A 141,405-nucleotide genomic window follows, 5' to 3' on the forward strand; every position below is an offset into this window, starting at 1 on the left:
TTTCCTCCGGCCCCCCGAGGCCTTCCACATGCTGTGCACACCGACCGCTTTCACAGCTGACAGCGGAACAAAGACGAAACCCCAAACCTTCACTTTCCTATTTTAACGCTGTTAGCAATTTACACTTGCACTCAAATTTTAGAATCCCTGTCAAGTCGCATGACAAATCCTGTTTCTCATTACGTGTGTGGGATTTCTCTTAGACTTGCTTTGATGTTAGAAGTTAATGGGCTGAATGAACACGCTTACAATGGGAAGTGCCCATCATTTCACGGGGCATCATTCGCAAGCTGTCCAGGTCCTCGTCTGTCAGCACAGGTTTATCACGGTCCCCATAAAGTCTGTCCTGTTTCCACGTACACAGTGTTGTGGGGATTTTGAACGTGGTCTGTTTTTCTGCTATAATGGTTCAGTGGTTTCTGCCAGAGTGCAGGCAGCTTTGGCTCCTGCGTGGTCCTCTCATGGCAGCCATGCTGGTGAACTCTTATGGATTCCATGTTTGTCAAACCACTAGCTCAAACAGTACTGAAAAATAAAGTCTCTTTCAGAATCCCAGTAACAAAAGCTTTCAGTGGGTCCTTTGTGCCATCTGATGTATTCACCGTTTGGCCGAGGAGCAGGCCGTTGCTGGCTGGTCGGGCTCCCCCAGCTCCGTGAGGGTCAGCGTGCCACAGCGACAGCCCACCCTGGCCAGGTCCAGACGTGGGCGCAGGCTAGGATCATCCCCAGTACTGGGACCTCCGGGCACCACCCTCCCTCACAGGCGGCTCAATCACAGGCATAACCTGCCAACCAAGAACATTCTGGTCAGAAGGTCTTTGTTTCTTCTTTCTTGTTTGTTCTCAAAACCAGTGTGGTTTCTTCTCTGATTTTAGCTGGGCGCTCCTGGGTCTCTCATGCCAGGCCTGGATGCACGGCTGTCGGTCTAGTGTGATGTCTCCCTTGCAGACGAGAAGTCTCTTTGCACATCTCCCTCCTGATTTAGATAATTTACCAACACCCACAACTACTGTCCCCTGTCCCCTGGGTGGCAAAGGGGGCCTTCGAGGTCTCTACCACCTGTGCCAACACAGCCCGTTGGATCGGATGGAAGGGAGCTGGGTGTCAGGCTCAGTTGGCTGTTCCTCTTGCCTCATAAAAGGGAACCGGCAGAGATCCAAGATGCCTGCTTGTCTCCCACTGTCCTGGGAATGCATTTACAGTCAACCAGCCGCTGACCCAGAGTAAGGTCACTGTCACAGGAGGCCATTTCTCCACATCTCCAGCATGTGGAAGCGTCTAGTGACAGAGTGCCAGGTGTAGGTGTGCCGGAGTCGTGCAGGGGACCTCGGTGTGGGCGTGGCCTCGGCTGGCCCACCTTCACACACACTAGGGTCAGGACTTCAACATCTTTTGGGGACACAGTTCAGCCCACGGAGGTCTGCAAAGTGGGGGTGATCACACGGGCCTCCAGGACTGTTGTGAGGGTCTTGGGGACATGCAGTCCTCGTGCCGGGGACAGGAGGTGTGGGGCAAGACTCCCGGGACTGAGTCTTCCCATGACTGGCCCCGGAGCTCAGGGCCCCCACCTGCCAGGAGGTGATGTGACCTGGATGCTGGCTGGGATTCCAGACTGACTGCTCTGTGGTTTCAGGAACCCCGGAGACCCCAGCCTGGTCCTAGCCCTGGTCGGCTGCATCTCCTGCTTCTGTGAAGCCGGAGTGTGGACCTGAGGCTCCCGGTCACTTCTTGTTTCCATGTTCACGACCCTGTGGTTTAAGAGGAAAAGGGTTTAAGAGGAAAAGGCCAAGTCCAGCTTCCTTAGTTCCGCCTCCAGGTGCCATCGTTGTGTGACGTGAGCTGCCCACTCTACTGACAGCACTTTAAATCTGTCTGCTCCAGAGCTCAGACCCACGGCCTCCAAAGACCTGGCTCACTGGAAGGGGCCACTCAGGGCCAGCACAGGGAGTCCAGCCAGGGTCCCCACGGCCTTGGCGGATGAGCTCCAGGCCTGGGAGGGTGTGCAGGAGGGTGAGGTGGAGACAAGCGTGCCAATCTGCACTGGGGGATGGGCAGGGTCGGCTGGACGGAGTCGCCAGGGTCAGCTTGTTCCAGCCATGTTCCAGAAGAGGACAAGAGGCCACAAAGAGGAACCAATGCCTGGGTCATGAGGCCACATTGTGCTGAGGCCCAACCAGAAGCAGTTTTTCCACACAGAGGGCGGAGCCCTGGGCTTACTCAGGAGTGGTTCCCAGGCATCACCTCCAAGGGACATCACCGCCAGGGGACATCACCGCCAGTGGCCTCCCTGGGGTGGCACCAATGACAGACCATGTTATGCATTTTGCAGCATTTAGGCAAAATGGTTCTTTTCCTTGAATCATTAGTAAGTTTCTTTTGCACCCACATTTTTCTTCAAGTGTACCTTGACTTACGATAAAATTGTACTGCTCTTCTCGCCCCTCCTCACCAGCCTCTAAAATCTTTTGCTCTCCATGGGCAACAGTATGTGTTCAGAGCGGGGTGTGCAGAAGGAGCTGCATGGCCCCCCACCTCCCGGCCCCCCTTGGCTGCCTCCGCCCCCTCTGCAGAGGCCCTGCCTCCTGCCGCCTCCTCCCACAGCACCTCGGTCGCTCTTCTTGCAGTCTGCGTCTCCTTTCCCATTTGTTTCCTTTGCCTCGCATGTCCCTCCCTCTTGATCCAGCTGATAAGACAACGATCAAAGCCCCCCTTCGGTGTCAGCACCACAATTGGTGAGGGCGCGTGGGCCTCTCTCCTCCTGCTTGTGCAGCCATCTGGGCACAGCTGGAGAAAATAAATGATGGATGCCCTGGTCAGGCTCAATGGAGAGACAAGGAGGGGAGAGATGGACACAGTCCCTCTGTGTCCTCATCAAACCTGGGCTCACCTACACCTGCGTGTGGTCGTACACCTTGACGGACCCGAGAGGAAAGTCAGGATGAGTCTGTGGGAGGACGGTGGCTGCAGTAGCCCTGCACCCACATCCACACAACCCCCACGTGAACCTGCCTGAAGTGGCGGAAGCCACGATCAGAGCAAGTGTGACCTTCTGTGCAAACACCATGTGCTGAAGCATCGCAGTGTGGAAGGGGTTAGCTCTGGATTTTCGAGAAGAGATAACCGACATGGAAATTACTCCAAAGGAGAAGAGATAACTGACATGGAAATTACTTCAAAGGAGAATTTCTCCAAAGGAAAAGTCAATCTTCAGTGCGGGTGACACTTTGCCTCCAGCAGTTGTCCCCGATACCGTCTATTCTTCCCCATTAAGAGATCCCCCACTGGGCCAGGATGCAGGTGGAGAGCCCATATTCTTAGGGGTATACACTCTTTCCCTGCTTCTCAGCTGATCTTGACTATCCCAATCTCCTTTCCCAGATTCTCCTAGCCCCCCTGGGCATATGACACACCTGTGCCAAATAAGACACAAGCAGAAGACTGCAGGGAGACCTCTGAGAAGACTGTTCCCTCCTAATAAGAAGTGTAGATGCAAGAGGAGAGTTCCCTGGCATAGCTCTTCTCCCTTTGCTTTGCTTTGGGATGTAGATGTGATTCCTGGACAAGTGGTAGCCACGCTGCAACTGCACAGTGCAGACACGAGGTTGAGAAGCTCCACAGCAGGAAGACAGAGTCTGCCCCCCTGACGGCGTTACTGAGGGGCCAGACCAACCTCTGACGAACCCTCAAATTCTTATCAACATCTTAATAAATATCCTGGTGATTCAAATCAACTGTTGGATTTTCTCTTACTTGCAGCTGTACAAGTTCAGACAATTAAGTTCACGAACTCATTCTAGAAAAAGTGCTACATACCTCATTGCTGAATATCACTACGGTCACCTTCAAAGTACTCCCCTTGGGAAGCTATGCACCCACACCAGCACCTAGTCCACCCTTCAAAGCAGTTTTGGAACTCTTTTTCTGGAATGGCCATCACAGCTGTTGTCGTATTATCCTTGATGTCCTGAGTGTCATCAAAATGTCTTCCTTTCAGTATTTCCTTTATCTTCAGGTAAAGAAAGAAGTCATTGGGGGCCAGATCAGGTGAGTAGGGAGGGTGTTCCAATACAGTTATTTGTTTACTGGCTAAAAACTCCCTCACAGACAGTGCCGTGTGAGCTGGTGCATTGTCGTGATGCAAGAGCCACGAATTGTTGGCGAAAAGTTCAGGTCGTCTAACTTTTTCACGCAGCCTTTCAGCACTTCCAAATAGTAAACTTGGTTAACTGTTTGTCCAGTTGGTACAAATTCATAATGAATAATCCCTCTGATTTAAAAAATGATTAGCAACAACGTTGTGACAAGTTCGCGAACTTAATTGTCAGACCTCGTAAATAACCTAACCAATGTCTCTTTTATAAGATACATTTCTACACATCAACTATTACCACCAATTCATAGAGTTATCAGTAAAGACCTACTGGGAACTCCTATCCCCACCCTGCAGTAACAAGGAGCCCGCCATCCCCCGCCCCCGCCCCACCAGGTGTCAACAGAGGCCAAGTAGGAAACCTGGACTCTTACCCCACCTGGCAGTAATGAGGCAGTGCCCTCACTTCCCCTGCAAGAGCTGTGTCACAGAGAGTCAGCTAAAACAGAAGACTTAAATAAGGTCTACCTTTTCATAACATAATACACAAAATCTCTGGATATCAATTGAAAATCACTTGTCATGCCAAGACCCAGAAACACATACCATATATAAACCATGCAAAGATACGTCATAATCAAACTTATGAAAACGAAAGACAAAGAAAAACTTTAAGCTGCCAGACAAAAATGAGGCATTAATTACAAATAAAATGACAATTAATTTCTCATCAGAAACCACGGAGGCCAGAAAAAAAAGTGGGAAAACAATTTTTCATGTGCAGATATTAAAGGACTATCAACCCAGAATCCTATATCCAGCAATAATAAACTTCAGGGATGAAGGGGAAATCAAGACATTCTGAGATGAAGAAAATCTAAAAATTTATCACCAGTAGACATACCCTAAAATAAAGACTAAACAAAATCCTCTAAACAGAAAAGATAAAAGCAGGAAATCTAGGCAATCAGGAAGAAAGAAAGAAAAGGAAAGCAAAAAAAAAAAAAAAAAAAAGGGTGAATACAACAGATTTTTCCTTTTTTCTAGAGTTTTCTAAATTATGTTTGGCAATTCAAGCAAAAATTATAAGTCTCTGATGTGGTTATAAGTGTACAGAGAGAAAATATTTAAGACAAATATATTATAAATGGGAAGGATAAAGAGATATAAAGGGAGGTGAGTTTTCTACATTTCACTCAAACTGGCAAACTAATGACATCAGCAGGGTATAATAAGTTATGTATGAGCAATATAACACCCAAGGCCACCACTAAAAAAGCTACACAAAGATATACTCAAAAATACCACAGATAAATAAAAATGGAATGCTAAAAATGTCAAGTAACCCACAGAAATATAGGAAAAAGAAACAAAGAAATATAAAACAGAACAGACAGAAAACAAAAATGAAAATGGAAACCATAGCCTTCACATATCAATGATTCCATTAAGTGTAACTGGTCTCAATACATCAATTAAGAGGCAGAGATTGGAAAAGTGAATAAAAAACCATGACCCAACTATAAGCTAACTACCGTGTTTCCCCCAAAATAAGACCTAGCCAGACAATCAGCTCTAATGCATCTTTTGGAGCAAAAATTAATACGAGACCCGGTCTTATTATACTTATTATTATAAGACCAGGTCTCATATTAATTTTTGCTCCAAAAGAAGCATTAGAGCTGATTGTCTGGCTAGGTCTTATTTTCGGGGAAACATGATACAAGAAATTCACTTCAATATAATGATATAAAAAGGTTGAAAGTAAAATAATGAAAAAAGATGTATCATCCAAACATTGATCAAAGGTCAGCAACCTTTGATTAGATAAATATTAGATAAAGTGGACTGTAGAGCAAAGAAAAATACCAGAGACAGAAAGGAACATCATATAATAATAAACGGCCAATCCATCAAAAAGACATAGCAATCCTAAATGTGTATGCACCAAAAAACAGGGGTATAAAATATAAGAAACAAAAACTGATAGAAATGAAAGAAGTAGACAAATAATTAGAGTTGGAGACTTCAAAACCTCTCTCTCCACTAGTGCTAGAACTAGAAAAAATTCAGCAAAGATATGGAAGAACTTACAACACCATCAGTCAACAGATATATTAGGTTGCTGCAAAAGTAATTGCAGTTTTTGCAATTATTTTTAACCTTTTAAACCACAATTACTTTTGTACCAACCTAATAATAGATATTATAGAACACTCCGCTCAACATCGGCAGAATACATTTTCTTTTCAAGTGCCCCTGGAATATATGAAGTCTGGCAATTAAGTTCCTGAACTTGTTGCAATGATGTTGCTAACCTTTTTTTGATATCAGAGGGATTATTCATCATGAATTTGTACCAACTGGACAAACAGTTAACCAAGTTTACTATTTGGAAGTGCTGAAAAGGCTGCGTGAAAAAGTCAGACGACCTAAACTGTTCACCAACAATTCATGGCTCTTGCATCACAACAATGCACCAGCTCACATGACAAAGTTTGTGAGGGAGTTTTTAGCCAGTAAACAAATAACTGTATTGGAACACCCTCCCTATTCACCTAATCTAGCCCCCAATGACTTCTTTCTTTACCCAAAGATAAAGGAAATATTGAAAAGAAGATATTTTGATGACAATCAGGACATCAAGGGTAATATGACGACAGCTCTGATGGCCAGTCCAGAAAGAGAGTTCTAAAATTGCTTTGAGGGGTGGACTAGGCGCTAGTGTCGGTGCATAGCTTCCCAAGGGGAGTGACATTCAGCAAGCGGTATATTGCACTTTTCCTAGGATGAGTTTGCGAACTTAATTGTCAAACCTAGTATATACCAAGATAGACCATATCCTATGCCATAAAAAAAACCTCATGAAATTTAAAAGAATTGATCAAACAGAGGATGTACTCTTTTCACAATGGAGTCAAACCAAAGATCAAAAATAAAAAGGTAACAGGAAATTCTCCAAATAATTGGAAACAAAACAACACACTCCAAAATCACCCATGGGTCTACAAGGAACTCTCAAGGAAAAATTTTAAAAATACATTGAACTGGGGGCAGCCAGATGGCTCAGTTGGTTAGAGCACAAGCTCTCAAAAACAAGGTTGCTGGTTCAATTCCCACATGGGATGGGCTGCACCCCCTGCAACTAAAGATTGAAAACGGCAACTGGACTTGGAGCTGAGCTGCACCCTCCACAACTAGATTGAAGGACAACGACTTGGAGCTGATGGGTCCTGGAGAAACACACTGTTCCCCAATATTCCCCAATTAAAAAAAAATACATTGAAATGAATGAAAATGAAAATACAACATATCATAATTTGTGGGCCAGACCTAAGGCACCACTGAGAGGAAAGTTTATAGCACTAAATGCACACATACGAAAAGCAGAAGTCTCAAGTTAATAACCTAACCTCCCACCTCAAGAACCTAGAAAAACTGAGAACAAAATAAACCCAAAGTAAGCAGAAGGAAATAATGAAGAGCAGAAATCAATAAAATCACAAACAGAAAAACAATAGAGAAAAACAAAGGTTTTCTTTTTTTTGAAAGATAAAAAAATGTGACAAATCTCTAAGAAAACTGTGATATACAAAACAATGGTCCCCCCAAAGATGTCTATGTCCTAATCCTCAGAACCTGTGAATATGCTATTGTACATGGCAAAGAGGAATTAAGTTTACCGATGGAATTAAGGTTGCTAACAGATGACCTTAAAAGGGATAGGAAAGATACATCAAGTAAATAATATTCCAAAGAAAACTAGAGTGACTATATATTAATACAACATAAAAAGTATTTTTAGAGCACAGAAAATTCAGTGAAAAAGAGAAATATTTCATAATCATAATTTCATAACAGTTAAATCACCAAAAGGAGAGAAAAATCTTACATATGGATATGCCTAACAAGGGAGCTTCAAAATGCATAAAATAAAACTGTTCAAACTAAAAGGCAAAATAGACAAATCCACCTTTTCAGTCAGAGACTTCACCACTCCTCCCAGTAATTAACAGAACAAGCACATCAAAATTAGTAACGACAAAAAGACCTGAATAAACAGAGAGGGTGCCAAAAAAATGTATACACATTTTAAGAAAGGAAAACTGTATTAAAATTGTTAATACTCAATATATACCTATAACAAAGGATGAATACAAGTCACGTTTGACTTCTGCAATTACAAGAAGTGCTCACAGTGGTTCCCATCAATGTAATTTTAATACAGTTGTTTTCTTTCTTAAAACGTGCATACTTTTTTTGGCACCTTCTGTATCTATGGAATGAAGGTGGGGACATCACTATAGATCCTACAGATACGAAAATGAGTATTATGGGAGTACCGTGAGCAACTTTATACCAATACATTTGATAACTGAGAGAAAATGGGAAAATTCCTTGAAAGACACGAACTACAAAAGCTTACGCAAGAAGAATTATACAACATGAATAGCCCTATACCTCAATTTGGTGAGAACATCCTTCCTTCCATGTCTTAATCCCACAGGCTCTGGGATGCCATCTCTGATGCCCTCCTTTCTGAAGCGGCTGCTATCCTGTTTCTCGGTGGCACTCCCCTTGGCTCAGGCCAACTGCCCAGGAGCATCCGACTTTAGCATCCAGACCCCTCTCCTGCCCCCACCCACCTCCACTTGCCCTGCTATTGCAGATACAAGTTTAGGGGCCCTTCATGTCTTGAGAGAATTCCTCACAGCTTCAGGGGAATAGAAGAACAAGTCTGGGCAAGCCTCATAGGTTCTAGAAACACACAGATCTCAGGGCCATGCTGGCTTCCCTCTGAAACAGTAGAGGAAAGCACTGAGTCTTCACTCTTAATCTGTAACCCAAGGGAGTCACAGGGGACGGAAGAAGAAAGGACCTACATGGGACTCACCATGCCCTAACTCAGAGTGGACTTAACCTGTCTCCTTGTTAATGTATGTGTTTTGTGAATGTTGCCATAATAATCTGTATATACCAGGCAAAGAGAAAAGGCTCAATAAATATCTCTTGGGTGTGAAGCAAAGCGGGGGGTGGGGGGGATTAAAGGAGAAGAATGCACTTTTGGAAATGGATCTCATTTGCAAAAAAGTTACCAAAGATGGTGAGAAAAGAGGGGGAAAAAAATCCTGTGAGCTTTTAAGAGTGAAAAAATGTCCACTGAGTAGCAAACGAAGAGATCTAGTCTGACAAGACACATCTGCATCCACCCCAAAGCAGACAGCTGCCACCACGGGTCCTTAATGAGCCATCAGGAGCCGGGGGACAGCATCCAGCAGCTCTGAGAGGCTTGGGGAGAAAAATCGCTATCTTTCTGGAAGCCTAGGGCTGCTTTCATGGGTCGCTGAAGGACGCGGGGTGCATGAATGACCTTTTCTGCAGCATAGAGGACATTAGGAACCTCGGAGAAGAGCAGCAGCTCCTGGGGAAACACCTGGGAGGATGAGAGACAGGAGACCACCGGGCAGAGGACTCAGGTGGCTCTGAAGTCACCAGTGAAGTGGCTGAGTAAATACCTATTTAAAAACTCCTGACAAAGAAAAGGTCCCAACATGCACTAGACTAACCGAGGCAGGTGGACAGCTGCTGTCCTTAAAGACCACGGAGATGTCCCTACCTGGCAAAGCCTCCACTGGCAGAAAACCGGTCAGAGGGGGGAGGCCAGGCTGTTCTGACCCAGCCCACCCCCTGAGACAGTGCCGGCCCGGCTCCGTCCCCTGGTCTCCAGCAGAGGTTCCAGGGGACAGAAGGATGATACTACCTAGGAGTCCTCCCCACCCAAGGCTTCCACTGAGCAGAGAGACATGTCTGCACCACGCGCTGTCCACACACAGCCTGAAAGCAGAAGTGTCGCCACCGAGCTGCTCTGCCTTCCAGGGAGGCTGCTTCTGAAGCTCTTCTCACCCATAAAGTAATTTTGATTTTTCATTTTACTTTTATTGCCATGAAGGGATTGATCAGTAATAGCTCACGTGGAAGCGGGTGGGGTTACGATCCTCAGGTATTTAAATAACTCGTGTCAGTTGCTTTCATTTGATCCTATTTGTAAGTAGTGTAATTACAGTGTCTTTGTAACTGCTAATAAATTCACTGAAATAACCCAGAAACACAGCCCGGATTTTGTCTTCTAAAATAAATGTGCCTTTTTTTTTCCTTTGGATTTTATTGCTATAATGTAAGCGATTACACGCTATGTGAAATGCAGACTGATGACATGGTTGTTAGGGTAGTGTATTATAAATATGTATTATATAAGCGTGAGTATTATTAAATTGCCACTTACTTGATTTCCAGACGGTGCAAGTAGGACATTTTTGTCGTTGTGCCTCCTACTGATCTGGAAATGCCGACTTTAACGGAGTCGCCTTGACCTGTCGCTCGTGTGGGCTCCTGCTGCAGCAGGTGAGGACACGATCCCCACGCCGCACGCAGCGGCTCAGTCCGGATTCCAGGGCCACGCGCGGCCTAGCACGGGGGCCATGAGCAGGGGACTCCGGGTGCACTGGCCGCCGTGCTGCGCACACGCACTGGGTTCCGACATTCGCCCTTCGTGCCTGTGGCCGCGACTGCGTGTCTGGGATGCGCGCTTTCGTCCTGCAGTCTGTCGCTGTCCCCAGATCCAGCGCTGCAAAATCCAGGAACGTGAAGTTCTGTTTGTTTTGGTCGACTGAACATTGTCCTTCCTTGTTCAACATTTTCCATCTTTCTGGGGCCTGTTTGCCACCTCCTGAGGTCCTCGCGGGCCGCGCCAGCAGAAACCACGGCGCCTGCTTGAGGCCGGGCGCGGGGGGCGCGGGGGACAAGGGCGTGGGGGGCGCGGGGCGCGAGGGGCGCGGGGCGCAGGCTGGCCATGCAAGTGGAGGAGCAGATGGGTGCAGATGGGGACACAGGCAGATGGGGACAGTTGGAGACAGATGGGGCAGAAGGGGACACAGGAAGATAGGGGCAGACGGGTAAGTGGGAGCAGACGGCAGGTGGGGGCAGGTGGGGACAGATAGAGGCAGGTAGGTAGGGACAGGTGGGCACAGATGGGGGCAGATAGGGACACAGGGGCAAACAGGCAGGTGGCAGATGGGGACAGATGGGGACACGGGCCAATGGGGGCAAGTGGGGGCAGACAGGTGCACGAGGTGGAGATGCCATCCTATGGTGGCAGTCACCTCCTTGGCCCCGCCAGGCTAAGTCCAACCCTCCGCTGGGTCTGTTGTACCTGTGTCTTCCCTAGTAACGCACTTTGATGCACGGCCCCGCGTGCATGTGGCACCACCCACAGGACAGCCACCAAGATCCGTGCTGAGGCAGAATGTCGACCCACGTTGCTGCTGAGTGCCCACAAAAGGGACTGTCACATTTGCAGCACAAACAGCGATGAGGTACCCTTACCTGCCCAGGACAGGCACTCACAGCTTCCACACACGTCCAGAGGCGTCAGTCTGGCGGGTCGCTGCGTGGCCGTGAACCTGGCTCTCTGCTACTTCTGTTCACACGTCCATCGCTCTCTGCCTAAGCACCAGGTGGTGATGCCCGGACCTGGACTGTGCCCAGGAAGCACGTACCACGAGCACCTGGCCGCCGCTTGGCTGCGCCTGGCCCTGCTGTCCTGGCCCCGGGCAGGGCTGTGAGGATGAGCTCATGGCCGCTCCCCCCTCGCGGGCCTGGACCCTGCGCCTCCTGTCGGGGGCAGGCTCAGAGGTGTCGTCACGTGGCGTTTTCCCCACACACTGAGGCAGTGCCACTGCCATCCACGAGAGATGTCCCCGGTGACCCCCACGCCACTGCCCTGCAGGAGGCACATTCTCCATGGGTCCACGAGTCAGTGTGACAGCTGTCCACGACTACGTGACCCCAGTGAAAGCTCTCTCTGAACCCCTATTTTTTCATCTCATTACAGGTGGTCCTGCTGACGGGGCGGTTGGGGGCTGGGGGGACATAAACATACAGGAGCGAAAGGGGCTCAGAGCCTTCAAGACGCCCCACAGATCAGAGAACGCTGAGCAGGCAGCCAGTTTATGTGGCTTTCACGAGGCCACTCCGTTTCTCTGGGTTGCACAGGGTGAGAAGCTGCACCCTCCTGAATTAGGGGCCAGGAGACCCAGGACCCGCCCTCCTTGAGGGGTAGCCTGTCAGACGCCTGGGGCCACAGGCTCACTGCCCACCTGAAGGCTGCCCGCTGACTTCCTGTTTCCTGTGGCCATCTCGTGTCCCCGAGACATAAGCATGGACACCAAGCTCCTTGCAAGGCCGCTGCACTCCGGCCCCTCCCCTCCTCATCCCGCCCTGCCCCTCCCCCAACCCGCCCATGTCACCCCACAGCCCGATGGCTCCAGTTTTGCCTGCTCCGTTCAGCAGTGTGATTTCAAGTTCTCTGCTATATCCAAAGATTTTTTTAGAATATTCTAGAATAGTCCTGAAGAAAAAAAGACTCCTTAGATGGGCAGAGTATCAGGCTTCTTTTCTGTAGCACAGCCTAGTGTGTTACTGAATTCACTGTGCAGATACAACGGCGTGAGTGTGCAAACACACCTACCTTGTGCCGAGACGAACGACACCATCCCCACCCCAAAGAGCTCGGACAAGGCCAGCAGCACGATCCAGTGACTGAGAGAGTGGGAGGAACGAATGTCACCAGGGAGAGTCAGGTCACTGCGCCCCTCTAAACCCTCCAAAGCTCCCCTGGCGCTCAGAGTCCAAACACGTGGTCCTGGAGGCCAGGCTGCCCCTGCCCACCGCCCCGCACGTGTCCAGTGTGACCGCCTGTGGTTTCTGAGCAGCACACGTGGCCCACCCCAGGGCTCCGTGCCTGCACTCTCATCTAGAACCTTCTCCTCCCAGATGTTCCAGCCCCTGCTCCAGAGACGCCTTCCCCACCCCGCCCGGGGCTGCCGCCTGGTTTCCTACAGCCGGGCCTGGCGTGATGTCTCTTCCAGGGCTCGGCACTGACCCACCCTACAGCACACGTCTGGCTACGGACGACTTTCCCACTGCATGAGTTTCCCAGGGCTGCCCTAGTGAAGTAACTGCTTCAGACAACAGGGATCTGTTTTCTTCCAGGCCTGGAGGACGGAAGGCCGAAACCACAGAGCCGGTGGGGCCGGTTCCCGCTGAGGCCGTGAGGGACAACCTGGCCCGGCCTCTCCAGCTCCCGGGGGCGCACAGTCCTTGGAGCTCCCTGGTTGTAGCACATCACCCCGTTTCTGCCTCTGTGCTCTCCTTTCTCTCAAATGACACTAATCACTGGACCCAGGGCCCACCCTCATCCAGGATGACGCATCTCAAGATCCTTAAATGACGACATCTGCAAAGACCCTTTCCCGAAACAAGGCCACAGCCACAGGTTCTGAGTGGACGTATGTTTGGGGGACCACCACTCAGTCGCCACAATGATCTCCCCTCCTCCAGCCGGATCTCTGCAGACTGTTCCCTCCTGGACGTCCAAAGGCCCAAACCGTGTCAGGCACACACCGGGTGCCCACGCTGAGTGAACACAAAGTGAGGGAGCTGAGGGTGGTCCTAGGGTGGCACGCAGCCCTCAGCTGTGCTTCAGGCTCTCAGGACAGAGACCATCCTGATCGGGTGGCACCGATGTCATCACAGGGTGCTTACGAGAGCGAGGTGGGAGGGTCAGAGTCGGAGGAGCTGTGAGGACAGACGCTGCGGTGGCAGGGATGCAAGGAAGGGGCCTGAGCCGAGGAACGTGGGCGTCATCCAGGAGCGGGAAAGGCCTGGCAACAGCGTCCTCCCTGGAGCCTCCGGACGGCACGAGCCTGACACCTGGAGCTTACGCCTCCAGCGCCCGAGCCGTGGGGACAGCGCCCGAGCCGTGGGGACAGCGCCCAGGACACTCCAGCGTCAGGGAGGTACGCATGGATCTCCCCTGGGGTCTGCTTCCTGGTGACAGTGCACGAGGCGGTCACACACGGGAGGGCCTGGCAGGACCCCCGTCAGAGCCCCACGCTCCCGGGCCTCACCCACATTCAGCTTAGAGGGTCAGCAGGCCATGCCAACAGCCTCTGGACAGGAGGCACCCTGACATGGCCAAGGCTTCCGGGCTGTGTCCGTGGGGACACAGCTCGGCAGGGCGTTTCTGGAGGAACTGCAGATGTGAAACACTCTGCTTTCAGAACAGTCTCTGAGGTCCTTCTGAGCTACTGTGGGAAAAGTCGGGGTCCCGTCGCCCCACCTGTACGTCTCAGCCCCCATGAGGCCCAGTGACAACAGCGTTCAAAGCAGAGGGCATTTGGGGACAAAAACCCTTTGAATGAGGGCAAGGTAACTCCATACCTCGCTGAGCCTTTAACTTCCCTGTAAACAGCAGTGACGCACGTGTACCGTCAGATGGGCAATGACAACACCTTGGGGGACAGAAAAAAGGCTGTTTTATGTTCATTAAGTGGTCCGAGGTCTTTCAAGTCATTTCTGAGCAGGTAAAAATTATTAGATTTTGTGTGTGTGTGCTCACAAATGTAGAATTGTTACCAGCTGGAAAAAGCCAGCTCTGGTCTGACACGAGTGTGGGTAGGTAATAATTAACTGACAGTGTTGATTGCGCACTCTGGAAATGTACGTCCTAAGCAGTGTGCCGGCTGCTGGCGTCACCCACCTGTCCCACCCCACCTGTCCCCCCCGCCGTTGCCATGGGCATCTCAGCCAGCTGGAGTTTCTGCATCTAAGTGACGTTCTCTCAGCAAGAGTTCCCCTTCTCAGAGTGGATTTGTTTAATTTCAGCTTTGGCTGGTGCGTGGCGAGTTCTTTTTGCTTTTTGTTTCAACAGAAATGAGTTGATTGCATTGGTCTGCTGAGGAAGAACGCTTCACATTAAGTACACAAGCACCGCGGTGTACACGCGGAACGCTGCCGGGAGCACAGCAGCTGAGCAGCCTCCAAATGTCCGGGGGCCGGGGTGGGGCAGCACAGGAAGGGGCCAGAGAAGGGTGCAGCTGCCTCCCTAAGACAAATCCTGGGAGGAAGGGCTGGGGTCTGGAGTAGTGAGATGGAAGGACGCTCCAAGGTGTCAGGCCCCGCACCCCACACTGTGATGCCCACAGAAAGAGTGGTTCTGCCTTCGGTCCGAGCATTTTCCTGTCTCAGGGATGCTGTCCAGCCCGAGAACCCGCCCCGCAGGGGAGCTGCGCCCAGCCCTCCCCACATGTGCTTCCTGAGTGGAGCAGGCTCAACGAGGAATGGTGCCAGCGCCTACGCAACTTGCCTTTGGCGGGGATGAGTCTCCGACGGTGCCCTACAGCAGAACACCCACAATGCCATGGTACCCACCCCGGCTCTCTGCTCCTGTTCTCTGTTCCTCCCTGAACACCACCACCTTGGAGCTCCCCTCCAGGCACTCACTCTCCCTCCGCGGCCACGTGCCCTGGTCTTCCCCCACCTTTCCCAGCCTCAGACGCCACTGGTGGGGGCCCTGGGGGTCAGGCCTGCACTTCCTCAGCTGGGACACGTGCCCAGCGGGCGGTGCATCAAGCCTCACACACACGCCCCATGTGGAAGACTCCATCACCATGTGAAACACACCCGAGGAAAACGCCTTTTCAAAAATTAACAATTTTTTATACCGTCACTAAGCACAGCCTCATCAGGAAATGCGGGCACCATGAGACAGCAGGTACAAGCCGACGGCTCCCAGAGGCACCGCCACCAGGTCTGTCCAGGGAGCTCCCAAATGTGAAAAATGCACTGCTGTTCTTATTAAAGCAACTCTGAACTCAGACTTTCGAAACTAGTAAGTCAACAGTATGGACAAACTTATTTACACACTTACAGATGAAACCTATAGTTTCATCTGGCTTCCTCGAGAAGAATCTCTAAATAAGTCTCTTTCTGCGATGTCAGCCATGCTGCCAGCCGGGGGACCACGCTTTGCCTCAGGAAGCGTTAGGCTGTTTGGGGAGGAGTTTATAGTTCGGTGGAATCAGGTGGGGTCCCCAACACGGTGGGCACATCGGAGCCTCCAAACCCAGGCACCAGGGAGGACCGAGAGCCGCCCAGCCTTTCCGAGGACAACTCTTGGGTCCAGTCATGGACGTGTCACTTGAAATGCACAAAGTATTAGCTGACCCTTTATGACGATGGGGTGACTACTGAGAACCTGGCTCGTGACTTTCCTAAAGGCCTCAGGCCCCCTGCTTTCTCTCCTGATGTCACATCCAGGATCACCGGGCACAAGCTTCCGGTCCCCAGTTCTGACCAGCCAATGCCTCTGCCCACACCAAGCCCAAGGGCATGACAGCAGCTGCAGCCTGCTGTCCGCCCCCCGCTGCCAAACCCCAGACCTCGCAGAATGGCCCAGTGGGAGCATGAGCTGTGCTTTCTCACTAGACGGCTGCTGCCTGGCCTTTCCAGAAATGGGCAACTGGGAAACAGGCACAGAAAGGGCCCAAGCCGACTGAGGGGGCTTTTGACAAACAAAACAGGCTTTGACAAGAAAGACAAGAGCTTCCTTTGTTTCTGCTGTTACAGAGCCCAACACTGAAATTAACTGAAGACACTGCGTAAGCAGAGCTTTCTGGAACACCTGCTCTCGCCCTGCTGTGCTGTCAGGGGCTGCTCAGTGAACACCACCACCAACAGGGACAGGTGAGGCTGGAGGCCCGCTGGCGGCCCACCACGGCCAGCCCTGCTTCGCAGATGTGGACATAATTGTCTGTAATTCCCTGCAGGAAGCTAAATGTTCTCAGCCTTCTGGTTACCAATTTGAGAGAACGGAAAGGCACATTAGAGAAAGAGGCGCGCTTCCTCCTCGACACAAGACCGGCACGGCCGCACTCACGTGCCTGCGAGACTCCACACCAGTCCTGCAGCAGGTTCAGTTCTGGATCCCCGGAGCCTCGAATGTTCCGACATGGGATCTTCAGAAACGCACTTGATTTCCCCCCTGGCTTTCTCTCAGGGGTGTAAGCATTCTCGTGACTGAATCACGTGCTGCTCTGAGACTACTACACGTGGGGCACCTGCTAAATTTGCTTTTCTCTGCCCGCCACTCATGAAACACCACAAAATGAAACATTAACCCCATGAGCACACACGCCATCAGGGAATGTACACTAGGTGACTTCAAAGGCGGGCCCAGGGTACCGGGGTCCACACCGCGTCACAGGAGCTGTCTCACAAATGCAGGCCGGACACCAGCAGACCTCCTGCTGCTGAGGACACCCTGCCATGTGGACGCTGAAGAAACGGGCCTGCTGCTTGCAGCCAAGACCGTGGAACGGCCCCGATAATTAAAGCTGCTTTTCTTCCCCCTCCCTCCTCTCCTTAATGGGTCTGTGAGGCGCGGGCACCAAACGACAGAGTGCGCCGGCCCAGCGACTCGCTGCACTCAGCCAGCCAGCAAAGCCCTTCGTTTCCGAGTGAAACGCGGCCATTTAAATCTGGACTCCAGCTGAAAAACTGCCGGGAAACTTTATTTTCAATTCTTGAAACCCAAAGCAGGAGGGGCGAGTGGGAAGAGAGACAGAGAGAGACAGAGAGAGGCAAAGAGAGGGAGGAATAAAAGAGAAAAGAAGAGGAGAGGAGGCCGAGGGGGCGCGGGCAGGACAGCCTGCTCCATGTTGGGGACACCTGATGGGACCGTCCCCGGCAGGAAACACGCTCTCTTCCGCCCTGCCCGACACTAAGACCACTGGCCACGTGGCTACTGAGCACCTGAATGGCGGCCAGTGCAACCGAGGACGTGCACTTTAAACTGCATGTAATTCATTTCCGTTCAATAGTCACGTGTGGCGAGGAGCTGCCATACTGAACACAGTGGATGGAGCTCTCTAGTGAAAACTCGCATAATTCACAACTTACAGCTGAACTCCTGAGCTCAAGTGCTCAAGTCTACAATTAGCTTGTAAGAAATTTTACTTTTTCTAAGTTTTCAATAGAAGTAAATAAAGAAATGTGATTTTCTCTCACTAGTCTTTTTGGTTGACAACTTGAGTTTTAGGTAATAAAGACCATATATATATATATATCCGTATGTATATATCACTTTGATTTTACATGTTACCCCACCGACAGTCTAAGCTCCAATCCCCCGTCAGAGGAAGGAATTATAAGACCGGCCGACGCTGGCCACCGCACGAGGCTTCCAAACTTTCTTTTAAAACAAATACGCCCTAATACGCCCTTCCCTAACTCTGTGGTGCTCTCTTCCTATCTTTGGTATTTCCTCCTCACTCTTCCTCATTTTCTCTAATACAGAAGATCGCTAAAACAAACAGAATAAACGTTTCAGTCTTAATAATGTGCCTGAATGAGACCAGAGCACGTCACAGCAAACGGTGAGTGAACTTTGCATGTGCGCGCGCTCGCGCACACACACACACACACACACACACACACACACGCGTGTGCCATGCACGGCGCAAGCTCAGGGACAACGCAGACCAGGGCTGCAGAGAGGCTGCATCTGTCCACGTCTGAAGAGCAATGGACAGCCCTGCACACCACAGCGCAACGGCGAGCAATGAAACACTTCCAGTGACACCTGGTCTGTAGCAGAATCTATCATTTTTCCCCGGGAATCATTACAGATCATTCCAAAATAAACCTAGAAAGTTCCACATCCTTTTCAGAGACAGATGCTTCCTTCCACCCCGATGACACCACAGGGCAGATGCTTTGCGCCATTTCTTCCACTGCGACTGTCGGATCATCCCGCACCCACCCCACCCCCCAATTTTAAAGCTACATGGAGTCAGCAGGCTGGCAGCTTCCTCGTCACCGTGAAGCAGCTTTGGCGAAGGGCGGTCCATCACTTCAGCCAGATCCACTTGTCACCCACGTCCGCATTGTACCCAGGGCTGTACCTGCGGCCCGGCAGCTGTGGGAGGGAAGCAAGCCATGGTCACCATCAGTTTACAGCCCAGCTCACCCGCAGCTGCCCCGTCCACCCTTCCTCCACCGGCCCCTGCAAAGAAAGCACAACTCTGCCTGCAGGGGCTGCCAGCCAGCCTACAGCCAGCGCTATAAACCAGTCCTGTTCCCACTTGTCAGCAGGTAACAAGTGCTCGACAACTGGAGGTGGAGTCAGCCACACGGGCACTGGAGACAGGGGGCTCCTTCTTACTGTGTTTCCCCAAAATGAGACCCAGCCAGACCATCAGTTCTAATGCGTCTTGTGGAGCAAAGATTAATATAAGACTGGGCCTTATGTAAGAGCAGGTATCATATAATGTAATGTAATGTAATGTAATATAATGTAATGTAAGACCGGGTCTCATATTAATTTTTGCTCCAAAAGACGCATTAGAGCTGATGGTCTTGCTAGGTCTTATTTTTGGGGAAACACGGCAGCGCTGACCATCACAACAGAACCATTAACCTGGACAAGCCACTGATGAGGCAGCTGAGATCCGTGTGACAGCCCGGGCCTGGCTGGGACAGTGGGAGCACCGGCCGAGGGTGACACAGAGCTGCGCCAGTGGGTGTGGGCAGCCAGGGACCCACCAGGGGGCAGAGCAGCCCTGCCCCAGGCAGGACGGGGCTGGCGCAGCAGCAGTGAGCCTGGGAGCCCAGCTGTCTCAGCCCCGGGCTCCTCCCACTGGTGTGGAGCAGGGGCCCAGGTGACACAGGGCGCAGTTCGGCCTCACAGGTGGACCTGCAGCAGCCGAGCGAGACTATTTCTGGCAGCACCGAGTGTCCCCACAGGCAGAGGCACCTGTGTGAGCACAGTGACCGCGGCTTTGAAGGCTGGTCCTAACAGGCAGGGCTGCTCCCAGGAAGGGCAGCCTCTCACCACGGAGCTGTGGGGGCTACAGAAGACCGGAAATGGCAGGAAGGGGTGAGGCCGGCCTTTCTGCGCTCTGGTGATTCCGACAGGCATGAGGGGGTCGCTGGGCCACAGGCTGCAGGTCTCGCCCGTGTGTGAGGCCGTAGTGACTCCCACCTGCACCTGCGTCCACGGCCTCAAGGCTCAGGACGTCCTGGGAACAGACAAGCAGGAGCAGCGGGAGGGGCAGGTGGTTCCCCAGGGTGGGGAGCGTCCAGCCGGGCTAAGGACACAGCATGGGAGCAGAGGCTCAGCGCCTCCCCACAGCCGAGAGGGAGACGATGCCTCGTCAGTCGGCGAGGGTGCCCGGGGGCCCGTGAGAAAGGAGGTCAGGCGAGAGGGCTGGAGGAGGGGTGAGCAGGCCAGAGGAGGCTGAAGAAGGGGTGGGCGGCCATGACATGATGGGACTTCAAGTCCAGTGAGGACTAAGAAACGGTCATTGGCTCTGGCACGAGGACAAGAGGACGGTGGAGAAGAGACCTTAGCTCCGGAGGGAGTGAGACGCCGAGAGTCACTGAGAGGACGAGGAGGCTGGGCTGCCCTCAGGAAGGCGGCCTGTGCACGTGTGTGGAGGGTGGTGGGCAGAGTCTCTCTATCGGGGGGCTGTCAGGCAGAATGATGGCCCCAAACACATCTACACCCTCATCCTCAGAACCGTGACTCCGTGACTTCCCAAGGATTACGCTGAGGACCGTGAGACGGGAAGGGCATCCTGGATCAGCCAGGGGGCCCAGGGGAGGGTCAGGTCAGAGATGTGACCACCGAAGCAGAGGTGGGGACACGAGCCCAGGAACGCAGGCAGCCTCTAGAGGCTGGAAAGGGAAAGGTGCCTCCAGTGACATTGTGACTCTGTACTTGTCCCCCAGGCCACGTGAGGTTCACAACACTGGGCTCGCAGTGGCTCAGGGTGGTTCGTTACAGGAACTCAGGCAGGCACGTCCTGCTTTCCTGACGGGACACACCTGGCATGTCTGCACCAGCAGAAGAAGGAAGTGAGAGATGGCAGCCATCCCGAGGCGGGAGGGACGGAGGGAAGAAGGGAGGCCGAGGCTCGGTCTGGCCCGGTCTCTCCCAGCCGTGAAATACCCAGCAAACTAATGTTAAAACGCAACCGCTGTAGCAAGCAAGTTGGTCCTACCAGAAAGTGATTTCCTTTTATCTGAAGGACCGGGCACAGCCCAGGCAGGTCCATCCTAGTGAAAGTCCTCTCAGCTTTCAGGTCCCGCGGGGCGGCCTGCAGCTCCACAGACACCCTGGGTTGGCGTTCCCAGGCGCCACCTAACGCTGGTGGCCCGGCTGGCCATCACAGCCACACCAGCTCTTCCTGAAACGCTTCCCGAGCCGATTCCTCTGCCACTACACGGTGCCCATCTGCACGAGCCTCTCCTGGTGCTGACACTGCGCCACACCCTTCTCAGAACGCCCGGGTCGTCAGCTCTGCCTTTGGGACTCACCCCGAAGTGACGCCCAGCACTCCCGCAGGAGCTTCTGACACCAGCGGGCGGACGGCGGTCCCACGACCAGCACTGACCATCTGCCGCGATCCTGACAACGTGAGGTGGGCAGGGGGCAGGGCGTCTCTACTGTAAAAAGGACATGAGAAGTGACTTGCCCAGGGCACCGGGCTGCCAGGCTGACACTCCAGCCCAGATGCTCTGATCACCAAGCCACAAATCCTTTCCCCGCACAAATATCAGCTGAATTAAACGGCAGCTCAGCTGGCTGCCAACGTCTGCGAATAACGTAATGCTGTGCCTCCCAAGCACATGCTGCCGCTACCAGGGGTTACTGGACCCGTCCGCCCGTGGTCAGTCGGCCAGTCAGAATACATGAGCCCCGCTGCTGCATGTCCTGTGCAGGCCCCCAGCCCAGACGGCTGGGGCACTGTTCTCCACGCCCTCCTACAGGTACCCGAGTCCCACTGTGTGGCACTCACACTTCCTACTGTCCCCGTGGGACAGTCCCCGACGCTCACTTCCTAGGTGGCGTTCTCCCAGAGGACTCAAGTCCATGTGCCAATGGCAGCATGAACTCCTTCGCTGGGTCACTGTCAAGGCGAAAGTTAAGGAAGGATGAAACGAACGCCTGCCGCCTGGAGCCACGGCGCTGCACTGGGGAGCAAGCGGCTCCCAGCAGGCACGACGGCCTCTGCGCTCCCGGTGCTCTGGGGGGACTAAAGCTACCGGATAATCCTGGGGCGTGGGGGGGGGGGGCGTGGGGATCCCAATTTCCAATGACCATTACTATACATAAGTGCTAATGAGTGCTGCTAAGAATTTTTCATCAGTTTTAAAGAAGAGCATTGCAGAAATTGTTTATTAAAGTCACTTTTTTGATACAAAATTTCCCCAATTTTCCATTACTGTTAAGCATAAAGCAAGTGTAACAAAACTGAAGTCAGCTTTCAAAAGAAACCTTATTTCTCCAGCCAATTGTCAAAAACCATCTTTTTTTAAAAAAATAAGTGCCTCTGTTTAACATGTAAACCCACAGCCTATTACAGCAGACCCGGCCACAAGTGCACAGTATCATACACCCGACATGTCTCCACCCTGCTTCGCTCAGACCAGCTGTGCATACAGGAAAGCTCCTAACTCACACACTGGGCTCAATACCCGAAAACAGTAAGCTTTCTAAAATTCTAAAGTGATGCCCGAACACAGAGCAAAAGCGGGCACTCCTGGTTTGTCAGCCTGGTATCAGCTGTGATGTCACGCCACACCAGCTGACCTCTAGAGACCTCAGGACACTGCAATCAGGCACAAACCAATGCACCTGTGGAGTCTACCTTTATGGTAATTTTCTTCTCTAAGGGGTATCTCTAGTCATTTCCTCTACGTGTAAACATAAGCAGCGGGAGAGCAGACTAGGGCTGCCTTTCCGATCGAGTCCCTCCCTCCCTCGGAGCAGGCAGAGGCAGGGCCGACCTGCCGGCTCTCAGCCCTCACGACCAAGGGTAACTACTGTGCATTTACTTCCACATCCTATTAACTTCTAACCCAAGACTCTGTATCGTAACATAAAAAAGACACCAACTTAAGGTCTAAGGTTTGAACGTCAAGAGGAAATTTAAAACCACCTGGCTGATCTTAATGTTTTCTGTTTACTGCACGTTTGTCTTTATTACAGCGAATTCATAAACAAAGAACGCAGTGTTCACAGGTTAAAACGATGAAACGTCCCATTTTTGAAAATGGTAAAGGAGAACTTGATACTGGGAATGGAAACCACTTGTGCTGGTAAAGAAGTAACAGAGCGGGGAGAGAAGAGCTGACCCTGTTGGTGGCAGCTGTCTGGGCCACGCGCAGACTCGCCGAGGCGCAGGGACCCTAACAGCATCCGGCGCCTTCAGCTGGAGGGGCAGATCGGTAAAGTGGAACCAACTCAGTGCGTCTGCACCAACGGAGGGCTGCGCAGAATACCGTGCACCGCCAACTGTCTGGGAAACGACTGTAAAAAGTTAGCGGGAGCCCTGCCTGCAGTCAGCATTTACACAAATGTTTAAGGAGTCGATTCCAATTACCAAATGGGGAGGGGTGTGAATAAAACACGCTGATAAACATTCCCGAGTCCAGGTACTCTTGTCCCTCTGCAAACGTCACTGCAGGTGAAACCTTTGGGCCCCAGGCAGTCACCTAGCCTGCTGAGAGACTCCTGAAAGCCGCCAGCACTCCTCCAGACCAGCGACAGGATTCATCAAAGCACCAAGGTCACAGAATCAACACAAAACCAAATCACAAGTAAAAACCCTTCTCTAGGTCCTTTCTCTCTGTCTAGGGCCCTGTGTCACCAGCTCAGCTCAGTGGGAAAGCCTTCCACGTAAACCCTCCTGCGAGGAGCCCCAAGCCCCCGTCTGCGTGGTGCTCACCCAGCAGCCCCCTGGGGACTTGTGCACAAAGAACTGCAAGGGGGCTGCCCCGTGTGTGCCCACGGCTCCCTCCCAAGGGGGAATGAACAGCAGTGCCCTCTGTGCCCAGGCCTGGGGCCTCCTCAGTCCCACCCGCCTCTACTCCCCTCCCTGGGCAGTGGAGTGGGGGGTACTGCTCACCAAGGGACACTCCGAGCCCTGCCCTGGAGTCCTTCCTCCACGGAGATCCATCTCCTAGCCCACAGCCTCTCCCTCCCCTCCCCCTCCCAGGCCAGGACCACCAGTCAGTCCTAAGTGCCTCCTTCCTACCGCCAACCAGAGGGCGCCAGGCCCTCCAGGAATCCAGCCTGTGGTGCGTACCCCTGGCTGCCCGCAGAAACTACTCAGCAGCCAGAAAAATGTCTTCCCAACTGCCCTAATGTCCTCGTGTTGTCTGCACATGCTGCCCCCCACCATACACACCCCATACCCCACACACACCCCACACACACCCCACACACAAGCCTAAAAGAAAAGCAATGTCCTGCTGGGAACTTGGGCGCCTGCTCTGCCGCCCCTGCCGTCGTGTCCCCCCCTTGACACGCTCTTACCTCTGACCCTTCCACCAGCTTGTTAAGGGACGGGGGAGGCTGCCACTCCCCATAAATGGGGGCTCTCGGGGAAGTGGGGTGAGCACGGCCTGGCTTCCGAGCCTCATGACACCACGTGACTCCGGCAACACTCCCTGCTCTCTGCCCAGTCAGCACCTGACGAGGCGAGGCGAGCACCCCTCTAAGGTGTGATTCAGACTCACTCCCGAACACCCAGCGGCTCAGAGCCTCGCTAAACTGTAACCCGAAGTCTTCACCCTGCAGCCTCTGTCCCTACCTGCCCTCATCCTGTACCTTCTAACCCCACCCCCACCCCCGCCAGCCTCCCCACGGTGGACGCTTCTATGCCTAGAACATGCCAGGCCGCTCCCCCGTCCGAGCACGCTCGGAGGTGTGGCTGGGCCACTCACACGTGCAAGGCGTCGCTCGGCACAGCAGCCCCTCCTGAGCCAGCAGTAGCTCTGCCCGCTCTCCGGTGCCTGCTGTAGACGTGTTTGCCACCTGTCCCCAGCCCACGCCCACCAGGTGTCAGCCCCTGGAAAGCTGGCTGTTTATTCCCACGTAGCCCAATGCTCACAACAATGCTGAGCGCAGTAACTATCTGCTGAGTGGAAAGTGACGACGTGTCAAATATCGAGGTGACATGTCTGGACGCTGCGTCTGCAATGGCAGCTCAGCAGCGAGCAGCAGGCATCACTCCTCGTCACAGCCAGTGCTCCCAACACGCCTGAGGACGCGTCCTGGACACAATTCTCGGACTGTAACAGAAGACAACTCTGTCATCAGCCAGGGTTCCCTTCTGTGCCTTGAGGGTTGGGGATTTGTTGAATCCTCCACCCCACGGGTTCCCTGCGCAAAGAGACACACAGAGCTTCCACCTCAGCTCCTCCGCAGAATGGACCCAGGCCACACCAGCACCAAACAGCTGCTCAGAGCATTAAGGAAAGCAGGAGCCTTCCACCTTCAGCACAACAGCAGCCCCGAGACCCTGAGAAACCTCTGGAAATGCTTTTAAACGCAACACTGAGCTCTGCAGATCACGGGCTACAAATGAGCTGTGCGTTGAAACCAGAGTGGTGACCAGACGCCTCTGCCCTGGGGACAGCTGCAGAGCTGGGAGGCGGCAGGCCAGCCACGTTGTGCACGCGGGGCGCAGGACTGACAGGCTTCTCCACAGAAGTGCGGCTCGTGAAGGCAGACCCTCAGCCACCTGCGCACGGAGGGCTTCCCGCTGCAGCCTGAGCTCACAGGTGTGGGCCCAGTTCTCACTACCTCGGGGCCAGAACCCCACAGGTAAACGAAGAACCAAACCCCGGTTGCCCGGCAGTGTCAGGGCTGGCGCAGCAAGCAGACCTCTCAGGGGTAGAACTGCGGAGTCAGCAGACTAACTGCACAGACGCCCAGTGAATGGCACATCTGGACGTCCTTAAAGCAATGTTTGCTGTTATCTGAATTCAGACTGAACTGGGTGTCCTGTACGTAGGAGGGGCTCACTCAGTAAATGCCACAGAACGAGAACTGGTGTCAAAGGCTCCAAAATGCAGGAGTTCAGCCACCACGTACGCACCAGAGGGAACAGTAAGTGACAAAGTCAGGCAGCCCCCAAACCGACACTGCCAGATGCAGGATATAAAGTGACTGTGTAAGGTGTTTAAAAAAAGAGAAGCACCTGGCAGTACAAGCAGGGGATGAGATCCTATCACCGAGACTTAGAAAGCGCTGGCTTAACTGTAAGGGAGTTTCAACTCAGTCCCGTCTTGGGCAAACTACAAAACCCCAAAACAGAGCAGAAAGGGCCTAAAAGAGAAAGGAAGACCACAATGTTAATTTTAGAAAACAAAAGGTCAACACACTATTTCTTTTGCCAAGAATTAGAAGTGCTATTAAAGGACTGAATCCATAACGAAAGTCCAGTGCCAGGCCCACCAGTCACTCCTTCTGACACTGAAGGAAGAAGCAGTCATTGCTCATCGTGGTCAAACTTTCCAGAGAATAAAAATGAGGACCTGCCTCCACTGAGTGGTTGGTGCCAGCACAACCCTGATAATAAAAACTGACATGAGGGCCGGCTCGGTGGCTCAGGCGGTTGGAGCTCTGTGCTCCTAACTCCGAAGGCTGCCGGTTCAATTCCCACATGGGCCAGTGGGCTCTCAACACAAGGTTGCCGGTTCAATTCCTCGAGTCCTGCAAGGGATGGTGGGCTCTGCCCCCTGCAACTAAGATTGAACACAGCACCTTGAGCTGAGCTGCCGCTGAGCTCCCAGATGGCTCAGTTGGTTGGTGCGCGTCCTCTCAACCACAAGGTTGCCAGTTCGACTCCCGCAAGGGATGGTGGGCTGTGCCCCCTGCAACTAGCAACAGCAACTGGACCTGGAGCTGAGCTGCGCCCTCCACAACTAAGACTGAAAGGACAACAACTTGACTTGGAAAAAAGGCCTGGAAGTACACACTGTTCCCCAATAAAGTCCTGTGCCCCTTCCCCAATAAAATCTTTGAAAAAAAAACAAACAAACAAAAAAACAGACAGCGATATGGAAAAAGGAAAATTCTCCCATCTGTCAAGAATGTAGACACAAAAATCCAGAAGTGAGCGTGTAAATGAGGTTCAGTTACAGAAAAGCATAATACACACACAGGTGGGATTCATTCCAGAAAATCAAGGTTGTATCAAGGTTCTGGTCTCACGTTAGAAAATCCATCACTCACGGACCACAGTGAACAGAAAAGGAGAAAAGCAGCAGGGCAGACAGCACGCGATACAGGTCAATATCCACGCCTGGCAGAAATTCTTGGGAAAGTTCTAATAAAATGGAACCTCCTTCACCTGAGAAAGAGCATCCACAATTAACTCAGCAAACATGTCCCGTAATGGTGAACCGCAGAAAACCATCTCCAGGAGATGGGACACAAGACAGGGCGACCGTGGTACCAGTTCTAGACTACCAGGGACCAGACTGCTCCCAGAGTATCAAAGCAGGAGAAGTGACAGGGTGTGCATGGAAGTCAGGAGGGTCAAACTGTCAGTATCTGCCGGCGCGTACCTAGCTTTTTACATAACGGACTTTTAAATGCCCATTTTTCCTTGCTGTGTTTCCATACTGTCATTATGGTGGCCTGGCTGTTGGCAGTTCATTACAGCAGTGAGCTGGGGCACCTGGAGGCTGACATCCGGGCCATCAGCTCTCCTATGGCACATCTGGCTGCCCGTGGCTCGGAGCACACTGCTGGGCCCCCCCAGTGCCCTTGTCCATGCACACGCACACGTCATGACAGTACACCCCACCCGATTACCAGGCGAGACCAGGCGTCTCGCCCACCCTGGGCATGGCTCCTCCTCTGGGGATCATCTGGCTCACACTTTCTTGCTTATTCAACCTGTATTTTATAAACACATCCATTAAAGAGGAAATGAAATTCCTACCGACCGAACGAACAGTCCCCCTCTTACAAAGAATGAATGAAAACAACATACACCCAAATGGAAGCTCCACGAGGACGGTGCCTTGATGGTTTTCTGCTGCGCCCCCACCCCTAACCCTCTTCCGTTCTCTAGCTGTACCTCCTGCCAGAGAGCTGCCCAGCGCTGTGACCTCCAGTGTCCATCACACGCTGAGGACCCCTAAATTTATATTTAAACCCTCACGCACTTCCCAACTCCAAGCTCAGCACACAAAGCACCTCCTCGGCGTCTCGTCCTGGCTCTCACACGCCCACACCCTCCCGTGTATTAAGCACTGCACACCTACCGCGTCCAGCAGTGAGCCCTTGACTTCCCCTGAGGCCTGTACCTCTGTGCCTTCCCCTCGGGGCCAATCCCAACTCCAGAGCGCTGCTTCCTCAGCCCAAACCTTGAAGTCAGCTTGCTTCTTTCTCTTCCAATACAACATCGCAGCAGATTTCAGTGCTTCTATCCGTAATGTGACCACTTTTCAGAGTTCCTGTGCTGACAGCCGTCCACTGAGCCTCTACCATCACCTCTCACTGAGCATTCCTTGAAAGCTCCCGCTCCTCGCCCTGCCCCCGCCCTCTCGAGCTAGCAGCCCTTCTTCTTGCCCACACTCTGCACAGGCCAGGAGGCCTCCGCCATCTCTCCCTCACTACTGGCCCCTCACCTTACCTCCCTCTGCTCCAGCCACAGTGGCCTCCTTCCTGGGTCTGGAATGCGCTGCAATTTCTCTCCTCACCTCTGCATCGAGGCCTCTCCCCCATCACCCCTCCGGCAGCTCTGCCCACTTCCCATGAGGTCTTCTGGGGCCACAACCAAGATATTTTAAATTCCGCTCCAACCTCCCTTCCGGGGATTTAACTGTCTCCACAGCACCTGTCACTACCACTTACCAAATTCTCGGTTTTGACTGTGTTCCTTCCACGGTGACATAAGCTCCACAAGGGCAGGGATCTTGCCATCTTAGGGGCTGCTGTCCCTGTCCCTAGCGCTTAGGACAGGTCAGGCACCTCATACGCACTCAACAAATCTTTAGTGGGATGAATAAGTGAACTAATGAACAAAAGGCACAAGTACATGAAAGAACAAGACCAAGGAGCCTGGCTGCTGCTGAGTGCGGCCACTCAGGTCCCCTGAGGTCACCTCCCACTCAGGTCACAGCTGCATATCCGCAGACTACTGCTTATGTCACAAAATCTGAATGCCGTTTTTATGTAAGTTTATTTTAAAAGAAAACTGTCCACCAGTAGTACAAGTTGAAGGGCAGTTCATTCCTAAACAACAGAGCCGGAGAGAAACTGTAGAAACAAAGCTCTGTTACTAATTCCAGCCACACATCAGCGACTGGAGAATTCCTCAGCTTGCTGCCTGCTGTATCCCTGTTTAAAAGTGAGATCATCAAAAGGGATACAGACGTTAAAAACATATTATCAGTAAATCAATACTCTGATGTAATCAGAAGATTTTTTTTTAATTTAAAAGGGCAAAACCTGCTCACTAGTAATCTAGTTATCGACTTGTTTGGAAATTCTCTGTCCACGCAGCCCCTTACAGCCACCAGGCACCTGTGGTTGGCACTAACAGACCACACCGCAGACGCCAGAAGTGAGGAAGCCACCTGGAAGGTGGACTCCACAGGACCAGGTGGGGCCTTAAGCGCAGAACAGTCACCGGGGCGGTTTCCTGGCCTCCGCACGGGTGGGAACGAGGCACCAGCTACAGGGCGGGCCAGCTCAGCCCCGGCTCAGGAAGCCGAGGACCCCGCAGCTCCACTCCAAAGGAGAAGTGACCATGTGGCACTTACATGCCGACAAAGGTCATAAAGAAAGAAACGTACAAAATATTAACTGGACATAACTCTGAGTGAGATCTTTATGGTTTCACGTATTTCCAAAATTTCTACACTGAATAAAATCATTTTCAAAACAACCAAAAGAACTCACTTTAAAGAAAACGCCAAGAACCTCAAGAAGGAAAGACAGGCGTGGGACGGACTCCACACCAATCAGTGGCTCAGGCACCTGGAGCCCATTGGGAACTACAGTAACGCAAACGACTGCACTTTCAGCGCGTCTAACAGTGGACTGCTGAGCGTGAGTTCTAATTCAAATACAATCATTCCACACACCGCCGGTAACAAAGCCCAGCCACAGCTGCTGTGGAAATGGTCAAGTCTATACCCCCCAGACATCAGGATCCCCGAGAAGGCTCGCGCTCACCTGCTTGGTTCCAACACAGAGCTCGTGACATGTTCCCTAAGTGCATGGAATCTTGCCTAAAATGACTCTCCAAACCATTCTGAAAACGAATCACTCACTAAAAAGGCACAGAAATCAGATGGGATGATCCTAAAACGGCCCAACACCCCTCACCCTCTGCCCCACCCGCTACCAGGCCCTCCTGCAGAAACATACACTCTCATTACTTATGGATGGCTGTACCCCGAAGAGGAAGGCGACACCAGACATCAAACCTGTCCTTAAAGAAACGCCCATAAAAGCTAAAGAACAGAGATGTTTTTATACCAAGAAAATGTGCTGACGAAGCATGTCGCCGGCTACCACTCCCCAGGACACCTCAGGGCACGTGGCCGGGCCCCCCAGGAACTGCACCAGCTCATACACCGGGATGAAGGAAAAGAGAACCATCTCAGTGAAAAGAAAGCTTTCATCCAAGCAAACAAGCAAACAAGGACAGAACCGTTTGTCAGAGCAGTTGCTGAGCTCACAGCCGCTCAGCGCGGCACCTCTGAAGACCTTCCTTACCTCTAAGAATTTCCGGAAGACTCGATTACTCTGGTGAGCTCCAATCGTGATTTCTGGGAGATAGATGGGAATGGTTGTGTAATTCAGCACCTCCAACTTATTCTGAACCCTAGAAAATAAGACAAATATCGGTCACACTAAGCCATCGGAAGGAAGCAATAAGGCTGATTTTTTTAATAAACATCCATATTAGAAAATTTGTACATTCAAATAAATGCCATTTCTTCCCAAGCAGTGATCTCAAAGCCCGACTGTCATCCCAAAGGCCGCCTGGTCTGCACGGAGCTGCTCTTTTGAAATGACTTTCACAGCCTGAGGTGTGTGCGTGGAGTCGGTACCCTCAGGGAATGGACGCAGTTTGGAAACACGACCACGGAGCCACAGTGTGCTTTGAACAGCGCAGGGCAGGAACAAAAAGCTCCAAGCACGCCACACATGTGCTACAGCGCCATGACACAGGATGCCCTCCCTAAAAAGCTGCAAAATGAATGCGTCTTGAGGGAGACAGAGCAAGCCAGGCCCTCCAGGCTCACAGCCCAGCGGCATCTTGCCTCTCCCGACCGCAGCAGCTGCCCACAGGGCTCCAGGAGCGGGCACTGCCCAGGCAGGCAGTTGGGGGGAGGCTGAACTCCCACACAGGGCGCTCTGTGGTACCATCGCCAATAAAAGGTCTATTCTCTGCTTTTCCTGGCACCGATAAACACAAATCATAGGATACTCTCCTTGTCTCACCGTTTTGTTTTGCTGAATGCTAAAATATTTATACTTTGTTATAATTTGCTTAAATTAAACTTAGTCTGAACATAACCAACCACTATATTTGAAGATGAAAAGCATTTAGGGGGCTTCTAGAAGAAAACACTAAAATAAAGTCTCTTTCCTTAAGGGCTCAGAACAAAGAGAGTAACGATTTTAAATGTCCCCTTTCCTATCCCATGAAGGAGTTATAATGGCAGATGCTTCTGCTCCTAATGGCCCACATGGAAGTTCTTTCCATGTCTCTGGCTCTCAGCTGCTTGTGAGAACAAGCCCTGACCCACCATGCAAACGCAAGGCTTGTCCCCGGTACCCTGGGCAGACTCTGCCACGGTCAGGACAACCCCATCCGAACGCAGGGCACGCAGTCCTTGGGGTCCCTCCCACAGAGGCCCACGCAGCACCCCTGAGCCCGCGGCAGGTGGCACATGAGTGCACAGTGGGCAGTCACTCCCAAGTGGCACCAGTGCACGCCAGGCCACGCCACTCGTACAATGACTGATAATCCAACATCCAACGAGCGCCCACAGAAGGGCTGCCAGGACAGCTGTGTGTGTTCTCCTCCGTGTCCCGACGCGGACTTCCACGGACAGTGCGCATGGCTGGGACGTACACACTCCAGGACGAGTTCTTTCGGTTTTAATAGTAAGGTGGTTATGGAATATCTTTTGTATGCGTGTATCAATAAGGTATAAATACACATCTTTTCATTTTTAACACAAATAGAATTATTCTCTTATTATGATACAAGGACAATATCTTTTAAATCTCATAATAAACAATTCCAACTAAAAACAAAGTTCATATTTTTAAATGTTAACAAATATCCAACAATATGGGGTATGCTACAGTTTTCTCTAGGGTTTGAAAACCCTAAAAACTTCCTGGAAAATGTGGAAGAACCTATGGGCTTAGGCACTTGTGTGGACAACAGCCAGCGCAACAGTGCCGTCTGGGTTTAATGTGGCAGTACGACAGTTCACCATCCACCCCCAAGGACGGATCTTTGAACAAATACACTTCAAGCTGCTTTTGAAGATAAGAAAACCTGCTGCCACTGTCCCACGACTGATTTCAATTGACAAAGTGCTCTCCCCGTGTCTCACTGAGCTGAAATGATGACTGTTACGCGCCTGTGGAATCCCATCTCCAGTGAACAAACTAGATGTATTCTAGATGGGAGATAAGGAAGGAATGAAGACAACAGGAAGCCTTGTATGACAGGCAAGCACAGAGCAGGGAAAGAAAACATTCTGTTCGCAGAACACTTAGTTTCACTAAGGAGCAGTCCCACTGGCAGCACAGCCAGTCTCTCAGCGCCAGCCCAAGCACTCACAGGAGATAAACGCACCAGGCTGGTTTTCAACGTGAGGTGCTGGCCACATACTTTGAAACAAAAGAGCGAGGCAGGAAAAACCAGAAACAATCAAATAATAACTGATGTCTCCTGACTCAAACTATTCCCCAATTAACAGAATGTCTATGCTTTCTCCTAAAACATGTCCAAAGCATATTTTTTAGTTTCTCCTGAACTGCAAAGTTCTGTGTGAAATGCCCTCCTTCTGATACCAGACTCACAGCCCACTGGCTTTGCAGCACTGGAATGTCTGATTGGAAACACTGCCCAGGAGTCCCAGGAAACAGAAGTCCCAGAGGGTGTGTGTGTGTGTGTGTGTGTGTGTGTGTGTGTGCGTGCGTGTGTGGGGGGGGGGCTGCAAGGAAGGAGGAGGCAGGGGGGCTCAGGGCCCTGCACAATGGAGGCCTGACCTGTAACCAGTCACCAACACAGGGATGAAACCAACAGCGCAGGCGCCAACAAGCTATGGATCACGGGTAGAGACACAAAATGCTATCAAGGTTGAAAAGGTTACCATCTCGTAACAAAAGCACACACCCACACATAATTACATACCAACACACGTAACAGAGACGATACAAAAACGCTCTAAACCACTAATCTGCTCAGGTTCTAGACAGAATTTGTGTAATTAGTGAATGGCATGTTTACAATCATTATCTTAGAAAGTTAGTCATAATTTTCACTGAGTCCCCCAAATTAAGAAATGGTACCGAGATGAAAATAAACACAATCGCCATTGTAAACTGTTATGAAATATCCTTGAGGGGCAGAGGAGCAAAAAGCTGGGAGATGGAAAGGCCGAGAGCATTTATAGGAAGCGAACTGGAACAGCTGAGTGAATGCTGTGACTGAACTTCGCAGCAGACGCCTCCTCTGAGCTCCATAACCACGTGACAAAGGCACCACTTCAGACTTGGATTCTGGACGTGGTCTAGAATTGAGTTAGCACAGTCCCGACTGTGTGGAAAACGGCGCTGTGTGGCCCGTGGAAGGCGTCCAGGCCGTGCTGCTCGGCCGCCGCGCAGGCCGTTAGGACAGGAACCTCGGCTTCTGTCCCACATGTTCTGCCCAGCAGGAGCTGACACGAACAAGAATCCCACGTAATCCATAAGAAACAGCAGCCTGAAAGGTCGGAGGAGGTTTCAAGGGACAAAAAGGTGACTCAGAAGGACCTGCATCTGACGATTATGGGCAGGTGGGGATGGGACGGGTCAGGAGACTGGCCGGCTTCCTGCTGGGCTCGGAACTAATTCTGGGAAACAAAATTTGGATTCATGACTAAATAAAGATATGCCACCAAAGGATCCCAAGTCAGGAGAACAGTCGCTGTGACACTTTTATGAGGATTCACCTGGTAGGAGTGTGCACGAGGGATGGGGGGGATGAGGAAACCAACCGGGGGAATGGAGGTCGAGACGAGAGGCTCAAACCCCAATGGCAGCAAAGTCCTAAGAGAAAGATAACGGGAGAAATCACGGGAGACGAACACACCGACCTTAGGTGGGACTTCAGGGGAGGCAAGAGGTCAGCAGGGAAAAGGAGGGTTCAGGGCGGTGACAGCTGAGTGAGGAGGTGACGATCCCACCTGGACTCAAGCCTGAACCAACGAGAGGGGAGGGAAGATGGTCGTCTGCACGCGCCCAGGGAGGTGCCAAGAGCCAGCAGGCCAGACCTCCCGGAGTCAGAAAGTGTCCCCTCCAGACTACTGCCCGTGATGGTGGCATGTCAGAGCTCTCTGAGCCTTGGTCCCACCTGTGACATGAGGGGCGTGCTGTGGAATCAAGAAGTTTCTGAAACCCCTTCCAGACAGCGTGCGGACACGTACTATTCACAGTGAGTACAGCGAACGAGATTTCAGACCTGGAGGGAGAGCACCATAAGGATGTGGGTTTTTAAAGCAAGCTTCAGAACGACACGGTACATACTGTCATTTAGGTGTATTTACCAAAACATACACAACTGACGCTCAGACAACACAGGTCTGAACTGTGTGGTCCACTTATATGTGGATTTTTTCAATAAATATAAAGTCGACCCACCGTGTGCCTAGGTTTCCCGTCTGTGGAGTCAACCAACTACGGACGCAGGGGGCTGGCTATATGCGGTGTCTTGTGCCATTTCATATACGGGACTTGAGTGTCCATGGATCTGGTATCTGCAGGCAACCTGGCACCAACCCCTCACGGATACCAAGGGACAAATGAAATTCGGGGAGTTATATGCAGACGTCCAACTGCAGGGGGCTCAGCACCCCTAATCCCGTGTTGTTCAAGGGTCAATTGTGCATATATTAGCATCGAGACACAAAAATTAACCCGAGTTTTAAAAACCCAGGAGACTTCCAGTTTCAGCTCCAACAAGTAAAGAGTTTGAAGCCATCCCTCTTGTCCTTACAGCAACAACAGGAAGAAAACAGTGAAAATCAATGACCTGACCTGGAATAACCTTAAGAACAGCCTGGGGGGTGGGAGAGCACAGAAATGTGGAGTGAACGCCACACAGGACAGAAGGGGGGCAGAAGGGAGCTGGGAACAAACTCCCTGCTACAGAGCGAGCGCCTGTGCACCCCAAGCTGTGGCAGCGCCACCTGCACGGGACTCAGTCAGCTGCAAGCAGATCCTGGGCACGTGACAGAACAATGACACTTCCCAGGTGCAGGTGACATGCTAAGAGAGAAGGGAAAATGGAAGCGCACACAACGCTCCATTAAACCAGGAGGCAACAGAGGGGCCGGGAGGAAAATGAAGAACAGATGCAACAAATGGAAAACAGTTACAGACAGAAAAAGTCAATCCAAATTCAGCAACATTTACTTAAACGTGGACTATCCAAACACGCCCATCAAAAGACAGAGCGGTAGAGTAGATACATGTTGTCTACAAGGAGCTCACATGCAATACAACCACTTGGGCTGGAAGTGAAGACGTGGCGGCAGGTAGCCCACACCTACACAGACACATCCATGTCACACAAAGCAGACTTCAGAACTAGCAAAACTGTCAGGGGTAAAGAGGGGCACTGCCTGATGCTGAGGGGCTCGAACCTAACACCCCGAAACGTGTATGCACCTAAGACCAGATCATCAAATGCATGAGGCAAAACGAACAAACTCAAAGGAGAAGCAGACAAGTCCGCTACTGAAGCCCTCCAGGCCCCTCCTGCAGTGCCTGCCAGACCCAGCAGACGAGCAGTGAGGGTCCGCGACCCGCACACGCCATTCAACCACCAGAAGCTGTCTTCTTATCACGCTCACTGGAACACTGACGGCGACAAAAAAACACTCCTGACCACGGAAGACATCTTCACAAGTACAAGAGTAGAAATCTCACAAAACATGTTCTCAGATCACAACGGAATTAAATAAGAGAGAAATTTATAGCACTGAATGCACATATTAGAAAAGAAGAAAGACCTAGAGTCAATCACTTAAGATTCTACCTTAGGAAACTAGAGAAGAGCAATCAAACCTAAAGGAAGCAGATTAAAAAAAAGAAAAACTTGAGTAGATATCTCTACTTGACATTGAAAACAGAAAAACAATAGAGAAAAATCTACAAAACATGAAGCTGAGTCTTTAAAAAGATCAATAAACATGAAGAGAACATTTACAAAGGACAAATAGCCAATAAAAATATAAATCGAAGGTCAGTGTTTATAAAATACGAAATAAAGCAAATACTTTTCTTTGGGTCAAAATCACAAGTTTTTGTTTGCTTTTTAACTACACTGTCCTAACAGGGGCTTTCAGATGACAGGCATGAGCCTGCAAACTGGTACACATTTTCTGAGAACAGTTTTGCAAATACAGCAATACCCAGGATGCCAAAAAAAAAAAAAAGTATGCAAGCGGACACTTCAGTCAGCGTTGCTCAAGCAGTAGTTCACTGTCATCAGAGTGTCTGGACCCTGATGGTAACCACTCTGAGCGCCTCTTGTAACGGCAGAAGTCAAACGTGACTTGTATTCATCTTTTGTTATCAGTATATATTATTACAATTTTAATAGCTTTTTCCTTTCTTACAATGTGTACACGTTTTTGGCTCCCTCCCTCTGTAGTTGTAAAACGCAGCCATACAATCTGACCCAGTAGTTCTACTTTTACACCTTAAGAGAGTGACCTGAACTGGAACAAAAATGTGTACGATACACTCATCACTGTATTATGGCTGTGAAGAAATTGAAAGAACCCAGAAGAGCGATATTAAAGAAACAGTAAATGAATTTATCTCAGGGGTGGACAAACTTTCTCAGTGAAGGGCCAGGTAGTGAGTATTTTAGGCTTTGAGGGCGGCATATGGTGCCTGTTGCATGTACCTTGTTTTCCTTACGATCCTGTAAAAAGGCAAGAACATTCTTTGTAGCCAAAGGCAGGGTCTGGCCCATAGGCCATGGATTGCCAATCCCCGATTTGCATCTCAGTCAACAGGTTCAAACAGCAGACAGAGGAGCCATTAAAAAATCAGATTTTTAATTAATAAAATAGGGACATGCTCATGATATTGAAAACAGAATAGAAAAACATGCAGGATGATTTTTATTTAAAAACACATGAGCACACACTGAAGAAAAGACTGGAAGAGCCTGCATTAGACTTGTATTGGCCACTGTGGCAGCAAAATCACAGGTGATTCCATTTGGGCTTGTTTCCCACGTCCTATTACACGTGGGCATGACTGACCACTAATGCACTGGGTCCTGCCACGGTTTCGGGGTCCCTCACCCCTCCTCCCCAGGTTACACTGCTCGCTTCCACACACTGGTGGGTGGGGGCGCCACCCCCTCGTGCTCCAGCTCAGAGCCCCTCCCGGCAGCCGGCCCTCCCCAGCAGTGCCCGTGGCACTCACTCCCCGCCACTCGCTGCCCTTGCTCAGGGCTACCTGTCGTCACAGCCTTAGCCCGACACAGATCGGCTGACGCGGGCACTCCCTCTCTTCCTAAAGTGTAGTTGTTTGACACCAAGCTCCCGAAATCGGAGCAGTGCCTGGCTGGTGGAGGAGGGTTAGTGCTGGCTGGCGAAAACCGCCATCATCAAATCACTGAGCGCAGAGAGTGCACGGCCTGTCCGCCTCAGGACGCGCTGCCGCCGGCACCTCCCTTACAACGTAATTACTTCACGATTCTACTGCAAACTCACCAGCTCAAAACCCAACCACGCCCCAAACTCACAGCATCCGCAGATGGTGGAAGGTCCGGTCGTCCTGGTCCAGCCACGGCCCCTTGTCATACCTGAGGTACTCAATGTCCTCAACCACCTGGACAGAAAGAGCCCCGTGTTAGAGCAGAGCCCCATTTTAGACATTTAAACGGCACATCTAACTACACTATAAACTACGAGCGTCTGGCGGGGAAAACCACACCGTGCAAGTCACAATGGAAGTCAGACAGACGCCGACTTCAGTGAGGGGGGGGACTGAGTGACAACCCCCGACGCGGGCGCCTAACCCCGCTGTCACTTGGGGAGCTGTGGAAATTACCCGGCAGCTGGAAGAAAAGGGGCAGGTGAGAAAAAGAATCAAGATGAGGGAGGAAAATCAGCACTCGTGACAGTCTACTCATCTCCTCCCAGGTAACTTCATTCCGGAAGCAAGACCCATTCGAAGCAATAAGAGGACCAGAAAGTGAGTATGTTTCCGAGAGCTTCCGGGTCTACGTCTCTCAGCCCCAAAGCCCAGCGTCTGACCTCCAGAGGGGCAGCCTTTTCAGACGCATTCCTTCCCCGAAATACACCAAACTCTGAGAACTCTCTTTAACTTTCAAGAATTTCAGCGCATGTATTTAATTACGAACTCAGTCTTAGAAATAAAACGTATTCTTCTTCTTTTCAAATAGATGCCATCTAACTATTGTCAAAGGTTTAAACATAATCTAAAGCAAATCAAAGTCACAAAAGCAGAAGCTTGGGAAGGAAATGAAATGTGATTTAACGAGCCGCAGCAGGACACACCCCATCTCAGCGCCACTGACCGCCGGCCCCAGAGCCAGCCCGCCTGCTGGTCTCCCCCCCCAACAGGAGAAGCCAGTTCTGTGTAAACAGTTCTCCTCCTGGGGCTCACGGGTGTCTCACCACCTACACCTCAACCCCAGATCATCAAAGCTGTATTTTCTTCTAGAATTTTTATAGCTTTTGTTTTGTTTTTAGTAATCTATGCTTAGTATGTAAGAAATGAAACAGAACTTTCTTTTGTACCAAATGAATGGTCAACTACCTCAAGACCATTTAAGAAATAGTCCCTTTTCTTCTACATTTTTATTATCCTTTAAAGTACTAACTTTACCAAACTAAGAGTCACACACACACACGAGCTCACGCGTGTGCATGCACACACACGTGAGCACACATTGGACTCTGTTCTGTTCCATTAATCTATTTATTAATGATTCTATTAATACCACAGTGCTTTCATTACCATAATTTTGGGCTATGCTTTTGTACTTGGGAGGGCAAATGTTCCTATATTACTTTTTCATTTTTTTTGTTTTTTTGGCCATTACTCATTAACTGCACCGAGACTGACTTGAATTTTTACAAAATGCACCTCCTAATATGGGGAGAGCTGTTATCTAGCTGTATGTTGTTACTAACTCTTTCCTGTTAACTAGGCCAACTTTCAATTTTACCATCTGCATAATAAAAATGTTGGTACAGATGACTCGGGGGTCTTTATATCTTTACCATTTTATAATTTTAAGACCATAGAAACTGAATTATTTAAAAGAAACTCACAACCTCAAGACCAGGGGAGCATGCTAGGTGGGCATGGAACTTCGCTCACGTTGTAAAATACAGACATTTCTAAGACTCGGAGAACTCACCTGATCACCTGATTCGTGAGACCCTTATACATGCCTCAATTTAAAGAACAGTCACAAACGTCCCAGCCATTTGCTTACCTTTTCTGCATCCTCAGCTTCCCTTGCACTATACTGTAAAACCTCACATTTTTCACTGTAAAAAAAGGCAAGATGAAACCAAGTATAAATTTTCCAAGCTTCCGCTAATATACAAATGACTATGTAACATTAAGCTGCCCGCTGCACATAGTAAAACGTCACATTCCTTGAACTGGGTGTCGTGCTGGGCGTGGACTGGCTCCCATGGCTTGACTGGCTAAGGAAGACAGTTCCAAGTAGAAGTGTGCTTGTGACTACATGGTGACATCAGTAGATCTGTGTCCTGGTTCCCCACGGGCATGAGACCAGAGCCAGCAGTGTCTACAGTGCACACAGGTCCCCTCCGCTGCCACATAAGCCATCTCCAGTGGACAAGGAGCCCAGGGCCTTCCCGACAGCAGCAGCCAAACAGGAGTGTTAGACACACTCATCCACACACACTCATCCACCCACCCACCAAATCAAGCTGAAATGTCTGCTGTCGTTCTGTCTACAAACATCGCAGACAGCATCCACTGTGACGAGTAAGACAGTGCCCTGGGTGGGGGTGGCGCAGGGGGACTTACAGCGTTTTCATCCTATAAATAAATGCTGCCCGTGGCTCACCTCATCTCGGGAAGGAAGGTTTTCTTATAGGCATTCTCGATGTCCTGCAGGTAGGCGGACGAGACCTTCATTTCATGCGGCTGAACAAAGCAGAAGAGGAAAAATGTGAACCGCTCAGACTCCTCTGCCTATCATCTGAGCACACGTAAAACGTGAGAACAATCTACAAACACATCTTCTTAGAACAGCTTATGCTGGGTGTTGTAAGGACGCTGCGGTGATGGAAAGGCGCCTTGGGACTGCTCGAATGATTCCCATTCTAACGTGAGCCCCAGGTGTGCCCAGGTGAAGCCATGGCCTGACCTTCTCAGACTCCAGAAGCATACTTAGAACAGAGAGAACCCCTTCCACAGTCACAACGGCCGCTTTCGCGCTCCTCCGCGTGCGGGAGTGGGGCAAGGGAAGACGACAGACAACATGAGGGACAACCGGCGCCCCTCTCCACCCGCCCCGTTCTCTACCACTCACCCATCCCCCACCCTCCAATCTCAGAAATTTAAAACTCCAATTATGAGTGGCAAGTTACAATGTTTAAAACCTTAGTTTAGCAATGCTAAAGGCTGTTATATTATCATTCACCCTCTTGGGTTTTCTTCATACCGTGTTTCCCCGACAGTAAGACCTAGCCGGACAATCAGCTCTAATGCGTCTTGTGGAGCAAAAATTAATATAAGACCTGGTATAAAATAATAAATATAATACGGGGTCTTATATTAATTTTTGCTCCAAAGACGCATTAGAGCTGATTGTCCGGCTAGGTCTTATTTTTGGGGAAACACGGTAGCATTTACGTCTATTTGATATAATTTGATATATTCCTTATTTATTTCCTTGTTTGCTAACGGTCTCACTAGAATATAAGAATGCACACTTATTAATGATATAATGTCCCTTTGGTAAAACGTCCCCTTTTCTTATACACAGTGGTAATTTTAGCAGGTGACAGTATTTAAGACTTTACTTTGAAAAATTAACAAGTAGACAGTTCTAACTTAGACCTCAAAATTGCTTTTGCAGTATTATCCCAGACAACAAGAGTTATCTAGAGAATTCTGAATACATGTCTTTGTTTTTTTTTCAACAAACGTCACTGTAACGGCAAAGGTATTGCAAACGACTCCGTTAGTTTTCACTTGCAGTTCCTCCTTCAGCCACTTGATGGAATGCTGAACTTGCAATTCTGAATTACACATCAGCCTTAAGACTAAATTAAACTTTCAGGCAATAAACACGATGGACAGACGTCAGGTGTGTTTATGCTGAAAGGGGGAGGCCCCTTTAGTAGCAGCAGAGGCTCCCGGAGCTTTTCTGCTGCCGGTACAAGAACCCACCGCTCAGACAGGTGTTTCCTGAGCACCTGCGGGAATGCCAACCCCGGGGACAGGCACTGGGACAGCTACACAGGCAACTCTGCGTCGTCATCCCAACGTCAGAAGGAAGATCCTTCTTCCCCCCAAGAAACATGCTCCGTGGGAGAGACACTGCTAAGCGAGAACTCGTCACAGGGCCAAGTGGTCTGGTTAACCCCGTGTCCTCCATCCTGCCTGCAGAGCCGGTGGGAAACCAAACGCACAGGACAGGCACCTGGTCGTCTCAACCAAGGCCACACGAGTAAGTGGACGTGAGTGGGGACCACTCCTCTGCTGTTCCAGAGGCAGGAGGCAGGCGCAGAGGCACAGAGAGTGCGGACTGAAAGGGAATGAGGCCGTTTCAGTCTGCAGGAAAATCACAGCCTGAGGTCCCCACTGGAGGACAGGGAACACGGCAGAGGGCAGTCCTGTCCGGAGACCTCTGTCCTCAGAGGTGCAGGCGACACAGGCACAGGGGCCAGGAGTGTGATGGCACTGGGACTGCAGAGCTCTGTGGAAAGCAGTGACCGACCCGGGGCCCCCTTCTGCTCGCTCAGGGGGCCCCACTGTGTGCCACCCACCGTGACAACAGTCAGTCACTGACAGTAGCCTCCGCCAACGTCACTGCTCAGAGCTGGTCCTGGTTACACATAATGAGGACACATGACAAGAGGCTGGCCTGCGCCGTGACGCCGACTCACGTTTCCTTTCTGCTGGATCCGCCGCTGGAGCTCGGGCACGGGCACGTCGATGTAGATGACGACGTGGGGAGGCAGGTACTCGCGGACGGTGACCTTCTTCACCTCGTTGTAGTGGTTCACACCTGGTACACGCGAGACAGGCGCCAGCTGTCAGCTAATGACACAGGTTTCTGAACGACGCTCCCTCTAAGTGAACGGGCAAATGTGCATGCGGTTCTCAGAGCCGTGAGCGGCCTGCAAGCCCTGGCACCCTCGGCGCTGTCAGCACTGGCTGCACACACCACCTGCGGGCAGGGGCGGTGTCGGGGGCCTCACAGCAACCTCACAGGACTGCGCTGCGTGTCCCTGGCCACAGACCCTATGGTCCGGCCCCTCATACCGAAAGAGGACCGGGGCTCCAGGAAGGGGGAGGGCACAAGTGTCCTCAGAGCTGAAATGCATCATACACACCCCTTGCATGTGTGTTTTTTCATCGCAATAATCAATAAGAGAGTCTGATCTTCTCTAAGAAGTAAAAGACATTTTTATATACTTTATGTTCAACTGAAGTACCGTCCACGCACATTTCTCCAGGTTCACTGCATTTCAGCAAACTGAATCATCTACGAGACTCACTGCTGAAGCAGATTCAGTGATGAAACACAAAGCGAAAGTGGTTAAGGCTGAGGGAATCCTCTCCAGTTATCACTGTAGGAATGGACCAGAGACAGCAATTGCATGGGACGCCTGCTGTTCTGAGGGACGCTGCACTCACGTCCCGGAGCATGACCGACGCTGTCACAGGCTCAGGTCGTGGAATGAAGCCACCACCTCCCTCGCCCACCACAGGAGCACTGTCAACAAACCACGGTCTGCAGGCTGTCACGTGGTGGAAACTTCCAGAAGCAACAAACTTGGGTAGTCACACTAAGATGCACAGAAAGACAACTATTTTGCTCTAAAGAAAAAGTTCAGGTGACCACTCCTGGTAACTCCTGCTTTAGGGGCAATTCAGACAGGTCTTTGATCCAAATCCAAGGTCAACAAGGGTCTGAGCTGGTGGAATACGCAAGACTGCTAAGGAGGTGTCACCAAAGTAAGGGACGAGGGCTTCCCTGGGGACCCTCTTCACCAGACCACGACAATGTGACATTTGTCCAAGCAGGGTACACTCGGCCTCACACTTATGTCCTATCTGCTTGCGTCCCAGCCCAGAACCAGGCCCGTCCGTACACCATCAGGGAAAAGCTCCTTGGCCTGCCTCCTCCTGCGTGCACTCAATTTCCGCGGCACTCCCATTGCGGTCCGTTTCTCAGGCAATGCCTCACCTCAGTGCTCGCACCTACCCTTAGGGAAACTTCCCCCACCCCAGCAAGCAATGAGTCTTGAGCAAGTCACCAGCCCCCTCAAGGTCATCGCTCAGTTCTTGTCACATAAGATCCTATAGTCCGTGTGGCACTGACGACTGTCTCCCTCCTTCTGCCCCGTGCGTAGCTATGACCGTTCAGCTTCAATCCCTGCCCCAAGGCCTCACCCTCGCCCTGTGGGCTCTGCCAGGATGAGCGCGTCCACGGTCCGCGTGGATCCCCAGCACCTGTCTCCAGCCCAGGCAGCCCTCAGGACGAGGCTCAGACATGCAGCGCCCGCCACACACCTGCGATTGGCTATCCCAGGGGGTCTCAACCCGAGCACGCTGGCGCGAGGCTTCCCTCTCAGCCCCCGCCCTTCGTGGCCTCCCTCCTCAGTGGCCCGTGAGCCGGCAGGTCCATGTTGCCCCACGAAGCTGACCGCCCAGCTTGCCATGTGCACGTCATCTGCATCTCAGCCCCGCCCTCGTCAGCTGGCATCCCCCACTGCCCAGTGCAGGCCTTCGTGCTTCGATGCACCCTCAGCAAAGCTCCTGCACGTGAGCTCGAATTGAACCACGTCCCCCCACGCCCGAAACCCTTTGGGGGCTCCTATGGACTTGTGGGGAAACCCCTAGCGTCCTGGCCAAGGTGCAGCCCTCCATCCCCACCAACACCTGCAGCCTGCCACCAGCACGACGCCCCAGCCACTCCCTCCCTGCTCATCCTGCTGCACTGAGACAGCTCGCTGGGGCTCCCTCTCCAAGGACGCTGTCCCTGATAGCACCTGTCCCCAACCGTGTGCTTCCAGAGCCCTGAACAATGCAGGGCCCACAGCACACTCCACTGCAATTAACCATCTATGCACCTTTCACGCCCCTGCCCACCGCAGGATAGGGGAGCCTGTCTGATTATCGTCACGTCCCTGGTGCGTCACACGGCCCGCACACAGCCTGCGCTCCAGAAGTGCTGGCTGACGGCCTCAGCTGCTGCTCAGAGTGTCCTGAGGGCCAGTGCCCTGGTCACGACAGGGCTGTGGCTGCTCCTTGCAGGCCCACGGACGGCGTACCCAGAACGGCAGGGCACGTGCAGCCTGGCCTCAGACTCGGTGACCACTCCTTAACCGACACCGCGTACTCGGCCCTCCAGATCAGAGCTGCCCACCGCCCCAGCCAGCGGGCACACAGCAGAAAGCGCCACGGGTAGACTGAGCACTGCCCCGCACACCCCTAGTTACAGACACGCTGGCCCACCAGGTGTGCTTCCATCGTGCACGAGGTCGGCCAGCCTGTAACCAGGTCTTTATTCCTGTCCACCTGCCACTGCCAGACTTTCCACAGCACCCAACACAGAGCTCCTGTTCTGGGAGCGCTGGGACAGCACTGTTAAGAGGGACAGAAAGGACGGTGACAGTGCTGGCTGTCACCAGGTGCCGGCATGAGATACGACATCCTCATGACATACAGAGGATAGTCCAGTGCAATTACACTGATCAGCCAAAGAAAAAAGCGTAGGTATCTCGTGCGGCTGAACAGACAGCCAAGGAGGTTTCCTGGGGACTCAGGCTGGGGGTTAAGCTGTGTGTTCAGGGATCCAGGCCACCATCCCACGTTCGCAGGATATAACTTTAGGAGGGGAAGAGGGTGGAGGAACCGTTTGCCCTGTGGAAATTTAATGGCTAGTGACACCTGATCACCTGCTGCACATACATGCGAGGGGAAGCGTGCAGAGCTTGCAAAGCAGCTCAGCACCCCAGGAGCGGGTCCCCCGCGGACTCACACTGCTTTCGGATGTAGCCCTGGTTATACATGGCCTCCACGAACACAAAGTCACTGTAGATGGAGCGTTCCAGCACGACACCCTGTCCTGTTGAAAAACGGGAACGAAAATACAGACTCAGACACAGTAACGAAAGCACTGAATCACATAATTCCATTTCAGAAAGGAAAAATAACCGTTATTTATAGTCCCAAATATTTTCAAAAAAAGCACACATGCACTTCTAAGCGGGAAATCATTTTCAAAAACTATACTACTTTATGATTTGGGCAATAAAACATTGTTTCATTCTGTCAGCTACAACGAAAGAATCCAGTTAACAGAAAGTCCTTTGGTTTTGAAACACAGGTCTCCCCACACCATGCCCGCTATAGCCCTGCTCCTGCCCCCCACCCCGCCTGAACACCCGGGGTCGTCTCGGCCCCCTCCACCCCCCATCCCACTCATCAGCAAACCACCTGCCAGCTTTCGCCCAACGACGGTGCGTCACTGTCACTTCCACAGTGACCCTCTCAGTGCAAGGCCTCCTGTCTGACACGACCAGTGTCCAACCTCCTTCTCGCCCACCCCAGCCGGCCGCCCTCCCCAACACCAGAGTGGCGTTTCCAGACCTCAGCCAGACCCTGTTACTCCTCCATCCAACCTCCAACGGCTTCCTCTGTCCTTCACAAGAAAAGCCAACGGCCCAACCACGTCGCCCAGGCTCCTTCTCTGACCTCATCCCTGTCCACCCCAGCCTCGCTCACTGCCCTCGGGCCCAGGTCACTACAGCACAAGCGCCTGTTTCCCCAGGAGCTCCCGCTGTCCCCTGCACTCAGCCCTGTTGTGCCTGGCAGAGGCCCCTCTGACCTTCCATCTGGCAGAGCAGCCCCCAGCCCTGCTCTCTGCACCTCCCACTCACGACCTGATGTGACACAACTTTCCCCACCTTTACTCTGTGTGGCCCCTTTGCGCTGTAAGCTCCAGGGGGCGGGGCTTCACTGCTGGTCCCCCAGCTCCGAGAACACACTGGCACACAGCAGGCGCTCACTGAGCACTCAATGGACCATTCATACGAGACAAAAGGAAGCAAGTTTTCATTGAAATGTTTCTTTTTAAGTTTAAGAAGCGGGGACTCCTAAGATAGGGCTGAAGTATGCTTCAAAAAGGACCTGGAGCGAGCCGTGTCAGCATCAGCTCCAAGCTATACGTGGGTTCCTGTGAGCTGGGTCCCGGTAGGAACACCCAGGGCTAGACCACCTTCTTTCTCAGGAGCAGGCTAACCAAAACTTACCCTCGTGAAAGAAAAAGGATCACTAACGGAACGCCGGAAAAGCAAGACAAAAACTCGACTCCGTAGCCATTTAAACAGAGAGCGCTACCCTGCGTCTCGCGGCACACGCCGTGAACGTGTGACCCTCCCTACTGCACATGAGGCAGGGGCTCCCATTAAGTGCGTGTCTGAAGACTCCATCAGTTCCCTGGGGGCCTGTTCCCAAGCTCAGCCCTGCGACGCAGAACTAGGCGGCAGCTGAGACGCCAGTAAATAAGCTTGCCAGGCAACTGGCAGCTGACCAGGTGTGGCAACCACTGCTATGTAAAGCGATTGGTACAAACCAGCAATCACACACACGCACACACATACACATAGGTGCACACACACGCACAGGTGCACGCACACACTGACATGCACACCCGCTTCATGTCTGCCGGAGCCCTCTGGACTGCCATGGCCTGGTGGCTTTGGCCAAGTCCTGGCAGTGCGTCTGTGGTCTGAGTCTAGTATGCCCTGCGGACTGAGTTTAGCCTGCCCTGCCGGTTCCCAGGAGGATGACGCAGTCCCGCCTGGGTCCTGACCTCACACTGCGCTCTGCGAACCCCTGCGCTCCTGCCCCATGGTCCCCCTCATTCCGGCAGATACCGTCCAGGGTGGATACTCTACTGCTGCAGGTGTGCTCCACCTCCCTCACCCCTGCCCTCCTCTGACTGGTTAACCCTCACCCCGTAGACAGATGGCGAATTCCAGCCAGTCTCCAGCCTTCAGCAACAGCCCTGTATGTACAAGACACGTGCCCATCTCCACGAGCACGATTCCACCTCCTCCCAATCACTCATACTGTGTTTCCCTAAAAATAAGACCCAGCCGGACCATCAGCTCTAATGCGTCTTTTGGAGCAAAAATTAATATAAGACCCAGTATTATTATATTACATTATATCGTATTATATTACATTACATTATATCATATTATACCATAGCATATTATATTAGACCCGGTCTTATATTATAGTAAAGTAAGACCTGGTCTTATATTAATTTTTGCTCTCAAAGATGCATTAGAGCTGATGGTCCAGCTACGTCTTATTTTCTGGGAAACACGGTAGGTTCTCTTTCCTCCACTGTGTCGACACACATAGCATGGAAATTCCACATAATCCATAAACCTCACTCTGTCCCCTAAAATGAAACTATGTTAAGTGACTTTTATTCTGAAGCAACAATCACGTGGCTCTCGGGCTTTATGATCTTACGGGAGACAGAACATGCCTCACCAGATGCCCTTAAAGAAACGCTCGCCAGTGGCAAGCTAAAGTGGCCGAGCTCCAGAATGGGGTTCAAGTGCATGCCACGCCTGCTGGCCACCTGCCCGCCCGTGGCTACCGCACCTGTGCTCAGCAGGTGTTCCAAGGCGTCCGCGTACTGCAGGAGGCGGTTGGCGTACAGCCAGGACTGCAGGCGGTAGCTGTTGCCATCATTACTTTTGGGGTCATCATAAAACTTCTCCAAACTGCAGTTGCCACTGAACTCCACATCCAGGGGTCTTCCATCTCCTGTGGTGCTGTCTGCATAGTGTATCCCTGCTTCAGGAAAGTGCTTCAAGCCTGAGGAGAAACGGCCAGTGACAGGTGACGTGGACGCCTCACCCCCCCATTCGCGAGTGGCGGAGACTAGCAGAGACCGGCCCGCCTGAATACCAGTGCTGGGCTGGCCCGGGGGAAGTCACCCACACGCCTGCTCATGCAGTGCAAAACGGAGCACCCAAGACACTGAAGAGAGAACGGCTAAAACACACGTGTTAAGGACAGCATGTCGGCTACAGGGCTGCCCGCAGTGGGACCCCTGTACCCCACATGAACCCTCCTACAACTAGGGGAGCCCCCGTGGGCACGTGGGCACGTGCTTGTCAAGAGCTACAGAAAGGGACAATGGACATACACCTGCCCCAGGAGTCAGGAAAGCATCCTGGCTCCGCTGTGAGCAGCCATGCGCCCTCGCTTCTCACTGAGTCCCCATCTGTGGTGACAGCCCTCGGAACGCCCCGCTGCAGAGGGCAGTGAGAAGGCTCAGGAAGACGGCTCATACACGGGCTCTGCTTCCAGCCCAGGATCAAGTGCAATTCAAACTCACCATGGCTCTCATTTTTTAACTTTTCAAATATGAGAGATTAAAAACAGCTTCTCTATAAACACTTTAAAAATGTAAAATGCCTACCATAGGCCCAATGGACATTAAGGGAAAATCAAAGCCAGAGAAACACCCGGCACCCGGGAGAAGCGGTCATCACACGTCAGCTCATACCTAGTTTCTCTGCTATCGCTTTTGCAACCTTGCTTTTTCCAGAACAGATATTGCCATCGACAGTGATCACTTTGCTGCGTTCTGTCAGTTTTCTGGTCGTTTTTTCACCGAGTATGTATGCCAGAGGGCCGTACTGCAGCGTGCACGGCACACTTGTATGAATTCCTCCCTGAAAAACACAAAGCACACAGCAGCACGTGTCCCGGTTACTGCAGCCACCAGCAGCTCTTAGGTAGAAAGGCCAAGAAGGCCCTTGGTTATAAAATGCCAACCTCTACATCTCTATTACCTATTTGTTTAATTACCAGTCTCCCTGCCCTGTCCCCAGTGGAAGCTCATAAGGACAGGGGGACGGTCTGCTTTGTTCACTGCTAAATCCTCAGGGCCTGGAACAGGGCCTGGAACAGAATACGCTTACCGTATTCAATAAAAATTGGACAGACGGATGGAAGGATGGCAGAGGAGGGGGCTGGGGGAGACAGGGAGCAAGGCCACGAAACTACGTCTGTAGCCCCAGCTTCTGTCCTCAGTACCCCCGTACACGTCCTGAAAGTGCCTGAAAGCTAACGGACCGAAAACGGAACTTTAACTTCCAGGCCCTGGCCCTACTCTGCTCCCTCACAAGCTCCTGGTCCACTATCGGCCAAGCAAAGCAGAGCAAACGTGGCGACCACCTTGATGTCCACCTCCTTCCTCCAACTCTGCGTCACTCACAAAATCCTACCAATCTCTCTGGATCCCATCACCTGTCATGCTCACCTCTCTCACCTACAACGCAAACACCTGCCTCATCGCCTGTTTCCAACATCTCCACACTATTTTCTGCTCTGAGGCCAAAACAACCCCTCCCCTCCAAAAGAAACACAACTGAAAGTAAAAACTGAGAACAGTTCAGAGATTGTACAGATCAGTAAGAAAAACAGGATAGGAATGCATAGCTTATTTAAAAAATATTAAAAATAGCCAACACCATATGAAAAAAATGTTCAACCTTGCTACAAAACGCAAGCAAAAACATTACTAACAAGCAGAAAACACGTTTTGTGTGTCAGACTGAGAAGTACTTTATTGTTTTAAATGACGGTGTGCAGGGCTGGGACGGGACGGAGCCCTGAGAAACGGCTGATCCTGATGGGACCTGGGGTCGGGGCCGAGGGCTACGGGGATGCACCCAAGGGACCGTACACGGACCTGGGCGAAGGTTTACCTACAAGACGCTCGATGCATCCCCTTCCCAGCATTGGAAGTGTGAACAGAAACGCAATGTCCAACAACGGGGAGGAGCCGGAAACGTCAGGTGCATCCCTCTGTGGATACACTTTTTTCCCCCGGACCCGGGGCAGCGGCCCTTCAGCGGGCGGCGCCCAGAAGTGACACACGGTTCCGCGCGGGTCTGTCGGGTGTGTACCCGGCAGCAGCGTCACCCCCTCCTCTCAGGGGCCCTCCCCTCCCCCACCACAGGTCCCAGCACACTGAGGATTAAAAGCCAAAACACACTTTTCTTACTTTCTCTCCTTTGCAGCCTGTTAGCTCCTAAAAGCGCGTACGACCTTTCAGTGTCACTGTGACACTATTGCTCAAAACCCGTAGCACGGGGACCAAGCCTTTTCACAATGTCACCCACACAGCCGCAGCCACCGGCGAGCGAAGGAGCTGCGACACGGCCGCAGCCACACAGTCAGGTTCGCCTGAGGCTTCCAGGCGCAGCTGCTCGGCGCCCCTGCCCCTCCGCGCACCCCGTCCTCCGTCCCCCCCCGGGAGTCCCCCACCCTCCCGCCCCGGGCTCGTCCGCGCTCGCCCCGCCTGCCCCTCCGTCTGTCGCACGCCCGCCCCGGGCTGGTTGTGCAAACCGGGCTCGCACCCCGCGCAGCGCCCGCGCCCCAGCGTCCGGCTCGGCGCTGAGGTCAAGGGCCAGGGAGGCCGCGGGGCCCGCGGCTCAGGAACAACACGCCCGGGGGCAGGACGTGCCCCAGACAGTGACCCGGGAGCTGCCGCCCGGGCCCGGGACGTGAGAAGGGGCGGCGCCGGAGCACAGGGCGGCCCCCACTCCCCGCCCGCCCCCCGCCTCACCACGCGCTGGGCGGCCGCCGCGAGGCCCCGCGCGCACGCGGACGCGGGGACCACCAGGCTCAGGAGCCTCAAGGCCATGGCGCGGCCGTCGGCACCGGCTCAAGGACCTGAGGGGACGCGGCCGCGACGGGGTCCTGTCCCGCGGCCGGCGCCGCAGTGACGTCACGGCGGGTGCCCGCGCGGCGCCTGTCGGGAACCTCGGGCGGCGGGCGCGGAGCTCAGCGCGGGGCTGGGTCCCCGGCGGTGCCTCGGTCCCGGCCCGATTTCCCTTCGCTTCTGCCTGGGCCGGCGCTCGCAGTGCCCTCGGCCTGGGCTCCGGGAAAGGCGCTACCGAGCCTTTGCGGATTCCGCGGGGTCCCGCCCCGCCGCCCGGGTTCCGAGCGCGCAGCCCTCCCGCCGCCCGGGTTCTCAGCGCGCAGCCCTCCCGCCGCCCGGGTTCTCAGCGCGCAGCCCTCCCGCCGCCCGGGTTCTGAGCGGGCAGCCCTCCCGCCCCCCGGGTTCTGAGCGCGCAGCCCTCCCGCCGCCCGGGTTCCGAGCGCGCAGCCCTCCCGCCGCCCGGGTTCCGAGCGGGCAGCCCTCCCGCCCCCCGGGTTCCGAGCGCGCAGCCCTCCCGCCGCCCGGGTTCTCAGCGCGCAGCCCTCCCGCCGCCCGGGTTCTCAGCGCGCAGCCCTCCCGCCGCCCGGGTTCTGAGCGGGCAGCCCTCCCGCCCCCCGGGTTCTGAGCGCGCAGCCCTCCCGCCGCCCGGGTTCCGAGCGCGCAGCCCTCCCGCCGCCCGGGTTCTCAGCGCGCAGCCCTCCCGCCCCCCGGGTTCTGAGCGCGCAGCCCTCCCGCCGCCCCGGGTTCTGAGCGCGCAGCCCTCCCGCCCCCGGGTTCTGAGCGGGCAGCCCTCCCGCCGCCCCGGGTTCTGAGCGCGCAGCCCTCCCGCCCCCGGGTTCTGAGCGCGCAGCCCTCCCTCCCCCGGGTTCTGAGCGCGCAGCCCTCCCGCCGCCCCGGGTTCTGAGCGCGCAGCCCTCCCGCCGCCCCGGGTTCTGAGCGCGCAGCCCTCCCGCTGCCCCGGGTTCTGAGCGCGCAGCCCTCCCTCCCCCGGGTTCTGAGCGCGCAGCCCTCCCGCCGCCCCGGGTTCTGAGCGCGCAGCCCTCCCTCCCCCGGGTTCTGAGCGCGCAGCCCTCCCGCCGCCCCGGGTTCTGAGCGCGCAGCCCTCCCGCCGCCCCGGGTTCTGAGCGCGCAGCCCTCCCGCTGCCCCGGGTTCTGAGCGCGCAGCCCTCCCTCCCCCGGGTTCTGAGCGCACAGCCCTCCCGCCGCCCCGGGTTCTGAGCGCGCAGCCCTCCCGCCGCCCCGGGTTCTGAGCGCGCAGCCCTCTCTCCCCCGGGTTCTGAGCGCGCAGCCCTCCCGCCGCCCGGGTTCTGAGCGCGCAGCCCTCCCGCCCCCGGGTTCTGAGCGGGCAGCCCTCCCGCCGCCGGGGTTCGGCTCACTTGCAGCCCAGGTGGGAGCTGGGACTTACACTCACACCGCTGGTTAACAGTCTCGAGAGCATAGGCAAGACCGCACGGGTTCGGACAGCAAACGGCGGTGCTAATGACCAAATCTTAGCAGTGGGGGTGGGGCTCCGTGCTCAGGGCTTTCCCTCGTTTGATCATTTAATCCTTGCAACCCCTCCCCAGGATAAGTAGTATTTTCTTTTTTTAAACTTTTTGTTATGGACTGAAGTGTGTCCCCCCCAAATTCATATGTTGAAGCCCCAACCCCCAATGTGACTTTTGGGAGATGGGGCCTTTGAACAGGTGAGCAGGGTTCAATGGGGTTCAGTGAAGTCATTGGGCTGGGGTCTCATGCAATGGGACTGGTGACCTTATAAGAAGAGGAAGAGCCACCAGGAGTGCGCGTGCACAGAGGAAAGGCCATGTGAGGACACAGAAGGCAGCCATCCGCACACCAAGGAGAGAGGTCCGAACAGAAACCAACCCTGAGGCCACCTTGATCTTGGACTTCCAACCTCCAAAAGTGTGGAAAAATAAGTTTCTGTTGTTTAAGCTGCCCGTATGTGGTACTTTATGATGGCAGCCTGAGCTAATATACTTTTCCTTTTAAAAAAAATGTTTATTGAGGTACAATGTACATATTCTCAACGGCACAGATCTTAAGTGTTCGGTTTGATGAGTATTGACAATTAAATGCAACCACCCACAGACAAGACAAAATTCTATCACCCCGAAAGTTCACTCGTTTCCAGTTAATTCCACTCCCTACCCACCTCCGCTAACCCTGAGGCAACTGCTCTCTGACCTATGTCCCCCAGGTTTAGCTATGTCTGCACTAGCACTTCTTTTAAATGGAACCATGATTATGGACTCCTGTCTGGATACTTTCTCTCAGCATCACGTTTGCAGGATGCACCCACGCTGTGAAGACCTGTACCCGTTGTTTTATTGCTGACCCCACTCCTTTGCTTGTCCATTCTCCCAATGAGGGCGTTTGGGTCAGGTGCAGTTTGGGGCCGGGATGAATAGGGCTGCTTACTCTCATACAAGTCTTTTACTTTTTTGTGTGTGTGTGCACACATGTATTAATTTCTCTTACACAAATACCTAAAAGTGGAATTTGCGAAGGGACAGACTATAGGAGATTTGGAGGCTTGACCAAGACACCACCAAACCAGTTCCTAAAGTGGTCAGACCTTTTCCACTCCCAACAGCAGGGGGAGTTCCAAAGAGGCTCCGCGGCCTTGACCATATTTGATGTCTGTATTTTTTACTTTAAACTGACCATTCAAAGTGTGAAATGACGTCTCACTCTCATCCCCGATTGATGGTGTTGAGCATCTTTTGAAGTGCTCGCTGGCCATTTGCACATCTCCATTTATGAGTTTTCTGTCTTTTGCCCCCGTTTTCATGAGGTTGCTGTTTTTACCATGTTTCCCCAAAAATAAGACCAGATCTTATATTAATTTTTGCTCCAAAAGATGCGTTAGAGCTGATGGTCCGGCTAGGTCTCATTTTTGGGGACACGGTACTGTTGATTTGTAGGAGTTCTTTGTATACTTTGAATGAGTCGTTTGTCAGCTACATGTACTATGTCAGTCTGCAGCTTGACAAGTCCTCAACGGCATCTTCCAAGAACTTTTTAAATTTTTTTTAAGCTGGCTATCTATAACCTCCATTTGTATAGATGGGAGACAGAGGCAGGGGAGTTAAATAACTTCTTCCAGGTCACATATGTTAGAACCGCGGCCTGGGCCTGAGTGTCCTGAGCAGGGACACCACAGCACTGCTCCAGGGACAGCCGTGCTCTGCCCGTCCTCAGAGGGCCAAGCGAGGGCAAGTCATGTCACCTCGGTGAGGTTGTTTGTTCATCTGCAAACTGAGCACACTGCCTACCCCTCTGGAACGTTCTGAGGACTTCATGCTAGACTCCAAGTTGGCTTTCAGCGAGTGGCGTATTTTGGGATTATTAGGACCATCAGCAAGAAGCCAAGCAAAGAAAAAATACAGCTAAATGTTCCAAATGTTATTTCCATGGCAGGTTTAGTGCTTTTCCTGTCTCAGCAAAAGTTCCAGCAGGTTATTTCAACATTGACTTAACTGCACTGGGCACAGTTGGGGACAGGAGTGAGGCTTCCAAGTGACAGGATAAATTAAGTCTCAGCAAAATAAAATTTAAAGTTGAGTCAAAAGGAGAAAAAGAAAAAACAAACAAAACCAAACCAACAACGCCATCCAAGGACTGCTGGCTGGAACAAGTCGTCCTGGGTCTCCACACAGGGCCCTTCCTATCATACGCTTCAATCTACCAACCACAAGCGACTTTCAAATTAGTGCCACGACGTAGGTGACTTCAGCTGAGCAGAAAACACTGCCATGCGGGGCTCATTCCAGCTGAAAGAGGCACCGCCTCTGAGAGTCCAGCACACCTTCACCTTCAGGCAAAATCTACCTGCAGGGCTCCACCAGGCCCTGGCTGGCAGCTTCTCCAAGCTCAGGGATTCAGCCGTGAAAACAGTCCTTCCTTTAGAGCTCGTGCTAGTTAATGGCCCTCGACCTTGAAGGCCAGGCCTGCTTCAGCTGCAAACCGGGAACCAAAGAAAATGGAGTGGGACCCATTTTGGGACCCAGCTTGGGCAGACCCCGAAGACGGGAAGACAAGCCGTCCCTCTACCCCAGTGCCCCTCACCACCACTAGGGACCCCTCACACACCCTCACGGCCACCCCACTGGCCTCCCGCCCTCCTGCCCAGGCCCTGCACACACCTGGGCCACTCGCCTCTGTCTCTCCTCCAGTCTGGGGCTCGCCTCCCGGGGTGTCTTCCGAGTGGGGCCTGCCCCACCCCCACCCCCGCCCTTGCACCTTTTACACTGCGTTTTCCCAGGCTCTTCATGTATTGTCCGGCCCCCAGAACTATGAGCCTGATCTCTGTGAGACATCCACACACACACACACACACCCACCCCCCACAAAGTAGACTCTATGTCAGATGAATAGGCATAAATGGGTCAGATAACAGCACCTACCTGTCTGCCTCTCACCTTTTCCATCCAGTGCCTCTGGGATCCCTCCAGGTCAACGGTCAAAGCTGCAGTTGGTTCTGTCCAGGGGTTGCAGACCGCCCCAGTATGCACACGCCAGCACTTCCTTCACTAACAAACATTTGTGTTGTTTCTATGGTTCTTTGCCATGAGGAAAGAAATGCAACCAATCCAGTTACAGTAAAGCTAGGTCAGAGGGCACAGGTACCTGCAGTCTCAACACTGCTGCCATCGTGCTTTCAGAGACAGTGACACATGTCCCTCCCCACCAGCAGGTGTCCCACCACTCGTTAAATGTTTGTCCCCTGGTAAGGTGATATCTGGTTGCTTTACTGGCATTTTATCAACTTCTTGTGATTCTGAGTACCTTTAAACATTTGCTGGCTTTGGGTTGGTTCTTCTGTAAACTGTCTTTCCAGTATCCCGTCCCACTGCTTTCCAATGTGTCGCCTAGTTCCTGCCATTCTGTGTAAGCTCTTACCTGTCAGTGTGAACACCAGCCCTTTGTCTGTGATCTCGGTGTCCTGTCTTTGTCTCCTCCATGATCTCAGAGCAGAAAAACGCAGCCCTTGACCAGGGATGGGGTTCTGGCACCTCCCGTGCACCAAACACACAGCACATCGAGGACGTCAGGTTCCCTGCCCTGTGGGTGGGGTGGCACAGCTCTCACCCCAAGGCTGGCTCTACAAGGTCACGTGCGACTGATGTGAGAACCCCGATCTCTGGGACTTGGGACAGGACAAGAAATGCCAGGGCCGGCGGGGCTGGAAGTCCTCGGGCACGGAGGACACGGAAGACCCGTCACTGCCTACCTGCACAGCGCCTAGCGACCCGTTCCTCCTGCCCAAGGCCTGGTCGCCTTTGTCACTCCCCTTACACTCGCCAGAGTGGCCCCACCAACATCCGAGTTCTCAGGCCCTTCCAGCTCTGCTCTGGGGCCTGGCTGACCAGGGGTCTTTCTCTCAGGGAAGCCTCTGGGCCAGGATCCCCCCACCAATCTAATGAGCTGTGTGGCCATGGGCACCGGGGAGGGCTGCCACCTGGCCTGTTCCCTAAAGCAGGAATGGGAATTCTCTGGAGAGCGTGGGCATGCACCCCAGCTCTGGGAATACAGGCCACAGCCTGGCTCAGGCCCCTCACTGCCTCCACCTGGTCCCCAGACAGGGTTCGTGAGGCCAGGACATTTCTGGGGTGGGGGCAGGGGAGCGGTCTTGCTGGGCTGGGCCTGTCTGGCCTGTCCCTGCACGTCTTTGAACCGGGGGTCACTGCGCAGCATCTCTGTAGCAGGTGTGACTTGCGAGGACAAATGGGAGGCAAGGCTGTGAGCACCGTGCCCCAGCCTCTCCTGAGCTCCCGCTGGGCGGTAGCCATGGTCCTGGCCCCCCTGCCCGCGGCCTCCTGTGCCCAGCACCCCTCTGGCTGGTTTCTGCCTCGTCACACAGGCCCAGGACTCGGTCTTTTTCAGAGTCCCTTGCACACTGGATAGCTTGTCGTTCATTTACATTAAAAGACATTTACTGGGCACCTACTGTGTGTCCTCTGCCTGATTTCGGGGACGGAGGGACCAGTTGTCCCTCTAGCACACAGTCACCCTGAAAGTTAGCTGACTTCCTGGACACCACTGCTGCTGTCCCTCCAGCCTCCTCTGACTGCAGAGCACTCGCCATTTCCACGGAACCACACTGCCTATCACGACGCAGTGAGAAAGGCCATCAGAGCTGTATTTCTGAGTCGTTTATTCTGTGGCTTCGGGGGGTGACAATCACACAAACATGGGCACCTAAGAGATCTCTGAGCGTGGCTATAACCAGCCAGCGCTGACTCAGGCTGGGAGCCGGGCTAGACACAGGAAGACGAGGCCTGAAGGCGCTCGCAGTGACCACGGCTGCTCCTTCCGGAAGCCTGTCCCCGGGCAGGAACGAAGGCAGCTGTGCAGGGGACTCTGTCACCTTCACCCTTGCCACAGCCTGCATTCTGAGAGCCCTCGGTCCCGACAGTCAGAGGAAAGGCCAGGGCCTGCATGCCTCCTGCAGGACAAAGGTTTTTTGTGAGCACATTTTCTCAGCACTTTCTCGTCTTGGCTCCAAACAGAATTCACAGCAGTAAACTTTCTAAACTCAGTACCACTGCCTTTCAAATGTGACTGTTTTGGAAGTGTCCCTGTCCAGTCGCTCTGTTTGTCCCAGGACTCAGAGGCCTGTTCCCTCCCTAGCAGCTTCCTGAGCCCTGAGAAAGGCCGCAGGCATCTTCCCACTCAAACAAACCTGTGCAAAGGTGGAACGTGGGGTGAGCACTTCCCCGCCCAGGGACGAGCAACCTAAGGCGGGGAGAGCAGAAGGCTCCTTCCAAGGCCTCACTAAGTCCTCAAGCACAGCTTGAAACATCAAAACAACTTTATTCTATTACCTGCCCAACCCAAGGATTCAAGAACTGAACCCCATGACCCTCTGGTTTAGTAAAGGGCTCCCTTTCATCAGCATTCTCACCTCTCAGAACCTGGAGCTGAATGAGGCCCCAAAAACACTTGGTGTAGCAGGAAATATTCTCCAAACAACCCATCGCCGCCATCGAGTGCCGGTCAACCTTATAGAAAAGGCCCTTCCACACCCGAGGTTTGAATGGCTGCCACCTCCTCTCAGCCAGAAGCACGGCCACTACTGATTGGCCAGGGTGGGAAAGAGGGTAAGCCAATCAGAGGCCTTCCCAAGGCTGTGTGTGTGGGACACCCAGCCCCCAAAGGGGTGACACTGGGAGAGGTACAGATGGCTCTGCCAGAACCGTTTTCTGCTGGGAAGAAAGACCACTGGGCCAAAGAAGCCGTGGGCAGAGGGAGGCAAACAGGAGGCCTAAGGGCAGGGTCCAGGAGCCCTGGGGCCAGCTGTCCACTGTTTGCCTTTCCTTCCAGAGCCTTCCAGCAAATGCCTGTTCTTTCACTTCCAAGGATTCTAATGCGTTTCCTTCTTTTCTCATGGAAATGTCTTCTCCAAGCCCCAAGTCTCGAGTGCCCTCAGCCGATTCCTCTCCAAGTAGCTAGCCTGGCCTTCCTGATGTCCCACGGCCTGGCTGGCCCCAAGCCCATGGTCAGCGGTGGCATAACTTTCTTCCACAGCAGGCTTCCTGGATGTGGCGGAGACTGGCATACAGGGCTCTGGCACTGAGGCAGTGCAGGACAAAACGTGAGATTTTGTCAGTGTAAGTGGAAACAGATACTGACGATGGCCAGAGTTTTGGCAAAGGAGTCTGCGCAGACGGGAGGTCAGTGAAGCAGCTGTCTGCGGAGGGACGCATGGTTCCGAGGTGATGGCCAAGTCACAGGCACGTGAGGGAAAAGGTGGGAAGTCTGTCCGTGGCCTCATGGCACTGAGCAAGCGGCAATGACTGAAATCCCAAGGCCAACAGAGAGCCTGCTGGCCTCAGTCTGGGAAGGACATGCCAGCTCTTCATCCAGCCACGTGCCCCTGGGTGGCAGCACCAGCTCTCCCTCACTTTGGATCACTCTTTCCTGCTGGAGACCAGACGTCCAGGAACTCAAAGGCACCTCAAGGACCAGGAGCCTTGTTTCCCAGTGAGGAAACGGAGGCCCGAGGAAGGAAGCTGGCTCGGCAGGACCACACAGCTCCCTGGAGACGTGCTGCACACGGGGACAAACGTGGGGCCACTGGCTGCCTGAGCTGCACTCAGCCCAGTGCCAGCCCCGCGGACTCTGCTGTGAACCTCACCTGACCGTGACCAGCTCCCCGCAGACCTTCCTGGGCCTGTTTTGTGAGCCCTTGGAAACAGTAAAGCCTGCTCGTGAACCAACCTTGAGCACAGCACCGCTCTCTAAAACCAGACCGTGCGCTCGCCTGCTGGAAACCCTGTCACAGGCCAGTAGGTCTGGGCTGCGAGCCCGACACAGAGCAACGAGCCCAGGGCAGTGCTTCAGATGAAAGGACCAGTACATGCTTATCCTTCGTCTTTCAAAGGACGCTGGACTGACGCTGCCTTTATCAGCAGGGGAACCCCAGGAGACGACTGTTCTCCCCCATCACCCGGGAAATCCTGCGGGGCAACTGTTCCCCGCCGTCACCTAGGGAACCCTGTGGGACTGTTCCCTGCCATCACCCAGGAAACCCTGCGGGGCGCCTGTTCTCCCGTCACCTAGGGAACCCTGTGGGACGACTGCTCTCAGGGACCATCGAGGCAATGCCACCAGTGAGCTCATGGTGTATCCTCACGTATCCTGAGTCACCTACCAAGTGGCTCTGCCTGACTGGGGTATGGGGACTGCTGAGTCCCATGGCTTGGGCATGTCTTGGTGAAGAAACAATCTTCACCTTGAGGTTGACTTGAAATAATAATCTTAATTTTTACAGCCATTATCCATTGCTGAGCTGGACCAACAAGAAACAAAAAGAACCAACGAAACGTAATCCCCTCAGACGTTACATTCTCCGTTGACATGGGGCCACGCACACGCTTTGCATGTGCAGGTGTCTCTCCGAGATGTTCCCCTCACCATCCTGACTCCTCGGGCCGCAGTTGTGGCGAGGGGAGCTGCCCCGATGTTGAGGCGGGAGGAAAACGCGAGGCCCCACTGTACTGAGGGGACAGGTCGCATGGGCCCAGGACTGCCTGCATGACTGCCTGCTCGGGTCTCGCACCAACACCCCCTTAACAAACCTGAGCCCTCGGTCCCCCGCACGCACGGCACGCCGGGAAAACGTGTGCAGTGTTTCTGTGTCGGCCAACGTGTCCCTCTCCACATGCTGACCCCACGTGAGCGCACTGATGCACAAAGGGGCTTTCAGGGATTGTCACGTTCACTCAAAACCGCAAGAATTAAAATTACCCTGCAAGTGACGACATTGCTTATTTTTAATTGAGTTCAGGACAAAAGCTGGTCACATTCGGAGACGCACAGGCCTCACCCAGACAGTTGGAAGCGCCCTCCCCTCCCTCCCCTTCCCTCCCCTCCCCTCCCTCCCTTCCCTGCACAGCCACCTCCCGATTTCAGGTGGTGCCCACAGCTCTTCAGAGCCACCTTCCAAACTGTCTGCGGCGACCCGCTCCAGCACCAGGTGACAAAGGCGTGGGCACACGCACCAGCGGGTAGCAGCTCACTGGATATCGTCATCATCGAAGAGGTCTTCAAAGTCTACACGAATGAACAAGAGCGCGCGTTAATGGCACAGAAGGCAAACAGTGAAGAAAAGAACTGCAAAATGAATTGTGTGGTCATTCAAAAGAGAGGAAAGACACAAAACAATCTAATTAAACGAAAGGCTTCTCCCAGAACAGGCTCGATTTTATCCCACCCGGGGCTCACAGGTACTGTCCACGGGGACAGCGTTGCCTAGAACGCGTCCTCCTTCTATTTAGACAACAGCGTTGAGACAGTGCGTGCAAGGCGTGTTCGCGCCACGTGGGGCCACCTCGCAGCCACAACTGAGCACCGTGACACGGCAGCACCCTTACCTGCGGGCGCAGCACCGCCACGCCCGCTGTGGCGACTGCAGGTGAAAGGCACCCCCCCCACCCCATCCCAGCACTCGCACGGTGAGAAGGAAAATGCGGGGTGGAGAAAAGCAGTGGAAGGCCTGAGTCACGTGAGAACGACTCCCCTAAAGGAGAGTGACCCGTCGCCAAGCTTGAGCACACAGTGTAAGCCCTGCTCCTACTGGAAGAAATGCCAGGAGCTGACAGCGCAGCACTCGCTGGGTGGGCGAAGTCATGGTCATTGTGTCCTTCCACTCACCTCCTCGTTTCCTGACTTCCCGCCCAGACACGCATTACTTACACAACGGGAAAAGAGAAGCTGGAAAGCCCCCCCATTCATCCAACTGCACTGAAATGTGCAGTATGACAACTAGGAAGGGGCGGGAACGTGAGGCAGCCCCACTCGCGTCACTGCTAGTTCACGAGGAAGGCAGTGGGTGTCCCAGTGTCCCCAGCCACGCGGGCACAGTCAGTCCCACCAATGCGCCAGTCTCACGGCCTCACCGCCTGACCTGCTGGCCGTCCTGCAGCTCTGAGCACTCACCTCCCCACCCCCAGCTGTAGCTAACCCCGCAGGCCCTTCACACCCCTGCTGAGGTGTGAGCTCCTAGAAACAAGGCATCCACCTTTGTCAGAGCTCCTGTCACACACGGTCCCTGCCTGTGCCGTCTAATGCCCCACTACTTTGTAAAGCACAGCGAGTGAAGGGGGCAGGGGCCAGTCACGGTGAGAGCCCCACTGCCCAGGGTCCAGGCCAGCGGAACTCTGTTCCCTGAGTAAGACTCAGAAGCCCCATCTAAGGTCCACGCGGCTTTCTCTCAGTAAACGGCTTCCTGAACGCGGGCCGGTCACACCCTGATGGGCAGCGTGCGCCTCCTGAGCTGCCGGCGGGCGCCCCACGTGGACACAGAGCCCTCCTGTGCTCCTCCCTTTCCAGCCCGACTCGGGGAGAAAGGGCCCCAACTGGCTCGTGCTGCCAAACGCACACTTGGCAGGTCAGCCGAGCCCATCACAGAGGCTTTCTCGTCAGAACTAAAGGGCTGTTTTTGGAAATCACGTGAACTTGAACACGAGGACACACCAATCGTCTCTAAATCCATGGCTGGCACAGGACGAGTCGGGTTTTGAAGGAAACCATCGCCATGTGTGCGTGGGTGGTGCGGGATCAGGGGTCTCAGCACCCTGCCTGGGGGTAGGGAGCTGCGCTTCCACACAGGCAGCTCAGCAGAGGACGGTGCCTTTGCACAATTTCCCCCACACACCCTCTGGCTTACAGAATTTAGAGAAATGCTACTCAGTTCTCAAGGCTCTGCTCACGTCACTGCCCCAGTTCTGAGAGGAGCTGGTGGCAGACAGGATGGCGCTTCAGGGGGTGGCCGGGCTCCCCAGGCAGACTGCACTTAACCACGCAGCCTGGCTTCTCCTCTTAGGCAACACCCAGCTGAAAGGAGCCCGATAAAATAACCGGGACTCAGGCAGCCAAGGCTCTTTGGTACTCTGAAAACGAACATGGCAACGTAACACCCTAGCTGGCACTAACTGTAGTGACAAAGTTCTTCGCAGTAGCAGGCCCCTCGGGTTAAAGGGCAACAAAGGGAGAAACAGCAGTCAGTGCGCCTCAGAAAACGACCCTGTGCTGCTCTGACGACTCAAACCCTCAGGAAGGATTAATAGAATCTGTAGGAACATGGTCTTCAGAAACTCGAAGAGACCAAGAAAAACACGTCCTCTGACACACGAGGATTTCATGTAAAGTCGCCTGCTGCTTACTTGGTAAAACTCCACACACATTTTGGGTAACTGAAGGTCTGAAACACGAATGGCCCTGGTTTCAGAGGAAGGAGGGGGTAAAGCTGCAAAGGCAGCGTGGGGACAGGAACCCAGTGGACAGCAGGGAAAGGAGAGAAACCAGCCGTCAGGAGCGAACGGGCATGCGACGCCAGACGGGGTCCCCATGCCCATGTCTAGCATCGTGGGCCACGGCCCAGACATGACCACGGCTTCAGGCATCCAAAAGCGTGTCTACGGCTCACACTCAGTGCCCAGAATGTAAGACTGGGAGCAATTTTATGCTATTTTTATCTCCTGAAAAACAGGGCTGGCTGCCAGTGCTAACAGCCCCTGCTGTCATTTTATATAAACTGTACTGTGTTCCGAGAACAGCACCGGATCTGGGCTTTACTGTTCTACGATCCAAGTCATCCGTGTCACAAGGTTGCTCACGGCACAGCCTGCAGAAGAGATGCTCAGATGAAAACTGGCACACACACCCCGCCCCCCGCACCCTTACCGTTGAAAAAGTCTGCGTGCACTGCCTTCTCGTTGGCTGCCAAGTCCATCAGGAGGCCGGTGCTGCCTCCTGCCTGCGGAAGGGAAAGGTGAGGCTGTCAGCAGCGTTTTCCGCGCGAATGGGTGGTAAGTGCCTTACAGGCTCCACACCACCATGCAGGAGGAAGGCAAGGGGCAGAGAAGTGCCCAGGACAGAGTCAAAACTTAGCTCCAGGCGAAACGTGGGAGGGGTGGGAAGGCGGCGTTCCCGGGAATCACTGCAGGTCTCCTCGGGCCTTACATGCCTAGATTCCTCTTTGCCCTTTAGATGGAGCCCTGCCATGCCCTGAACACCACTTCTCCATAAACCTCCAGTGGAGGTCCCAGTTCCCTGTGGGACGTTGCCACAGAGGCCGCAAATGCGCAAAACTGAGCCTGCTGACCCCTCTGCTCTGGACGGCTCCCTGCTCCTTCCAAAAACTAAACCATTTCCCTTGGGAACTGACCTGCTGAATGGTTCATGAGTGGGTGCCATCACAGGACCTCCCAGTGCCACAACAGTAAAACCACACTACGACCAAAGCTGGGCACTCTGGTGAGCTCAGGCCCTGGAGGGAGTCTTAGAGTGACACGGTGAGGTCTGAGGTCGGAGCAGACGGCCCGGCACCCTGTCCTGCTGCCCCCAGGCCCTGCTGCAGCCCTGCCTGCCGACATCCCCAAGGCTGGCTGTTGCACCTTTTCCAGGCTCTCAAGTAGGTGAGTGTGCCCCATGTCCCCTGAATAGCTGCTCTCAGTTACCCCAGGATTCTCCAGCTGCCGCGTCTCTTCTCAGCCTCCGTGGGCTTTCTGCACCACCAGTGAGCCATGCAGACTCGGCCGCTGGTACACTGTGTGCAGTGTGTCCCTGCGTCCATCTGCAGGTGTTGTCTTCATTCAGATCCTCCCGTCTCTCCTGGTCCTGGAGCTCTCAGTCCCCCCTGTAACTCCCTCCAGTGGCCGCCCACATAGCGACTTCAACAAGCCCAGCAGCCAGCGCTGGTGGAAGTGCTGAGCGGGGTGCAGACCACCCATCCCAGCAGGGCTACCGGCCACTTCATGACGGGCCCGCCACCCTCTCTGGCTCCTCCCTCTCCTGTCCCCCAGGCACCTGAAGGACCCCCGTGTTAAACGACATGACACTCCTGCCCCTTAGACCCCTTTGGGCTGCCTGCCAGGCCTTCCTGCTCCACCCTCTTCTGCTAGGGGAACAGCAGCACGACCTTGCACATCTGCCCCGCTCAGCAGCCCTCCGAGGCTTTTGCTGGGCGCCTCCAACCTCCTACGACCCTTAGCATCTGCGGTCAGCCTCCCCGTCACACCGTGACCTGCAGGCGCTCAGGGCCTGGGTCTGTGCCCGCCCGGCTTTGAGAAAGAGAAAATGAGGCGGTGACATCGGGAGTGGGCCTGACACTGGTGCTGTGCCGGCCCTGCAGTCCCAGCGCAGACAAAACCTCGCTGTGACCACGACGGGGAGGAAAACGCGAGGCCACTTCACACCTTTGTAACCGCGGGAGAGAAGGCGGCCACTGAGCCCGACGTCACACGAATGTGCAGCCACGTACATGCCCCGCCCCTGGCCCCGCCCCCGCCCCAGGCTCCGCCCCCCGCCCCCCGCCCCGGGCCCGTGCAGACGACGCGGCACGACGCCCCCCGGGACGGGACGCGCCCCCCGACCCGCGCACGCAGAGCTCGCCCCGCCCCCCCACCCGCCACGAGCGCAAACCTCCCCTCCCGCCCCACGCGCGCCCGCGGCCTCCGTCACGCAGGCGCCCCAGCGGCCTCGGAGGGCGCGGCGACTCCCGGCGACGCCGACCCCGCGCCTCACGGTCCCGCCCTCTCACCGGGTTCTCGGGACCCGGATTCGGCGTAGGTTTGGGCTGAGAACCGTCGGGAAGAGGACGCGGGCCGCAGCCTGCCCTCCCCGACACCCCGACAGCCCGGCCCCCGCCGGCCCGCAGCCTCCCGCCTCACCTCGTCCAGGTCCACGTAGGGCCCGGCGCCCTCGGGGAACATCTCGTCCACCGCCGGCTTCATCTCTTTCCCGCGGCGCTGCAGGCGTCCCTGGCTGACTTCCGGCCCAGCGGCCGCCGCTTCCGCTGTGCGCTCAGCCGCGGCAGGTCTATACGCCGGAGCGTCGCCGACTCTATGGTTTTTTCCCCCTCCCCCACCTTTCTCTGGCAGGTCTAGACCCAGGAGGACCGCCGACTCTATGCTTTCCTCTGGCCTTTGGTTTGGACCCACAGGACCGGCCCTGGTCCCAGCTGAGGTGCACGGGGTTTCCCGCCTGCTTGTCAGGCACAAGGGGAACTGCTCGGCGACTTATTGGTGGCCCATAGCCACAGACAATTCCGCCCAAAGGGCCTGGCACAGAAAGGTGCCCAAGAAATTCTCATTAAAGAGTGTGAATGGTCAGCAGAGTGAAGAGGCAATCCACAGGAGAGGAGGAAATATTTGCGAATCATAAATCTGAGAAGGGGTCAATGCCCAGAATGTATAGAGAACTAAAATCCAACAACAACAACGATAAGAGCCAGATGCAAAAAGGAGCAAAGACTTGAATTAGGACATTTCTCCAAAGACACACGAATGGTAAACAAGCCCATGAAAAGCTGCTCAACGTCACTGACCAGGAAACTGCAAATCAAAACCCACTGAGATGCCACCTCACACCCATCAGGATAAAAGCCTCCAGAAAATCACAAGTATTGGGGAGGATGTGGGGAAATTGGAACCCCTGTGCACTGTTGTGGGACCCAAACATGGTGCAGCCGCTGTGGAACACACTGTGGCAGTTCCTCAGGAATTAAACATAGAACTACCATGTGCTCCAGCAATCCCACTTCTGGATTTATACCCCAAATTGAAAGCAGGGTCTTAAAGAGAGAATTTTCGTACCCGTGTTCACAGTATAATTCACAGCAGCTTAAACGTGGAAACAACTGGGGTATCTATCCATCAACAGACTGTAATCCCCTGGCCATCGGGCCAGCAGTGACCGTGGCAGGGATGGGACGATGGTGGCCATGCTTGCACTTGTTCGTGGCAAGAAGCTCAACAGTGGAGTGTTGAGGGGTAAAGGGGGCTGAGAACATGGGCAGGAAGTGGAGAGGTCGCCCATTAGGTCTGACCACAAGAGGGGGTGCATAGAAGAGAACTGAACCTGCTGTGTGCTGCGATGAACAGGGAGGGGTTCCTGCCAAATCTGAGTCCTAAACACTGGAGTGAGGTGCCCCAGGGAGCTGCAAGGTAGGCAGCCTGTTACCTAGTGGGCGTGGGGTCTGAGGGGGACGTGGGGGTGGAGGCTTCGTCCTCTGAGAAAAGAGGGAGGGGCAGCTGGGCCTTTAAAGACACATAAATGCAGCCCAGCTGTGTGTCCCGGGGCAGCTATGGGGTGCTGCTGACCCCTGAGATGGGACATAGTTCTGGCCAGAGCACCATGGGGTCTGCCCAGGAAGGCACCCAGGATTAGGGTCTTTCCGAGCAGCCTACAGAGAGACAGAGGGGGCCACCATTCTTTAATGCTTGCCCTAACGGGGGGCATGAACATCTGGGTAGAACGTAAATGTACACACACACACACACACACACACACACACACACACACACGTCACTACCGGGGAAATCCAGCTGCCAAGAGCATCTTTTCTCTGGTGTGATGGATCGAGACCCAGTTGTCCCCAGTGGGAACTTATGACCAAACCTCATGTCTAGCTGTTACATGCATCAGGAATTTTTTTTCTCTCAAAAAATGCAGCTAATTCACAGAAACCAAATTCAAACCAGTTCAAGGGAGGGAAAGAGACACAGAATGTATGGGCTTCCCCAAAACAATTGGTTAGTCTTCTTCTTGAGAATTTAACCAGGGGCACAGGGAGAGAACCCACCAGGTGGTGACAGGAGGTGGAGGTGAGAGGGCAGCAAGCCTGTGGCGGGCTGGGGTGAGGGGGGTGACCACAGGAGGGGCGAGCCCTGCTGCTCTGGGCACTGCGGCAACCTCCCCCTTTCCAGGGCCCTCACACCCCTGCTGGGCTCTGTGCCTGGGTCCCAGGAAATACCCCCCAAGACACTGTTGCTCTGAGAATTCTCACAGTTACATGCCCTACTGCTTGAGATAACTTGAGTCTTGCTCTGAGCAGCAGAAATTGCCTCCCGCATCACAAAGGACTGCCTACCAAGCCTCCCGGACGGATTTGCAGGACCAAATCCAGCACCTTCTCCTATTTCCTCCCAGATAGAACGGGTAACACACAAGTTTCACAAAGCCCTACGTATTTCTTGTTATGTGTGACAGTTTCTGTAGCTAGACATTAGCACACATACCGGTATCTATAGTGAAATACATCGTACTTTCTATTATTTTATTGTAATAGAAAATCTGGTTGCAGCCCATTAGTTTCTTCCATCTGACAGGGTGTGACCTGCAGGGTCTCCAGCTTGCACACCTGCCTGCGAGGGCTCACCATCTGCACTGCAGGTGTCCCCGTAGGAGAGTCTGGTCCCTGAGACGCCGTCCATGCTGCCTGTCCTCTCCCTCCAGAGAGCACAGGGTGGGTGGACCTAGTGCTCCCAGGGCCCTGACCCTTCCACACAGATGGAGCCCCTGTTGCCTGGTGTAAACCGCCCTCAGCAGAGTGTGAGGGGGGCTGTCCAGGCAGGGCCTGCCCAGGAGTGGCCGCTGCGGGTCTGGCTGCTGTCCAGCTTAGTGGCTAAGGGCAGGGGCTCCGGGGTGAAGCTGCCTGGATGGGCCTGGGTCCATCAACAGCTCAGCCAGTTACCGGGTGTCTCTGCCTCAGTTCCCCCACCCACACTCAGGGGGATCTGCAGCACTACTCCTAGGGTCAGGGTGAGGATGAGATGACGGGGGACACAAAGCAGCCAGTCCTGAGCCAGAGCTGCTGTGTCTTCTGTGGACAGAAGCTGTGCACATGCTTATCAAAGAAGTGCTCGCTAATGGTCAAAGGAGCAGCTTCCTGGGCCGAAGGAGAAGGGAAGTGGGTCCTGAGTGGAGCTGTCTCTTGAAAGAAAAGCACAAACGTGTGTTGTGCATTTTAAGGCAGGAGTTTATTGAGCTGAGGCCAGACCCAAATCCCCCCGGGGTCCCTGTCTGCCCCAGGGCGCCAGGCTGGGGACCTGTCAGTCCTCCTGATAGGGGACATGGAAGCCCAGGGTGTTCCCCAGGGGGAAGTGAGCAAAGAAGGTGCGGGCCATGTCCTCGATCTGGGGGTAGGCCCCCAGCGTCTGGAAGAAGTACACGTAGTTCCAGAAGTCAGACGTGGAGAAAGGCCAGTAGGGCATGGCCGGCAGCTCGGCGTAGGGGTCTGAAAGACACGGCAGCCGGCCTCAGGGCTCTGCCACTCCTCCTGCCCCCTGGCTGCCCCACGGAGGCCTCAGGCAGGTGGAGGTGCTCAGCAGAGCCTTGGCTGGGAGTGCAGCTAGGCCACCCCAGGTCCTCCCGGAAGCACCCTGGAGCCTGGTTATTGGAGCAGCTATGGGGGATGACCCAGGCCCTGCCCCTCGGACTCCTGGTGTGGGGGACAGAGGAGGAGGAGGAGAAGGTGGGGAAAGTCTGGCCTTTGCCCTGGAGATGCTGAGCAGGGAGGGAGTGCTGTGGGGGGGACGTGGGGCTGTCCTAGTGGGATTTCAAAGGAGACCACAGTCCCCAGCCCTGGAGCCTGTGTGTTACTGCACCAAGCTAGAACTCTGGGTCCGAGGGTAGGAATGTCAGTGTCCTCAGGGGCTCGGAGGGTCCCAACACCATGCAGAGCCCCAAGTGCCCCCTATCTGATGTGTCCCCCGGGGCCTGGAGGGCAGGGCCTGGGAAAGAGACGCCAGTCCCTCTGCCCGCACAGCTGGGCCTGGAGTGGACCCTGGGTCCCCTTCAGCTGCTCGGAATAAGAAGCAGCTCCCACCCAGTCCCTCTCCGTCCCCCACCCCCACCAGACAAGAGAAGAAATGGGAGGAAGATACAATACCTCCCTCCTCCTGCACAGGCTTGGCCCCTGCAAAGCAAGAGGAGAGCAGTCACCCAGGAGAACCCCCGGGGGCGGTCCCACCACACATCAGCTGCCCTGGTGGCAGGGGGACTACGAGCAGAGGGGAGCACGCAGGAGGACGGGGAGCCTCTCACCTGCCAAAGGCACCAGCAGGAGGCAGAGGGTCACTCCATGCAGCAGGAAGGTTTTCATCTTCCTCAGACGCATCCCCACTGACGGGCTGACTGCAGCAGGAGTAATCCAGAGGGTGAGACCACCCACCCGTCAGTGCCCCAGCTTCTTCCCGCCACCCCCAAAGTGGACAACTCCCGGGAAAACAGCTCTGGTGAAAAGACAACTTCTTAGTATTTTCACCACAGTTTCAATTTCAGTGCCTTCAAAGTATTATTCTGAGGCTAAACCCTGCGTTGCTCTGGCTCTGTTTAATTTCAACAATTTAAGAAACCGCACCTCCATCTGCTGCCCTCCCCGAGGTTACCTGGCCACCTCGCTCTGCTCCTGTCGCTCAGCCTCAGTCTCGCGGCTGATGGTCGCCTGCTGCCAGCACACAGGCTCCGCTTTATAAACACCAGGACAAGGACGGACGTCACCTACGTGAACCGTCAAACTGAATATTTCATCCCCCGCCAGAGGACCCGGGGCTTGTGTGACGCTGCTGGCAGCGGAACTGCACGAGTCCACGTTTGGGAATCTGATCCAAAGATCAAATTGGAGAAAAACATCTTTCTCAGGCGACTTCTAAGATTTGTAGGACTGAATTCAACACTGGGACTTGAAATAAACCCATTTCCTCTCCCCCGGGAGAGAAAAATGGTCTAAGTCTGATACTGAGGCTGAGATCTGGGCAATCACAGAGCTGCCCGGCCAGGCAGGCAGGACGGGACCCGGGGAGCCCCTGGCAGCCCCAGAATGTGCCCTGGCCAACAGGACCCCGCTGAGCAGTCGCAGGCAGGAAGGGGGAGGGCTCAGCCCGACTGCATCTCAGACCAGAGCCTTCCTGCTTACAGCACAGTCATGAGTCTCTGTCGCAGGCAAGGCAGCTCTTCCAGGTCCCCAGGACACCATCTGCAACACCAAGGGTCTCTGCACATCAGGCCACTCTGATTACAGCCCTGACAGTAGCCACGCCCCATGGCCCTGCCCCAAGAGGTCCCATGCTCGGGAACCAGGGCCATGTCCAGGGCAGCAGTCCCCAGGCTTAGTGCGGTCACCACAGGGGGCTCCAAGGCTGAGGGGACCTCCTCACCCACATGTTCCCCACAGCTGAGGTACACGGCATGTCGCCTGGGGGACACGTTGAGGGGTGGAGAGCGGGTCTCAGGTGACAGATTCATCCAGCACACACCCTGGGCTCCCCAAGCCTCTGGGTCTTTCTAGGGACAAGTTCTGGCCCTCAGCTTCCTTCTGCGTCAGCAACCTTCACGCAAACAGGGAAAGCCAGTGCTTGTCACCCCGTGAACCCAGGATCTCTGCCAAGTGGGCCCAGCCCCACTCCTCGGGCCAACCCAGAATTACAGCACCTCTACCCCAGCCCACCCCGTATCTGTTCCCTGGGCTTCTGCTGACATAAATGGGCATATGTGGTACGTCCTGGGGTCACACCTAAACTTCAGGGTCTGGTCATAGGTGTGGAAGCCGAGGCATGATGTGCTTGGTCCTGAGGGAGCCAGCAGCCCCTCACCAGACGGGTACTACTGGGGACACCAGACAGTGTCTTCAGGCAAGGGTGACAAACCCCCCCAGACTGGGAGGAAGGACGGCTTCTCCTGGCAAAGGAGTCTCAGCGGAATTTAGGGGTTCAGATCCCCAGCTTCAGTTCAGCTGAAGTCGTCAGTTCAGTGGCCACCTGCCAGATTAGGCTTTGGGCTTTATTTTCAGAAATCTGGATCCCATGCCTATAAGAAATAATGAATTCTATGAAGGCCGTTGTGTCGGGGTCCCCAAGACCACCCCAGGCTCGCCAGGACTCCCACGACGTACAGCTGGGATTCATGACAGATGGTGCAAAGCACACGGAAGGGAAGAGGCTCACGGGGAGAAGTCGGGACCGGGCGTGAGCTCCCAGAGCCCTTTCCCCGTGGAGCTAATTCCCCGCCACCAGTTGTGATGACACACCTGAGGCCCGGGAAAGCCCGTTAGAGACACAGCACCCAGGGTTATGGGGCTGGTCAGGGTACCCTCTGCCTGGGGCAGATTCCAGGCTCCCGGGGGTGGGGGGAGCGGTGCTGGGCGTGAACCCACTTTGCACAAACGTTTAGGTGCAGCAGGGCCCTCTTATCCATGACAAACTGGGGACCCTCTGAAGTCCGAGTTCCCCGATGCCAGGCAAAGGCGACCTGGCAGGCGGCCTGCTTGTTGACCCTTTCCTGCACAGCATAGAAGTTTCTGGTTCCTTATCTGCCCCGGGCTGGGACTTTTAAGCTCTGAGCTCATCGCTTTCTTTTCCCAAATTCCCAGCACATCTAGAAGCTGCCAGTCAACCCCATGGTTCTTACTCCCTGTTTCCACTAAGCGGCCAAGGCATCAGCTGCCTGGTCACCCAAGCCTCCCCTTCTGTTGGTTCTTGGCTCCGTGACCCTAATTTGCACTTTGTGCCATGGACTGTGGCACCCCTTGACCACTGCAAATGGCACCATTAATGTCAAGCCAGAGAGACAACTCCTGCTTCTGTCCTGAACACGCTAATCCCCTTCGCCCTCTCCTGGCTCCAGGTCTCCACCTGATGGGGCCACGAGGCTGGCTTTGGGACACGGGTTTGTTGTAGAAACACCTGTGCAGTGGGGAGGGGGCTGGAAGGGCGAGTGGGAAGGGCCCCGCATGGCTGGCTGGCTATGGAGGCACAGCCCAGCGTGGTGGGGACCTGGGACCCCCAGAGTTCAGTAGGAGAGCTGAGCAGGCCGTGGAGGAGAGGAGGCCGGCTGGGTCCTGCCACCGCCCATCGCCACACCAGACAGTAATGGCTCATTGTCCGTCCTTACAACCCCATGTCTGAAGATGATATGCAAGCGTCCCTATGATGTTAGGGGGGAAATAAAGTTACACGTACTGTATCTTTATAACTATTCCCCAGTAAAGAACTCTAGCTGGAAAAATGAGTAATGAGCAACGATGGTGTTGGGTACTAGAGCTATGGACATATAAAGTTTTTTTTCTTCTCTCTGGGTATATATAGTTTCCTTAATTTATTAGTTTTATGTATGGAAAAAACTTTTAAAAAGTCACCACCAATAGCTCCCTGTTACTTAGCATTCTGCTTTGCCGTTCTGGGTTGACCTCCTAGGTCTTCCATGGCCACGCTGCCACCCCCATGTCCACCCCACTACTTTCTTCTTTCCTGAGTCCTTCAAGCCACCCTCCCTTGCTGGCCTGTGTTCAGACTTTCCCTGGCCCCACCTGGAGAGCCCCACCTGGAGGTCCGCTCCTCTGTCCCCTAGAGGACGACCCCTTCACCCCCCCCCACCCAACAGCCCTCCTGGAATGCCCCTGCTGTCTCCACAGACACAGCCGTGTATTGTTCTTGTTCAGTGGGGTCCCTAGAGCCTGTTGAAATGCAGGCTCGGATTCAGCAGGTTGGGGAGAGAGCTTCCTAACAAGCTCCCAGGAGATAGATGCCTGGGCTGCTGGCCCCCAGAGCACACTTAGGGTATCGAGGCACAGGCAGGTGTCAGAATCACCTAGGGGACATGTTAGACTGCAGAGTCCTGGGCCTCACTCCTCAGAGCTCAGGGGTGGGCCTGGGACTCTGCATTTCTGTCATGTTACCAGAGCTGCTGAGCAGGTCCAAGACGAGACTTTGAGAGCCACTATCTAAAGCAGAGGTCCTTAACCCTGGCTGCACATTGGGACCACTTGCAGAGGTCTTAAATAGGGGGATTTCCAGCCAGCCTCCGCAGGTGGGATTCTAATGGAATGGGCCCAGAATGGGGCCCAGGTGGGACTCTCCCAGGTGAGTCTGCTCTGAAGCCTGGTTGACTACCTCTGCACAGGCGGTGGGTCTGCTGCCTTGCTCCCCCAGCCCCTGCCCTGCACAGGACCCTCCCTGTGGACGCATTGGAGGCCTCTGAAGGTCCCGCCTGCGTGGGGTGAGAAGAAACTCTGGTTGCACAAAACAGGTCTTAGTGGACAAGTGGACAGAGGCTCCCTGTCTGCTTCCCTCCTATGTTAACTGGGCAGGGAGAGGGGAGAGCTTCGGGGCTCTGCCAGCACTGTGGGAAGGGAACGAGCCAGGGCAGCTGGCCTGGGGACCCTCCCCACCTCTACCGCTTCACCTGGACTAGGTGAGGCCTGGAGCATGACCTGCCCACCCCGCACTACCACGCTCCCATTAGGAGGTCTCTGGGCGCCCTCTGCTGCCCGGCTCGGGAACAGCAAGCGCGGCCTGTTGAGGTCACTGAGCAACTACAACCCTGAGGGTGAGTGCCTCCGGTCTCGGATCTCCCTGTCGCAGTCCTTCCAGCTGTCCCAAAGCAGGCCAGACCCTTGTTCATCACTAAGTCCTAAAGTCCAGGTCCTCCGGGACACAGGCTCCCCTCCTGGACGCCCCTCCTCCCTGACCCCTGTCTGTGGCTGGCCGGCCCGGAATGCGCCCACTGCTTCAGCGCTGGGGGCCTCGCTCGCTGCCTCTCACTGAGCCCCGCAACGTTGCCTCTTTCGGAGACTTCGCCATCTCCCAGCTCCATCTCGTCCTCAGTCCTAGCAGGTGACACTGCCCTTCTGCTTCCTTCCTGAGCCCTGGGCTCCTGCAGAGCCTGTGAGGGTCCCAGGTCTGAAGCAGCTCCCGGCAGCAGGTGGGTGGGGCTGGGTGAGAGCGCTGACAGACTGAGCCCCTGGTCAGGTCATGGGCTGTGCCCAGCGTCACCCAGTCAGTGTGACAGCCGAGTCCTCAGGATGCTCACGCAGTGTCCCTGGGTGTCCGGGCCAGCGCCTGGCTCTGCTGGCCTCTGCAACACCTGGGACTGACCCAGGGCCCTGGAGAAGCGCCTGCCTCCAGCTGCCTGCCGCGGAGGGGACACCGCTCACAGTCGCCTGTTTTGTTCCCAACGCCGCTGTAAGAAAAGGATTTAATTAAATGTCACAAAACCTAACGAACATGAACAGTTTTGTGGATGAGCGCTAAGATGCCTCGGAAAGGGGGGCATTGCTGGAAACCATTGTCACGTTAGATGGGCGTGACAGCTCTGGAAGACTGGGACCAAAGTCCTGAGAATCTGGATGTCAGATCCTTCTGATCCTGCCGTTGGAAACGCAGCCCCGCAGTGGGGGCGGGCCATCCCAGAGGTGGGCTGCAGGGGGCGCCGTTCTCACTGGAATCGGCGAACTGGGGGGTGGGGGAGGCGGAACTGCCAGAATAGACAAGGCCCGCCAGCGAAGGTGCAGTGTAGGTTTGTTTGAAAGCTGAAATGTCTGAGGCCCACCTGATTCTTCTTAAACAGCATTCCTTCCTTTAACTGGTGAGATTGCTGACCCGGTTCCAGGTCAGGCGGTGAGAAGGCTTCTCCTGGCCTGGGGTGGAATGAGGCCTTGTGGTGGGGAGCCCTCCGGAGACGAGGGTGGATAGATAAAACACAGGACTAAAACCGTACTCCTTGAGTATTTGAAATTCTAATTAACTGGGCGACCCGCATTTTAATTTGCTGGCCCTGCCCGGCCCATGGCTGCACGCCCAGGCTCCAGCTGGGAGCCAAGGCTTGGGGCACAGGATGGCTGTGAGAAGCGGGTTCCACCGGGCAGGGGAGCAGGCACAGGGAGGTCTTTTCCAAGATGCTTCCTCCTGCAGCTGTAGGGTCATGGGTGTTACACAGGACCAGCAGGTGGGCTGCAGCCTGAATGCTCCCGGTCAGCAGGGCTCCTGGCCCAGCATACCCCGAGTCTGCACAGCTGTCTGGAGCTGGCCCATCTGGGCTCATCACAGAGAGGCCTGATGGAGGCGAAGAGATGGGTGGACCACTGCTGGAAGAGCCCCTTCTCAGGCTTGAGGCCTGGGGACCTCAGGGCCAGGGGTGGGGATGGGGGCCAGGAGGATACAGTGTCCCAAAGGCCCATGACTCAGGGCTGGAAAAGTATCGGTGTTAGATGTGAGCTGTAGGTACCTGGAGCCCTCGACATGCCCATGCTGGACGGGCTGTGCCACCCCCCTCCTGCTCCCCCCCCCCACCCCAAGGCTCCTGAGCACGAGGGCCTTCTTTCTGGAAATGCTCCCTGAGATGGGGGACCAGGGCCTCGACCGTGTGGTACAGGGATCTCATCCAAGGCTGCAGATGTGGCCCTGGCTGGGTGGGAGGGAAGGGACCCAGAGGGAGAGGCCCTGGGTCCCCACCCGTGACAGCAACAGGAGATGAAGAACTGGGGGTTCTCCATTCATCCACCTCCTGGGTGTGGAGCTTCCAGGGTCACACCCAACACTTCATGAGTGTCGTCTCTGTGTGTGCACGCTGGGTACGGGAAGTCATCCCAGGGAGCAGGGACACAGAGGTGGGGAGGCCGGAGCAGGGCATCTTGTCCCCCTGGCACTGCTGCACTTGGCTGGTGCCCACCCAGGGTCTTCTGAGGTCTCAGACCAGAAGAAGCAGAGTTTATCTTCTGTCTGTTGTGTCCGTTGGTCAGGGGTTGCCCCTTGGGAGACAACTGCCCCCACTGCAGATGCAGGGTACCCAGTGGCTTCCTGCAGTTGCCCGGGGCTGGGATCCCAGGGAGTGTCGGGGTAGAGGCTGCAGGTGAGGGTGCTGCCCAGCACATCAGGCTGAGGGGAGCTCATCCAGGGCTGAGGCTGGGCGGGCTGGGGGAGGAGCGAGGTGGGCTCGGAGCTGAGTGGGGCCTGTAGTGCTCAGCCCTGAGGACACAGGGGCCGGAGCTCCAAGGGGGGCCTGGAGCCAAACCCGGGTCCACCAGAAGGCACAGTGAACCTCAAGGGCACTCGATCACCTCGTTGTGATAAAACGTGGAGACACTAACTCAGGTCATCCCCTCCCGGGGATGGAACCCGCTTCACCTGTGAAGGGCCTAGGTTGGCACAGCTGGCACAGATGTCAGTCACTCTGGGCCAGGCCCTCCAGGACCATCTACCGAAATCCTCCGCTCTCGGTTCAGCCAGAGCTGTTTCTATTGTCCCCATTTAATGGGGGAGAAAACCGAGGCTGTCCCAGTTCGGGACCTGATGGAGCCGACAGCAAACAGTGGGGTTGGGGAGGCCCTGTGTATAGGGTCATCCCCACTCCCTGGGCCATCACACACGGTGACCCATGTGCATACCTGTCCCCTTTGCAGAGTTTCCAGGAAGGCCTGGCCGACCCGAGTGTTCATTTGCAGCATGAACCCGGGCTTCTGAGGGTCCCTGGTAGCAAGAAGCTGGCGTGTGCAGTGGACTGCCCAGCCAGAACTGCCCAGCCCAGCCTTTCCCAGCCCGGCCAGGGAGGCCGTGTTCCTAGGTGCTGCTGTGGACCCAGCCAGGTGTCCGTCCACAAGAAGCCCAGAGGCCTTTCCAATTCATGGCTTTTGGAAGACAACCAAAGGGTTCTCTGACACGGACTGCAGCAGGAGGAGGATAGAGGCTACCAGAGAGTTACTCAAGTTTGTTTGTCCAATAGGACATAGCTTCTGAAATGTCTGCAAGGTGGTCTCACTTCAGCAGCAGTGGAGAGTGTGAGCAGACGCTGACCACTGTGTGGGAGGGGCAGTGGAGGCGGCTCCCGTGCTAGAGGCAGTTGGAAGATACCACCCAATGCCCAGGGCCTCTTCCCTGCCCACTGCAATGTGGCGATGGGGCGGTGACCACCAGCCAGGCTGACAGGCAGCTGGGGCAGCCAATGGCACTTCCTCCTGTGGTCAGGGAGGGGGCCGGGCAAGCCACAGACCCCAGGGTGTGGGGACTCTCCCCCCCAACCCAAGCAGGAGTCTGTCTTCGTGATGCTTACAGGCCGCTGGGATCCCGGGACCCGCCATGTTGAGGGTCTTCATTGCAACAGGGAGACTCAGGCTGAGCCCATTTGTCCACAGCCTGAAACAGATCCATTGTTCAGCCCTATTCATTGCCACATAAAGGCTGGATTTATGGGAACTGGGGCTCAGCGTGTTTCTCAGCCTGACTGAGGCATCCGGGTAGCATGGCCCGTGCTGCTGCTCCCGGGTTTCCTGGGTTCTCCTGCCCGAGGGTCCCTGCTGGGAGCTGGGCACCAGCCATGCTGCATCCTGTGGCGGCCGCTCACCTGGCTTCCTCCCTCGGACTTTCTGGCTCTTTCTTCCCTGATGTTGATGACAGAGCAGCTTGCCTGTCTTGCTTCCAGCTGCTTGTCCTAGATTCGTGATTCATCCAAGAAGCTGGGATTGTGAGTCCAGACGGACGTGGGGAGCCGGAGGCTCACGCCCGGCAGGGGCCCAGGTGGGCCAAGGACGGCATCTCAAAATTAAAGGGCTGGAAATGCCTTTTGAAATGCACTAAATCTGTCTCCTTGGATGTCTGGAGGCAGCCACAGGCCTTGAAAGCAGAAGCTCAGCTCCAGCTTTGCTCCCAGGGAGATGTCAGCCTCTGGCCCCATAAGAAGCCAAATAATGGGTATGCGTTGCAAGAAAAGAAATATTTTTAAAGTGAAAAAAGGAGAAAAGATGATACATCCTGCCTGCCCCTCCATCCCCCTCTCTGGGCGAGTCCCTAATGCCAATACCCGCCAGGCCCACCTGAGTGCCGCCAGCACCCGGGGCCGCTGGTTTGTCTGCTACAGAAACAGACATGTGCTACATACCCTGGTCACCGAATGCTCCATTTCAAACATCTGCTGGGTCCCTACATGTTCTATCAGAGTCACTCACTCTTTCCAGCAGCCAGTAAGACTGTAGCGTGGAGCGTCTCAACCTCAGCCCTGCGGACATGGGGTGGGGTCATGCTCCGTGGTGGGGCAGACCTGGGCATGGTGGGGAGGTCTGCAGCAGCCCTGGCCTCCACACCCTAGATGCCAGTACATCCTCAGGCAAGACAGCCCAAATGTCTGCAGGCATTGTCACAAGTCCCTGCGGGAGCTCTCGTGCACGAGGCACGGTTATTCAGTGTGGGAACAGAGTCCCAGAGAGCAGTTTCCAGGCTCTCGGCCTCACATGGAAAGGTGCTGGCTCGGGTAGTAGACGGTCATCAGCTGTGATTGGTTGGCCATCAGCTGTTACCGGTTAGCCTTTGGCCACCGGTGTAACTGCCATGGCTAAGCTAGGTAGTGTGGATTGCAGTTAGCAAGTGAGGTTGGAGGGCAGAGAAATAGATGGCAGGTTGCGGATCGTGTGACTCTTGCTTCCTGTGTCTCCAACCCAGCTGCCAGCGAGAATATAGTGGTCTGACTCCCCTATCTATGGCTCCGTGGGTGTTCCTTTTTGGCCTCACCATATCTGGTGTTCTTATGCGGGGAGTGGGACCAAAGACCCCGCATGACACCCAGCATGACACTCAGCAATCCCCCGACCCCGCTTTGAGCATCCGGGTTATTTACAGGACCCTGCTACTCCAGGCAACAGCGCAGCAAGCATCCCGAACTGTCTCCTATACTTTTGGTTTGACTGCACGTGGTCGGCTCCCCAAACTGGAGTCCCCCAAAGGCAAACTGAGTTGAGCTCATGCAGCCTAAGCTTCAGAACTTGTGCGAACCTGTTCCAAAGCCCTGGAAACCCCCAGCACTGTGTTCATGCAGTCACGGGGTTTTGCAGTGTTTGCAAAACCAAAATCAAGCAAACCTTGTGATTTTACTGGCAACCAGTTGAGCCCCCATCTTTGCTCTGCTGCCCATGTCCAGTGCGGTGGGCTGGCTGGGCACCTGGGGCGGGGGTGGGGGTACCATCAGCGTGGGTCTCGTGGACACGTTTATGAGGTCAGCAATCCTTCCAGGCCAAGGTCAGTCGTGGTTAGCAGTCCTGGGATGGGGCTGAGCTTGACCAGGGGTCCTGCCACCACTGCGCTGGTTCGCCTGGGAAAGGGGCAGGAACAGAGGTCACATCACACTGTGAAGCCGTCCTACAGTGCCTGGTACCAGTAGTACGTGTGGGGAGACAGGAAGGCAAGGCTTGGCACACAGACAGCCAGGCAGAGTTACTCTGGGAAATCGTTTGAAGTGGAGATGTGGTTCTCATGAAGGCATCAGCCAAGTGCAAGTCCTCTCCGGCCACAGTGCCCACAGTCTCGGCTACAGCCCCCAGCATGACCGCAGTTCCCCCCCACACCCCTGAGCCCCAGCTCAGGTAACAGAGCCGTTGGCACACAGAGGCGACCTCTACAGAAGCCGAGCCCCAGAACGGAACCCAGACACAGACAGGTTGCCCAGGAGTACAAGCCGAGCCCAGAGCTTTGGCTACATGGATGGATGAATGACCAGGGTCCCCAGGACAGAGAAAGAAGGGGGCCGTGGGCCAGAGTCTCCAAAGTTTAAAGAAAGTAAAAGAGCTGTCGACTTTGACCCTGTCCGTTTGCAGAGACCCCCCTCAGCCCTCAGTGCGTCTGCTCAGCTGACGAGTGCCCAGTATACCTGGTCCTCAGGCATTGCTGCGGGGCTTCCCAGGCCCTAGAACACAGAGAGTGCAGGAGGCCCCTGATGGAAGGGCTTGTGGAGCAGGCGTGGGAGTGGGAGTGGGAGTGCGCCTGGCGCTGGGGCAGGGACGCGGAGTTCTGACCTCTAGGACAGAGCTCCTGTCTGGGTGCCACTGCCCCTCGGAGCCAGACCTGGAGAAAACGCACAAGGAAGGGACTGAGAGGTCCTCTTACCCTCCCTCTTGGCCGGCCGGCCACCAGGGCCTCAGAGGGGGCTGTACAGGTCCCCGAGGCTGGCGCCCTTCTGCTCCCCAGCTCCTGCTAACAGTCCCCTGCCCAGGCCCCCTCCCCAAGCTTCCTTACCCAGGAAGAGGGTCCAAAGCTGATATTCGCGTCTGGAGCTTTCGTAACAATTCTGTCAAGCGTGGTGGTTAAAACAACCCCATTACCTCTTAGTTTGGGGGGTCAGTAGTCTGACACAGGTCTCCTGGGCTGAAGTCAAGGAGCCATAGGGCCGACTCCCCCGGACAACGTCCCTTCGTTGCCTTTTCAAAATTAAATGTATTGGGGTGACATCGGTTGATAACATTACACGAGTGTCAGGGGTCCAGTTCTGAAATGCGTCATCTGTATGTCACCTTGTGTGCTCCCCACCTGCAGTCTAGGCTCCTTCTGTCACCACGTATGTGACCCCCTTGACCCTCTTCATCCTCCCCCCTCCTGACCACCATGCTGTTGTCTGTGTCTGTAAGTTTATTTGTTTTGTTTGTTTGTTGCTTTCTGTTTTACATCCCACATATGCGTGAGATCATATGGTTTTGTCCTTTTCCATGTGACTTCTTTCACTTAGCACGATGCTCGCAAGGTCCATCCATGTTGTCGCAAATGGCAGTATTTCATCTTGTTATGGCCGAGTAATATTCCATTGGGTATAAGTACCACCTGTCATCCATTGAAGGACACTTTGGTTGTTTCCATGTCTTGGCTCCCGTGAATAATGCTATAGTGGACATTGGGGTACGTATATCTTTACAGATAAGTGTTTTCAAAATTTCCAGGTAGATACCCAGGAGGATTGCTGGGTCATGTGGTAACTCTTAATTTTTTACCTCCAATAAGGGGCTAATACTAATCTCCAAAATACATAAAGAAATCATATAACTCAACAACAACAACAACAAAAAAAACACAAGCAGTTCTGTTAAAAAATGGGCAGATGTCCTGAACAGACACTTTTCTCAAGAAGACATACAAACAGCCAACAGATATATGAAAAGATGCTCAACTTCACTAGCTATTAGGGAAATGCAAATCAAAACCACAGTGAGATATCACCTCACCCCAGTCAGAATGGCGATCATCAACAAGACAAATAGTAACAAATGTTGGAGAGGCAGTGGAGAAAAAGGAACCCTCATACACTGTTGGTGGGAATGCAGACTGGTGCAGCCGCTGTGGAAACAGCACTGGAGGGTCCTTTGCACTGCCTTTTCCAGCTTCCGGAAGACCCCGCGTTCCTTAATCATGGTCCCTTCGCTTACTCCATCTTCAAAGGCGGTGATGTCAGGACGAATCCTTGTCACAGCCACTCGCTGACCTGCCGGCCCTGTCACAGCTCCTTTCCTGATTCTGACCCCCATCTGCCCCCCTCCACATTTCAGGGCCCTGTGAGGACACTGGGTGACCCGGACAACCCAGGTTAGTCTCTGCTCTCGTGAACCTCCATGGAATTAACCCAGCTGCAAAACCCCCTCTGCCACGTGACCTCCATAGTCCCGGGATCTGGGGACCAGGGTGTGGACGTCTTTGTGGCTGTCATTCTGCCTACACAGGTCCTGCTCTTTGCCTCGCGGCTGCTGCCCAGAGCGTGATGGGACTTAGGTTTGGAAAGAGGCCTCATGGTTGAAGAGCCAGAGGTCTCAGCACTGAATGGGGGCTGCCGCAGGGAGGTCGGGGGCATTGCTAGAGAGGGGGATACCCGGGTGCCAGAGATGGCACTGGCTCTGACTACAGGGCCAGAGGGTGAGGTGGAACCACCAGGCCATCCAGGGAGGCCAGCCCTCCTGGGGGCTGCTTCCCACCCACCCCTCCTGCCCTGGCTGGTGGCAGGGGCTCCAGGTGGGGCCTGTTCTAAGATCACAGAACTGTTCACATCTCCCATGACAGTGCTCGGGACTGACCAGACAGCCCTCTGTACCCTCGGGAGCTCTTTTAGAAAGCCATCTCCCAAGCTTCCCTGAGGCACCGGCCGGCCGAGTACCAGCCCGCCCACCGCGCACACAGTGCCCGAGTCTTCCCACACACGTGTGGTAGATGGCTCTCTCGTCTCTCTGACGTGTGCCCCCCTCATTCCCCCCCACACAGTGGGAGGCTTTGGTGGCTCTCAGCAATCGATCACTCACTTGGCCATCAGCAAATTGGCTTTCAGGGAATTGATTTTTGGCTAATTTCTCTGGAGTGGCCAGGTGGCATGGTGACAGATGGCCTCATGTTTTAATGAAGCCTGAGCCTGGCCTTCATCCTGGAGTGACCGGCCTGGGCTGGGGGTGTCCATGGCTGGAGATGCCCTGCCAGGCTGCCATCAGCACCCACAGCCCAGGCCCCCCTGAGTCACAGACCATCAACCAGGGACCCAGGCTGGGGGCGGAGCCAGAGGGGCCTGCTGAGCGGAGAGAGTTTTGGACACACACAGGAGGGAGTTTGCAGAGAGATTACTGGATTTAAAGGTGTTGGAGGCAGAACCTTCTGGATGTGGCCGAGGGAAGGGGCAGCAGAGAGAAGGGCCTGGAGTGAGGGGACCCTGGATTCGTAAGACAGGAGTCGGCCTCAGAGGGTGAGGGGCTGAGCAGACGCTGGTGAAGATGGAATGCGGACCGGGAGGTGCCCTGCGTGTCACTCTGCTGCCAGGACGAAGCACCTGCCTGACCCTGGGGGTCACCGTGCTCCCAGAGGCCCCAAACAGGAGCAGAAGGATGGAGCCTGGGGTGGGAAGGTGCACCTCCCAGTTAGGGCTTGAACTGTGTCCCCCAAAAGGACACGTTGAAGCCCCGCAGTACCCCATCCGGGCCTTATCTGGGACTAGGGTCCCTGCAGATGTAATTAGTCAGCCTAGAGAAGGGTGGGCACTAATGCAGAGTGACCGGTGTCCTCACAAGAAGGGGACATTTGCACTCAGACACATGGGCCATGTGATGAGGGAGGCAGAGATGGGGCCACGCCAAGGAACACCTGGGGCCCCCAGGAGCTGGGGCAGGAAGGCCCCCCCCACCCAGCCTTATGAGGAAGCGTGCCCGCCCTGGCCTCATAACCGCCAGAGAATGTGTTTCTGTCTGTTTAAAGCCCCCAGCCTGTGGCCCTTTGTTACACGCAGCCCCAGGAGACTGGTGCACTGGCCCTTCCCCCAGTGCCTGTCAGGAGAGACGGACTCTCAGGGGGCCAGTTGCTTTCCTGAGATGGGCCGCAAGCTCCCAGGCGCCTGGTGGGGGCTCGGTGCTTGAGTCCAATGCAGCAGTGGACTGTTCCCAATAGTGACAATCGGTGTGGGGGAGGCTGGCCTGGCCAACTGCCGGTGCCCCAGGCTGCTGCTTCTTCTTTCTGACGGAGGATGACAAGGTCCTAGCAGTAACACTTTCCGGGTCCCTTCTCTGACCCTCAGGAACTCTCTCCCTGAGGCTCTTCCCCCTTCCTCCTGCCCTCCCCCACTGGCCTCCTAAATTCTAGCCGCTTAGGAGCAGGCAGTCCCTGGGGGCCATACTCCCCGTGGCACCTCTGTCTGGAATGTGCCATTAATGTCCTAACTGGCTTGGCTCCCGTGGGACAGCCCCCTCAACTATACACATTGTCCTGAGGGTTTGGCGAGGACATGGCCTGTGCCTGACCCTTTCCTCCAAGCCCGTGTCTCCTGCTGGGCTCTGGGCAGGGCCAACGGGGTACCACCGGGGGTCGGGCACAGGGAGGGTGCTGATTGCCAGGCAGGATGCATGCAAGCACAGGAGACTCAAAGCCAGGGTGGGAAGCGCCAAGGACTGGGGGGAGAGGAGGCAGCGTTTCTCTAAAGCTGCAGATAAAGTGAACCAGAAGGAGACTGGTTCCGACTGTGCCCCCCATTGTGTGGCCAGAGGTACACCAAGCCCTGGCCTGACCTCTCCCTGCTCCACCACCACTCAGGCCCCTGCACTGGGCACCAACTCAGAAGCTCCCCGCTCACAGCTCTGGGTCAGCTAACGAGCACATTGGGTTGACAGAACTGTCTCCAGCTGCCCTGAGCGCTGACAGATGCTGTCACATTGCTCTCACTGCCCTAGTCTGGTGAGAGGGTGAGGCCCATAAATCCATGGGGGGAGAAGGTCTGTGGAAGGGCCGGCTCCCTGCAATGGCCCGGGTGGTGTCACACTGCATGCCACTTCAGACAGCAGTGATGCAGGGGTGAGGAACACAAGATCCGTGATGCAAGTCAGCATTTTCACAGCCAGTGCCACCGAATAGCACAGAGTAATTTCCTGCTTTTCTCAGTTCATGACTTGGAGCCTAAAAACTGCACCACCTGGCAAGGACAGCCAGCAGAAGGCATGACACATGGCCTCTCAGGAGGGCCGCTCCCAGCAAAGGGTCTCGGGCGTGGTCCCGCTGCTGCTCTACTCAGTCGGGGGTGGACGCATGGCCAGCGGGGCCCTGAGGGTCCCTGGCCCAGCCGGGGGTGCAGCAGAAGCTAACCCTGATAGGATCGGCCCAGGGCAGCTGGTGGACGGGGTGCAGGCTGCCTGCCGGCTGGACAACCCGAGTCAGAGTCCAACTTCCTCCCTCTGTCTGCAGCAAGACCTCAGGCAGCTTCCCTGACCTCCCTGAGCCTGTCCTCACCGGCACCCAGGTGAGGACAAATGCCCCAGCACTCCTGGGTATGGTGGCAAGTTCAGTGGTGAGGCCTGGTGTACTGTGCACCCCTTAGAAAGGACAGCACCCTGACAGGGCAAAGAGGGCTGCTTGGAGCCCGCTGTCACAAGAAAGAGAGACCTTTTCAAAGGAAGTTGGGCGCAGAGGACATATGAGGGAAGAACCCAGGGTTTTTGATGGTCCCCACAAATGTGTAGCCGGGCTCTCAGCCAGACCCTGTGGGAAGTTACGGGGCAGCTGCTCCCTCCCTCCCTTCCCCCTTCATTTCCCAGGATGCCAGTTCAGTCCCTTCTCTCGGATGCCTGCTGCCCCTGCCCCAACCTTTGTCTCTGCTCTCTGGCCACTGAGTTTGGACATGGCTGTGACCAGCCCTCGTGCTGGTGACTACGTGACTCCTGCTCCAGGCTCAAGCCCAGCTGACCTGCCTAGGTCAGTGCATGTCCTACAGAGACTCCCATGCTTCCCCGGGTCACGAGGCCGCCCAGCTTTCTGAGCTGCGGCCACAGGATGGGGTTATCCAGCCTGTGAGGCGGGCCACCTCTGCCTCCCGGGGCCTTGGGCACACTCATTGCCTGTCTGTCCTGGGATTCCTGTAAACAAAGGAGCTGGGCATGACACCTAGAAACACGGAGCTCTACCTTTCCACCAAGGAAGTATCAGGGGAGGGCCCTTTGCCCGGCGAGTCCTGAGAATGCCACGGGGCTGACTGCCCAGGCGGCCTCGTCCCACACGCAGTTCTTCCCAGCACTGAGACAGTCCCATCAGGTGCTGGCTTGTCACATGACTGGGACTAGTGGCCAGGAGGACACGTGGACATGCATCTTTCAGGTGGCTTGGGAAGGCCTTGCTGGAGAAGCCTGCGCATGTCTGCCTTCCTGGCACGATTGGTAATAGTCCCGCTTTCACTTTCAAAAGTGTGCTACCCAGTGACTAGCCACATGGCGTCCCAAGGCCTGGGCAGCTGGCATGTGGAATTTCAACGCGATGCCCAGGTGACAGCCTGTGGTGAGAGGCCAGGAGGGTCAACACAGCACCTCCCCCTGTGCGCACACCGCCTCCCTTTTCCTGGTTCCACGATTGGAGAACCCGCTGTCCTTGGAATCCAGCACGGACTTCTCAGAGGAGCCAGGTAGCTCCTCGCAGCGTCGCGGGACCCGCTGCCTCTGGCCAGGCTCTGTCAGGAGCTGTGTCGGCCCAGAGGCCGTGTCTTTTTTCTGCTTTGAGTAGAAGTACCAGGAGGTACAGAGCTTTTTCTTTAGTCTCAAGTGGCAAGTGGTTAAAATGTGATTACGGGATTGTTTATTAAATTGAGACTTATTTTGCTGCTTTATGAAACCAACATTATTGCGTCAATTGAGCATTTGATTTTCAGGGCCAAGGAGAAGCTTGTTTATGTAACCAGGTTAACCGAGACAAAGGTGGCTCGGTCATCCACACACCTTCTTCATTCACTTACTTTTGGTTAAAAGATTAAAGACTCAGCTATGATCGAATCATGTTTTGGTGGCTGGGTTAGTTTTTGGTAGTGGTTTTTTTTCTTCATGCCGCGTTAAGTCAAATTCTGTTGCTTTGTCGGGGTTATCAAGAGAAAGTTACACCATCAATTCTGCATGAAACAATAAATTATGTTTTATTCAGCAAAGGGTGACTGTGCAGTGGCTAGCCTGTGAAATCACACACTTGGCTGCTTGATCCAAGTTGCCTTTAAGTAGACCCAGGTGGGCTTCAGGGGTCTGACTGCCACAGAATCAGACGTGAGGTCTCTTTTAGGTGGGAAGCTTTCATAAAAGGACACTAAGGGCCGGTCTCTTACTGCAGGCACTAACCACATTGGACCTTCAGCCGCCTTTTTGCATTTTAAATATATTTATTTTGTCCCTTCCTGTGATACGTCCTCCTGGAAGAGAGTCTGTTTCACACAGTATGTCAGCTGATCAAGACCTTCCCAGGTTCCCCTGTGCCAAGCCCTGGAGACATTGGTGGGGGTGGGGGAGCGTGTGCTCATTTGGGTTATTAAGAGAAATTTATGATATTAACTGTGCATGAAACAATAGGTTATTTCTTATAGGGTGGGTTGAGCACTAAGCCTGATGCGTGGGTGGCAGTAGGTATTAGTTCTCTGTGCTGTGTAACTACCACCAACACAGGAGCTGGAAACAACCCCATTTACGACCCCACCGTTTCTGTGGGTCGGAAGTCCAGGCCCAGCTCAGCTGGGTTCTCTGCTCAGGGCCTCACCAGGTTGTAACCGGGCTGTCGGTGGGGCTGGGGTCTCATCTGGAGGCCTGAGCGGGGACGGTTTTCTTCCTGCTTGTGCAGGTTGTTGGCAGGACTCACTTCCTCGTGGCTGAAGGATTCATGGCAGCTGCTCTTCAAGGCCAGGAGGAGAATTTCTCCAGTTTGCTAAGACCACAGTCACAGGAGTGATGATGCCATCACCTATGTCACACTGTACTGGCTAGGAGCAAGTCACAGTTCTGGCCACACTCAAGGGGAGGGGATTATGAAAGGGTGTGACTCGCTGGGGGTCACCTAGGCTATGTGACACACAGGCAGGGAGGCGGGGTGAGCAAAGGGGTGTTTCCAGGCAGGACGGCAGCAGGATTCGACACCAGCCAGCCGGCACAGAGAGGGACAGGCTGGAGGGTAGGGGGCCTGGGGCCAGTGGTGAGTAGGGCTGAAAACCTGAGTGTGCCAGGCTGAGGAATTTTGACTTCATTTTATAAACAGTGGGAGCCAGCATTGTTTGGGAATGTTTTTAAAGCATTCATATACATTTAGGTAGACAATGGGGCTGGGCCAGAAATCTGACTTTCCTCAGGTTATGGAACCTCAAAAGGATGAGCCCAGCCAGCCCCACATCCACTCATGCTGCAGAGTCCAGATGGCTGGAAGTGGCCTGAGGAGTTCTGAGCTGGTCACACTCCTACAGCAGTCACGGTGGGGCCGTGCCCGTGGCTTCAAACCCTAGGGCAATGAGCGCCTCGGACTGTGGCAGCTGAATGTTCTAATCCTTCTGGGGTAGCGGTTTGCCCAAGTGAGGCTTTGGGGGAGAATTCCGAGCATCCCCACCATTGGAAGTGTGGGTTCACGGGCCTTCCAGAAACTCCCCATCACACTATGCTGACTGCCCTGTGTGCTCTGCTCCCCAGGGACAGACTGGGCTTACGAGGACGGCTTCCACTAACCAGACACTCTCGCGGGAGGGAGGTGCCCTTGGCTGAGGTCTGCATGCACGCTTTGCTCCTGGGCTCCCAGTGGAGGGGGATGGGCCTTCTTCCTGATCCCGAGCTTATCTCTGACACACATGCGTGTCCGCTGGCCAACCAAGTGCCAACCAGCATTTGCCAAGAGGAAAAGAATGCGTACCAAATGGGACATTTAGGGGAAACTGAGATGACTTCAACACTGATTTTTCAGGCATTCTTAAAATAACAAAGAGGTTTTGAGACAAAAACAAGAATCTTCTCATTCTTAGTTGATTCATATAAATTGCCTTGGAATATTTAGAAGGTCCAAAATAATTGCAAATGTTTCTTTCCTCCATTTTGTTTGTGCTTTCCCACCAAAAATGGAAGAAATACTGTTATCATTCAGAGATGATACATGTAACGCAAGCTTGATGAAAAATGTTCAAACGTTGCAGGGTGTGTAACATAAAAAAGTGCAAATCCCCCGTAATCTCACCCTCATCTAGTGAACTGCAACCAACATAATTCTTTCGTGTATGTGTAATTCATTTTATGTAACTGAAATCTTCTCTGCATTCCTTCTGTAACCTACTCAATTTTCTTACTATACCTTGGGCACCTTTTTATATGCAGAGACAGCATGTTAAGGGTCTATTTGGTATTAACCAAATGTGGACTTGAAATAAAAATTAAGGAAGTGGATTTTTACCTGACTGTGGGATTTTTTAATCTAGATTCCCCCCCTCTTGCTAATATTCAGAGTCCAGAGAGAGAATATAGTTTGACTCAAAATGTATCACAAGTAAGCCAGAAGAACTTTCAGATTCAGTAAACTTTAGAGCCTAAATTTAAAAAAAATCAGTGGAGCCGGAAACAATGGTAAGTTGGCCGCTTCCCACTTTCCACTCACCTCCCCCTCTCTGATCTAACAGCTTTGGGAGAGCAGAGGGGGGGGTGGGAGGAAGAGTGGCGTCTGCTTCCAGGTGACACACTAGCGCTGCAGGGGGGGACATGTCTGAGCTGTTGGCAGAATGCCCTGTGCCCTTCACCCAGAGGCTTTCTGGGGATGGGACCCCTGGGAACTGTGCAGCAGAGCCCAGGAGAAGCTGTTAAAATAAAGGCTTCCTTGAGCCCCATTCATGCCAAGGGGAAGGTCTATATAAGTAAATCAATTTCATCCTTTTGAAACAGTTATGTGATATCCCACTAAGTAAAGATGTATTTTAAGGGACCCTACCTGAGGGGTGCTTAGTTGGTTATTTTGTTCCTTTGCGCAACACATATGTGTCTAAAACGTGACATGCCCTATTCCAAGATTTGGGAATGCAGCAGGAAACAGAAGGGACAAAAGTGCCTGCCCTTTTTGTGTGCTAATACGTATGTATATGCTAATACAGAAGTGTGTATGTGTGTGTGTGTGTGTGTGTGTGTGTGTGTACGGTGGGGAGGGGACAGCAAATGAATGAATGTAACATTTAGGATGTTTGTGGATGATTAAAGCAGCAAAATGGATCAGGAACAAGTGTGTGTGTGTGCGTGCATGCGTGCATGTGTGTGTGTCTGTTGGGGGAGGTAGACAGTGTTGCTTTTATATAAGGTAGTCAGAAAGCCTGTGAGAGGTCACACTTGAGCCAAGATCCAAGGAGGTTATGGTGGTGAGACAGCGAGACAAGTCCTGGAAGAAAAGCATCCCAGACATAGAGAACAGCCTGTGCAAAGGCCCTGAGGTGAGGGCATGGCTGAAAAACAGCAGTCTTCTGTGGTTGGTGTGGATGGAGCAAGGGGCAGAGTCATAGGGTTAAGGTCAGAGGGTAAATGGAGCACAGATCACAGAGGGTCGTCAGGGCAATTTCTGACATACAATAAACTGCACCTGTGTAAAGAGTACAATTGATCATTTTTGACACTTGTGGAGCTCGGAAAATCTTACTACAGCCCAGATAATGGACGTAGTCATCACCACTAAAAGTTTCCTTGTGCCTTTGGTAACCACCCCCCCACCCCTTCTGCCTGGTGTAGGGTTTTTTTTGTTTGAATGGGTAACCAATTGTTCCAGGATTGTTTTTGAAAACTCTTCTTTCACCACTGAATGAATTATCTTCGCACCTTTGCCGCAAGTCAGTTGTCCATAAAAACGGTTCTATCTCTGTAGACTGTTCTGTCTCCTTGATCTATCCATCCTCATGCCAGGACCACACTGCCTTGCTTACTGTAGCTTTGTAAGTCTGGAAACGGAGAGTGTATGTCCCCTGACTGTTCAGTTTGGTTATTCTAGGTTCTTTACATCTCCATGCAAATACTAGAACCGGCGTGGCATTTTCCTCAGTCGGGATTTCTGACAGGGACTGAATGGACAGTGTCCATCCAAATGAGGAGAGTTGGTATCCAGACCACGGAGAGTCCTCTGGCCTATGAACACGGAATAGCCCTCCATTTCTTATTTTTCAACTTTCATTTATTTAAGTGTGTTTTTCCCGGACCCATCAGCTCCAAGTCAAGTAAGTAGTTGTTTCAATCTAGTGGAGGGCGCAGCTCACAGTGGCCCATGTGGGAATCGAACCAGCAACCTTACTGTTAAGAGCACTGCGCTCTGACCAACTGAGCTAAAGGGCCACCCCTTACTCCCTTTCTTATTGCTTTAATTTCTTCCAGCAATCAGTGTTTAGCGGATTACACAGTACAGCGTATTCACATCGTCAGTTTGTCCCTTATTATTTCATTTTTTATGCTATTGTAAATGATGTTCTTTAAATTTCCTCTTGCAATTGTTTGTTTCTAGGAATTAGAAACACAGTTTATTTAACATGTTGATCTTGTGCCCTGACTTTGCTCCAGTCAATTGTTAGCTCTAGTAACTTTTTGTAGATTCCACTGGTTTTTTCTACATAGATGATCAGGTTATCTAAAGACAGTTAAACGTCTTTTCCAGACTACATCCCTTTAACGTCTTAGTATTACACTGACTAGACCTTCCATGTAATGTAGAATGGGGGGTGGGGGGGGTGAGAGGAGGCAACCCTGCCTTGTTTCTGATCTTAGAGAGAAAGCATCCAGTTTCCACCACTAACGATGGTGTTAGCAGTGGGTTTTCATAAATGACCTTCATCAGGTTGAACACACTTTTATTACTCATTTGCTCAGAGTTTTATCAGAAATGGCTTTTGCCAAATGCATTTTATAACATATATATATATATATATATATATATATATATATATATATATATATATAAATTTTTAGTTTAACATTAATTTCAAATGTTACACCAACCAAACAAACATGCCTGGGAAAGGCCACACTTAAAGTCATGATTAGTTATACTTTTGTATATTATTGGATCTAATTGGCTAAAATTTGGTTAAGAACAGTAATAGCTATATTCATGAGATATTGGTCTGCAGTCTCCTTATAATGCCTTGGTTTTAGTAGCAACGTAACACAGGCTTCATAGAATGAGCTAGGACCTGTTTCCTCTCCTTCAATTTTTCTGGAAGTTTGGGGAGAGGGTATTATTTCCTCCTTTCATGTTTGGTTGAATGCATCAGTGAAGCTTTCTGGACCTGGAGTTTTGTTAGTGGGAAGGCTTTTAACTACAAATTTAATGTATTTAATAGATATAAGGTTATTAAGATATGTGCTTCTCCTTGAGCGAGTGTTGGTGATTTCAAGGCTTTTGTTCATTTCATCTAAGCTGTCAGATGTATGAGCATGAAGTTGTTCATAACACTCTGATTATCCTTTTAATGTCTGTAGAATCTGTCATACTGTCATCTCCTCATTCCTGATATTGGTCATTTGTGTCTTCTCCCTTGTGTTCCTGGTCAGTCTGACCAGAGATACTTCACTTTTATTGATCTGCTCTAAGAACTAGCTTTTTGGTGCATGGATTTCCTCTGTTTTTTGTTTTGTTTTTTTTGCAGCATTGACGTTTACTCCAACGTCGATTCTTTCCCTTCTCCTGTTGCACCGAGTCAGCTCATTGTTTCTAGCTCTTTAAGGTGGAAGTTGATATTGTTGACACGGGATCTTGCTTCTTTTCTAATATAAGCATTGAATGCGACCTAAGTCCTGCCTTAGTGGCACCCTAACCCATTTTGACACGCTGCATTTTCATTTTCATTCAAAATTCTTTCGTATTTCCTTTTGGATTTCTCCTTTGGACCATGGGATATTTAGAAGAGTGTTATTTAGTTCCCAATATTTGTTAATTTTCCAGATAGTCCTCTGCTATTGATTTCTATTTTAATTCCACTTTTGTTAGGCAACATGCCTTCTATTCCTTGAATATTTTTAAATTTATTGAGCTTCATTTTACACTCCAGAATATGGTCTATTTTGGTTCAAAAGTGCCCTAAAAAAGAATGCGTATTGTGCTGTTTTTGCGTGGAGTGTTTTTTGAATGTTAGTTAAGTTGTTTGCTAGTGGTGTTCAAGTCAGCTGGGTCCTGGTTGGTTTTGTTTGCTCGTTTGTCTACATTATGGAGAGAGGGAAGTATTAAATGCTTATTAGACATTACTATTTTTTCAGTATTATAAATAACGCTGCATTCAACATTGTCATACAGTTGTTTGTGGCCTGGTAGCTGTCTGTTTCACCCAGGTGCATTGCTAAAGGTCTTTCCATTTTATTATGGAGGCTGTCTTCTAAAAAGCTTGAGTCATTTCGTGTTTCTGCCAACAATTGTGAACATGCCCATTCCCCCAGCCTCTCTTGACTCTGAGTTCACTCAGGAGTGTCCCCAGATTGTGAGGTCCCTGAACAACCTCTGGTTTGGAGTTGCCAAAATGCTGGGCAGAGTACCCTGATCTCACCAATTTTAGGGACTGCCTAACCGATGGCGAGGGTCTTCCTCATGGCCTGGCCTCGTGCCCCTACAACTCCCCAAGTCTGTCTCCGAAGCCCAGTCTCATCCTGGCCCTGCAGGGAGAAGAGCATCTGTGTGGAGGTCGCTGTTGAGCATCAAGGCCAGCCCCTGTGGCCTCATTCCTGCCTGCCTCCCTGATTCTTACCCTCGCTCTGCCCGTCCCTCTTTCCTCACTTCTCCCTATGGTGGCAAAGTGGCTTCTTTATCCTTCGGTGAATCATGTACTCAAGGGACTTCCTTAGTGGCTGCCCATGTCTGGGACGCTCTCTGAAGAAGTCATTAGGAGGGACCCTAGGAGCTCATGGTCTGAAGGTCAAGGATGAGAGAACTTGGTTCTACTACCAGGGGCCTACAGTTTAGGGGAAGATGGGGCCGCCCTAGCCCCTTCCTTGGAAGTTCACACGTGGATGTATTACATGCTCCCTACTGGTTGCAGGCAGACAAGATGTTTGAGGCCACTAGTCACAAAGACAGACATGAAACTGTGGCCTTCCAGAATCACTGATGGAGGCTGGAGTACTGCAAGCACGTGTTTCCCTCATCTGCCCATCTGACAGGTGGTGAGGAAATGCAGGGGACATTCAAATGTTTGATCTTCCTAATCCCTGCTGGTTGAATGTGGCCCTTCTCTTGGGACGGTTGGCCCATTGTTTGGGAGTGTTTTCACCCATTGAGGCAGAGCCTGAGCAAATGACCATGGAAAGGTCCATTTTCAACTGAAGGAGACTTGATGAGAGAGGAGCAGCTGTGGGTGAGAGAACCGTATTCTGTAAGGAAGTTGGGTATGGGAGTCTGGATGACCACATCCAGTCAGACCATGGGTGTTCTGGAATAATCACCATTCAGGTGGAATGGGCACTCCAGGGAGGTCCAATACTTCAGACCAACACCTTTACACTTTCTATCAGCTTTATTCTCTGTAGGGACAGAGCCAGGAGTGCAGTTTCCAGGCTCTCGGCCTCACGTGGAAAGGTGCTGGCTCAGGTAGTAAATGGCCATCAACTGTGACTGGATGGCCATCAGCTGTGGCTAGTTGGCCATCAGCTGTAACCAGTGAGCCATTGGCCACTAATATAACTGCTGTGGCTACGCTAGCAGAAAATGGGGGCTAGCAGGAAGATGGTGGCTGAGCTAGCAAGCGCGGATTGCAGTTAGCACGGTGGATTGCTGCTAGCAAGTGGGGTTGGTTGGCAGAGACAAATGGAGTGAGGGTTGCGGATCGTGTGGCTCCTGCTTCCTGTGTCTCCACCCCAGCTGCCAGCGAGACTATAGTGGTATGACTCCCCAGTCTATGGCTCCGTGGGTGTTCCTTTTTGGCCTCAGACTATCCTGTGTTCTTACATGGGGAGCGGGAGCAGAGACCCCGCAGGCCACTCCGCATGACACTCTCCACCAAAGCTTTTCAGAGGGCAATACTGTGAACAGCAAAGAATGTGTGTGCTGGTTTTCCCCTCTACCTCTGCTCCTTCAGAACAGCTGTGTGTCTAGCATTTTCCCTGGGGCGTCAGACTCACCATCAGGGGGAAGTGCCAGCTGCCTCCTTCTTCAAAGCACACTGCCAACCCTGGCGGAGGTGTGAGCTGGCGAGGTCTTGAAAAGGACAGGCCTGGAAGTGCCTCCTCCTTTGCCAGGTGACTGCCTTGGTGACAGGGTGATGGGATGAGGCTCTAGGGGAGGGTGGAGAAATACTAGAATGTCTGAGTGGGCTTGGCGACCAAGGCACCTCCAAAGGCTGCGAGACACTGGGTCTGGGCCAGCGCTCCGGAGCGTGGGGTGGCCGTGAGGTCCAGATGTGCGAGGGCACTAGCCGGAAACAGAAGCAGTCCCCGAAGTGGAAACGGGACGTGCACAGGACGTGGGGCGGCGGTGCAGGCCGGTTTTCTCTTGCGCCGCCTGCAGTCCAGCCGGAGCTGGTGCAGGACCGGCCGCGGTCCTCAGCCTCCGAAGGCGCAAACCCGTAACGGACGCGTGGCGGACGCATATGCGGTGCGTGCTGCGGCCTGTGGGAAAGCTTCTCTTTGCCCTGCCGTGCGTGCCCAGCCTAGTCGAAGACCAGAGAAAGGTTGACGAAAAGTTGTTTCCACCATGAGAACCATATAGAAACAGGATCCATAAATTATTTAACGGAAAAAGTAAGATTGCAGACAGAAAATAAGAAAAATAAGAGTGCTGCCGCTTCTCTCCGCTGCACTCTGCTCGCTGAAGGCGGCTTCTGCCCTGGGCTGGCCAGACGCATCCCCCTGCATTCTGGTACCATCTAAATCTAAACTCTGCCTTGGCCTACGAACCAGAGTCCCAGCAACTGTGCGTTTAGGCTTCAGAGGAGATCTGAGTGGACACAGTTTCCAAACCAGGGGGACGTGATGGGAAGCAGAGGGGCTACCGGGCAGCCTTGGGCAGGATGGAAGGGAGGCTCATGGGATCAGCGGGGGCAGTGCGATGGGTGGGGGGAGGGGTGGAGAAGAGGGAAGGAAGGATGGGTCCTCAGGCCAGGTGTGACGGCAGGTGTGACGGCAGGTGTCGCCTGCAGCAGCTCAAGATGCGCCTGTTGCCACATGTCTGCACCGGGAACAGCTGCTCTGTGGGCTGCAGCTGCCGGGCGTGGATCCCTGTCACTGGTGTGGTTCCTGCCGTGTTTTCACACGTTTAATTAAGCCTCCCCAGCACCTTGGACTTGTCAAGCGTTCTTCAGAATGACCTGGCAGGTTTTCACCAGTGAATGCTGCCCTGATTAAAAAGAAAATTGAAAATCTTCACACCTTCTGCCTCAGCGTAATGAGGAATGTAAGCCCTGGAATATCTCAGCTTGAATTTCACCGAAGCCTCACGTCCAGCCGCCTTTCCCGCAGGGGGACCTGCAGCACATTCCGAGACCTGAAGTTGGGGGAGGACATTGGGGACCACCCTTAGTGAGAGTCTCAGTGCTGATGAGATGAGGGTGCGGAGCCCCTGCCTGCCTCCCTTGAGCAGAAGCCCCTCAGAGGAGCCCTGGAGCACTGGGGTTACAGCTGGGGACCTCCCACTCCACCGAGGATGGTTTCACTGCTACAAAGGCAGTTTTAGGATGGCGTTGGTGAAACCCCCCTCCTGTGCTGTGTGGTCCCTCCCCTTGAGTGAGCGCAGGAAGCAAGGATGGACAAGTCGTAGGAGGCCCCTTCTGAGGTGCCTCTGTGCAGTCTGCCGTCTTTAGCTCTGAGGCTTGATTGTCAAAGGAAACCACCTCCAGTGCTGAGCTGACTGGTGGGTGGAGGGAACACGGGAGGACTCTGGGCAACGGCCCACCAAGACCCAAGTCCCAACAACAACCACCTGGGTGCACAAGGAAGTGGCCTGCCTTCCAGCTGAGTCTTCAGGTGAGACCACAGGCCCTGCAAACTGCAGTCCAGATTCCTGGCCTGCAGAAACAGAGCTAATAAGTGCTTATTGTTTTAAGCTGCTAAGTTTGGAGCAATTTATGCTGCAATCGATAAGTAGGTTCCATGACCTAAGATGTGGTTGCACTCCACTCCAATGGCAACTGCAACCTTCACAACACTGTTTTGATGATTTTTTTTGATACTCATGAAAACAGCAAGATCTAAGGATATTTTCTGATAAATGCTGACCAGGTATATTGGGTGAATCTTTGAAATGGGACTTGAGAACTCTTGATCCATGGATATAATTTTGTCAGTTACCCCATCCCCCACTCCTTAAGCCCCCTCTCCCACCTCACCCCCACCCACAGTCAGGGTGCTCGTGTGGTAGGCTATACCTGGGGTGCTTGGGACCACCCCTCCTCCACTATTAGGGGTCACCAAGGGGTTTAGAGTAGATAGTGTACTTGAGTGGCCAAACCAGGACACCCACTCCCTTATTCAGGGACACGTGGGGACCACTAATTGTGTTAGATCAGAGAACACAGAGCCCAGGAAGGTCAGGGTCAGCTGTCAGTGGCTCTCCAATCAGCTTTAGCAGAAAGACAGAAACTAGCGCACCAAGTTTGGTGCTGTGGGGACGTAACCTCACTCAAAAAAAGAAGGCAGGGGGCGCTTTTCAAGGAGTTGACGTCTAAGCTGAGAGCTGGCCTGGAATCTGGCAAAGGAGGGGACAGGGAAGGGCTGGAGAAGAGGCTCGCAGGGCAGGCACTGCGTCTGCACCTGCCCGCTCACCCATTGGTTTGGTTCCCACCCCAGCTCATCTGTCTGACCCTCAGGGACAGCAGGCTCGGCAGTGCTCTCTCTCCGCCTCTTTTCCCACCTGCACAGAACTTGCGGGAAACGTGTTCCCCCCTTCCCGTTTTCCAGCAGCGTTCCCACCGCACAGGTATGTCCCAGGCCTAGGAGTATGCGTCTCTTTAGGTATATACCTGAAGTGCCACTGCCGAGCCCAGTTGGGGCCTCAGTTACACCGGGTAATGCCAAACTGGTGTGCCCTCCACCCAATGTGTCCCTTTGTCCCACAGCTTTTTGCAGCTAACATGTTGGCCTTTTTAATTCTAGTTATTTGGTACATTGGTTGGGGTTGAATTTTTTTTCCCTTTCTAAAATGTTTAAATGTAAAATGCACTGTCTATTCTGTCTGGGGTGCTTTAAAGTTTACTAGAGGGTGGGGCATTGTAAACAACAAACACCTCTCAGAGTTCTGGAAACTGGAAGTTCAAGAGCAAGGCACTGGCAGATTCAGTGTCTGGGACAGGCCCCTTCCTAGTAGTTCACAGGGGCGTCTTCTCTCTCTGTCCTACATGGCAGAGGGGTGGGGGAGCTCCCTGGGGTCCCTTTTATAAGGGCACTAACTCCATTCATGAGGGCTCAGCCCTCACAAGGTGATCAACCACCAAATCCCCACCTCCTAACCCATCACAGTGGGGGTTAGGTTTAGGGGGACCTAAGCATTCAGTCTATAGCACACACATAACATAAAAGTCACCATTTTAACCATTTCCAGGGGGACAGCGCAGTGGCACTGGGTACACCCCCACTGCTGTGCAGCCATCCCCACCCTCATCTCCAGAACCTTCTCATCTTCCCAGACTGACACTCTGTCCCCATGAAACACTCACTCCCCGTCCCAGTCTCCCAGCCCCAGGCACCCACCCTGCTACTTCCTGTCTCTATGAACATGACTCCTCTAGGGACCTCGTATAAATGGGATCACACATTGTTTGTCCTTCTGTGATTGGCTTATTTCCCTTAGCACAGTGTCCTCAAGGTCCATCCATGTTGGAGCAGGCGTCAGAACCCCTCCTTTCTAAGGCTGAGTCCTATCCCTGTGTGGACGGACCACGCTGTGTTATCCCTTCATCTGTCGATGGACACCTGGGCTGCTTCTGCCTTTTGGCAACTGGGATCCCTGCTGCTGTAAACGCGGTGTGTACAGATACCTGTTTCTGACCCTGTTTGCACTTCTCTTGGGTGTATGCTCAGCGTGGGATCACTGGGTCACATGATCACTCTGTGTTCAATTTTTGAGGAACCTCCAGACTGTTTCCCACAGTCGCTGCACCATTTCACCTGCCCACCAGCAGTGCCCAGGGTTCCACTTTCACCACGTCCTCCCAACACTAGTTTCTGCTTTTGGCCAGTGGCCATTCTAATGGGAATGTGGCAGTTTTCATGTGTGTCTTGGTGTCCTAGAAGCAGAGGCTGAGATGGGGGTTCTGGTGATTTGGGGGACGGAGAGTGTGGGAATAGGGCCGGCCAGGAGGTGGTCGCAGCTGCAGCCAGCCCCCGCCTGGCCCCCAGGGAGCCCTGGAGTGTGGAATGCAGAGTTGGCCCCACATCCAGGCAGGGCCTGACCTATTGTACCTTCACGACAGTTACTCATTGACCTCAGTTGGCCCTTGGGGATGAGGTGGCTTCTGCCTCGCCCGGGGCATTTCTCCTGGGAAGGGGCAGGTGGGAGATATTGACCAGTGACCAGGACCAGCATGGGCTGCAGCCAGGGGGTCGTAAAGTGGATCTGAGCTGGGCCCTGCAGCAGCCACCGCAGTTTGCTGGCCAGTGACACTAGAGGGCTGCTACAGTCCCATAACACGTCCACCCTCAACCTGCAGTTTTGTGAAGCGTCTCGTCAAGAATCCTGCCCCGTGTCCATTGGGTCGTCCAGCTGTTTGTTATCGACTGTTCTTCGCACTGCAAGTATCTTCTCCCGTGCTTTGGCTTATTGTTGACTTTTTAACCTGTAGAATGGTCAGTCTGATTAAAGACACCCTCCCCTTTCTTTACTGGAATTGGAGAGGAATTTGGGACACCCCTGCTCCCCCCCCCCATCACTTTCTACCTCTGTGTCGGAGCAAACAGCCTTTCCACCAGCACATCCACTCGAAAATGATGAAATCCGATTAAGCAAGGAGGGAGAATCCATTTTCCACAATACTTTCTACTGGGAAATCATAGCTAAAGTAATTCAGTGCAGTGCAGATTTCATTACGATCGGCTCGGTCGTACTGGAAACAGTGTTAGTACTCTGTGTTTAGTCTCCTGGATGTCACGGCGCGTGACGTTACATTTAGGGGCTTGGAAATGAATTCTTTGTGGGCTCGGCTTCCATGTGCTTGTTAATTGGGTACATTTTGGAGGTTATTCACGTCCCCTCTGATTTTTCAGCTTTAAAAATATCTAGTGGAGGACGGAAGCTTCCAGGGCTGTGTGCTGCTGACTGGCCGTCCCCCAGCCAGGACTCCTTTCTGGGTCAGTGAGGCCCCGCTCCCGGCCTCTCTCTTCTCCATCCCTGCAGCCCTGAGGCCCAGCCCACTCCACCCTGCCCAGCACTGGCCACGGCCGACTGCTGGGGTGGGCGCACAGCGGCCCCTGACCAAGCTCCCCACCCCCAAACTCTCACTGCACTGTAAGCAAGGAAGGTCTGAATGCTTCCACCCCACATCACGGACGTGGAACCCCGGTTCCGGGGTGTGTATGTCTTCCTGGTCACAGGCTTTGGCTGTTCAGGGGACCTGGCCATGGGCCCGTGTCTTCCTTGCAAGACAGGCAGACCACCTGATTGGAAACCAGTGGTTCGCAATGTCTGGGGTGCCTGAGACATCTCTGGTTGTCACAACTGGGGGAGGTATTTGGCACCTAGTTTGCAGGGTCCAGAGCGGCACAGGACAGCCCCACAACAGAAAGCCATTGGGTCCAGAACGCCCCTGGGGCTGGGCGGGGACGCCTGCTCAGAGGTGTTCACGGATGCTCTGACTTTGGGTGCCATCTCTCTGGGCCCGGCCATCCCCCTTGTGTCACGGCCACAGGCCTCTGTGAAGTGTTCCTGTAGCCGGCGGGGTTGCTGGGTTTCTTCCTCTCCTTACCCTAGACTCTGAATCTGTTGATAAGAAGCATCCTCAGTGGCCAGCAAAGCTGAACGAACAATGTGGCTTGAATCTGGGGGCCCCTGCCACACCCCTAGTCTTGACCTTGACTGTGTGCAGGGAGCTGGGTTGCTGGGGCACACCCTAAATGGCCAGCCATGGGCCACATTGCAGGGGCTCTCCACACGTTTCCCTGAGAGTCGTGGAAAGGCGCTGGCTTTCCATCTGGGTGACTGCAGCGCCCTGACCTAAACGGTGGGGACACTGAAGGGAGGGGCCGTCGTCCCTCCAGGATATAGACCATCTTTTACCCCATGAGAGGAGGTCCGTCCCTCTTCCTTTCATTGTCACATCTACATGTGACCACAGAAGCCATACAATCTAAGCAATGGTTTAATTAAGTTCCATTAATTTCCCAAGACTTCGTGTTAAGTCCCATCATAATTCATTGTGTGCGTCCCCGTTTAGTACAGTGTTTGCTGCTGGCTCTAGTAATGTGGTATACACTCCGTCTTACATTCGGAAAGACTACTTCTCACAGGACGTTTTACCACCGAAGCTGGTGTGGTGGCTGAGAGAGCCGTCCTCTCCTCGCCTGGGTGCAGGCTGGCCTGTGATGAGCATGTCACACACAGCAAAGGTGACGGGATGGCCCCTCGGCTGGGTTGTGACAGGACGCCAGCTGCAATCTCAAGCAGCTCCCTCTCTGTCTGTCTCTCTCTCTCTCTCTCTCTCTCTCTCTCTCTCTCTCTCTCTCTCTATCTCTCCTCTTGTTCTGGGAGAAGCCCAGCTGCCCTCTGTGCCCTGGGGGGAGGCCAGGTGGTGAGGAACTGAGGAGAACACTGCCCCCGAGGCCAAGCACATAGTGACTTACGAGGTGGACCTTCCCCCATCATCCCTTCAGGTGCAAACGCAGCCGGGGGCCACCTTGGTGGCAGGCAGCCTGGGGACACCTTGGTGGCAGGCTCTCCAGACCTTGAGGCACAGGCGCCCAGGAGGCTGTGCCCAGATTCCTAACCACAGAAGCTGTGAGACAATGAACATCTGCTTTTTTCTGCTGCTAAGTTCAGGATCATTTGCTAGCGGCCGTTGATAACTTGTACAGATGTCAAACATCACCGAATGTCCTTTGAACGTCTATAAAAGATCCCTTTTTTCTCTTTATGCTATTAATGTCATGCAGTGCTCCCTCATATTTCCTAGACTAAAAGCTACTTGTCACGGAGCGCCTTATGTCCTAAAGGAGCCACCTATGACACACTTCTGTCTGTCCTTGTCATCTCCAGCCTGGTCATGGGGTCTTCATGGGCTCCAGCAGTGAGGAGGGGCGAGGCAGTGGGGCCACACCATCCTCTGACTGCCAGGCCGCACGGGCAAGTGTCAGTCCCAGGCTGCCCCTAACTGCCCGGGACACGGAAAGGCACTTGTGGGTGCCAAGGAAGAAGGGGACAACCGCGGAAATGAGGCTGATGACGAAGACCAGCAGCCCAGGGGCCACCTCTGAGCCCTCAGGCCATCACACTGGGGGTTTCGCATGTCAGACATGGTCCACTGCTGTCTGACTCCGGAGGCTAAAGTCGGCCACCTGGCACGTCCTTCACACCACACACAGACCCGGTCACCCCTCACCCCGTCGGTTACACCACACTCACCGTTGGCATCGTTACGACTCGCGAATATGCTTCCCCACTGACCCGGCCTGTGGCTGAGTTCTGACGATGCTGCTTTTCTGACATAGGCTGTTTCTGTGTTTCGTTTACCTAGTTTCTCTGCACGTGTCGGAAATGCTTCCCCGACTTGGACAGACCTCTACATCCCCAGGAATACATCGGAGATGCACTGGTTCCAGTTCCTCTTTCTTGCAGCCATGTGTCCTCCTTCCAGAGCAGTGCCCCGGGCCCGCGTAGCCCCACATTCCCCAAGGATGCGCTGGGCTCTGGTAGTGGTGGGGCGTCTGCTCTCTTGTTTATCCCTCCTTTCAGTGACGCTTGTCGTCTGAGGGACTCCTGAGAAGGCGGCAAGGAGGCTGCTTCATCCATTGCACTCTACCCCTTCCCCACATATTCTAGTGGATTTTCAATATTTTCCCTTCCAAACTTGTAGTTTTATATTGGTTTGTACTTAGAACAAACTAACTGGTTTGTATTAGAATCATTACTTCATTTTGTTGTTTCTCTGTCAGCTTCAGCATGTCTTTTACCGTACTCAATCAAACGATGCAGTCACATTGTGTCTTTAAAAAATCCTGTCTGGCTTTGTTACGTCTGTTCTGTTCTTACCATTATGTCACATAACATTACGTGTATGAGTTTTTAACATATATAAATCTTTTATCCAGTTGAAATTCATTTCTGTGAGGTAGCAAACATTGTCTTTACTTGTTTGGCCATAAAATACAGCCAGGAAGCATACGAAAACATTTTCATGTCACCAATAATTGTAAGGACTCAACTGAAAGTAACGAGCAGGCATTTCCTGCCTCCAGATTGGCCTGTGTGACAGAGATCGGTGTCATCGATGCTGACAGGGCGAGAGGCCCACACGCCTCTGCACTGTTGATGGAAATGCAGCTGCTGCCGCCCATCAAACTGGAAGCTTTTGCCCCAGCAGTGCCACCACCGGAAATTTATCTCCACAAACTCTCACACAAGCACAGAAAGATGCTCATGGCTGCATTGTTTTTGATTCTGAATAAGCAGAACTGAGCCAAGCGTCCATCAGAGTGAGGTTGGTTAACTAAACGACATCCATAATTGAAGGCAGCCTTTGAAGTGGATGAAACTATAGGATGTGTGTGGGTGTGTTTGCACATATATTATAGTGTGTGATGCAAACACACACATGTTAATATATTACATAAATACATATTTTATATATTTTTTAAATATATGAGTTGCATTTATATTTATCATTGTGGAAAATTATCCAAGATAATTTCTGTGCACAAGTGTGAGCATTAGTTGCTAGAATCGTGCTAATAATTTAATCCCATTCCTGAAATAATTGTCTCCATAAAATCAATGCAAAGAGTCTGGAAGCGAGTTCACCAAAGTGTTTTCTCCGGCAGGTGAGATTCCCAGTGATTCCCCACCCCCTTTTTTTTCTTCCACTTTCTGAATTTGTAATATTTAAAAAACTGTGATGAACAAGTATTTCTCTTTAAATGAAAGCGGTTCAGCTATTGTCAAAGGAGCTGTGCAGACGTCCACTGGAGTGGCGCGGCGCGACAGACACCCAGTAAGGAGGGTTTTCTCATCAGAGAGCAGCTCCGTCGTAGCAGCAGGAGAGAAGACGGCCATGCCTGGAGCTGCCCACCAAGCCACGCTGGGTCACTTGCCCGCCGGAGGGAGTCAGCCTCCACCCGTCTGTCCCTCTGGGGCACCCCTGTGACCCTGGGCGTCTCAGGACAGAAAGCTGGGGGTGAAGCCACAGCCGTTGCCTTCATGCCTGCCCCACACTCAGTCACATCTGTCCATGGTGCCAGGTCATCTCATTTTCCCACATAGAGGCCTCTGAGGAAGCACTGTGTCCTTTCATTCTGTGACCATTTACTGAAGGCTAGCTCGGTGCAGGGACACCTAGATGACCAGAACACCGGGTGGGGAGGAACAGAGGGGCAGCCACGGTCTCCGGGGTGCAGTGAGCACCAGGAGGGGCATGAGCCTGCACTGGGGTCAGGAAGGCTTCCCGGAGGAGGGTGACTGGGAAGGCAGGGATGGGACAGGTGGGCAGACGGATCACGACAGAGGCCACCTGAGAATTGCCTGGGGCCCCCTGCTCACCATCAGTGTGTGAGGCCCAGCAAGCCCCCACCCTGTGTAGGGTTCATGCGAATGTTGGGGGTATAGGACTCCCCGTGCCTTCACTGGGCCACATGTGCTGAGGGCAGAAGGAGCCCAGATGTCCAGCACCTTGGTGACCTGTGTGGGTTCCTGCAGGTGAAGGATGCCTGCCCTGGGCTCAGAGGGGGCCTGGGGCAGGAAGCACCTCCAACACTTGGCAGATGTTGGCACGTCCTCCGCCAGGTGCCAAGGGCCCAGGACAGCTGTCAGCTTCTGCCGTCACATGTGGTCCCTGAGGACATGAGGACTGGCAGGCAAATGGAAATGCGGAGGGAGGGTGTGGAGAGGAGGGGGCTGGGAGAAGCGTGCTGGGAATCTGATTAATTACACCGAGCACTGCTATCAATTGCACAAAAATGAAATCGGCAGCCACTGAAGCAGAAACCGTCTTGACACCTTTGCCCGTGCCCCTGCCTGGACCTGCACCAACACAAGGTTGTTCCTGTCCTGTGTCCTTCCTGTCGCAGCTCATCCGCTCTGCCAGTCCCAGCACCCTCAGGGTCTCAGGCCCACTCACCCATACAAGGAGGTCAGAACCCTGCCCTTCAAAGTCCAACCAAACTTGGAAGTCCCAGAACATCAAAGGACAAAACCTGAGCTGTGGACAGATGGACAGAAGGCAGCCCATGACTGGGGATCATGCTGGGAGGACACGAAAATTCCTGTCATTTGGAGCTGGTCTGCCTCATGGCCGGCCTAGACCCTGGAAATTGGCCTGCACCCTGTGGTATGTGTGACTTCTGGAATGTTTCCTGCTCCATGTGCCAGTAGAACCTCACCTGCCAAGTTGTCTCCAGGTGGCATCTTGTGGCAGCCGTCTGATGGCTTTAAGTGCCATCCTCTCTGCACAGCTGAAAACAGGAAGCCCCTGAGCTCTGACAGCTGACTTCCCTTGCCCGCCCGCCCCAGTGCCTGCTGGTGCCCTCGGGGGAAGAAACAGCCTTCCTCAGAGCTTGCTCCTCCTCCTCCGATCATCTGGGACTTTTCATTCCCTCTGTCATTTCACTTCGAAGGCAAAGCTGCCCTTGTGCCAGTCGGCTCCTCTTTCCTCTGCAGAAGGTCACGGGATTGGCGTTAATGGAACTTGCCTTGAATAATTAAGCGGCCGCTGGAACAGAGGCCATGGGATTTTTGATTGCCTTCAGCCTTCCAGGTCCAGGTGTGGTCAGAGCTGTCTCGTGCCGGACGGAGGATGCTTGGCCTCTGGTCTGGGTAGACGGCCGAGCATTTTGCCCCACATCAAAGTCGATAAGGAGCCCCATCCTCACCCCACACTCCTGAGCAAGCTCGCCTGAACCATGTCCCTGGGGCACCTGTGTGGTGACTACGAACTTTTGATATAAACATCTTAAACAAAATATTAAAAAGTAGAATTTATTAGTACATTGCAAAACGTGGGATCCCGCCTTACTACCTTATTCAGTTGGAGAATGCAAGGATGGTTCAACGCTAAGAAATCTATGAATTCCACATTAATAGGTAAAAGGAGAGAAGCATGTGTTCACTGCAGTACTGTGTCCACCAGGGAAAAACTGGATGTGAACCAAATCCCCATCGCAGGTGGAATGGATGAATAAATCACAGACTGTCCTCACAACGGCCTGCTATGCAGCCATCTAAAAGGATCAAATAGAGCTATATGTCCTGTAGGAAAAGAACTGCAGCATAAATTATTAAGTGAAAATAAAAAGCAGAAAAACAGTATAAGTTATTAATATATAAATACATGAAACATAAATATGGGTAAAACACTTCATGTAGATGATATATAAATATGATACATAATTTATGTATAAATTGTGTATGTATAATTCACAACCAATTGATACATAATGAATGTAATTTACATGCATAATTTATATATGTGTCTATGTCCCAGGCCTCGACAGCCTGGGAAAGCAAAAGAAAGCTATATTTATTGTTTTACCCAAGTTGTGATCTGACCCCTAAACCCAGGCAGGACACTCTCTCTCGTGAAGCTGTCCTCCCTCCTCGGAGTCGTCCCAGGACACCTGGAAAGTGCTGTAGGTTAAGACCCCAGGGTTCCTTCCCTCACTGGGGGCCTGATGTGGTAGCCTCTGAGTCATCACGGTTTCCTCAGGGAGGTCTCTGTTGTCCAGTGGGTTAGTCTTATGGTCTCTGCACCAAGCTGCCGCTTCCTCTGGCCACACCCATCCTGGGGTGACTGTAGGCCTGGCAGACTCCTTGTGGGCCCAGAGAAGGAGGACGTTCATCTTTGATGGCAGGTGCTCATGGGCCCCTCAGATGCTGATCCCCTGGGCCTGCATCCATATGCGTGAGCAACCCTTCTCCAGCCAGAGGCCACATGGCTGAGGACACGGTGATCACACCACAATAGAAAGGTACCCCCCTCCATTCAAAGGCCCTTTTCATTTCTTTCCCTAACTTTTGGGGTCACCAAGACCATGCAGAGTTAGTGAGACACGGCTTGCCGGGCTCCTCCCCTCCAGACCCTGCTTCCTGTGGCTTTTTGGGACATGTTTCTCAGGAGTTCACATCGAGAGGACTTTTATCATGCAACCCCAGTGGCTGGCCATGGCTATAGCAGGTGGCAGTGGCTGACAATCGTTAATGAGTTACCAATAGTTAGCAATGGCTGACAATGGTTAGCAATGGTTAACAATAGTTAGCAGTGGCTGACAATGATTAACAGCCATTCTTGGGCTTCCTGAAGCATGGGCTCCATTGAGCAGAGGGGGCCCATTGGTTAGAAGGGGCCCATGGGCAGCTGACGAGTGGGATGTGGGTTCCTCTCTGCAGGGCTGTGAAGGACCCTGCTTTGAATGGAGGCTGAGTGAGGGTGTGGGAAGTGGCCTGTAGAGGTGACCACCTGGACTGACCCAAAGAGCAGCCCTGGGAACCGAAAGTTGCCTGGACCCCCAGCACTGGGCTGGGATGGCAGGAGCTGGCTCTCTCTTCCCCAGCAGCCTGACCGAGGGGTCTCCCAGCCCCTGCTGCATGGTACCTGCCATCCTCCCCACCCCAGGGGCTGTAGGTCCAGGAAGATGGACAGCAAGGGCAGCTCGGGGGAAATACCCTGCTTCTGAAACGGCCCGATCTCCTGTCTGGGGAGGAGCAAGGCCAGGCCGCAGCAGGACAGGAACGCTGTCTGGGAGCTGGGGGACAGATGGGGGCCTGTGAGATTCCACATACACCTCAGGGAGGGTATCAGCAGACAGAAGCAGGCCCTCCCTGGGCCACCAAGCCTGGAACTGTGTGGCTGGATGGCAGGCCTGACCCGGAGTGGCCACCTCTGGTCCCTGAGACCCACAGAACAGGGAATTGGGTGGGAGTGGGGCTGGGGTGGGGGGAGGCGGGCACACACGCCCTGCACAGCAACACCGGGGTGGGCGCAGAGCAGACAGCATGGAGCAACCCCTCTGAGCCCCGGCCAGCTGGGCGGCAGGGCGTCCAGGGCTGTGGTGCTGACAGCTGGCTGCAGGCACTGGAGGCGTGAATGTGCGGACTCCACGAGGGCAGTCCCCAGGCTGCTGGCCAGGCAGGAAGAGCATACCAGCCTCACTCCTCCCTGACACCTGTCAGGGAGCTGCAGTCAAACAGATGCTGCTGGACCTGGGCCTCCAGCCAGAGCACAGTGGGGCAGCAAGAGGCCGAGGAGCAGGCTGAGGGGCAGGGCTGGGGTGGGAGGGGCGGGGCTGGGGTGGGAGGGGCGGGGCTGGGGTGGGAGGGGCGGGGCTTCCATGCATGAGCTGTTTCATCAGGGGAGGCGGAAGCCCCTTTGTGAGGGACAGACCCCACGTCTGAGGTCAGAGTGAGTCACACTGGCTGGACCCCCACAAGGCACAAAAGCAGGCGGCGATACCTGGGTTGCCACACCCCTGGGAAAGGTGGGAGACAGGGAAGGGCCCACAAGAAGGTGCACTGAGCCCAGTGAGATGTTCCCTGGGACCCGCCGGGGGAGAGAAAGGAGGGTCTCCGCCGGGGCGGGTTGGTTTCTGCAGCCCCCACTCTTCCCTTCATAGTCCAGCTGGATAAAGACACACAAGAAAGCAAAGGGAATCATTCTGAGGGGACTGGTGACGTGCAAAGGGGTGACACTGACAGCTGGCTTTCATGGCGCGTTCACCATTAGCCAGGCGCTGCACAGTGCAGCTCAGAGCAGCTCAGAGTGACATCATGGAAGCCTATATGTCCTCTCAGGTCGCTACTCCCAGCCTCACAGGTGAAGCCCTGGCTCCAGGCCGTTGTCTGACCCACCCACAACCCCACATCTAGAAAGACAGCCACCACGAGCCAGCAGGTCGTGTTTCTCCACTGCGAGGAGGTTCTCCACCAGGGCCACGGGTGCAAGCTCCTCCAGGCAGAGGTGCAGCTCCAGACTCATTTCTCAGACTGGGAGCCCCCAAGATTCCCCAGGGGCATCTGCAGACCCAGCAAGGGCTGGCCCCCACCCTTTGCTTCCCCTTTGCAAAGGGAGGAGTTGGGTGGGTGGTCGGGCTGCAGGGAGGCACCGGGATGGGCAGCAGAGGCTGTCGCTCCTCCAGGGCTGTTGCTGTGGCACCACCCCAGTACCAGATGGGCTGGCCATGGTGGCTGGCTCCTAGGGAGGAGCTGACACCTGCCAAGGGGGCTTGTCAGGCGTGGGGGAGGGGCCGGGCAGGCTGAGGCCACTCAAGACACACAGGCTCCATCCGCACCCTTTCCTGCATCTCTGCTGAGCTGGGAAGTTACAGGGACAGAATCATTCACAAATATTCCAGTTTTCAAAAAGAAACTTTTAGGAAAATTATTTTTTCATGATGAAAGTCATATACATTCATTATTAAATAGATTAAACAAGAAAAACTTTTTAAAAGAAAGCAACCGTCACCCATAATCCATCTGCTGTGATAGTAATTCTTTCATTTTGCTACATTTCCTCACAGAATTAGTGCATGCATCTTCTTTACAAAACTGACATAACTGAAATCACTTAAATGTTAAAGTGAAACTTCCCATGAGGAAGTGAAGCCGTCTGTGCTGGGGAGCAGGGAAGGCTGCCTCCCCCCTCCTGGGCTGCCTCTACTCGGGCGTTTGCACTCAGAGTTCTCCGTGTGCCAGCTTGCGTGACAGCAAGTGTGTGTCATCCCCCAGAACCCATCTCTGACTCTAGCCAAAACCAGGGTCTAGAAGGGTGAGGTCACCATCTCAGGGAATGAGGTCTCTCACAAGGCCTGCTTTAGTTATGCTTTTTTTTTTTGGGGGGGGGGGGGCAAAGTTTTTGAAGTTTACATCGAGTTGCATGGGGCACAGAGGTGGGGGGAGGTGGGTGGTGACAGGGCGGAGCTGGGTACCACGCCTGGCTCCTGGCTTGGGCACCTAGGGACTTTGTTGCTCCATCCGATCCGAGCAGTAGAAGAAGCCATCTCTGAGGAGTCCTGGGTGTGACGGGAAAGGCTGGTACAGCCCTGGACAGGTTGAGATGCCTGTGAAACATCCGAGTGAAAACGGAGGGCAGGCAGCTGGACAGAGAATGGTCTGGGTGTCAGGAGGAGGGTAGAGAGCGGGATGTGTGTTTGGGAGTGAGCAGCGCCATCCCCTCGTCCCTCAGGACACTTGTAAGGTAACGAGGGGAAATGAGGAGCAAAGGAAACGGAGAGGAGGGGGATCACAGACGCCCAGGGAACAGTGTGATGGGGTGTCTACTGGAAGGACGGTGCACAGGCCTGAGGAGGAGACGCCACACGAGAAGGGAGGTCTGTGGTTATCTGCAATGTTTCCAAAGCCAGAGAGCAATACAGCAAGTCACGGGTGAAAACTGCCTATTGGATTTATTCATTTTGATATGAAATTATAGAACCTGTCAAAATGGGAAAAAGTGCAGATGAAAAAATAACAGAACTACAGACTCGCTCCCAGGTTCAACATGCATTAACACTTTGCCATATTAGCCACAGATATTTCTTTCATGAGAAAGCAAACACCACAGATGCAATGCAAGTTGTTAAACACAACTCTGCAGAAACATTTCTGTGCTTCTTTTCTTGTGTCCATGCGTGAAAATCTAGGCCTAGGAGTAAAACTGCTGGATTTGTTTTGTGGACACTGGAACTGAACTTTGGTGAGGGGTGTCTGAAAATTGGCCTAGAAAGTCTTCACGCCCCAGCTCAGAGATGTAATCTGCAGTCTTATCCCCACCTGGACTCTAGGTGGAAAAAAATGTTTCCTGAAATATTAGACCCATGCCAGTACCTTAAACATTTTTGGGGACCCAGGTTTATACCACATGGAATTCTCAGCTAAGAAGTTAACATTTATTATTCCCGGGCCAGTCCTGGGTGTCTGGCTTAAAAGAGGCAAAGCCATGACTGAGGCAGGCTCCCACAACACTGGTCCCCCCAGGGCCGCCCACAGTGTGTGTGTGTGTGTGTGTGTGTGTGTGTGTGTGTGTGTGTGTACACCTCTTCTGAATGTGAGCCCAGGCACTCAGCATTTACCAAAACTGGGAGGATTAGCAGTCCTAAAACAACCTGAAAATCAATATAAAATAAATGGTTTAAATAAATAAAAAATGAAGAAATTAAAATTCTAAGTAAAGAATAAGATTTGAAAAAGAACAAAGACAAACTCCTAGAAATGACAGTATCGGTGTTTGGAAATTAAGCTTAATGCAACAGTTAAAAAGTAAATTAGATTCAGCTGAAGAGAGAATTTGTGAACTAGAAGCTGGATGCTGTGGGCTGAGTTGTATCCCCCCAAAACTCATCTGTTGAAATCTTAGCTCTCAGAATGTGACTGTACTTTGATATAAGGTCTTTAAAGAAGTAATTAAGTTAAAATAGGTCATTAGGGTGGGGCTCTAATCCCATATGGTTGTTGTCCTTATAAGAAAATGAAATTTGAACAGAGACACACACAGGGAAGACGATGGGAAGATGTAGAGAGGAGATGGCCATCCACAGCTCAGGACAGAGGCCTCAGAAGAAACCAGCCCTGCCAACACCTTGGTCTTGAACCTCCAGAATAGTGAGAAAATAAATTTGTGTTGCTTAAGCCACCTAGTCTATGGCACTTTATTATGACAGCCTTAGCAGACTAATACAACAGATTTAATAAATTCTCCAGAATACAACAGAGAAAGATGAAGAAATAGAAAAAAGAACAAAGTAAAGGAATGAAACAAAGAACTAGAAGACCCGACACATAAATAAGGGGAGTCCCAGGGAAGAGACGGATAATTGAGGGAGAGGAAATGTATGCAGAGGAAATGCATGCAAATTTTCCAGAACTGATAAACATTTGTCTTCAAATTTAAGAAGCACAAAAGACCCAAAGCAGAATATATAAAACTCAACCCCTACCTAACAGATGGTGCGACACTGGATGGGTCAGGAGCTGGAAATTATCCTGTGTGGGATCCGTCTCACCCTCTCGCTTTCCTTCCGCCTTCTTACCTCTTCACACACGGGCACAGCGATGTCTTTGCAGTGGTGTGTGTAACAACCTAAATTGTGCCTGTGGTGCTTTATTTCTTACTAAAGGAAGATTTGAGGCTAATGTGACAAAATGTTAGTACATCTTCCTTCATCTCCCACCACCCTAACGTCCCTGGCAGCTGGGTACAAGCATAGGATCTAGATTCCGCCAACATTTGCATCTTCCCGTTTCTCAGATGGCAAAGTGGGCAGGGTGGGTGGTGGGTGCAGGTGGACGAGCATCAGAGCTGTGACAACCCACCCAAAGAGGTGTACTGGTTCCTCAGGCCACCAGCGCAGGGTGACCAGAGCCAGTGGAAGGAAGAATGACAGTGGGATGACACTGCAACTGTTCGTTTGGATGTTTTTCCAGAAAAACAGCTGGAATGCTCTAAGGAATAGTTTCCCCCAGTGAACTTGAGGGAGGAAAGCTGGGATGAGGGTGATGAACTACAGGCAGGAGTGGTCACGGTCACGGGGCCGGACTGGAAGGAGTGATGACAGAAGACGCTGAGGGACCAGAAACAGCCAGAGAACAACAAGGCCCTCGGGTTCCCAGGAAGAGAGTGATGTTTCCATGATGGGCACTTCCAGGTAGAAGCAGGTCCAGGAGGGACAGCAGATGGCAGAGAAGAGAGAGTCGCTGAGTTCAGCGGTTCAGGCCACAGGAGGCCAGCGTGTCGAGCATTCTCAGGGAAACCACAGCCACTCAGGGTGACAGGAGGAGTTGGGGTGCAGAGGAAAACGATGCAGGTACCCCCGGGCCCAGGAAAGGAGCAGTGATGAGCAGCGTTGGAAAGCGTCGGATCCGAGAGCGGAGTGTGGCTTAGCCAGACGGCAGTAATTGGAAAGGAACAGCTGGTTTTACTCGACTGTGGAGAAGTGGAGCTGAGAAGCCTTGGGGCACAGCGGGCCCCTCCCAGTGTGAATTCTGTGGGTGTGGAAAGGGGCATCTCTTGCAGCAGGAAGTGGGGTTGGATCAGAGGGAAAGCAGTGCATTCTCCACAGGGCATCGGGTCCCTGGGCACCCTGGGGGGAGGGCTGAGAGGAGGTCACCCTCTGCTCGGGGACCCAGGCCTGGATAAGGGGACAGAGGGAGCCTATAGGCTGGCATGCCGGGGTTGGCTGCTAGCGGCCAGCACGGGTCCCAGAGGAGAACGTCCTGGTGGCAGGGGCTCAGATCTCTGTTGAAGGAGCCCGCTCCCCTCGGTGGGCAGGCGGATACAGAAGCATCCGGGCTCCGGACCAGGAGGTTTTAGTAACAATACATCCAGCTCCTTATTAGAAGAATACAAATCAAGGTGCAGAAGGAAATATTTTTAATATGACAAAGAAGATGACTTCAGAAAACACCCCACATTATATGATAGTGAACCCCAGAGAAATGGTCCATAATTTCGGAAATCAAACACAGTCATTTGCCACCAGCATTATCACTTAACAGCCTGAGATTTGTCAATTAGTGAGTCTTTGCAGGGGAGGAAGAGGGCCAACTTGAGGCATCAGCTGTGTGAGAAGATGCTGGTGGTCTCGTCTGGGTGGTGAGAATATGGGGGGGGTCTTCCTGTCTCAACACATCTCTAATTGTAACAGTTCTCTGTAGCTACCATGTGTACACGTTGATTTTAATATCAGAAAAATTACATTATAAAACATCGATAATTTAATTCAATGTCAGTGTCAAGGCTGTTGAGCCGGTTCTGATGGGTGGACTCCGACCCCCATTTCTCTGGTGACTCCAGCAAGTTCAGCAGACATGAACCCAGTGACAGGCTGAAGGACAGATGCCCGACGAGACCCCCACAGCCAGCAAGCATCCCTTCCAGCTTCTCGCCAGGTCCCTGCACAGCCGGGCCTGCTGCGCCCGGGAGGCCCGGGAGTGTCAGAAGACTGTAGTGCATCAGCACTTTTCTAGGCCTGTCTGTTGCGCTGCGGGCAGCCACTGGCAGCTTTTATTAACCCTTCGCATCCTGGACCATGTGGCTGGGACCTGGCCCATCACTGCCTCTCCTGAGGCCCCGTGTTTTACCGCAGACAGAGGTGCTGCACCAAGGGCTGTGCAGGCTGAGACCCGAAGGGCACCTGGGAGCCCAGCCTCAGGTGCTTCCCCCACACGGAGCCTCATGCCCCAAACGCCACCCCCAGCTCCCGACAGGTGGCCTCAAGGGCAGGAGGCTGTGGCCTTGGCATTCAGGGAAGGAAAAGGACAGAGATGTGTGGCTGCCCTGGCCTTTGACCCTTTGGAATTCATGTGATCTCATCTCCCTGTCACTTCCAAGCCCATTGAGGGCAAGTGTGGTCGGTATGCTCCAGGCCCCTCCCAGGTCTTGTCTGCCAACCCCTGTGTAGCACAGCCCCCTCCCTGCAGAGGGTGAGTGGGCGACTGTGCCACTTGTTCCGATGGAGCAAAGGTGAGTGGCCAGGGCACTGGAGTGGAGACACAGGAGGGGTCTGCAGCAGCAGCTGCGCACAGGTGAAGCCTGGGGTCGGAATGCCTCACGCACAGCTGAGCCAGGCCTCCACGCACACCTGTCACACCCCACTCCCTGGCTCACGCCTCGAGCTGAAGGACGCACGGCTCCTCCTCACCACGCTTCAGAGTCTGGGTGAGTAACGCTGCTTTGTGCGTGTTCAGAAGGGGAGACGAACAGAGGGACAGAACAGGCAGCACTTCAAGGTCAGGTGTGGGTCCTTGAGTGGTAAGCAGGTAAGGAGAGGGCAGGGGCCAGCTTGTGAGAAAGGGCCATGAGCGGCCCTGGCAGCTGCCTCCTGCTGCCCCCCTTTAATTTAAAGAGCACTTATTTGAAGCATGAGCCCCAGTCGCAGAAATCCATGAGTTCCCTGCCCTTGAGGAGGGTGCTGGCGTCCAACAGGAGGCCCGGGAGGGACCCAGTGCTCCCGACTCGCCGGTGCCAGTCCCCAGGGCGGCCTCCTCTGTTTACAAACCAGAGCCTTGGTCTCCGCCAAGCCCACAGGCTTAATTTACACGTACTGGCCATGCTAGGCCTGCTTATTGATTTCTTAGCAACATGCGCGGTGTCCTAGCACCTTCCCCAGGAGGCCACAAGCCTCAGACAGGACGCGCTGTTCCCCTATGCGTGCTGAGCGACTTCTACTGTTGGTTTCGTTTATCTTGCCCCCAGTCTGGGCCTTGGAGCAATGTATCAGGAGCGAGTGGACTGGGGAGCATCTGGTGCCAGTGGCCCGAGGCCCAGGGGACAGCCTCCCCTGCTGGCCTGGACTGGGTCTGGGTCAAAGCCAAAATCCTGGCTCCCAGGAGGGAGCTGGGCTGCAAGGAAGGCTCAGGGCCCCAGATTCCCAGAGACTGTCTTCCCAGGCAGAGGCCCCAGTCTCCTCTAGCTCTGCCTTCCAGTCCCATAGGGTCTTCCCTGTGCCCTAACGTCCTTCCTGGGTACAGGCTCAAGGCAGTCTGGGAACCCCGGGCAGGACACAGGGTTCTGGGGGTGGTAGGACCTGAGAGCTACTCCTCTTAGACTGACTCCTACAGCAGGGGGCGCTCAAGCTCCAGAAAGCGCCACTGAGGCCCAGCAGCGAAGGTCTCTTAACTGAAGTGTGTGGGACCAGCCCCTGGTGCCCTGGGTTTGCCGGCCACCGGCTTCCAGACTGAGTTTGCCAAGGGCCCTGTTTGCCCAGCTCATCTGGGAATGATGGGGACGGCAAGCTCACGCCTTCATCCCGGCTTGGAGTGGGACCTGTCTGTCACATCAGTGCGGTGCCTGCAGGAGGGGCAGGGATGAGGAGAGGCCCACAGCCCTCACTCGCAGGGCCTGTCCCCTCACCTCGGGGATGGTGACCCCACCAGTGGACAGCCCTGTGGGGAAGGGCAGGCACACCTCTCCAGTTCACATCGATCGCCCTTACCAGTGGGGACACAGGTCACAGAGTCGGCCTGAAAGGGGGAAGGAAACCTTTTGTTCAGTGGCCAGTGGAGGAAGCACGTTGCGGGAAATAACAGCGTTCTCTTTAGACTTGAAACAAGTGCAGCATCTCGCAGGAGCCAACGCCGTCCCGATGGGCGTGCTGGTGCATGGTCCCTGCTCTGGTGAGTCCATCCATACCCCGGAAGTGGTTGCCAAAGCCGGGTGGCCACCAACCCTGAGCACACGACGCATGTGGATTCCCTACATGTAAGGGAGTTCTGTGTGGCCCTAGATGCCCCCCACCCCTCGCTTTTCCCAGGATGCCTTTGAACCTTTCGGTCTCTGAGTGGTGAGCCTACCTGTGAGTCCCCACCAGCCAGGGAGCATCAGGGACTGAAGACGCCGAGGGGCACTGGGAAGATGGCAGGCTGTCACGCGCAGGGAGAGAAGCTGCCTGGCTGTGCCCGCAGGCTGCAGACACCCAGCATCACCGTCTCCCCCACCCCTCCTGCCCCCCAGCCATTGCTTATAGAAAACGTGCAGCCTTCACCCCCAGGCCCTGGACCAGCTGTGGGAGGGCAGGTGGGGGCAGGGCTGGTGGAGTGTCTGCCCAGGGTCAGGCAAGCCACCCCTGCCCCCATCACCCTTGAGGACTGTCCCTCCCCTTGCTGTGGGCCCCTGTGAGTGCAGCGTGAACCCAGGTCACTGTCCCTGCCTGGCCCTAGCTGTGACCTGCCTAGAGTAGGGCTAAAAATGGGCCCCGCTGCTGGACACTGGACAGCCAGCAGGGAGCCTGGCCAGGGTGGGCAGGGGTGTGGCCTCCGCCCCAGTCACTCGGCTCTTCCTCGTGACTTGCCCTCTGTCCCGATGGAGCTGCTGCTTCCAGCCTGCCTGTCAGCCGTTAACAGCTCACGCAGGTGTTCTCCATCCTCCGGGCATTCTGGCCCCTTCCTAGAATAACGTTAAGAGTGGAAGCTGAAGTGCAGGCATCACAAAGGGCACACGACGACGTCAGAATTATCACCCGTGATCCGAAGCCACCCACCATGACAGTGACCTGGTGCTCCTTCATTAAAACAGGGAGACCCCTTCCAGCAGCTCCCATGCCGCTGGGCTGACCAACCTTGTGATTCTGGCCACAGCTGAGTGACAGGCAGACACAATGGCCTCGTCACTTTCCACCCATGCTCACAACAGCAGGACTCTCCAAATCGGTTAGGGCTTTAGTGGGGGGCAGATGCCATTTCTTCCCACCGAATGCACAGACGCCCTCGTCCCTCCACACATGTCAGAGTGAGAACCCCACCTAACCGGCTCCCTGCTCCAGGCCCCCCACATGCCTCTCATTCACCGTGGCCCTGAACCAACTCTGGCCAGAGCCCTCAGAGACCCGCCCCCCCAGGGGTGGTGCTGTCCAAGCCCCTTGGCCCTCCTAGAAAGTCTCCAGGAGTTACCTGCTCTGGGTCTGCCTCCCAGCCTGCTGGGCCCTTGCTGGCCTGACACACCCACCTCCTCCAGTCTGCTCCCCCAGGATCCAGTCCTTTCCCAGAAGCCCCCACACACACACACACCCCCACCAGCAGCTATTTGCCTCCCGGGGGCACCTGGACACTCCTTTCCCTGAGGTCACTCATCTCATGCCTGAGGCTCACTCCACCTCACAGCAGGGTCTTGTCTGTCCCAGACCCCTGGGCCCCAGCTGGAGTCCGGAGTGTGTGTTGGCAGTGTGGCACTCGCTGGGCTCTGCCTGTCCCCGGGAAGCGGGGCCTGCCAGGAGGGGGCTGGGCTGGAACAGGAGCTGTGACAGGAGGCAGCTGGTTTCCAGTGACAGGCGGTCGGGGGCCACGGCACCTGTCATCATTTCTGCCCTTCAGTGCTGAGCTGAGGGCAGTGTCTGCGCCTGGCCAGCCCCTCCCCACCGGGCTGCCTGCCTGGAATCTGCCAGCTTAGACCCGCAGCAGGGGGCCGAGGGCTCCCAGGGACATGGCAGTTCCCACTGTCACAGCAGATTGGACTGGAGCTGGCCCTGAAGCTGGGGGATCCCTGGTTCCCAGGCCAGGCTGGGGGATCAGCAAACATGGGGTGTAGTCTATATACTCTCTGCACCCCGGGCGCATGTCTGACACGCGCCCCCTCCAGGGCTCACCAGCTATGAGCCTTTGCCAAGTCCAGTCGCCACCCCATCCTCTGTTCCCACATCTGGGAAATGAGAGGAAGGCCGTGGGTGTGGAGCCCTCGTCAGGGGCCCTGCCAGGGAGTAAGTGCCCGCCCTGCTGTCCCCAACCCCCTGCCTTTCCCCTGGATTGCCTCACTCTGCTGGTCCTGTCCCAGCCCCGTGCAGGGGTCCCTGCTCCCATTGCTGCCACAGAGGGGCTCCGCCATCGGCAGGCACGGGCTGGGCGGCGTCCTGGGACAGGCTGTGGGGGTCAGCCTGAGGCGCATGCCTGCAGGGAGCTGGGCAGTGGGAGTCCCTCAGCTGGGACTCCTGAGCAGGAAGCACAGAGGGGTCTCCCTGCTCCTCCTGGACACCCCTGTGTGTCACATGGCTCCTCCACCCAGAGGCCGGTGGCTCCCATGAAAGGACCTCACAGCCAGGCTGAGCCTCCAGCTGAACGTCTGGTGGATGCCCTCTCACACCTGCTTCCCCGTCACCAGGCTGAGCCCCGGGACTGTCCCATTTCCTGTCTTCTCTGTGCCCTGCTTTGGAGAGGATTCCCAGAAAGGCGGGGTGGGGGTATCTTGTGATGTCCTCCCCTGTTTGCATCCAGAGAAGAGAATATTCCCTCGCTTTCCTCCTGCTAGTCCTTTTTCTTAGCAGAACTTTTAAAGAGATTTGTTTCCTGTCCTTAGAACATATCTCACTAAGATCCTATACTCAAAATACTGCTTTTTAAAAAAGAGACGTGAAGATTCCTTGCCCCCAATTTGATCAATAGTTAGGTTCTTTGTTCCTGTTTGTGTCCAAGTTGTACAGAGTCCCTATGCTTTATGACCTTATTCAGCAAAGCGGCCACCTGGCCCAGAGTGAGAATTACGCACCAGGGCAGCCCACAGAGGTCTGGCTCCCACTCCTGTGCCCTCCCCCGGGTCTCACCCCACCCCCTGGCAGCCATTTTTATTAGTTTGGGATTTGTCCTCGCAGTGTTTGTTTTTTTTTTAGAAAATACAAGAAGCACAGCTGTGTCCACCTGCAAACGCTCCTCATAACCTTCCCTAAACCCGGCCCTGCCCATATGTACAAATGGCCCCATATTTCATTCGCATGACACTGATGTCACTGCACATTGTCCCCAGTGCTCACTTCACACCTGCCCATGGCTGTACCAGACTCCTTACGGAGACAACCTGAATTTAGCCAAGCGATCTCCTTTAACAGGCATCTGCCATCACTGTGAATAGCCAGAGTGAAGAGCCTTGTGCTGGGTACTCGTCTCTTATCCCCGCGTGTCCTGGGCATAGATTTACAGCACTGGGGGCGGCAGGCCGAAGGCATGACATCTGTGGAACTTGGCTAGACATTCCTCATTCCCTGCACAGGACGGGCGCCATCTTGCATTCCCATGGAGCCGATGGGAATACGAGCTTCTCACAGCCTCACCAACACGATGAGTGCGTAAGTCTCTGGGCTTCTGCCAACCTGGGAAGTGGGAAATTGAATCTCAACGCTGTTTGAATCACATTTCTTTTACATGAGCAAGATTGGGCACCTTTTCATGTATTTAAGAGACTTGCTTTTTTTCCTTTTATGAACTGGTTGTTGATATCTTCTGCCCATTTTCCTATGGCTTGTTGGAGTTTTTCTTTGCTGTTAAGAACTTTTCGTCTATCACGGATTTTAGTCTTTCACCTATGATATTTGTTGCCAATACTTGGTGTGTCTTTTGACCTTGCTTATGGAGCATTTGGCCGTACAAATGTTTTAATTCTATGTAGGCAGATTTATTGGTCTTTGGTTGATTGCTTTTGAATGTTGAGTCATAGTTATAAAAGCTTTTCCCTGTCCTAGGTTGTAAAGGAAGTCATCCAATTTTTTTTTTCCTAGTGCTTGTCTGGTTTCATCTCTGATCCACTTGGCACCTGTTGTGAGCAGTGGACCCAATGCTACTACCTTTGTGGCTATTCAGGTGTCCTCAAGCCATTGATTAAAAAGTTCATCTTCTCTCCATCCACTTGAGAAATCCCTTGAGCACGTGCCACATGTTCCTGGGCCTAATTCTGGGTTTTCTGCTCTATCCCAGTGGTCTGTTTGTCTATAGATGAACTGAGGCCACACTGTTTTCAGAAGAAGGCTTATAACATGGAATGTATCTGGTGGACTCCCTCCCCCTTTATTCTTTCGTGCTAGGCATTTCCTGGCGGTTCCTGCCTGTTTATTCTTCCCTGTGAAAGGATAAACATTTAAAAGTGCCTGGTCCTACTGGACAGACACCAAGTCCCTGCGTATCTCAGGTCTTACTCCAGCACGCTTCTCTGCCTGGCAAACTCTCATTCTCTGAGACCAGCACGAATGTCCCCTTCCCACACAGTCACTAAGCTGCAGGGGCCCTGACCTTTGTTCTGTTCATCTAAGAAGCCACGTTCATTCCTGCCTTTGGCCTCTGCACGCGTTGGCCCTTCGGCCTGGATCCCATCCCCAACACCTCCCGTGGACGGCTCCTCCTCACCTGAGCTCAAACCCTTCCCCAGGGAACGCATCCCTGGCCGCCAGACTGTCTCCATCCGCTCCCCTGCATTACTTTCCTCATGGTGCTTATCTCTATGAAAATTATTTTGGATGTTTGTTTTACGTTATATTCACTGGAAGGTAAGGTCTGTGAGAGAACTGGCTTAAATTGCTTCATGTGTGATGAATCCTCAGCATCAAGAACAGTGGGGGTGAAAGGAGCTCAAAGACAGTTTTGGATGCAGGTGCAGTAAAGAGAGGGTGTCTTGGATTGAGACCAGGAAGGACCCTTGGAGGTGACCTTGCCCCGCCTCCTCCAGGGTGATGGGCAGGCCTGTACCTTGCCCGGTGATGGACAGGTGGCCTCTGCCCAGGGAGGCTCCTGGAGCGCTTTATGCACCGACAAGCCCCTGGTGGCGCTGGTGGCGTGTTTTCCCATCCAGCTGGTCCCAATTCTGCCTCACGGGACTCAGAGCCCAGTGAACCCTGGTGCCCACGTGGGGGGTTGCATGCTGCGGGCAGGCTCCACGTCACTGTGGTTGTCCCCGTAGCGCTTCGGGGCCGAGACAGATGAGCCTGGTGGGGAGGGGTGTTTGGCTGGACACAGGCCACCCCTCCGTCACACATCCTGGACTCAGCGCTGCTAAGGGAGCTGCACCTGCCCGACAGCCATAACTCACCCACCCCCAGGGCCTGGCGAGCCTTGTTCCATGGTTCGGCACCGGAATATACAAGGACCCCACGCTCAGGAGCTGGAGACCCAGTGGGAGGGAGAAAGCAGAGTGACACCAGGCATGTAAGTGCTAGAAGGAAAATCACGTGCGGAAAGGTGACCTGGGGTCTCCGCAGGGGGAGGTGAGCTGTTCAAGGACCCACGGCTCTTTCCGGAAGAGGCTGTCTGCGGAGGGCACAGGCTTACTGCCCAGAGCAGCAGCAGTGGGGCCCTCAGGACCCACTCCCCCTTCACTTGGGGCTCTCCCACAAGGGTCAGCCTCCTTGGGAGTTTCCTGGTGCTGACAACGTACTGTGTGCTGATGCGTGGAAGGCAAAGCCACCTCCCATTCCATGAGGACAGGACCTGGGGCCCTCCCATTGTGACAGCAGGTCCTTGCAGCTCAGAGACAGGAAACTCCTGCCCAAGTCATGTGACCAGAGCCGATGGGGTGAGAGCTTGGCCCCACCCACCCCATAGGCTGCTCTGTGACTCCTGCTTCTGCACCTTGTCAACTCAGTGTCCCCTGTCTGACCACCAGGCTGCCTCCCTGCATCAGTCAGGCCCTGCGCACATGCCCTGGTCCAGGAAACCTCCGCATTCCCGAGCACCACGGCTCCCTGCCCCCAGAGGTCCTAGCAGCCACCCTGCCCCAGCTTGGGCTCCATTCCACCCTATGGGCACTCCTGCCCCTCAGTATTTTCTGTCCAGACCACCGAGGTCAGGAGCCACTTCTCACCCATTTTGGGGGGGGGGGTCCCACCCTGGGAACACATGTTCCCACACACAGACGTGGGCCAGGACCCCACATCCTCAGCGGGCCCAGGCCAAATAAAAGTGGGGGCCTTGTTAAAGATTAAAGGTGTCCGGATGGTGACATCAGCGGGTCCCCTGGTCGAGTGACCACACAGGCAGCCTGGCTGCAGACACTGAGCTTCAGACGGCACCTCCTGCATTGCGCTCTGGTGGGACTCTCCCGTCCCCATCCCACTACAGCCGCTGCTCCCCCACCCCTCTCGGAGCACTGCTGTGATTGCTCAGGCGATCTGAACAGGAAGTGTGAGCTAGCACCACTCCGGTCACTGACTCATCCAAGGGTTGTTTGCTGCTAATTATAATTACATCTGATGAGCAGTGTTTTTTATCTTCTTAATTAAAATAATTATAATTAATGGACTGGATAGCACCTAACTCTGACATGTCTCCCAGAAAGTTCTATGGAGCCCAAGCCCAGTTCCGGGTAGGCCCCGGGCTGAGAGGGCAGGCAGGGGACAGCCAAATGAGAAGGCCTGGTCACTGGGGGCCCCGAGGGCCAGCCCACCCTCCTGGGAATTTGGATGTGGGAGGGGGAGAGAGCACAGAGCCACGGCCCCTTTCTCTGCTCAGCAGCAAGCATCTATCTTTAAAGCAGACGGGAAGTGTGACATGAGACAGGCAGGCAGGGGAAGACGCCCCCTCCCATCACGGATCCTGTGGGCCTGGTTCCAGCCGGTACTGAATGGCCAGTGGCACCACGGCCCCTACTGAATCACAGGGCTTCACAGTCTACAAGTGTTCTGCCTACAGCGTCACCATGTCCCCTCCCAGCCGGGGCACAGCCAGCTCCTTGTCTGAGGGATGGGCAGTGAGGCTGGGAGTGAGTCAGGTCCAGCAGGACCGCGGCCTGGCCACCCACTCTGCCTTGGACCCAGACGTGTGGGGTGGGAGGCAGAAGGTCAGGCTATTCCGGGAGCCGGGATGCAAGGAGGACAAGCTAAGCCCTTGCTGGGGCCTTAGTTTCATTCTGTGTGGGTGGGGACAGTGAGGGTGGCCTCTGAGGCCGCTCCGTAGGGGACAGGGCCACCAGGCACAGACAGCACCATCCCCTGTGACCTCTGTGGCCCAGGATGAGCTGTCACCAGTCCAGAGGCGTCTTGTCAAGGTGGGCGGGACGTGGACGCCACAGCCCCGTCCTCAGTGCCTGGGGACACTCTGGGAACCAGCCTGACCTCCTGCTGCCTCTCCTCCGTGAGCCTCTCGGCTTCAAGAGTGGGGAGAGGGCTCCTCTGGCCCTTTGTGGGTTCAGGCAGGAGGTGTGCCCACCCTCGATTCCCAAGGAGGCAGAGGGGAAAGGTGGAGGTCTGTGTGAGGCTGGTGGGGGCTGGTGGGACCCCAGCCAAGGTCAGGGTCAGGGGGTGCCTGCTGCGACTTGCTGTCTGCCCCCCCCAGTGGAGGGTGGAGGGGCGTCAGGAACAGAGCAGCGTGGCCGAGAAGGCACCAGGTGCTTCTTCCCCAGGCCCATCACCCAATGCTGCCGCCACAAAGCCGGGCTCCTGCACTCTCGAACCTTACCTCCCACTGGTGCACCACATTGCACACCTGTGCTAGCCACTGTGACCCCACAGACAGGAGCACTGGAGCCGAGTCCCGTCTCCATTCTCACCCTCCCGATACACATGGCTGGGCCCTGGCGACAGAGCTCTCCCTGGCTGTTACCACGAGAGCTCTCCTCACCATCGTCCCCCAGGGGCCCTCAGCCCCTGCCCAGTCTTCTTTCTCCTGCTGGCTTCCTTCCCCCTCCCCAGGAAAGCTCCTTCATGCCAGGACTGTGGGGCCCAGGCCCAACACCACCAGACTGGGCTGGTTACCCCAGGGTCACGCTCCACTCTTGAGGGTCTCTCTGTGGGTGGGGGAAAGGGGCAGCATCATCTGATTGGCCAGCTCAGTGGGAGGTGCGTGGGCAGGGCAGTGTGAGTGACAGGAGGCATCGCACAAAGGAAGGAGGGGGGCAGGTCCACTTGGAGCCCCAGACAGAACCCTCCAGTGCAGCTCTCTTCTCCTGGAGGAAGACCCCTGCCCACCTGGAGGTAGGTCCTCCTAGAATCACTGACGGCTGGACCTGGAAAGGCCGCCAGAGAAAACCTGCTCCAGTCATGGTTCCCACCAGCGCGGGGGCCCAGGGAGGGGGTACCAGGCAGCTGGTGAGGGGCTGAGTGGAGACAAGAACCCCCTTCTCCTCCCAACCGGGCCCTGTTTGGCTCTGTCTCAACTCACAGACCAAATGTGACACAGTGAATGCATTCAGTGTAGAAGTGGTCAGAGGTCAGGGGAGCGAGGAGGAGGGGCATGGGGGCTCCTGGGGAGACCACAGGTGAAGCCGCAGGACAGACCCTCTGGGCCAGGTCAGCTGAGCTGGGGGTGGGGTAGGGGTGAGGGCGGGAGACTTTCGGGGGGGGGGGAACTCCCAGGGATTCGGGCAGCAGAGGGAGGGGCCCCGTGCCCGGCGACCACACAGAGGGAGTGCAGCCTGGGGTGGCCTCAGTGCAGGAGGGTCCTCTCTGCAGATGCAGCTGCTGGGCTCAGGGAAGGTGCCATGACCGTGAAATCAGCCAAGAACAGACTCGGAGTGAGGCAGGGTGTCTGGAGAAGCCAGTCTGCACCATGGAGGAGGCAGCACAATTCACACAGTGCTGGTCAAACAAACCATGGCAGACAAACTCGAGATTGCCCCCTGACCCCTCCCAGCGTCCACCCCCGGATCATGCCCCCCACTCCTTGAGGGGCAGACTCCACACTTGCTTCCAACCAAGAGAAATGTGGAGATGATGGCATCGCCTCGTGATGACCTTACATGACCTATGGCCCCACTGGAGCCAGAGGCCTGAGGAGGGAGTGACCATGCTGGAGAGACCACATGGGGCCAAGTGGCGGGGAGCCATGGGTGGCCTCTAGGTTCTGAGAGCTCCAGGCCACAGACAGCAGAAATCCGGGACCCTGAGTCCTGCAGCCACAAGGAAGTAACTGACGGTCCCCAGTCACCGGAGGGAGCTGGAGGCCCAGTTGTCCCCAGTGCAGCCTCCAGGTGACAGTGCTGCCTGGCTGACGCCCAGACTGCAACCTGGGGGGGGGCCCTGCGGTCTCAGCACCCAGCTAGGCCAAGCCCGACTGCGGCTACAGACGCTGTGGGATGCTCACTGTGTCACCTTAAGCCACTGTGATTGTGGTACTTGGTTACAAAGCATGGACAGCTAATACACGTGGGCTTTGGGGTCAGACAGACATGTTAGGGGCCGGCTCTGCCCTCACTGGCAGGGTGACCAGGGGCAGGTCAGCCACTGATGTCTGTGCTCCCTCATGATCACCTGCGCAGGTGTGGAGGAGGCCTGGGAGGTACCTGGACATGTGGGGAGAGGAATGAGCCTGTCACCGATGTGCTACTGAGGCACACAGCCAGCTCTGTCTCTTCAATGCCCGGTGGGGCCCTTGCAGGGCAAGGGGGGCCTCTGAGCTGTGAGACGGTGTTGAGAGCTGGTGGCTCTGGGGCCTGGATGCCAGCGGGAAGACAGCCCAAGGCAGCAGACGCTGGCTGCAACGCTCCCGCACCAGCCGTGTCCAGGTGGCAGCACAGACATGTGTGCTGGCCCAGCCCTCACAGCCTCCTTACTGCCCAGTCCACAGCCAGACACCCGAGTGGGGGCAGGAAGGGGGCAGAAGCAGCTCTGTGGGAGAAATGGCAGGCCACCCTTATCCACGGAGCCCGGGGACCGATCCAGTCAGGACATGGCCTCGGCTGCTCCCAGGAGGTGCGGGGTCCCTGGTCCCTGGGGGTCAGTGACAGTCAGGGCAGAAAGGCTCTGAGCACCCAGGATGGGCTCCATGTGCGGGCCCATGGGGACAGCTGGGGATGGCCACGGCACACACACGTGACGGCTGGAGGTCACTGCCCTGGAGCCAATCTGTGTCCTGTCCTCAGAGGGACCCCTGCCCCCCTCGGCTCTAAGCAGATCCTGGAAAATGCTGCGGAGAGGATCCCTGGGGCCAGGCCGAGCCGGCCGGGGGCCCTGCACAGGCGGCTCCTTGCACTCCTGGACCCCACCGGCTGCACGGACCAGGCCACCTCAGAGGAAGGACCAGGATGGCAGATGGCGGAGGCCTGGCCCCTGAAAAGCTCTTGGTCCTTCCTCCCCTCTGTTCCTAAAACTCCAACAGCCATGACCTCTTCCCAGGCAGCAGCAGACTGCAGCCCCAGGCCAGTCTTCAGCATGGCCCCCACCCCCGCAGCAATCCTGAGGGGCTTCCCACTGCCACCAAGAGCATTCATAGGGGGCTGGGCCTGCCCCGTGGGCACTGAGCTTAGTCTCCCCCTTGGGGGACTGTCCAGCTTCTGAAAGGCCCACAGAGGCTTGCCTTGGGGCAGTGCGGCTGTCTGCCAAAACGCAGCATTTCTATTCTTCTGAGAGGACAGAGGGCCTGAAGAGACTGGCCCAGGGCCAGCCCTAGAGCCTCCAGGAGGAAGAGTCCCAAGGCACAGGAAGAGCCACCACTGTCTGCCCCTCACCACCAGCTCAGCCTTCCCCAGGCCCCCGGGACCCCAAGCCACCCTGTGCAGACAAGCAGGAGACTGTGACCCACCCCGGCCCCGGAGCAGCTCCTCACCCTCCCCTCAACCATTTGCTTGTCTTGGGTTGCAGAGCACCCCCACCCATTTGTCTCCTCTCAAGACAGTGACATGTCCCCAGGTAGGGTCCTCTCTGATGTGCTCTAGGGCACGTTTCTTCTAGAGTCTGCGACACATCTGCCTTAGGTGCCAACAAGTAAGTGAAACCACATGGGAGGGTTTGGAGCTTCTAGAAGCTTTTACGCCATAATAAAAGCAGTTGAGCTGAGCCCCAGGAGTGCAGCAGTCACAGAGTGGGGTCCAGTCCTGGAGCAGGAGGGCATAGGAGCCAGTGGGGTCAGGGGTCAGGGGTCAGGGCCAAGAGGCCCGTGTGTGTGTGTGTGTGTGTGTGTGTATGGAAGTAGATACAGTTGTGTGTTTGTGTGTGTGTGTGTTTGTGTGTGTGTGGTTGGTGTGTGTGTGTGTCACAGGGGGTGATGGTGTTCACTGTCATCTGATTTCCTGTCCCATCTGCCTGTAGCTCCAGCCTGAAGTCAGGCCCCTTCCCAGCAGGCTGGGCTCCACTTCCCGGGACAGCTGCATTGCCCACCCCGTCCCATGCCAGCTGTGGGGGCTGCAGCCTGCCACAGTGGGGAGAGGGGACCAACTCTGGAAACTAAGGACAAGTTCACACATGCCCCCTGAGCTGCCGGAGCAGCTAAGCGGTTGGTTCCACACAATGTCCTGAATCTGTGGGTTCCTGTGGTGCCCCTAATTGCAGACCCGCTGTCCTTCCACACACACAACCCCACTGTCCAGCTGCTGGGAGGAGCCTCCCCACCCAACAGCTGCAGATTGTATGTGGCCCCGGGGCGCCTCCAGCACAGAGCTGCCCCCAGGAGAGCCTGCAGACATGTTTGTGCGATCAGGAGAGAGTTTATTTGCTTTTGAAAACAATACGTGGAAGGAACGGTTGCCATGGACCACTTAGAGTGACAGAGCTGAGGGTCCCTGGGGACTTAGATTAGGTGCTCAGCCCTGGGACACTCCCCTGAGGTGCTTAGAATCTGCTCCTGATTCAAGAAAGAACGTGAACCCAACTCCTTTGTTCTACAGGCCTGAAACCACAGCTCAGAGAGTACGGTAGGTGGTGCATCCAGGCCGTAGGAAAAGCAAGTCGGCCCCATTGCAGTAGCCCATACACGCAGCCTCCTCAGCCGCACAAGCGTCACGCTTAGGAGGGAGTCACACAAACACGAGGAGAACGAACAGGACGGCTGCCCTCCCCTCCTGAAGCCACGTGGAAACAGTGAGAAAACAAACAAACTCGTATTGGTTAAAAAGAAGGGCACCATGTCATTGTTCTAAGTGGTTTATCTACTTGAGACTCAGTAGAAAGTGTATTTTCAAAGTCCGTCTGGTACAATCCTTAGTCAGTAAATGTGGTTATAGAGAAGATCCATATCCAGACCTGTTTCTCCTATATATATTTTTTCCTATATACTAGAAATAGCTTGGGGGAAAAAAAGAGAAAATAATTCAATTCAAAGTCACCAGAAGAACAAATTACCTACGAAAAGCCTTGACCAGAAAATTCTTGGACTTTTATGAGGAAAACTGTAAACCTCTATCATGAGCTGTAAAGGGGGGTTTGCATAAAGAGGGAGCCCCCCCATGGCTGACTAGGGAGACAAGACATTATAAAGACGCCAGCTCGTCCTAACATCTAGCTTTGAATCTGTTCCTTGTTTCAGTGGATGTGTGAGACGTAAGGACTTGATAAAACAATTCTAAGTTAATATAGAGGGATAAATATAGAGAAATAGAAGTGGCAAAAAATCACCCCAAAACTAACAATTAAGAACTAATCTTACCAGAGATTAAAACACTACGAAGGAAGAATCCCTGATATTCAAGAAACTAAATGACTAGGAAACAGGTGGGGACACTGGCCTATCACCGAAGGATATTTTCCTGTTGAATTCTGTGTCATTTGTACATATTACCTGCTAAAAGCATAAAAACATTTAAAAAGTAGGAACACTGGCAAGATTTATATGTTTACATAGAGGTCAGTGTGGGACCCACAAGAGCCAACCATGCCAACGTGGAGCCTGCCCGCAGCACGCAACCCCCCACGTGGGCACCAGGGTTCACTGGGCTCTGAGTCCCGCGAGGCAGAATTGGGACCAGCTGGATGGGAAAACACACCACCAGCGCCACCAGGGGCTTGTCGGTGCATAAAGTGCTCCAGGAGCCTCCCTGGGCAGAGGCCACCTGTCCATCACCGGGCAAGGTACAGGCCTGCCCATCACCCTGGAGGAGGCGGGGCAAGGTCACCTCCAAGGGTCCTTCCTGGTCTCAATCCAAGACGCCCTCTCTTTATTGCACCTGCATCCAAGCGGAAAGAGATCACAAACCAAATTAGCCAAAGATTTAACGGAATTGATTTTAATTTAAAGCCTTTTGTGTGTTTTCCGTCCCCATGAAAGGAGAGAATGAGACCTATTTCCCTGACTGCCTGAGAACTGTATCTGATCTAACTGTGTGCCCCACCCCATCTTCTCCTGATGAGGTCAGCTTGTCCTGTCTCCCGGCGATTACTGAGCATAACCTCCAAACTGCAAAGGAAATTTAATTTCTTCTCTTATTTTAACCTGGTATCGTCTCACAGTGTAATAAATAAGTAGTCCTTTGAACTCACTCTTAAATCCAGAGCGATTCACGGCAAGTCCTGGAATCGGGCATGTGGGCGACCATTTACCCTTCTAGGGGGTGTGACGCTGAGGGTCCCCAATGCGCACACCTCCTCGGGGAGCGAGTCACGTTGTTTATGGAGGAGGGCACAATTTCAGTGCACTGGCTGAGATTCTTGGGCCTGGATCTCAGCCGTTAACTAGTCACATGACTGTGGGAAGGTCCCGTTTGACTTAGAGGAGGCGTGGGAATCAGAAATGTGTTTTGGGAGCACCTGGAGGGCAGCATGAGAAGGAGCTGGAATCCTCAGGACCCCCACCCCCCAGAGTCCCCTCCTGGTCCTCAGGCTCAAATCCACTGAACACGTGACCAGTCACGGTGACCTCGGGGCACGACAGCTGCTCCCAAACCCAGGCCCTGTAAGTGGCAGGCCTGGTTCTTTTTCGTCCCCATGTCCTTGGCCCTGTATTGCCCACAGGGTGACGCTGTGGAGCACAGCATAGAGGTCAGCCACTTGCAGACCAGTGGTCCCTCCCCGCCGGGCCCTCACGGGTGCTCAGAGATCCTGCCCCACCTCCCGCCACAGCACAGCCTTGACTTCCTGTCCCTAAGCCGCTCCTGCACCTCCCCCAGGCGGTAGAAGAGAGGCCCATCCTTCCTCAGGCCGACCTCCCCGCCCCAGCCCCAGCTTCACCCCTGCGTCCACACCCTGCCCTGGTGCCGGTGCCTTTGCCCTTGACATCCAGGCAGCTCTGTGTGTCCAGGTCCTTTCTCAGCACCATCCCTCAACCTGCACCCAGCAGCTGTCTTCAACCCTCCCCCAGCCCTCACGATCAAGGCCCTTAAAAAAATGATCTGTGTTTGCTGCCCTCCCAACTGGTGACCACGTGCTGAGGCCACTGGAGACCACGCGACCAGACCTCACCCTCGCCGGCCTCCCTGGGACTCACGCCTGCTTTATACCCGTTTAGGAAACTAAACTGGTATCAGACTGGAGTCTCGAATTGGGAAGGCTGCCTTTCAGCAGTGTGTAAAGTGTGTGTTCCATTCTCTCCAAGAGGTCAACTGACCTGGAGCTCAGAACCATAAAATATTGCGTTGCAAGGCCCTGCAGGGGTCACCTGGCCCCCAACACCGCAGCCTGTGATGTCGCTGTGAGTAAGCAGGGATAATGTGGTTGTTATCAAAGCTCAAAGTGGGTCCAGAGAGGGGCAGCAACTTGCAAAGGCACACAGTGGCTTAGCAGGGCTGGGACTCAGGACCCGTTGTCCAGCTCCCCCATCAGAGCCTCAGTCTGGTTCTGTGATAGGGCCACACGTTCTCATCCTCTGACTTCCAGAGACATTTCTGTTGCTGCATTTCAAGCATGAAAAGAACAGTACTTTTACGGACATTTAAGTCTCTTTAGACAGTGACTCAGCAGCCTGCGATGAAAGCCTTGATGTGCGCCCAGAGACGGTGTCTGCACATACCTAGAATCGCACACGTCTTTTGATCCCGATTCTTAGCAAGTCCCTTTGGAGATCAAAGCTGGCGGGTGGACAGGCCCCTTTGAAGCTGACGGGGCTTTCTGAGACGCAGGCCCTGGCAGCCAGTGCTGAGCTCCAAACTGAGAGGCTGATGGGTGGAGCCCGAGCCTCCTGGCACGGCCTTCCCTTCATACATACTTCTCCGTGGGCGCGCACGCTGGCCACCCTGGAACGGCCACGTGCAGTGGGTGGGCGTGCTGTCTGCGCAGCCACCCCTCATTCGCCAAATTTCCTCTGAAAATGACCCTTTCCCTAGTCCGGAGATCCTGGAGGGACTGTAAATGTGGCAGTGGGCATGTGACCCAGGCCAGCCCATCAGCACTGCCCAATCCCTGAGTCACTGAGCAGCCCAGAGACAGACACAGAACCCAGGCCACCAACCTGAGTCCTGTGGGAAATTTAGAAGTTTATTGAAAAGAGGGTTGCTGTGGGCCTGGAGCGTCTTATGGCCCTCTCTGTTCACCTGGAGTCAGTTCACCTGAGAATAAAGCTACATCAGGGGAATCAGAGCAGAGGGGGGAGAGGCGGTTCTAATAACCTTGTCTAGCCTCCTGGATCCAGCTATGCCTGAAGCTCGTATGGACTTAACAATTCTATAATTCAATCCACTGTCCTATTTCTTTGAGCAGAAAGGTGTCACTTGCATGTAAGTGATGCCTGACCACTAAGCAATGGCTCTCACAGATGCTAGACTTGGAGCCGGGTGGTTGGCTTGCTGGCTTCCTGGTACTGGAGGGGCACCCACAGAGGCACTGTCCTTCCAGGCTGTTGGAAGCTTCCTCTTCCAGGGGCCTGGTGCTTGCTGTGTCCTGGCCCCCGGCCCCGAATAACCATGAAGCAGTTATAAATCTGTCTATTGAACCTGGAAACAGGCTGCAGCTTTCATTGGACAGTTTTGTCAAGAGGTTCCTTAAGATCCACAGCAGCGTCGTGTGTGTGAGAGACAGCTCAGCCCTCACTGGCTAGAATGGGTCTGGCCAGGTGTTGACAAGCACGGAGGCCCTTCCAGATGCTGTTCACGCCTCCCTGGTTACCTCCAGCCACACCCATGTCTGCACTCGTGTGTGAACACGCGTTAGGGGCTCACTCAGCTGCAGGCTAAGTCCTGGGATACTTCCAGCTTCCTCACACACGCCATCCCCCAAACCCCACACACACACGCCACCTCCCAACCCCCCACACACACACGCCACCTCCCAACCCCCCACGTACACACGCCATCTCCCAACCCCACACACACACACGCCACCTCCCAAGCCCCCCACACACGCCACCTCCCAAGCCCCCCCACACGCCACCTCCCAACCCCCCCAGAACCCCCCCCACACGCCACCTCCCAACCCCCCCACACACACATGCCACCTCCCAACCCCCTACGTACACATGCCATCTCCCAACCCCCCCCACACGCCACCTCCCAAACCCCCCAGCCCCCCCACACACGCACCCAGCCATGGATATCATCTGACCACGCAGCTCTAGACCCTCGGCTTTGAGAACCAAAGAGTCTAGACACAGTGTGGGGGCTGGGGACAAACGACTGTCCTGGGGGCTGGATGGAAGGTACAGGGACACAGCGGCCACCCTAAGTACTCAGGGATCTCGCTGGCCTATTTTAAAAGCAAAAGCACGATGAATTCATCTCTCCCTTTCCCTCCCTCTCCCCTGTGAAATCTATTTTAGAAGATCAGAATTTTCCTTACATCCACCTCTGAAATGTGCTACAGGAGATAAGTGGGACCTAAAGACAAGTGGGAGGGGCAGAGGGCGAAGCCAGCAGGATTCCCCGGAGCTCTGATTAGTCAACACCCCACATTCACAGGAGTCTCCCTTCCCCTGCGGTGATGGAGCATTTGGGGGTGCAAGGCCCGTGGCTTTCGCAGGGCCCCCACCTGTCTCCGTGTTGGCCCTTCAGGGGCTTGCACCCGGACCCAGGCAGGACCGTGGATGGTGACGGTCCCTGTGCCGGTGGGTGGAGCTGCCATTATGTTCCTGACACAAACTTGGGCCCCAGACAGCCTCACCCCAAAGCCAAGCCACCGGCCTGTTGCGGTGCTGTCAGGGTAACTGAGTCCCCACCAGGCTCTCTGCCTGGGCCTGGAGCCCTGTCTGGGCTCCTGATGCTATGACCCCAGGCCCCAGCTCAGCCAGAGCCCCTCACCGTCCCCTATTCCCTGAGTCAGGGCAATTCCTCCCTCTGCCTGAGGGGAGTTGCCGAGGCCTTGGGGCTCCCAGAATCCATATGTGGTGGCTGAAGCAGCCTGGGAAGGACACAGCCCAAAGCAGCGTCGGTCCAGAGGACTGCATGATGGCAGAGTGGGGTCCCCTGGAGGGGACTTGGTTTGTGTCCTGTCTCTCCACCTGACTGTCCAGCCAGCAGCCCCCGCCTTGGCCAGGGAGTCCCTGAGGCAGCCCCACCCCCGATGGGTGCCTGAATGGAACTTGGGGGCTGGGGGAAGGGCCAGCGGGGCCAGGGCCCTCCCATGCCCATGATGGTCACCCCAGCTCAGTAGGGTGGGGATCTGCCCAGGCCTGGTGAAGGCCTAAAGCCCGAAGGTCAAAGTGCTGACATCCCAAAGCAGGGGCGCACTGTGGCCCCCCTCCTGGGCCCCACTGCTACTCCTCAAAGGAAGCCATGGGGAGCCCCTTCCTAGGAGACCCGCTCCCCCAGGCTGACTACCCAACAGCCAACTGTCCCTGCAGGTCCAGCCGTGGGGTTTGGCCAACCCCGCTCCAGTGGAACGTGCAGTGGCAGCCCCACCAGGGTGTGGGGACAGTGCCGACACCCGGAGCACCCCGCTTCACTTACATTTCGGGCTCCTGGAATGGACACAGCCCCCGCTGGGCCCAACCCTTGTCACATGCTCGCTCCACCCAGCTGGCACCTGTGTTTCCTGCTGGGAAGGGATCCCTGCTTCAGCCCCCCAGTGTCCCCAACCACCGGGTTCTGCTAGGGTCCTGAGTTTCTAGGGACTTGTCTGAACTGTGTGAGCCCGGTGCCACCTCTGCCTCTGGTCAAATCCCCACCTAGCTCCCTCCTCCCTGGGCCCGCCTCTTCCAGGAAGCCTTCTAGGATAACTCTCCATACTGCAGTGTCTCCTTTTGAACTTGAACTAGTGCTGATGGTGCCCACTTAGAATCTCTTTGTCCCCTACACACACACACACACACACACACACACACACACACACTTACACATCCCTTCTCAGGACTCCAGTCATTGCCTCTTCAAGGGCAGCATGCCTCCTGTTGGCCAGTCTGGGAAGCTCCCAGCAAACCCTGACTGACCGCCCAGGCCCCAGCTGTCTCCAGAGCTTGTTGTCCTAGATGCCCCTTCCATGGCCTCCGAAAGCCCAACCCCAAGGGTCCCCGAGGGGTGGGCGCCGATGTCTCAGCTCTGGGAGTGGTCGCCTGCCCCTGCCCCCTCCGCATACCCCCATGAGTGCCAGCGCAGTGGGGTGCCACTCACCCCTGGTGCGTGAGTGCTGTGTGTTAGTGCTATCTGTCTGGAGAGTCGGGGAGATGCTGGGAGTGGACAGGGTCCCAGGCCAGCAGGACAGGAAACGGTTGTGCTGACGAAGTGGGCAGGCATGTCCCCATCACGTGTCTTCCTGCCATATGGCCACACTGGTCACAGAGCCCCAAAGATGGACAGCGTCACCCACTGCCGTCCACCCTCCCTTGCCTTTGCCTCAGAACCATCGGGGTGCTCCTCAAAGGCCTGTGGGTGACTGTGGCTTGCAGAGCAGAGCGTGCCCTGAGCTGGGTGCGCTGGGCGCTGACAGGCCCTCACCAACCAGCAGCTGCGGCCTCCTGCAGTCGCTGCCCAAGAGAACTTCCCAGAATTTCCCTGCCTTGGTGGGCAAAGGGGGAGCCCTGCAAGGGGCTGAGATGCAGCCGTCTGGTACGCCTCCCGCCCCACGGCTGCGCTCATGGGCTGAGGGGGCAGCAGTGGACGTGTAGCGCCCTGTGTCCCGAGGTCAGTGGGGGCTTGTCAGGGACCAGCCTGAGCCTGCAGTACATGTGGGAAGGCCAGCGGCAGGCCCTGTGAGGAGACTATGATGGACCACGTGAGAAGGGGTGGGAACTAAGGCCAGGCCAGGGACAGTTTTAGATCACTCATTCCCATGACAAGATACCTGCCTCATTCCAGTAGCCAAGTGTTCCCCGCTGCCCCAGCTTACACCCAGGGTCACTGTCAGTGCCTGACCTGAGCACTGGTCAGTGTCTGCTGGAAGCCCCGGCCCCGAGCCTGCAGCACTGACCAGCTTCTCTGGTCTCTGGGCCTGGGTCCTGGGGCCCTGCAAGGAGCAGTCTTTGAGGCCCCAGGAGGTGGATGTGGGGTGTGGGTGCTGTGTGACATGCCTGCCCACTTCGTCAGCACAACCATTTCCTAGCCCTCACACACTGCGACCCCAAGGGAAGCAGCCTCAACAGCCTCTTGCCTCCTGGGAGCCAGGAGGAAAGGCCTGACTCATGCTGTCATCCCGCGACCTCAAGGCCAAGTGCAGATAGTAGCCTGGCCCAACCCCGCACCAGGCCCTCTGGGAAGGAGATGGGTCTATTTCTGCTCTCTGACAGCATAGCAGGGCAGCCGCTGTGACTTATCTCTGCTGCCCACAGCGGGCACTGCTACAGAGGCGGCTTTGTGCCCTTGGGCTCTGTGCCCCCCTTCACAGTCCCAACTTGGCACAGGTTTGGGGGAGGGACTGGACGCCTGAGTCAACCCCTCCCAGAAAGCCCTAAGGACCCCTGCCAGCCGGCCTCCTGACTCAGGCCAGGCGTCCCCTGCATGTTTGTCACAAGCGCTGTGGAGTCCTCACTGTTTGGGTAACACCCTCACTGTTATTGGGGGTCCTCCCCAGGCGTCCCAGCCCCAGGCAGAGCCAGCCTTGCTGGGTGGGCAGCTGCTCCAGCTCCCCACGGTGGCAAGTGCCCAAGACCCCATCTCCTGTCAGAGGGCCTGGAATCAGCTGAACTCTACACCACGACCACCTGTTCGGGACAAGTTTATCTCCCTGAGACCTGGGAGGAGTGAATCCACCAAATGACTCCAGCACAGAAATGAGAACCTGGAGGAGGAAAGGCCTTGAGAACACCGGGCTGGCAGCAGGGCTGGCGGTGCTGGACGTGACGGCGGGCGTGAGGGCTTGCCAGGGCCACTGTGTCCACCAGGGACAGGCATAGCCCATCTGCAACCACAGTCACTGCTGCTGGACACCTCAGAGATGGCCGGCTGCCTCCCTGATGGCATCATCATCTTTCTCCCACGGCCACCCTGGAGTGGGCATGTGCTTGGCAGGCCCGCAGCTCGAAGGACGCCACACTGTAGCCCTATGACCCCACTGAGGTCTCAGGAGCCCATCTGCAGGTTCTCAGCTGCCACTTCCTGCCTGGAGTGTCCCAGGCTGGTTGCAGGGGCCAAGCCCACACAGTGCTATTGAGCTGGCCCCACGAAGGCCCCCACTGGGGTCACGGATCCCACTGGCAGATAGCATGGGCCACGTCTGAGCAGTGTGGACCTGGGCAGCCTGGAGCTCTTCCTTCGAGGGGCGCTAAGCAAGTGTTCCCTCTGCCCAGCGGATCAAAGCCTGACATGGATCTTGTCTCCAGAGCTTTCCTCCTTGTCCACGGTGAGGGTGACCCTGGTGGTCTGCAACTTCCAGCCTAATATACTGGGCCACGTGCGGGCGGGTTCCCTTCAGTCAGAAGCCCAATTAAGGTTTCCATAAACAGAAAGTTGGCCAGGTGGTCTGCACTGTTTCCCACCACCAGGAAGAGACAGGGTGAAGCAGGGTGGACTTCTTGGAAGAGGCAGCTCCCACTCAGTCCCCAAGGCCATCCTGGGGCTGGTGACATAAACCAGACATTGGAGTGAGTGCTCGCCAGCAACTGCCACTGATGCCAAGGAGTTAGTCCAGGTGCCAGGTCCCAGCATGACAGGTGCTGTCAGTACATCACCAGGTCAAGTCACGGGGCACTAATATACACAGGTGACCTCATTTTCATTACTTTTCCAGAAATAACTCTACATACGGTATAAAGCACACGTGTTCAGGGCACAGTCTGATGAGTCCTGTAAGTGGAGACACCCCACGAACCCCCACAATCCAGATAAGGAGCATTTCCAGTAGGGTCTACCCCACTGGAAACCTTGGTTTGGTTTCTGTCACCAGTTACTTGATTGGCCTCTCCTCACACTTTGTACATAAGGAATTCAGGAGGCGTTATTTTGTGTCTGACTTCTTTCTCGTAATAAATTTTGAGTCGATTCCACGTTGTCACATGTCTGTTTTCGTTGCCAAGTAATATTCCACTGGATGACCATAGAACCGATGCGTCCATCCAATTCCCTGCCAAAGGATATTTGAGTTACCTTTTCAGAAGGATATCTGAGTTACCTTTTCAGTTGTTAGCTATGTGAACCCTGAGAAGAAAGGATAGTTGCCAATACGGAGTCTACAGCCCACAGACACGGTGTGTCTCTGCACTCGTTTATATCTTCAGTACCTTTCAGTGTTTTATAGTTTGAGGAGTTTTAATGTACTTGGTTAAATTTATTCCCAAGTATTTTATTTGTTTGACACTATTGTAGTAAGAGTTTTAAATTTTATTTTTCCAAGTATTTGCTGCTTGGATAAGGAAGTACAACTGATCATGTGTGTTGCCTTTGTATCCTGTGAACTTCTAAATTAGTGGTATGTCTAGAGTAGTTGTTTTATTGTTGATTCTTTAAGGGTTTCCCGTGTAAACAGCAGTGATGGCTGTGAATGAAGACCATTTTACTTTTTTCTTTGCAGACTTTGTGACTTTTATGTCTTTGAGAGCCCTTTGACGCTGGCTGGGACTCACAGTACAATTGCTTATAAACATGGTGAGCACACACATACTTGCACTAGTGCTGATGTTAGGGGTAAACTACACAATATTTCGGTATTAGTACCGTGTTTCCCCCAAAATAAGACCTTCCCCGAAAATATGCCCCAGTTAAGATCGTTAGCCAGACAGATGCATTTAATATGTTATGACGATGTTCCAGAAGAAGATGACATGACTGTATTTGAATAAATGTAGATTGTTGTACATGAAAAAATAAGACATCCCCTGAAAATACGCCGTAATGCGTCTTTTGGAGCAAAAATTAATATAAGACCGTCTTATTTTTGGGGAAACACGGTATGAAGTTAACTAAGTTTTAGGTAGATGCTCTTTATTGGTCTCGGGATATTTCCTTCCATTGCTCATTTGTGAGAGTTTTCATCATAAATGGATGGTGAGTGTTGTCAAATGCTTTTTCTGTATCTATTAAGATGAACATATATATATATTTTATGTCTTTTCCCTTCTTTCCTTGTTCATGTTCTGAATTGCGTTACTGGAATGAGACTCACTGGATCCTGGTATGTTATTCTCTTCATCTATTCCTGGACTTGATTTTCTAATTCTTAGTAAGTATTTTCACATCTGTGTTCATGAGCATATTGGTCTGCAGTCGTTTCTTATAACGTCCTCGTCAGATATGGTATTGGGATTATCCTGGCCCCCCACAATATGTTTAAATATGTTCCCTCCTTCTTGATTTTCTGAAAGAGTTTGTGTAAAATTGCTTTTTTTTTCTTTAATGTTTGATAAAATTTAACAATGAAACCATCTGGGCCTGGAAATTTCTTTGTGAGAAGGTTTTGGGTAAAAAATTTAATTTCTTTACTGTATATGGGGCTAATCAGATTATCTGTGTCTTCTGGTGTCCCTGCTGGTAACTTGGGGCTTTGAAGGAATTTTTCATGTCACCTAATTTGATGAACAGAGAGTTTGGGGTTGACAGTTGTCTTTCAAAGATGTGGTGGTTCCATTGTCTTCTGGCCTCCATTGTTTCTGGTGAGAAGTCAGCAGTGTTTTGTATCATTTTCCCCTGGATGTCATGAGTCTTTTTCTCTGGCTGCATTCTGAATTTCTCTTTATCTTTAGTTTTCAGCAGTTTATCTGTGGTGTGCCTAGGGGTAATTCTCTTTGCATTTATACAGTTTAGGGCTCATTGATCTTGAATCTGCAAATCTGTGCTTTTCACCAAATATAGGGGAAAGTCTGCCTTTTTCCGCAAATATTTTGCCTTTTCTGTTCTGTATTTTTTTTTCCCTTCTGTAACTCCAGTTACAAGTATGTTAGACTACTTGATAATGTCCCATAGGTCACTGAGGCATTGTTATTTTTAATTTTCTCTCTTTATATTTGGTAATTTTTAAAAAACCTGCCTTCAAGTTTACTTACGTTTTCTTCAGCCATCTCCAATCTTCTGTTAAGCCTATCCAGTGAAATTTTCATTTTATGTATTTTACACTTCAGTATTCAAATATCTATCTGGTTCTTTTTATAGTTTCCCTTTTCTGTTGAGATTTCTTCCATCTTGTCACTCATTATGACCAATTTTTCCCATGGTTCCTTGAATACATTAATATCAGAACTTTAAAATACTTGTCTGACAATTCCAACGTTTAGGACAAGTCAGGGTGTATGTATATTGGTTGCTTTTTCTTGCCTGTGGCTCACATTTTTCTTGTTTCTTCACATATCTAGTAATCTTTTATTGTTTATTGAATTTTATTGATGACACATTGTTCAGATTCTTGATTCTATTATCTTTCTCTGAAGATTATTTATTTTCATTCTGATAAGCAGTTAATTACTAGATAATCACCTTGAACTTGTGGAGACTTTTTTTTTTTTTTTTTTTTTTTGTTATAGGGAAAATCCTTAGTTGTGTCCCTTGTAGGATTTCAATGGAAAGTGCAAAGTTTTACCAAGCTCCTGCAACTGGACAGGATTTAAGCTCCAAATTCTGCCTCTTCTGTGGTGGGCAGCAGCTGAAATCTCCACTCAGCTCGTCCAGCTGTGATTTCCACCCAACTCCATCAAGTGTCCCCTACCTGTGTCACCAAGGATTGAGGAGAGTTTGTACTCAGACCTGGGGCTCTCCCTTCTGTGGCTCCCAATTTTCTTGGATTTCCCACCATGATTTCTAAGTGCTCTGGGACCCAAACGCCACCTTGTGGCCCTTGGACCAGCCAGACACCCTTGACCTTGAGTTCTGCCCTCCTGTGCTGTGTGGACTGGAGGGTGGTCCTGGGCATTGGACCCCTTCAGTTCCCGATGACTTTAGGGGGTGCTACAATGCCTTTAAATGTATTGTCTTGTGTGTGCTTGTGTTTTCAAAGTTTGTAATTGCCGTCTTAAGGCAAACTAGTCCAATACAAGCTATTTCACCATTATCAGACTTCACAACTTTTTTCGTAAGTATGTTGAGCATAATGTCCTGGCCAGGCTTATGCACTTGTCAAGTGAGAGTCATTCCAAGAGAACTATTTATTGTTGACGCTTCCTGGTGGGCCTCTGCTTCACCTCCTTCTGCTCCTCTGCTGGCTCTTGTCCCCTGGAGGTGATCTGTGAGCCTGGAGTATCAGGGACAGCTACATCAGACATTCACAGGCCACTCCACGAGGCTCCTACCACAACCTCTAACTCATGGGGCTGGAACCACCATGAGACATAAGGTCAGCTGATCCGCAGTTGGGGTTCTGCACTATGAGGATGTTGCCAAGGGTCCTGAGAGCTGCCTAGGAGCCAGGACTCAGCAGGGGAAGAGCAGCCCTGTGGGGCAGCAGCCATGGTTCTGGCTGTTGGAAAGCTGGCCTTGACCACTGACCCACCGTCACCCTCGCCCCAGCTGTGCTCGCTTTGGGGACAGTCTTGGGGGAAATGCACAGAGAACGTATCACTAGAGGCCCACGTTGCTCTTCCCCCTACTTCTCAGAGAGCTGGGTAGGAGAACGGCAAGAAGAGCCTCATGGCAGCTGAAGACCTTGCCAAGGGTCATGGGAGGGAAAGATGACAGAGACCTTTGCAACCAGGACCAGCGCCCAGTGTGACATGACTGCAGTAGCCCAGCAAAGTGAGCGGATGGCCACTCGCCTCCGATGGACGTGGGGCTGGTCCCGGACCCGGGAGGGGGCCCTGAAGTAGCCCACATCTCAAGCATGGAAGTTTTACGGGCATCCAGGTTGGGGGAGAAACCTCAGTTGTTAACAACAGAGGAGAAATGTTAGCACCACGTTCTCATCCAGGACTCCAGGGCCCACGTGACAAGCGGACAGCAAATTGTGGAAACATAATACAAGTGATAAAAAGAAGACAAAAGAAAATCTTAGTGCAATAAGAGGACCAAGAGAGGACACCCAACAATCAAATGGCCCCAAAGGTAACATCTGACAACCTGTGTCGCAGGAGAAGTAAATCTAACGGGACCACGTGAAGCTGCCTGGCAGATCACAGGTGAGGCCATCCCGGGAGGACCCATGCCCAGCCTCCCTGCGGGCTGCCCTCCTCCACACACAGCCCGGAGCTCACAAGGCCCAGTGGGGGAGGAACAGGGCTGCAAGCATTACCGTCAGGCGAAGGTGCGAGACCACCTGGAAGTGTGTGTGGGGGCATCAGGAGGCCTTCTGCATATGAAAGTTATAAGGCAGCAAATAACCGACACCTGCCATGTGCCTCGCATGGTAGTGGCACTTTCCACTCATTGGTTCATGATTTCATCTTCCAGACAAGGCTTTCACAGCGACTCTCCCTTTCGGACTTGAGGAAAGTGAGTTTCGCAGCTTGCTTGTCTTGTGAGAGGTGGCTCGGAGTCCCTCGTCCGGTCCACACCACCCTCCCCTCCTCAGGGTGGCCCCTGAGCATGAGCCATAGCGCGTGGAAATGGGTCAGAAGCAGCAAAGGAGACGGGAGACATAAGGCCGTCAGCCTGGGAGAAACCAAGTGTAAAAACAATGAAGGAAACGGGTTAGCATAATGGCTCTGTGGTTCAAACTTTATTCTTCACAAACACTTCAGACAGATGTTTTCAAACACTCATGCATCATTTAATTATATCAATCTGGGAGAGTTGGTTTGGGGCATTAACTCAGATCCTGGACCAAAAGAACAGCATGAAAAAAAATTTTTTTTTAAATGTTGAAATGGTTCGGCCAAGTTCTCCGGACACAGGGAACAAAATGCGAAATTGATCACAAAGGGGGAAAACTGAAAAATACCATTTGGGAGCTTTCAAAAACCCTTAACTCTTTGCTCAGAAAAGGAATTAAAAAATTGAGATAAATCTGATAATGTCCTGGTAGCCATGAAGCCACACACTGAAACTGGTGAGATGAGCCTGAAGTCGTCATTAGAAGAAAATTCATACCTTTCAGTGTTTTCGTCATTAGAAAGGACGAAGCAAACTTAACAAAGCGTTAAACGTAAGGAGAGCACCTGAATAGACCGTGAGAAAGCAAGGGAGTGAGCAGTAAAGAGA

At 54.0% G+C, this 141,405-nt stretch overlaps 3 protein-coding genes and 1 long non-coding RNA gene across 4 annotated transcripts; all 4 read right to left on the bottom strand.

The window, feature by feature from the left end:
* Nucleotides 1–18,576: 18,576 nt before the first annotated feature.
* On the bottom strand, nucleotides 18,577–51,077 carry NDUFA10 (NADH:ubiquinone oxidoreductase subunit A10). Its single transcript, XM_074316045.2, has 10 exons — nucleotides 50,920–51,077; nucleotides 48,850–49,018; nucleotides 47,937–48,152; nucleotides 45,292–45,378; nucleotides 42,188–42,309; nucleotides 40,138–40,217; nucleotides 39,532–39,586; nucleotides 37,807–37,892; nucleotides 30,525–30,633; nucleotides 18,577–18,908 (listed from the first exon to the last, which is right to left on the bottom strand). The coding sequence occupies exons 1-10, from the start codon at nucleotides 50,995–50,997 to the stop codon at nucleotides 18,840–18,842; spliced, it is 1,071 nt and encodes a 356-aa protein (XP_074172146.1). The 5' UTR covers nucleotides 50,998–51,077; the 3' UTR covers nucleotides 18,577–18,839.
* A 6,081-nt stretch (nucleotides 51,078–57,158) lies between these two features.
* COPS9 (COP9 signalosome subunit 9) lies at nucleotides 57,159–65,352 on the bottom strand. The gene is made up of 4 exons (XM_019711716.3): nucleotides 65,196–65,352; nucleotides 63,208–63,280; nucleotides 60,102–60,576; nucleotides 57,159–57,466 (listed from the first exon to the last, which is right to left on the bottom strand). The coding sequence occupies exons 1-3, from the start codon at nucleotides 65,256–65,258 to the stop codon at nucleotides 60,539–60,541; spliced, it is 174 nt and encodes a 57-aa protein (XP_019567275.1). The 5' UTR covers nucleotides 65,259–65,352; the 3' UTR covers nucleotides 57,159–57,466; nucleotides 60,102–60,538.
* Nucleotides 65,353–68,263: 2,911 nt separating this feature from the next.
* Nucleotides 68,264–69,854, bottom strand: OTOS (otospiralin). Its single transcript, XM_019711654.3, has 4 exons — nucleotides 69,696–69,854; nucleotides 69,352–69,441; nucleotides 69,197–69,223; nucleotides 68,264–68,542 (listed from the first exon to the last, which is right to left on the bottom strand). The coding sequence occupies exons 2-4, from the start codon at nucleotides 69,422–69,424 to the stop codon at nucleotides 68,358–68,360; spliced, it is 285 nt and encodes a 94-aa protein (XP_019567213.1). The 5' UTR covers nucleotides 69,425–69,441; nucleotides 69,696–69,854; the 3' UTR covers nucleotides 68,264–68,357.
* A 42,681-nt stretch (nucleotides 69,855–112,535) lies between these two features.
* Nucleotides 112,536–116,917, bottom strand: LOC148754924 (uncharacterized). Its single transcript, XR_016019589.1, has 3 exons — nucleotides 116,679–116,917; nucleotides 115,461–116,052; nucleotides 112,536–115,336 (listed from the first exon to the last, which is right to left on the bottom strand). It is a non-coding gene; the product is annotated as an uncharacterized LOC148754924 (long non-coding RNA).
* Nucleotides 116,918–141,405: the final 24,488 nt, after the last annotated feature.

Source organism: Rhinolophus sinicus, chromosome 17, assembly GCF_057876585.1.
Source record: "Rhinolophus sinicus isolate RSI-liver-muscle chromosome 17, RSI-T2T, whole genome shotgun sequence".
NCBI classification, from domain to species: Eukaryota; Metazoa; Chordata; class Mammalia; order Chiroptera; family Rhinolophidae; genus Rhinolophus; species Rhinolophus sinicus.

Coding starts and splice junctions, on each gene's coding strand:
- NDUFA10 (XM_074316045.2), bottom strand. CDS start 50,997: ATGGCCTTGAGGCTCCTGAGCCTGGTGGTCCCCGCGTCCGCGTGCGCG. Junction 45,379..47,936: donor GGAACACCTGCTGAGCACAG/GTGCGGTAGCCA, acceptor GTTTTTCAACAG/GACAGGGTGTCGTGCTGGAA. Junction 30,634..37,806: donor TTCCACCATCTGCGGATGCT/GTGAGTTTGGGG, acceptor CTTATTTTCTAG/GGTTCAGAATAAGTTGGAGG.
- COPS9 (XM_019711716.3), bottom strand. CDS start 65,258: ATGAAGCCGGCGGTGGACGAGATGTTCCCCGAGGGCGCCGGGCCCTAC. Junction 63,281..65,195: donor CCTACGTGGACCTGGACGAG/GTGAGGCGGGAG, acceptor TCCCTTCCGCAG/GCAGGAGGCAGCACCGGCCT. Junction 60,577..63,207: donor GCACGCAGACTTTTTCAACG/GTAAGGGTGCGG, acceptor TCATTCGTGTAG/ACTTTGAAGACCTCTTCGAT.
- OTOS (XM_019711654.3), bottom strand. CDS start 69,424: ATGCGTCTGAGGAAGATGAAAACCTTCCTGCTGCATGGAGTGACCCTC. Junction 69,224..69,351: donor CCTGCTGGTGCCTTTGGCAG/GTGAGAGGCTCC, acceptor CTTGCTTTGCAG/GGGCCAAGCCTGTGCAGGAG. Junction 68,543..69,196: donor GCCTGTGCAGGAGGAGGGAG/GTATTGTATCTT, acceptor CGTGTCTTTCAG/ACCCCTACGCCGAGCTGCCG.